A 144,179-nucleotide genomic window follows, 5' to 3' on the forward strand; every position below is an offset into this window, starting at 1 on the left:
GCAAGTTCTCTCAGTTTTACTTGAATTTGACCAGTTATCTGGAATTTCATCCATACTTAAGCTAAATACTGATCCCTTCCATTTGTATCCAACCTAATCTAAGCCCCAAGACTGTCATAGTAACATACGTCCCCCCTTATCCTCTCTCTTTTTGTCTGTTCTCATACAGTCACCAGAACCATCTTTTATAAATGCAAATCAGATTATATCTATATCCTGGCCAAAATATTTAGTTTAAACAGCCTACAAGTTCCTATATTCTATGGCCTTTCCTATCCCTCCACACTCTTCTCTTACTTTTCTCTTTGTTTGCTATGCTCCAGCTATGCTGGCCTTCTCATTACATCTTCAATGCAAATTCATTCTCTCCTCAGGGCCATTGAACTATTGTCACTTATGCCTGGTAGTTTCTTTCCCCAAATGACTGCATGGCTTGTTTCCTCTCTCATGTGAGGAATTCATTATCTGCCTACACCATTAGAATACAAACTCCTTACAAGTAAGGAGTTTTTTTCTATCTAAATTACTCATTTACGCCCAGATTTTAGATCAGTGTCTGATGCACAGGAGGTGCTCAATATGTGTTCACGAATAAAGGAATGAACTAGGAATTCAAATGCTATCAATACTATGTGTCAGGGAAGAACTTGTCTCACTATTTTTCTTCTTAGTGCCAACCAACCAACTTTACTTCTCTGATTCAGAGCAGAGAGCCTTACATCTCACTGCTTCATCCACCAAAGAAATATTATCTCAGTTGGGTATTTCGGTGTTCAAAAAATTCCAGAGAAGGAACTCACTAAAAGAGAAATTTCACATTATTATAATAAATGGAGTAGGAAACACTGTGAGTTCCCTGTGAAATCACTGTGCTAGGTTGCTCTTTAAGGTCCCTACTTAAAAGCAAAAATAAAAACCCCACAAAACAACAAAACAGAGCCCTTTAGACTTACCTCAAATGCAGCAAAGTAATTATGATTGGACACAATTACTGCCATTAATATCCGCCCAAGGGGAAGGTTTGAAAACTATTTTGAGATTATTTTGGGTAGAGAATAAGAAACAATGGAAATTCCTATGGTCTCCAGGCATCTGTTTTTCTAAAACTGCTGTATCTGTGTGCTCATTTTTATAACAGACTTTTTATTTTTTAGAGCAGTTTTAGACTCACGGCAAAATTGAGCAGAAGGTACAGAGATTTCCCATATATCCTTGTCCCCACATACCCTGTGAATACACAGCCTCCCCAGCTATCAAAATTCCCACCACAGAGTGGTACATTTGTTACAATCAGTTAACCTACATTCACACTTCATTATCACCCAAAGTCCATAGTTTACATTAGGGTTTACTCTTGGTATTATACATTCTATGGGTTTGAACAAACGTATAATGACACATCCACCATTATAGTATCATACAGAGTTGGTTCACTACACTAACAATCCTCTGTGCTCTGCTTATTCATCTCTCCCTAACCTCTAACTCCTGGCAACCAATGATTCTTTTGTCTCCATAGTTTTGCCTTTTCCAGAATGTCATATAGTTGGGATCATAGAATGTGTACCTCTTCAGATTGGCTTCTTTCACTCAGAAATATGCATTTAAGTTTCCTCCTTGTCTTTTCATGGCTTGATAGCTCTTTTTTTATTGTTGAATAATATTCTATCATTCCATGTGCTCTGGATATACCACAGTTTATCCATTCACCTACCAAAGGACATGCTGGTTGCTTCCAGGTTTTGACAATTATGAATAAAGCTGCTGTAAACATCCATGTGCAGGTTTTTGTGTGGACATAAGTTTTTAACTTCTTGGGTAAATACCAAGGAATGTGATAGCTGGATCTTTTGATAAGAGTAGGTTTAGTTTTGTAAGAAACTGCCAAACTGTCTTCCAAAGTGGCTAGACCATTTTGCAAATAGCAAAGAATGAGAATTCCTATTGCATCATATACTTGCCAGCATTTGATATTGTTAGCATTCTGGATTTTGGCCATTCTAATAGGTGTGTAGTGGTATCTCATTATTGTTTTAATTTGCAATTCCCTAATGACATGATGTTGAGCATCTTTTTATTTGCTTACGTACCATCTGTATACCTCTTTGGTGAGTTGCCTGTTCAGGTCTTTTATTTTTACTTAAAGATTTTTATTTTGAAAGACAAATCATCATTAAAATTATACCGGATGTTTTATATAAGACTATGTCTGTAAATACTGATTATAATACTGTAAGCAAAAGACAAAAAATAAAAACAATGTGGATAATTTCCATTCAAACAATTAATTTCAGAATTTTTAAATCTCAAAAAGATAAAATTATGGGCAACATATTAGGTCAAACCTAAGTTGATGGAATTATTTATCTAACTGATTCTTAGCTTAAACAAAGCTCCCATGGCTTCATTCTCTTTATTTCTTTTTAAAATTTGTGTTGCATCCAATTGAACAACAAAAAAACAAACAACCCGATCAAAAAATGGGCAGAGGAAATGAACAGACACTTCTCCAAGGAAGATATACAGATGGCCAATAGGCACATGAAAAGATGCTCAACATCACTAATCATCAGGGAAATGCAAATCAAAACAACACTAAGATACCACCTCACGCCTGTTAGAATGGCTATAATCACCAAGACAAAAAACAACAAATGTTGGAGAGGATGTGGAGAAACAGGAACCCTCATACACAGCTGGTGGGAATGCAAATTGGTGCAGCCTCTATGGAAAACGGTATGGAGATTCCTCAAAGAATTAAAAATAGAGATGCCCTATGATCCAGCCATCCCACTACCGGGAATCTATCCAACGCACCTGAAATCAACAATCCAAACAGGCTTATGCACCCCTATGTTCATTGCAGCATTATTCACCATAGCCAAGAAGTGGAAGCAACCTAAGTGTCCCTCGACTGACGATTGGATTAAGAAAATGTGGTATATATATACAATGGAATACTCCTCAGCCATAAAAAAAGACAAAATCGTCCCATTTGCAACAACATGGATGGGCCTGGAGCGTATTATGTTAAGTGAAATAAGCCAGAAAGAGAAAGACAAACACTGTATGATCTCACTCATATGTGGAATATAAACCAACACATGGACAGAGAAAACTGGACTGTGGTTACCAGGGCAGTGGGGGTGGGGGGTAGGCACAAGGGGTGAAGGGAGTCATATATGTGGTGATGGACAAACAAAAATGTACAACCCAAAATTTCACAATGTTAGAAACCATTAAAACATCAATAAAAAAAAAAATTTGTGTTGCATCTTTGTAGAAAAACAATTTATAGAGATTCTAGAATTTTGACTATACCTTATTATTTATTGTTCTATATTTTTGGTCTCTAACTTTTTAGAGGAGTCAAATCTCAGAAGGAATGTATGAATCTACCGGTGGGATTAACAGTACTATTCAATTTATTAATATTTGTTTAATCACTATTTCTCTGTCTAGAATCACTAACACCTAATTTATATTTCACTACGTGAAGAAAGTTAACAGTCGGGCATATATCATATAAATGTCAAGAAATAAAGATCAAAATTTTCTATTAGTGAACGTCTCTTCTAATTTAATTTTTCAAATTTTTTATTGTGGTAAAAAACACATAAAATGAGATCTGTACTCTTAACAAATGTTTAAGTGTATAGTACAGTATTATTAAATATAAGCACAAAGTAGTACAGCAGATCTCTAGAACTATTTCATCTTGCTTGACTGAAACTTAATATCCATTCTCTGTGCAGGTCTTTTGCCCATTTTTTAACCAAGTTGTTTGCTGTTGAGTTTTAGGAGTTCTTTGTATAATATAGATAACAGTCTTTTAGCAGATATGTCTTTTTGCAAATATTTTCTCCAGGTCTGTGGCTTGTCTTTTACTTCTTTTGATAGTGTCTTTCTCATAGCAGAAGTTTTTAGTTTTAATGAAGTCCAGCTTGTCAAGTATTTCTTTCACAGATTGTGCCAATATCATACCTAAAAAGTCATTGCCAAACCCAAGGTTATCTAGATTTTCTATTATGTTATCTTCTAGGAGTTCTTGAGGTTTACATTTAGGTCTATGATCCGTTTTGACATAATTTTTTGTGAGGGGTGTAGTTATGTTTAGATTCATTCTTTGCTTGTGGATGTTCAGTTCCAGCACCACTTGTTGAAAAGACTATCTTTGCACCATTGTATTTTCTTTACTCCTTTGCAGAAGATCAGTTGACTATATTTATGGACATTTATTTCTGGAATCTCTATTCTGTTCCATTAATCTGTCTATTCTTTTGCCAATACTACAGTGTCTTGATTACAATAGCTTTATAGTAAGACTTACAATCAAGTATTGTCGGTCCTCCAACTTTGTTCTTCTTCTGCAATATAGTGTTGGCTATTTCAGGTCTTTTGCCTCTTTTATATAGACTTTAGAATCAGTTTGTCAATATCCACAAAATAACTTTCTGGGATTTTTATTGGGATTGCATTGAATCTACAGATCAAGTTGGGAAGAACTGACATCTCAACAATATTGAGTGTTCCTATCCATGATGAAGGACTGTGTCTCCATTTATTTAGTTATCCTTTGATTTCTTTCAACAGAGTTTTGTAGATTTCCTCATATAGTTCTTGTACATATTTTGTTAATTTATAGCTAAGTATTTCATTTCAGGGGGAGCTAATGTAAGTGACATTGTGTTTTTAATTTCAAATTCCACTGGTTCATCACTGGTAAATAGGAATTTGGTTGACTTTTGTGTATTAGCCCTGTATCCTGCAACCTTGCTATAATTGCTTATTAGTTTCAGGAGTTATTTTGTTGATTGTTTTATGTTTTATACATGGACAATCATGTCATCTGCAAACAAAGTTTTATTTCTTCCTTCTCAATCAGTATACATTTTATTTCCTTTTCTTGTCTTATTGCATTAGTTAGGACTTCCAGTACGATATTGGAAAAAAGTGATGAGAGGGGACATCATTGCCTTTTCCTGATCTTAGGAAGAAAGCTTGCAGTTTCTCACTATTAAGTATTATTTTAGCTGTAGATTTTTGTAAAGATTCTTTAACAAGTTGAAGAAGTTTCCCCCATCCCTAGCTTACTGAGAGTTTTTATGATGAATGAATGTTGGATTTTTGTCACATGCTTTCTCTGCATCTATTGATATGATCATGTGATTTTTCTTCTTTAGCCTTTTAGTTGATGTGAAGGATTACATTAATTGATTTTTGAATGTTGAACTAGCCTTGCATACCTGGATAAAACCCACTTGGTGGTACTGTATAATTCTTCTCATACATTGTTAAATTTAAGTTGCTAATATTTTGTTTAGGATTCTTTCATCTAGGTTAATGAGAGATATTGGTCTGTGGTTTTCTTTTCTTGTAGTTTCTTTGCCTATTTTGGTATTAAAGTAATGCTGACCTCATAGAATGAGTTAGAAAGTAATCCCTCTGCTTCTATTCTCTGAAAGAGATTTTAGAGAAGTAGTATAATTTCTTCCTTAAATGTTTCATAGAATTCACCAGTGAACTCATCTGGGCCTGGCGCTTTCTTTTTTGGAAGGTTATTAATTATAGATTCAATTTCTTTCATAGATATAGGCCTATTCTGATTGTCTATTTCTTCTTGTGTGCATTTTGGGAGATTGTGTTTTTCAAGGGATTGGTCCATTTCTTCTAGGTTATCAGATTTATAGGCTCAGAGTTGTTCATAGCATCCTTTATTATCTTTTTAATGTTCATAGGATGTGTAGTGATGGCCCTTCTTTCATTTCTGATATTAGTAATTTGTCCTCTCTCTTTTTTACTTACTTAGTCTGGTTAGAGGCTTATCAATTTCATTGATCTTTTCAAAGAATCAGCTTTTGGATTCATTGATTTTCTGTATTAATTTCTTGTTTTCAATTTCATTGATTTCTGCTCTAATTTTTATTATTTCTTTTCTGCTACTTTCTTTGGATATTATTTGCTCATGTTTTTTACAGTTTCTTAAGGTGAAAGCTTAGAAAATTGATTTTGGGTCTTTCTTTTCTCATACATGCATTCAATGCTATATAATTCCCTTTAGCAATAATTTGCTGCATCTCAAAAATTTTGATGAACTGTGTTTTCATTTTCATTTAGTTCACAATATTTTAAAATTTCTCTTGCGATTTCTTTTTTGACCCATGTATTCCTTAGAAGTGTATTGTATAATCTACACATATTTGGGGATTTTTCCAGCTATTTTTCTGTTAGTGATTTCTAGTTTAATTTCATTGTAGTCTGAGAGCAGAAATTGTATTATTTCTAATCTTTTAAATTTGTTAGGGTATGTTTTATAACCCAGAATTTGGTATATTTTGATGAATGCTCCATGTAAGCTTGAGAAGAATGGATATTCAGTTGTTGTTGGATGAAGCAGTCTATAGATGTCATTTTGTCGAGTTGATTGATGGTGTTACTGAGTTCATTCATGTCCTTACCGATTTTCTGCCTGCTGGATCTGTCCATTTCTGATAGAGGGGTGTTGAAGTCTGCAACTATAATAGTGGATTCATTTATTTCTCCTTGAAGTTCTATCAGCTTCTGCCTCATGTGTTTTGATGATCTGTTGTTAACACACACATGTTAAGGATTGCTATGTCTCTTTAGAAAAATTGCCCCTTTACCATTATGTAATGCCCTTCTCTATCCCTGATGACTTTCCTTGCTTTGAAGTTTGCTTTATCTGAAATTAACATAGCTATTCTGCTTTGTTTTGATTAGTGTTAGCATGGTATATCTATCTCCATCTCTTTACTTTTAATATATATGTGTCTTTATATTTAAAGTGATTTTCCTGTAGACAACATACAGGTGGGTATTATTTTGATCCACTCTGACAATCTCTGTCTTTTATTGATATATTTAGACCATTAATGTTCAAAGTGATTATTCATATAGTTAGATTAATATCTACCATATTTATTACTCTTTTCTATTTGTTGCCTTGTTCTTTGTTCCTATTTTTGTCTTTCACTCTTTTTCTGCCTTTTGTGGTTGTAATCGAGTATTTTATATAATTCTATTTTTTCTCTTTTTTTAGCATGTCAGTTATACTTCTCTTTTTTCTTCTTCTAGTGGTTGCCCTAGAGTTTGCAATAAACATTTACAACTATTCCAAGCCCACTTTCAAATAACACTTGGCTGCTTTACAAGTAGTTTTAATACTTTACAATAACAAAATAATCCTCACTTGTCCCTTCTGTCCCTTGTATCACTGCTGTCATTCATTTCACTCATATATAAGCATACATAAGTATATAAGCATACACTTATATATGTGCTTACATATATAGGCCTACATAATTAAATACATTATTACTATTATTATTTTGAACAAACTATTACCTGTAGATCAATGAAGAATAAGAAAAATTAAAGTTTTTGTTTTACCTTCACTTATTCCTTCTTCAAAGCTATTCCTTTCCCATGTAGATCTGGGTTTCTAATCTATATTTTCCTTCTCTCTAAAGAACTTTTTTTAATATTTCTTGCAAGGCAGGTCACTGGCAACAAATTCCCTCAATTTTTGCTTGTCTGAGGAAGTCTTTATTTCTCCATCACATTTGAAGGATTATTTTACAGAGGACAGAATTTTACATAGGTAGGTTTTTACTGTCAACAATTTAAATATTTCACTCCACTCTCTTCTTGCTTGCATAGTTTCTGAGAAGAAGTCAGATATAATTCTTGTCTTTGTTCTTCTACAGGCAAGGTGTTTTTTCCTCTGGCTTCTTTCAGGATTGTCTCTTTATCTTTGATTTCCTGTTGTTTGAAAATAATACGCTTAGGTGTAATTTTTTTGGCATTTATCCTGCTTGCTCTTGTTCTCTGAGCTTCCTGGATTGTGGTTTGGTGTCTGACATTAATGTGGGGAAATTCTCATTCATTATTTTTTCAAATATTTCTTTTGTTCTTTCTTCTCTTGCTTTTCCTTCTGGTATTCTCATTATGTGCATGTTACACCTTTTGTAGTTGTTCCACAGTTCTTTGATACTCTGTCCTGCTTTTTTCAGTCTTTGTTCTCTTTGCTTTTCCATTTTGGAGGTATCTATTTATATATCCTCAAACTCAGAGATTTTTTCCTCAGCTGTGTCCAGTCTACTAATAAACCTATCAAAGGCATTCTTTATTTCTGTTACAGTGTTTTTGATCTCTAACATTTCTTATTGGTTCCTTCTTAGGATTGTCATCTCTCTGCTTACATTGCCCATTTGTTCTTGCATGCTGTCTACTTTATCTATTAGAGCCCTTAGCATATTAATCATACTTGTTTTAAATTTCCGTTTGATAATTCCAACATCCCCACCATTTCTGGTTCTCTTGCTTGCTGTTTCTTCAAATTGCTTTTTTTTTTTTTCTGCCTTTTAGTATGCCATATAATTTTTCTTCGCAGCTGGATGCAATGTATCAGGTAAAAGGAACTGCTATAAATGAGGCTTTAGTAATGTAGTAGTAAGGTGTTGGGGGAGGAGAAGCATTCTGTAGTCCTATGATTAGGTCTCAGTCTCTCAGAAAGCCTATGCCAGTGGACTGTGATCTTCACAAGTCTTTCTCTATTTTGTGTGTGTGTGTGAGGAAGATCAGCCCTGAGGTAACATCCATGCTAATGCTCCCCTTTTTGCTGAGGAAGACCGGCTCTGAGCTAACATCTATGGCTAATCCTCCTCCTTTTTCTCCCCAAAACCCCAGTAGATAGTTATACGTCATAGTTGCACATCCTTCTAGTTGCTGTATGTGGGACGAGGCCTCAGCATGGCCGGAGAAGCAGTGCGTCGGTGCGCGCCTGGGATCCGAACCCGGGCCGCCAGTAGTGGAGCACGAGCACTTAACCACCAAGCCATGGGGCCAGCCCCTTTCTCTATTTTTTTCCTCCTCTCTTAGGTGAGACAGGATGGCTAGAGTGGGCTGGAGTTGGGTATTCCTTTCCCCCAGGTCAGTTAGGCTCTGATAAAATCCCAGTAAGTTAGGCTACGGGTAACTAATATCTCCTGAGGGCAGACCTTGTTAAGAAAAACAGAATGTTCTGGCATATTTCCAAGCGATTCTTTTCCCCTCCTCCTGCCAGAAACATAAGGATATTTTTCTCTAATATTTACTGGGAGACCCTGGTCAAGCTCCTGGACATAAAACTTACAAAAGAATGAGGGACCTCCCCTGTGACTGGGTCCCCCTGGAGTTTTTAACTCTCAAACTTGTCCATGCCTAGCCTCCAGCAATTTGTCAGTCTCAATGCAGATTTTCTTACCCTAGCATTGTTTCCCACTGAGGCTTCTGCTCCAGTTGGGTTTGTTGTGATACTTTGTATCTGCTTGTCTGTCTGTCCAATTTTCGGGGCAGCAGTTTGCCCTGTGACCTCACTTTTATTGGAGACCCATGAAGAGCTGGCAATCTTTCAGTTTGTTCAGCTGCTTCCTTTTTGTTAGGATGGAGTGGCAACCCCCAAGCTCCTTACATGTAGAACAGGAAACTAAATATACTAGCCATTTACTTTTAATCACTATGTGTTTTTATATTTAAAATAGATCTACTGTAGACAACACAGAGTTGGTTCTTGTTTTTTGATCCACTCTGACAATCTCTGTCTTTTAATTGCTGTATGTAGACCATTAATGTTTAAAGTGATTATTGATATAGTTGGATTAATATCTACCACATTTGTTACTATGTGTTTATTTTAAAAGAAAAAATTCAGAATTGGCCCAAAGAAAATAGTTATACTTGATTTTGACACATGCCTAATATAAACCAATTCTGGCTTAGTTCTGAGGAATAGAGGTCTTCCCATTTTTAGACAAAGTCAAACACTGGTGTTTTTTTAAGCCTATGTAATATATTTGTAAGTAATCTCACACCACAGATGGTGTCTTGGTAAGACATTCTTGATGATAGCAGAGGTTATGTCTTTCACCCTGAGAAAGAAATGTTCTGTGTTCAAGGTCTGGGTCTCAAACAGATTGTGCAGTCTGTGACCTGAGGCTAAGGTAGACATAGAGAATAATGAAAGCCAAATACCTAATGCGTACATGCATACAAATTTAACAGAAGAAGCTCAAAGTAAATAAATTAAACATTCTTTATTTCTTTATGGGTGTCCACTCACTTATTATACACAAGTGCAATAACACCAACTTATCAGCTAATTATTTTCTTAAAGCATCACAGAACTTATACCCAAGACCTCATTTACATAAAAAATTCAAGTTTGCTAGTTGAAACTGTTTCAAAACTGTTTTAATAGCTTTAAGAATCATATTTCCTAATTTACAAATAAGCTGCTGATTAGGCTCATTGGAGATACTATTTTCTCCTTTAGAGTACTATAGTCATTTATTACAGCCTTAACAGTATTTAAATGTTCATCTATTTTCATTGTGGTTGTTATGGGGGGGTGTTTTTTAATTATGACACTGAGGGGGAAATACTCTGAATTCTACATTTGTTTTGCTTCACAGGGTAAAAATTTCTCTCAGTCACATATAAAATCCTTAATCCAGGAAGTAAAAAAGTGTACTTCTGATCATTTGGGAAGAAGAAATAAGAAAGTGTAGGGACTCAAACAAAATCTATCATTACTATTGGAAAAACAGTTGAATCGACATGTCCTGCTTTCAATAGGAAAGTAGTTTATAACTATGTTAAGTGGTGGTTTTAGTTCAGGTTGCTATAAGAGAATACCATAGACTGGGTAACTTAACAAATATTTATTTTCTTTTTTTTTATTTTTGAGGAAGATTGGCCCTGTGCTAACATCTGTTGCCAATCTTCCTCTTTTTCTTTTTTCTCCCCAAAGCCCCAGTACATAGTTGTGTATCACAGTTGTAGAGTTGTAGCTCTTCTATGTGGGACACCACCTCAGCATGGCTTGATGAGCGGTGAGTAGGTTGGTGCCCAGGATCTGAACCAGTGAACCCCAGGCCGCCAAAGCGGAACCCACGAACTTAACCACTATGCCACTGGGCCGGCCCCCAAATATTTATTTCTCACAGTTCTGAAGGCCAGGAAGTCCGAGATCAGTGAGAAGTGCTGGCTGGTTAGTTTCTGGTGAGGGCCCACTTCCTGGTTTACAGATGGCTGTCTTCTTGTCATAGCCTCACGTGGCAGAGAGTGGAGAGAGGAGAGCAAGCTCTTGTGTCTCTTCTTATAAGGACACTAATCCCGTTCATGAGGGCTCCACTCTAATGACCTAAATACCCACCAAAGACCTCACTTCCTTATACCATCATAGTGGGGGTTAGGATTTCAACCTATACATTTTGGGGGTCACAAATATTCAGTCCATAGCAGTGGCTTTCTTGTAATCTCAAAAGTCTTCTTACATAAGTAAATTGTTGTTCAGAATTGATTTGGGTCTTTTGTGATTTATGGATCATTAATGAAAAAATTTCCTAGAGGTTAGGGACATACTCAAAACTTGACATTGTGAACTAAAATTCTGCTATGCATTAACTTTAACTACAAAAAATATAACACTACCACTATTGTTACCATTCTAACACAAACACTTTTCATACATTATCTCATTTAATCCTCAAAACAACTAGAGGTATGCATTTTTTTTTTCTCATTTTGCCAAAAAGGAAACTAAGGCTTAGTTATATTAAATGACTTATCAAACATCATTCAACTAGACAATAGCAGAGCTAATATTTGAATTCAATTCTGTATGACTCCATGATGAATCCTCTTTCCATTTCATCGTATAGGCTCAAATATATCTTTCTAGGAAAGGGATGAAAATCACAAAATTGGACTTGAAATTTCCATGTAATTATTCCAAATGATTTGGACACATTTCAGTTTAGACTTGCCGAAGTTTTTCGTGGAAGAGTTGACTCAGTTGTTTAAATGCTAAGACCACATTGTCATGCTCATCTTCACATAGTTCACTCAAGGAATCACTGTACAAGAGAAAAAATAATAATAATAAGCCTACATTTTGGTAACATTCAATATTGTAAGAAGGCTGGCAGAATTAATTACTCCAAAATCCACCAAATGGAAAAATGCAGAGAAAATCTATGGAATAATAATGAGAGCTACATTAACCTTGTAAAATCTTTACAAAATACATCATATATCTTGAGAAAATATTAAAAGATGCCCCTTCATGCAGTTCCTCTCTATCTACCTCTAAACTTGCTAAGTTGGAAAGACTACAGAATTCCATGTCCCTAGACCTTAGCAGCAGTTATTTAACTCCTTTTCTTCTCTACACACATATCCTTGGAGCCATCATCTGCATTTCTGAGTACTATGACCATTATTTTTTAAACTTACAGTCACAAATCAAATAAAAGAAATTTATGTCCCTACCCATATATCTTAGGACTAGGAACCTGGGGTGAACAAGAATGGAGAGAGAGAGAAATGGCTCTCTCAGCTACCTGAGATGTTATTCAAGCATTGAAAGCAATTGTGGTTTGACATTTGTCCTCCTTTTCGTTATCATACACCACCTTATTTACGCCAGAGGAGAGTTTCAGTTTTTTATTAGTTCTCAGTAACTGAACACTAGGAATGACCATACCTTTATCTCCGAGTCTGACATTCCTCCTGAGTTACAGATCTATAATGCTATCTGACTGCTAGTCATTTCCCCCTGAATGTCTTACAGACACCACATGCAATAATTTTAAATTCCAACTCCTAATTTTCAGTTGCCAAACCATCCCATATTCCCTACTTTCATTAATATTGTCAACCATGGGGCCAGCCCGGTGGTGCAAGCAGTTAAGTGTGTGCGCTCCGCTGCAGCGGCCCGGGGTTCGCCGGTTCGGATCCCGGGCACGCACCGACGCACTGCTTGGCAAGTCATACTGTGGCGGCGTCCCATATAAAGTGGAGGAAGATGGGCAGGGATGTTAACCCAAGGCCAGTTTTCCTCAGCAAAAAAAAAAAAAGAGAGGAGGATTGGCAGACGTTAGCACAGAGCTGATCGCCTCACACACACACAAAAAAATTGTCAACCAGATTAAAAACCCCAGTTATGATCAATATCTCTTGCCCCATTGCATGAATTTCACCCCTCAACTATTTTTCTAATCCCTGCCATCCATCCCTACTGCTACTGCCTTAATTCAAACCTTCATTATCTCTCCCCTGGAGTATGGCTACAGCATCCTACCTAGCTCTCTGCCTTCAGTTTCTTCATCTCTTCATTCGACCCACATACCTCTGCCAGAATAACATCTCTAAAACATGGATCTATGTCACACTCACTCAGAAACTTCCCCTATCTCACCACTACATACAAGTTTAAATCCAAACTCCACGATGTGACAGTTAAGACCCTTCACCATGTAAAGCCAAATTCCCTTTAAAGACTCATCACTCACCATTCAGCATCTTCCCCCATCCCTATCACAACCCCCATATTCCACACTCCACCATCATAAGCTTCAGGCTGTGCCTGATGCATCGGGATCTTTTAACATCTCTGTACCTTTGGACATACTATTCCCTTTGCTTGAAATTCTCTCCTACCACCACATTTTAAATTTGTTTAACGCATTCTCACTATTCTTTAAGACTTGATTGGAAAATTACTTCTTCTATAATGCTTTCTCTGATTCTAGTAGTATTAGTCATAAAGTTATTTGTGTTAACATAATAATTCACGTGTAACTCAATCATAGCACTTACCACATATGATTGTCTAAAAGATAGTTTCTCCCACGACACCAAAGTGCCTGGAAGAATACCTCTAACGTGGCCATACCTTAATAATTTCTTTGTTGATAAATGGATGACTGAATCAGGTATTCTCCCTGTTCCAACTTTTGAGATATGTTTACAGTCTCTGGAGCTTCTCAGGCTGCTCAAAGAGGTTGTAGCTTTGTAAACTATGAGCCACTTAAGAGTCTACCAAGTAGAAATACCCTAGGTGGGCAAAGCAGGGCCATCCTAAGACTCCCACTCTCTGGAGAGAGTTTCCCAAAGGGCCTGACTCAGCTCAGATCAAAGAAAAACACAAACATATCCTCACTAGCAAGGACCCCAAAATAAAGGTTCCCCCAAAAAGTTGAATTTACTTTAAGTGAGAGACCATATACACCTGATCAAGAACAAAGTGTGTAAGGACTGGAGGTTTAGGGAAGATAGAACTCGACAAAAACTAGATGACCAATGGAGCGCAGGGGTGGGAGTGTCCACATACAGTTCATTACTTGGTTACCTATAGGGCAACTGAACAGGTGGACATGCGAAGTCAGTAGGAGATGCCAGAGTCAAGTGGGTCTGGGAAAAGCACTGAGTATGAGAAAGACCTAGTGTTTTGAAGTGGATATAAACTAGAGACCTAATGGAGCCCTCAAGGTGTGACCCTCTTACTGTTCTGTTTATCTGATTCAGAGGAAATGCTCAGCGTTTGTAGAAACTGAATGTAATTAGGCCTGGGGATCTATGGGCTATTGGGAAAGTGCCTTTGAGGCTCTGGTCTGGATGGAACTTCCTTCCAAATGGATATAAGACAAATCCTAATACAAAAAAACAGCGCAATAGGGTCATGAGAAGAGGGCCTGCAGGGTCTTTTGGCAGCTGGATTACCTAGAACCCAGGAGACCCAATGGTACCTCTGGAGTGCTCTTCACTAGTATTATGAACTTAATATAAAGGAAGAGCTCAACGTTTGCTAATTAACGCTTGTTAATTATCATAAAATAATTGAGAAAATCAAACCTGGTATAGAACATACCTGATAGTCTCAATGTTGAGTGCAAAATCTTTTAAAAGCTTTAAAATCTGTCCCACAGTCATCCTAAAGAGAATAAAATTCATAAATTAAAAAGTATAAAAACACAAAAGATTGAACTCACACTTTAATAGTGGCTCTGTCCATAACAGTTTATCTGTCAATACTCTCCTAGCTGATGAATCATTCTGTTGTATTAATCATAATGAAGTTCAGAGGCACAGGTGTCAAAATCACAAAAAATTATAAACACAAAGTGACCATCTTGCAGGGTGGGCAAAATATAAAAATCAAGCTTAGAAGGGTCAGTGGGGACTAGAGATTAAGATAAAAACAAAACAGTTTTATTACTTACTAATTTCATTTCTACTTTATTCACAACTAAGAATTAGATATAAGAAAAACTGAGACATAGCTCAAGGTTTTTCAAGAATAGCAGAACATTAAAAACTAATTTCAATCAGAATTATTTAAAATTGTATATAAAACACATATTGAATTCTTGAGTCACTGTTTAACAGCATGACTCTCCCCATTTCTACCTGCCGGATTCCAGGACTAAATTATTTCTGCTCCCCATGTGAATCCAAAGTATTCATTCTTATTTATTGCTTTATAAAATGATTTCCCTGCCCAAGAACTAGAAAAGTGTCATATTCTAATAGACAATTGCTAAGTTAACTTCCTCACATGTAAGTTCCAGAATGTTTTCCCTCCAAGTTACATTTGTGGAAAACAAGGAAACATGGATTAATTTATTTTACAAAAAATGATCTTTGTTTACTCCAGGAAATCACTGAATATTATTTCTTACTCAAGTTTAAAATAATCTCATTTAATGATAACACAATATAATAATAAATTAAAATATCTTTTTGAGTTCTATCATATTTTTTTGACTTCAGAGTTATATTCACCAGAGTCAGCCCAAGAACCAAGATTTTGGTGGTATACCCAAAACCAAAATAATACTGGAGTTTTTAATCACTAGAGATTAGTTTACTAGAAAGAGATCTAGCATGTTTCAAAAGATTAATTTGCACTTTAAACCCTTAAATAAAATTTGTATTAAAATTGCTATTTTAAAAATACCTATAATATAAACTTATGTTTATATATAGAATATAAAATATATACTAGAATATAAATTCTTAAATAAATGTATAATATAAATATATAACAATAAGATGTAGTTATATATGTATGTATGTATTTTATAGACACATAAACCTACCCGTTCTCTCGGCCTAATCTCGTCAAGGAACCATGTTTATAGAAATCAAGCGCATAAGCATTAAGTGGCATTCTTCTTCCTCGGTTATCTAATTTCTGTGACCACAGCACAGGAGCCTGAGTGCCATTGATACCAACTGTCCGCAGAATGACCTAAAGAAATACATTTCCTATTAATTCACTATTTATATCTAAAGGATAATTGTTTGCAGTCTGTGATTTCTTTCATCAATCTTAGTTTCTCAAAGTATATTCTGCGAAAGTGGAGTGGAAGGAGGTACAGAGAGGTTAAACTCCTCTAAGGGTCAATGGAAATAGGGGTCCATTATGGTGAGGGAAAGGGGTGTCACATTAAGCATGCCTAGGGAATGAGAAAGCCCCATGGAGGGAAATAGGAACCCTCACAGCTTACTGAGGGCAATTTCAATGTGCAACCATTAGCAAAATTCACTAAGGAATCAGCAAAATTCACTAAGGAATAATAAACTGAAGCTGATTTTAAGGTAGAATTTTCATTATAATCTTAACTGGTGCACGGAATGACCTTGGAAGGAAAGTGTCTCTGTGTGCCCACAGGTCAGAATGCAACTGAACAGCACAAAGCTTCCTTGGGTCTCCATTTACCAAAGAAAAGGAAAAAGAGAAAGACTGGAGAGAGGAGGAGGAGAAGAGGAAGAATAGCAAAACAAACAGAAAACTAAGGCCCCGTGGCTCTGGGCACATTATGCAACTAAAGCGCAAGGGAATCAGGGGTAATCTGCAAACACTGCTAGTGGATGTGTAAACTTAAACTGTGGGCAAAGGGGGATGAAAACAGAAGTTCAAGGAGAAAAATAAATGATGTATAATTTGTAACTTTAAAGAAGTTATTTAATCATGTGGGGTTTTTTTGTAATTTATTGCTATGGGTGTCAGCCTTGATATTCATATTCTATTGGATAAATTGCAAAGTGATATAATAGTTCTATTTAAAAATGTCCATACTTATAATGAACCGGAAATGAGAACATTGGCAACTATAAACTTCAGTTAAAAAAAATTTTAGATATCAACCCAAACTGTGCAAGAGGATTCATAACTTTAAAAAATTCTATTAGATATTACATAAGCAAAAATACTTGAAAAGCACTACTTTACATGAGATGGGACATTCTGACCTAGGGATCAAATGGAGTTAAGGCACAAATGTCAATCTATATTATTAAATATTATCAAAGCTGAATTTACTTCTCATAGTTCAGATTCACCCTAAACTCTTCCAACACTCTAACACTTTGTCCAGAACCTCCCAGAGGTTCTAGTGCTTTGTCTTCAGAGGACCCATGGGGCCTGTTGTAGTGACAGCACTATAAGGTCTATAATCAATTTTGGGAAAATGTGAGCTAATTCCTCTCGCTCTTCCCACATCAAACCTGGAGTCTTCAAAAATGAGAGAATAGAGGGTGTCCAGAAATTTCCCACAAAGGAGCAGGGTCCCTCAGGCCAACTCCTTAGAGAATTAATCATCCTGGCCTCCAGGGCATCATTCTCTCAGACATTGCTGTTGGTATGACTGGACATGTTCAATGTTTGGGGTTTGAGGTCCTATCGAGGCTGCACAGCAGTGTAACTCCATTCTCTCTTAAATATGTTTTGTCCCTAACATGCATTCTCCACTTACACCGTTGAGAGTCTCTGGTCGAAGCAAATCACCATCTGTGTTTCCCGAGAGACAAACGAATGGTGAAATGGCTCCTCTTCCTTCCTTGCAGTTCATTAAATGAGACACAAGTTGAGAGTCTTCAGATTCTTTACCTGTGAATTCTGGTCATATTGGATTGGGTCACTTTAGGTCCTAAAAATCAAAATATTAACCCTATTAAACTTACTCTAAGTCACGCCACAGTGGTTGACTTTCATCTGCCCATGGCAGACATCATAGTGAAGACTGGCTGAGATATGGCGATAAAGTGATTAATTCAGCTTGGCACAGAGTATTCATTCAATCAGTGTTGGCTATTAACTTATTGTCATTACTCTTTTTATTACCTGTTACCTTTTCCTACTCAATTCAGACATAACCTCAGAATCCTCCTAGACACAATGTTCAGACAGCGACTACCAGTGGATTTGGAGCTGGCATATGAGATGAAACATATTTTCCATCCACATCCTAGGTACAGTCTCATTGGACTTGTAAGGCACCAGGTCACATGCAGGTGTGGCTCCTTTTTATGATGGAGGTGAGACATTCACACTCACATGGTGTTTTCTCTGTGATGCTTTTGTTGCTCCACCATTATTCTCTGATTCTATTCATCCTGTGCCTTACATCAGTAAGTCCTGGAGAGCTACAAGGCTCACCCTTTTACTTTACTCCAGTTAAGAATACATTAGGGGGCCAGCCCGGTGGCGCAAGCGGTTGAGTGAGCGCGCTCCGCTGCGGCAGCCCGGGGTTCGCAGGTTCGGATCCCGAGTGCCCACCGACACACCGCTTGTTAGGCCATGCTGTGGCGGCGTCCCATATAAAGTAGAGGAAGATGGCCACGTATGTTAGCTCAGGGCCAGTCTTCCTCAAGAAAAAAGGGGAGGATTGGCATCAGATGTTAGCTCAGGGCTAGTCTCCTCACACACAAAAAAAAGAATATATTAGAATTATAAGGGAATCAGGCTATTACCTCCATAAATTAAGTCTTTACCCTTACTCTATCATCTTCTCTCCATTTATTCTCCCCCAGAAGGTTTCTGATCTAAAATTTCTAAAAAAGAAAAATAATAATAGAAGCAAACAGCGATATCTGCACTCTCTAACAGAACTTTCTACAATGATGAAAATGCTCTATCTCTGCTAGGTCCAAAGTGGAAGCCACTTGCCACATGTGGCTTTTGAGCACTAAAATGTGGCCAGTGTGACCGAACAATTAAATTTTTAATTTTTTTTACTTTTAATCAATTTAAATTTAAATAGTGACATGACGCTGGTGGCTACTATATTGGATAGAACAGACTCATATAGTGTTTACTATGTGCCATGCACTGTTTTCAGAACTTTGCAAACATTAATACATTTACTTAATCTTCCAATGATCCTATAAGTTAAGTAATATTATTCCCTTTCATTTTACAGATAACAAAATTGAAACATAAAAGGTTAAATGACTGACTAATAACTAGAAGAGCAAGGATTTGGACCCTGTACTCTGTTTCCAGAGCTTATGTTTATAACCACTAAGCTACCTTATTTCTCAGGAAAAAAAGAAGTGGCAGAAATAGTGTCTATTTTCTCCTTCATCTGCCCCATTTTCTGATCTGATTTTCCAGCCTTAATATATAGCAACCTTCAATCAAAATGGTTCATGACTGACTTTCATTTTTCTCTTCCGTTGTCCAGTTAACGTTTGGTAATCATAAAGTTTCTTTCTTTGGAAAATAGAAGGTATTGCCACACTCTGTAATGGGCTAATTTGTTCTCTGGGGGTTAATTATCCAGGTTAATACAGTTGTTCTGTAATGAGCTCCTTCTACCAGCTTTGAAGCATCCAATACCCAGAGACTTTCTTAGGCAAGGTTATTTATTTTTTAAATTCTTCCAAAATGGAACTAAATTTTGCTTACTGATTCTTGACAAAGGAAGTCGATATTCATTTCTCATGTTCACCAACTTGGAAGCAATCAGTAGGAAGGAGGCAAAGTCCTCCATCACTTTCAAGTTATACTCATGTAAAGCAGCCTTAAAATCCTCTGGGAGTTCATCAAGGATCACCTACAGGCAAAATATTTTTCAGAAAGATCTTTTTACTTTTATTTAAACAATTAAACTGCCTGGTGAAAAGACTGCAGCATAGTTTTGTAGATTAGTATTCATTCATTGAACTCAGCACTTACTTTATTCACTTGTGAGATTAAGGTAAACTCCCATTTGGGTTTCAACCAACATCTATAAACACAAGTATCTTTCCTCTTAAAAATCTGCTTTGACTCTACCTAATTAAATCACCATTTAACTAGATGCATGCCCTAAGCTGATCTTAAATTTGTGTGTATTTCAAAGACTTGAGGGGCATATTAAGAGAGCAAGTAACAAGTTAGCGTAGTCATAGTAGCATCAATTCATTACTGAGTTCTGATTATGTGCCAACACTGCGCTGTGCTTTGCCAAGCTCTTGTATATTCCTCAGTTAATCTTTAGAACAACCTACGAAGTTGGCATTTTCATCTACATTTTACAGATGAGAGAATTAAAGCTCACAGAAGTAAACTTGCTCTAAGTCACACAGATAGTAGGTAGAGAAATAGCTGGTATTGCAAGTTACATCAACTTCCAAATTTCATACCTAAACACAAATCCTTTCAGAATTAAGACTAAAAGCTTCTTTATTCAGTTTAAATAGCATGGATGGAAAACTATTACCTTACAAATTTCTCAGTTTTCTTCTCTTACAATTACTGTTTTTATTATTCACTTGGTATTTTCTTTTATTTGATTTATTCATACCCTGCACTTTTCCAAGAATTAAAGTATTATATAAGGGTGAAGATAACACAATAAGATCATGTAAATCAAAATGTAGTAAAAAGTAAAGAGAAACAGAAAGAGAGCCTAAAACAGGCTGCACATTATACTCGAAGATTCCTAGCAGCCAAGTACAGAAAGAAAACCTCATCAGTTACACATTTCAGAATGTCCATGAGATACACAGTTATTCTCAGCACTAAAACCAGATAAGAACTTGTCTGGTGGATTCTTACAAAAAGCACTGTGTGCATATGATGAATAATGTCCCTAGCCAAATCCTTACAATGGACAGTATGATAATTGTCCTAGGGCTATTTTTCATCCGATTCTCTCTATCTGGGGATGAATGAATACCAAAGGACTAATCAATAAATGCAGTTCTGCAGTAGGGCCAAGTCATGTGCTCTCGTTCAGTTTTCTACAAATGTACTGCTATGCCTTCCATGTGCCTGCTTTTGTGCTGGTGCCAGACACTCTGCTAGGAGCACATGCACTACTATCATGTTCATGCTGTGTTGTGAGCTCGCGAGTCTTCTCACATGCGCATGCCATATACTCCCAGCTAGAGAAGAAGCTCTTTGAAGGCAGCAACCATATCTTCCAACTCTGATTCTTCTACACAGTTGTCACATAGTTATTGCTCAATACGTCTTTGTTAATTGACAGATATAGAGCAGTTATTCCCAAATTTGGCCCATTTAACATTAGAGAGGTACATAAGATGATTTAACATGACACACAGATGAAACATTAAATCATATTAAGTCAGTTTTAAAAAATAAAAATTTGTCCCCTTTCCAAATTTCTTGACCTCTTTCTGCTAACCCCAGAAAGTCCAGAGGTAGTAGGCCTCTAATATCTCTCTAAAACTTCATCATCTCTCTTTTTGGTAAAGGGAGAGCAGCCTCAGCTGAGAATCATACTAATTGCATTTATTTTTTTGGTTATCTTATTTTAGGCCAGAGATCCTGGCTTTCCATTTACAGTGTAGTAAATACAAAGTTTCCTTTTGAAATACTTTAAAATGTGGGTGCACTTAAGAAAAAACAGTCACAGTTTCAGTGGTCTGTATTGTAGAAATGTGTCAGTAACTAAACTTGCGTCCACAGGTCTGGAGGTATATGCAGTGCCTTTATGAGCTTGGAGAGCATACATTAGTGCTAGTCTCCTTTTTATTATGTATTCATCAGGTTTATCTGATAAAAACAGGCTTCTTCTACGTTCTCAGGTTCTAATGGGGGTTTTCTTGATTTGTTTGTTATTGTTTTTCTTATTTCTTTGTTTTTTAATAAGAAATTGGGAACAAAGAAAATGTTACAAATAAATATATTATTGAAAATAAATAATTTTCTAAATTATTCTCCTGCTTTCGGTTTTTCAAATAACCCTGGAGTTAGAGGATTCCTCTTCAGGTGATCACCTCAATATCTTCTCAAGAGGACATCAGACCCCATGGCCCAAGTCCCCTCCCTATGCTCCCACTCCTAGGTGTGAACAATCTCAAAGGACTTCTAGGTTCAGCAATAAGGCTGTCATTTTATTTAAATGACTATTTTTCTACATCTTCTCTGTTGCCACTGAATGCTGTAATTTGCTCCAATAAAATGCAAAACTTTAGATATCGTTTGTTAGATATTAGAAGAAGACGTTTGATTCAATAACTGGTAGAATCCAAATAAAAACAGAGGACTACATCAACAGCAAAGTGAGTAAATAACATTTGCAACAGCAATCAGAGATGTTCTTATAATTAAATAAATACTTGGCAATCACAGAAGTCACGAAGCATTTCAAAAACTCCATGCCTCTCTTTTCAGCCACTCTCAAGCACGGCATACATCACTAACTTGGCCACAGGCGCAAAGGTGTTCAAGTAAGTAGCTTAAGAAGGATCATTTTTCATTTTTAGCTGTGAATCAACATAGCAAAATTTTCAATAGTCAAGTTTCAGAATTTTTCCAAAGGTAAAACAAAATTAAAAAGAATTCTGCTTATAGAAAGACCAATTAACATTATGAAAACAAATGGAATAGCTTATATTAATTAAACCCTATAGGTACTAAATCCTTTCCAGTGGCAGACATTTAGTAACTAGCATTATTATCTCATTACAAGTATCATAAACCTCACCTCTGGTGGAGGAAAACTTAAATTAGCCTCTTGGAATTTTGCTGGAATATATTTTCTTCCAAACAGATTTGCCAACACTAACACGAGCTTTTCCATCACATCCTGAGAAAATTGTTGTGAGCCTATTCAAATAAAGAGTATTATTGTGAATAAGAAAAAAATGTTGATTCCATGTATTTTGTGCTTAAATTTGTTTTTATATTATATTTCCTTTCATGGAAGGCAAACTTTTTTTTAGTAAATATACACCTCAGAAACTGAGCATATCTGCTATGCTATGTGTACATTTATTCTTGGTAAAGGCAGCAGTTTTATAGCCTGTGCCTTCTTTTTCATCCTTGCCGCTCTCACCTTGTTCCCATCCCCCAGAATCCCCATGAACTGGTTTCCCGATTTGGACGCTCCTCACTTCAGGCCATCCTTGAGAATGATCAGTCTCCCCAAAGCATTACTCTGATCATGTCTCTCCCTTACTCAAAAATCCCTGACGGAGTTTCAATGCCTGAAAAAAACAATCCAGATTCCTTGGGCTGCTACTTAGGATGTTTCAAAATCCAGCCCCACACTAAGCTCCCACTCTTACCTACCCATACTTCCCAACACTGGCTCTAAGTTCCGGTCATCTTTTCTTACTCTCCATTCCCCATAACACATAACCTGTACGCCATAGTCGTTAAGAAGTGGCTAGGTTTAATTAACTGGACTTTGATACCTACTAAAACCATGTGACCATGGGAAAGTTATTCAACTTCTATGTGCCTCAGTTTCCTCTTCTGCGAATATTCTTAACTAGTTAGATGATACATAAATATTCCCCAAATGTTCTTTATTAGTTAGAGGGAATGAAAATAAGTTGACTTTCAGTATCTAATTTTTCAGCATCTGTAAATCTGAACATTTACTTAGCATTTCTTTGTGGAAGGAAAGGAGAAGGAGAGCGAGGAGGAGGAAGAGAAAAAAGAGGAGGAGGAAGAAGAAGTAAAAGAAAGAAAGTATTTCTGAGGTTTTGGCTATTTCATGAATTTTTGGACTACATATATAAAACTTCAATCTTACCTTTCTTGATTGGCTGACAGAGCTTATGGAAAAGACCTTTCATAAGAAAATGGACAAAAACAAAATTTGAAGGTTCATGACCATGCAAATGTGATAGAAGTCCTGCAAATCTCATCGGATTACCTTCTTGATCTAAATAGCCCTAAAAAATGAGAAAAATATATAGTTTGATTCAATTTACTATGTACTTAAATACCACTTAATGCCAATATGAGTGAGTGATAGGCATTACCTGACCTCGTTTGACCATTACATTAATGATAAGTAACATTAATCATTGGGTGCAACTTGTGAAGACTTCAGTTGGTTTGGCATGGTAAAAAAATCTACATAATATTAATCACAGGACAAAAAGCCACAGCGTATCATACCTCTTTGACCAGGAACTGCAAAGAAAACAAGAAGTAAAGTTTCAATATCTCCATGGCTCTGGGTTGCTTAAAGGACAGCAATGAATGCTTTAGCACTGACAGCACCTACAAAGAAGAGTGCTTTAATTTACCCAGTATTTGTGAATAATGATATGTGATAAATATTACACATACATACAATATAGATAATACATAATGTTCCCAGGATATATCTTATGCGAAAGTAAATTTCATTTGGTTTCATATTATATCTTTGACTGTGTTTTTACATGATACATATTTCCTCGAATAAAATAGGTCACATAAAGCAGAATTGCTAAAAATAACACAGATTGGCAAACAAACTGGTAATTCTCTGGAACAGTGGTGACCAAAAGTGACGAAAAAATAAAGTATGAAAGCCAATCCAATCTGTAAGTTTAGCTCTCTTAGGCCATTCTAAAAGCAAGTCATGTAATTTTGTTGTTCTGAATCTTGAGATATTCCATCAAAAATAATGGAACTTGGCAGATTACAATCAACAGAATAGAAATATTGTTTGGTTTCCAATGAAAATGGCAACTATCTAGCCACTCAGTTATTTCTCAATTTTTATTTATTTACTTTTATTTTTTTCTAATGAGTTTAGAACTCAAACCTTTATTTGTGGTGTAAAGGGGAAGAAAAATGATTACTAATGTGTCACATACATGATGCAACAGGACTAGTTCTTACTATACACAACACCATAAGTAATTCAACTACTTTTACGATTTCAATTTCACAACTTTCACAATTTCAATTTCACAAATACCAGAACATATTTCCCCACACACGCATGACTTACACTCTTTAAATTCCAATGACAGTAATTGCATCACGCCCAAGTCACTGGTTAAGAACGGAACTATCACGCCAACATATTCTTAAACATTAAAAAAAAAAAAAAAAAAAAGGCAGAAATATCCCAAGGGCAAAAAGAATTAGGGATTTAAAATTTTTAAAGTGAAATATAAGGTGAAGAGGGCCACAATAAAAAGCCACTGGTATTACTTTACCAATTTAATAGATTCATCTCAGAAACAAAGTATTATCATAAAAGGTTTTCAGATCTTTCTCTGAATTTTTACACACAGACCACATCTAGTAAAGGCCCCTCCACTCCAGTTTTGCTTTTATTTCTGCAACTGATTTTGGCAGATAGTTTCCCCTCTAGTACTGGATCATTTAAAAAGCACAAACATTCAAACTAAAGATATAATGGTTCAACTCTAACCTCAGCAAGGATACATGGATTGTTTGCCACCAAATATTACAGTAAGTTTACAGCAACCACAAAAGGTTATTCGGTTCTCCTTGTTACAATGACTATGAAGAGATGAGAGTAACCAAAAACTTTTGCTGGTATTAATACTGACCACAAAGACAAGACGTGTTTATAAGGCACGACGTAACATACACAATTCCTTCAGAAATCATTGCATTTTCACTTTGCTCAGAATTTTCAATCACAAAATATCTTAATGAACAAAAATATGAGTTACAAACCCGGAAGAGTACATCTAATCTTATCTTCAGTGTACATCAAAATCTCAAACTTAAATACTTTAAAAGCCCACAATTTGAACACTTAAAGTCTTTTTCTAAGACTTACTGCTCCTGAATATCGCACACCTTCGCAGCTTCAGATAAACCACTTAGAAAGCTTGCAAAGCAGTGAAGGATGTTAATCTCCTGCTGATGCAAGTTTTGCACACCCATCTTTCAAGAGACTGATATTCAGGTTTTCAGTTACACCTTTTCAGTCTTTCCCACCTTGCAGCAAAGCAAAACAATTTTACTTTTTTCCTTGCACTTAGAGTTCTAAGCACTCTAGAAAGTTCCCAAGCAACAATTTAGTTAGGATTAATAATTTACTAGCATTAACTAGCATTTTCTTTGCCCATGAGCTCTATTAAATTCCCCAGATCTCTGCCTACTGATCTTTTCTCCGGAAAATTCCCTTCAACCCACATTCCCTACCACCCCCACCCTCTGCAACATATACCTAACCAGCTCCCTCCCTTTCTCCACCCCCACCCCTCCCAGTACCAGTGCCAAGCTGTGACCTCCCCCTCCTATAACCGTCACCTCAGGGTCTTCCCATTTGAACACCAAGATTACTCAGAAATCTAATCAAGTGAAATTCAAATTGAAATATATATAGAGCAAGATGAATCAAAGATTACTATTAGTACCCCAACCATTCTTTTCTCTTAGTAATCTGCAATGTGATTGGAATACCCAAACTAGACCTGTCATTTCTAATGCAGAATTTAGACATGACCAACTTGTACCCTCCCAGACTGTAGCACAACACAATGACCTCCCTCTCAGTTTGCCAGTCTCTTCATCTAAGTATTTGCTAAGGCATTTCAAACGTGAACACTTTCCCACAGAGGTTATATCATCACACTAAGAATTCCTCCCACCAATGCACAGCCAGGCAGGTAGGTGGGTAGGTGAGAGGGTCAATGGGCTCCATCTGCAAGCTCCATCTACAAGGCATCACTCTGTGTTGTGGCATCAATGTTAAAATGTTCTACAACTTAAGAATCTTCTCGAAGCAAGATTTGTAGCACAGCACTAGTATGACAGGAGGCTCAATTTAGAAGATGCAGCATCTGAAAACCTCTACTCTAGAGAAGAAGGTGTGCCTGCTGGCATTCACGTGCCCAGAGGTTGGTGCTCCCGGATCAAACAGTCAAATAAACACAACTGCTGATGGCCCCTGATGCATCTGCTTTGGCTTTTTTAAGATTGCCCCCTATAAACTCATCTGAAAACCTTCAATGATGGCCTCCTGAACACAGGGCTTCCGGAGCGAGGCCTGGAAACATGACATTGGAGAACTCCCTCCTCCTAAGCCTCTGGAAATTCAATCTGCAGGCATCCATTTAGGTGGGCTCTCTCCTTCAGGGTCTCCCCTCCTACACTGTGATGACTCACGCTGGCCAAGGGCTCCATTTCTCCTGGTGCCCTCTGATCACCATGATGAACACTATAGTAACAAAACATGGTCCACGAGGCGTGTTTGTAACTGTCAGCTGGTACCACAGCTGCGGGACCCCCCAAGGGTGCACTCAATTCCCATCCTCTCCAACAGCAAGCAACACCAACCAGCCCCACCCAGAATCTCAGTGGGGTGTGCCTTTCCCCCTTCATGAATACGAACAATACGACTCCAACAGGGACTTGAGCAACGTCCCCAGGCTTACCAGATTACCAGAAGCAAGGTTTTAAGTGAATAGATAAACTTGAGAGAGTTAAAGGGAGGAGGAGGGGCAGAGTGAGCTCACAGAAGAGGTTAGCACTGAACCTAGAGGGGAGCACTGCCACCTGGAAAATAAAGTGAGGGTCAATTTCATCTGCAGACACACAAACATCCCGCCTCAGCAGCACCCCCCATGTCAGACACATTACATGCCATACCATTAACTGCTTACGATGGCACCTTGCCTTCGGAATCACTCCTTAGACTACCCTCACCTCCAACCAGGGGTCTGGCCTCACACCCAGACCTTGTTCCACTAGGTGAAGCCAAAATTACATACTACCCCGGGCCAAAGCTGTCAACCCGGCGAAGCTATGCTCAGTTTCCATAAGACCAGGCCTCATTCTCAGGCCAGTTCACAACCCTTTGTCTGGAAAAAAAGAGGGCTGCTGGTATTGACAAGTTCAGGATCTGCCCTCCCAGCCCACCTGCGGCCCTGCACCCCACTGCCTTCCTTCCTGTTCATTTTCAGGAGATCAATGGCCCAAATCTGCCGTCTCCAACAGGGGTGGTGAAACCCTCAGTCTCTTCCACCTCCTCGTGTCTCTAACTGCCTTCCTCCTTCCACACAAACCAGAGCCCTGGGGGATCGCTCAGCCCACGCAGGAGCTGCACGCTCCCAGATGCCAAGTTCTTCTTCTCCAGCGGGCAGCAGAGACAGCCTGGCCTCCACTGTTGTCCTCCCCCAGGGCTACTGCAGGCACTTTCAACGCAGCTCTCCCAGCATAGTTTCCCCAAGATCTAGCCTCCTCTTTAACCTTCCTTCTTCTTGTACCCTCACCCCCTCAGTCTCATCTAACTCTGTCATCACCCCATCTGTCACCTGAGGCCCTAAACTGGCCACTTCCATCCCCAGAACTAAGCCCAGGTGTGCAGCCCTCCCTGTCAGTAACTCTCTCAATTTTTAAATTGGTCTCCATGTGGTCTCCAAAAATGACCAAAAACTTCCCAACGTCATCAAAAGATAGGCTTTACAATCTTTAGGCTGATAGATTTTAGAATCATGGAGGAATTTCCTCTTCCTATAGGGCCAATAGATAACAAAGAAGTGTAGGAAAGAGGGAGGGAGGGAAAGCCTATACCAACTATAAAATTGGACAACCACCCCTTTTCTGGAGAAGCCAAAATGCCCTTCCCTGTTACATCTTCAAGACCCCTCCCTACGCTCAGTTCGAGGTTGCAACTGTCAGAAAACAACAGGGTAGGATGGGGTGTGAGGGAGTCATGGAGGCAAATGTCATCCTTAGAAGTAGACTCCATAATTATAGAGTTGCTAAAACAGTAATAATCTTGAGAGCAATGCAATCAGGACATTGCAGTGATTAATGACATCTGTATCATCAACAACTCAGGGAGCCCAGAGGTGGAAATAGAAGACAGTCACTCCCAATTCAGCAAAACTATACTAAAGGAAATCTGCAGGACACTGAGAATCGGGCTAGAAGCAACAGCTACCAATTGACTATCCAGATGTAGATAATAAAAGATATTTGAACAAACCCTAAGGGGACAGAGCATGAGTCTTGAAGAAATGCCTATACTGTATATCTGACAAACCATAAGATCTAGATAAATCCTACAATTCAAAAACAGGAAATAGGTTCCAATAGGGAAAAAACCAACATATGGATATTAAATGAATTTTTCACAAGAGACTTTGAGTATCATCTTAAGGACTTATTCATTAATTCAACAACTTTTACCGAGTTCTTTCTGTATACCAGGCTCTATTCTAACAACTTCCGGGCAGAAGGAAGATAAAGCAAGGATCCAAAGACTAGAGGGTGTCTGGCATATTAAGGAACAGAAAAGGAGACAGTGTGACAGAAGCTCAGTGAGTGATAGGAAAAGTAGTAGGAGATCACGTCAAAGAGAGAACAGTGGGCTCATTATTTAAAAAGCAAACATCCACTCATGTTTAGGTAGAAAAGACTGGAAGAAAATATATCAAAATAATGATGCAGTTTTCTTTGCATGGTGGAACTAGGTACGGGTGATTTTTCTCTTCTTTCAAGTTTTCTATGTTTTCCAAATATTTTTTAATAAACTTGGGTGATCGTATATTAAAAATATAATTTTTATTTTAATAACAGCAATACTGTTGTCCTTCTTCTTGTCTATGATTTGGAAGAGTGAGATGTTTTGATAGCAGAATCAATCTTTCATTTCAGTTATACATTTTTAATGATTTTTTAAATATAGAAATTTCTTATTAATCTAAAGGACTAATCAATGAAATGGCAAATGCTGACAACATAACAGGATTTAAGATACATGCAAATCTATTACGTCACAAAATATATCTAGACAATCACAACCCAAGTTCTGTTACCAGTTCTAACCTACATCTAATCTCCTTTAAAAAGGAAAAAATAGAAAACATTTAGAAAGGATAGAGAAATCAGCAAATTGTTTGCCCATTCTTCTCTTTAAAGAAAACTAAAGCAAAACATAAACAAACAAAAAAACTGAAAACATGAGAACCGAGGCTACTAATGATAACAGCAAACATTTATGTGTTTACTATGAACCAAGTTTGATGCTAAGAAGTCGTTGACTTACATTACTTATTTAATTCTTGCTACAGTCTAGAGTTACCATGATTATTCCTATTTTACAGTTGATAGCCCTGAGGTTTAGAGAATATAAGTGCCTTTCCTAAAGTTATACAGTCAGTAAATGGTTGAACCAGAGATCTATTAAGTCTATAGCCAATACTTAACCACAATACTATATTGTTACTCACACACTAAAATAACCCTGAGTAATTCTTAATGCCCTAAATACTGTCTTTGGTGGCGAAACAAAATAAAATGATTTTATTTTTCCTTCCCCAATACACATATAATACTCAAGAAAATGCAAATCATTAAAAGATTAATGAAATTGAAGAGTTATTGTTCCAAACTTGTAAAAGAACAGCAGCCCTGACTACAGCCCAGCCAGGGATGACAGTTCAACCTCAGACAGGGTCAAGGACGGTACCTTTGCCGTGGCATCCTCTGGGTCACCTCCCTTGGAAGCTAGCAGCATGAGTCGCAGGACCAGGGTTATGCTGAGGGGGAAGTGTCCTCTCAGTTCAGGAAGACCGGATGTTATGAGTCTTTTTATTTTGGGCAATGGAATATCAAAGAAATATACATCTCCCAGCAGGTCTTGACCTCGTCTTCCAGCACGTCCAGACATCTGGAAAGAGAAGAGAATCACAATGTAAAACTTTCCTAAATAATTTCCTATGTAGTTAAACAATTTATGACTACATTTGTCATCTGGATTGGCTAAAGTTAATTGTGCATGAAGTCCTGAAACTAATCTGTGCTAATGCGGCACTTAGGAAATTCAGTGCAGTTGGGGCAAAACAGAAAATGAGGCATTTATCATTAACAGGTGGTCATTTCATGCAAACAACTGAACTAGGCTTGTAAGATGATATGTAAAAGAAATTAAAACATGGACCCTGCACTCAAGGAGCTTACAGTCCATTTTCTGTCTCTCTCACTCCCTCTCTTGCTACCACACACTGACCCACAGAGAGAGAGAAATGAAGAGAACTAGAGACTACAAGTAGAGTTAAAGATAATGAAATAAAAACAATGTGACTAAGCTCCTTGAGATACAAATCGAGTAAATTCACTGAATGAGACGTTACGAAATGACTTCTTGGAAGAAGGATGTCAATAACCAGCTCTTTACAGAAGAAATAACAGTCATTTATTGAATGCTTAGTATGTGCTAGGCCCTTTATATAAATTATTTTAGGCAGTCCTTATGACGACCCTATGAGGTAGATAGTATCGTTATCCTAACCATTTAAAGAGGTGGAAACTGAGTACAGACAATCTAAGTAGCTTATCCACAGTCCATCAACTGAGAAGTAGCAAGATTCCATCTCTGACATTTTGATTACCAAATTCATGGTCCCCAGAACTATATTAGCCTGCCTCCAGAATCCTAAAAATTAAATTCCTGAAGCTCACATGGTAGAACATCTGTGCAAGGAATAATAGCAGCAAAGAGGGCAAGAAGCTGGAGATGAGTAAAATGATTGAAAATAGCAAGGAGATTCAATTGGTTAGGACAAATGGTCATGAGAGTACGAAGGTGGACATTTAGAGAGGTAAACAGAGAAAGGGAACTTGTTGATAAAGGGTTGGACTATTGGCTGACATTTATAAATTTGATCCTAGGGTAGAATTAATTACCAAATATTCCTGAGCAGGAAAATCACATGAAGAAAAACTATGCTGTCAGTCTTCTGCAGGACAGAATAGAGTATGGGGAAATGAGAATCAGGGAAAACGTTATAATAATCCAGGGAAAAGAATGAAGGAGGGATATTGGCTATAGAAATCCTGAGACAGAAATCTGAGAGACCACCACATGAGAGCAATTGTATGGTCTTTGTAACAGACTGAGTATCAAGAGCAAAGGAGAGAGAAGCATTCAAGTTAACACCAGAGAGGAAAAATGTGTGCATGGTGAATGAATGAGGGAATGTTTATCGAGCACCTTCAATGTGTCTCTTTCCTACTTCACTTAATCCTTACAAATACTGTGGGGTAGTGATTATCACCCCATTCTGGACATAGGAAAGGAGAACCCAGAAATTTGGTTACCTCACCCTAGGTCACACATCTGGTTAGCAATAGTCACACAACCCCAAGTTCACATGCCTTTTTGTTATAATGTTTTCCATTATAACTGCAACTGAAAATGACAGGCTGGTATAGACGGATGCTGAGGTGTACACATTGTAGAAGAAATGATCAGTTCCACAACACCTTGAGCCTCTCTGTGTTATCCCCACGATATATGCAATTAGAGATACAAATTCCCTCATAGAATTTATAAGAATAAATAACAGAAACGGTCAAAGAACCAGAGCAATCACAGTTCTGTAAAGGTAGGATTATCAAAGACTTCAAAGAAAAAAATAAGGAGAGTTTGATTAGAACCTTGAAGAGGGGCTATGATTTCAATAGGAGGAGAGAAGAAAGACTCTCTAAGAGGAAGTGGCAGAACAAAGATGCAGATCAACAAAGCACAGTAGAAATTAGAAGCCAATGACTGAAAAAACATGTGCCAGAGTGTTCACACTAGGAAAGAAAATGAGATAAATCTAAAATACACACAGTGGTCAGGATGCAAAGCGCCCTACTAATGACAGCTAACATTTATTGAGTACTTACTATGGGGCAGGCACAGTTCTGTGTGCTGTGCATTTTTCAGTTAGTCCCATAATAACCTCATGAGACACAAATTAATACTGTAACCATTTCTCAGATGAAGAAATCGATGCCCCTAGAGGCTAACTTTCCCAAGATTGCACAGCTAATAAATAGTAAAGCAAGGATTTAAGCTGAGGGAATCTAGGACCAGATCACACTCTCTTGATCGTTACCCACACTACCTCAGGTATTCCGTGAGCATCCCAGGGCAGAGGAATCTGAAACAAGACTTGAGCCAGGCCACTGGTGGGATGGCACAACAATCCCAGCAAGAGAGGGACAGGGCAATAGGTTGGTCTGAATATAAGCAGAACCAAGGCAACACTGATGTGGTGGTGAAGAAGCCAGAGAAACGAAATCAAGAGACTGTGATAGCAATAAGGCCATCCTTATTGCTAACTAAGCAATGATAACTAAAGCAACCCCAGGCTTTTGCCAAGAATGAGACCTTTGGAGACCTTGGGAGGTGGTAAATGCATTTTTATTTGTGAGAAGGAAGTGAATCATTAGGGCCCAGAGGTCAGACCGAGAAAGCAGCCTACTCAGTGGCTCCCAATGATCCCAACAATCACAACCTCGTATATGCACAATATTGTATAATTCCCTCTCCTTGAATGTTGAAGAAAAGGAGTTTCTTACAGGGAATGCAAAGGTAACAAGTATTCCCTTTACTCTACATACAATAAAGTCCTGTGGGGAGTTGAGTGACATGAGGAAGACACCCAGGAGCAGATCCTAGCACATATCAGACACATAATAAACGCCATTTGAATGAAGGAATAAACGAATTTAAAAAAGAAAAGAAAAGAAAATAGAACGGCCCAAGAAGAAAATGACATGCTAAGCAGAAAATCTATAACATTTTTTTCAATTAATACAGTAAAACGTATTATCCGTTTTAAAAGGCTATTAAAAAATACGTAGTTCAGTCTACGTTACCTGCTACACTAGGAAAAAAGCACATTCCCATGGGACTAGATTCCACTACAAAAGAAAGCACTGAAAGAAGGAGCCCGCAGGAAAGAAGCAGCACAGCTTCGAACCAGACATTCAAAGAGGTCTAGAGAAAGAATAAGATTTGGATACAACTGAACAAAGTAACTGGAATCAGCTCCTTGGCAACCAGCCTCGGGACAAGATGCCAGGAAGGTGGGTTCTCAGATATTCCCCTCGGCCGGTGTGCACAACTGGATTATCTATTAGCATACATATTTCTAAATAACAACTCTCTTGTACAGTGAGAACAGAAATCCATAGGTGGGTGTTATTTCTTTCAAACTTCCCTTTAAATATAAAACAGAGTGAATGTTTACTCCAAACTGAAAGACTTGTCAAAATATTGACAGGAAGTCAAAATACTGACTCAGCTAAAACTAAGACTGTAGATGTAGGACCATGATGAAATTGAACTGTGTGTGAAATATCTTTGGTATAATTAATGTTGTGTTCTCAAATGCAAGCAATAGAATTAACACTTTCTGGTCATGGTTATGCGGCACATTCTTAGAGATAAACTGTAAAAAATTTAGAAATGTGATCAAAGTTTTCTGATTTAACTGATTTCTCCAGAGTCAACCTGACATTTGGGAAGACCAGCTGGTGTGTAAATTCAAGGTGCACATTCCCAGAAAGTTCTGCCACTTGACTCTCCAGAAACAAACAACATTCATTAGGGAAGAAAAGACATTTTCTCTCCTCTAAGAGATAATGCCAAGTCATCAGGGTAGGATAACAAAACAATTTCATTCATATGAAGGTCCACAGTAAATGCATGATGTTCGATTTCTTCCAGGAAAGAGATGTTGGTAAGGATGAGGAAAAAGGGGATTTGAATTCTAAAGGAAACAGGAGTCCCTTAAGAGAAACTTCACTCACTGCTCAGAAACAGCAAGAGTGGAAAATTCCAGCCCAGCGGCTGGTCTTACTGTTTTTCAGCTCAAAAACCACGTGCCAAAAGCTGATCTTGTTCATAGCCACGCTTGAGAAAAGGGCAACGTGGCTTTTAAAGCTTAAACAACAATATCCTAAAAGGTCATGAAATGGATATCAACTCCTTTTCTCTGTAAAATCACAATCTCCACATTCTAAACTGGGAGAGTTAACATGATCTATATTTAAATGAGAAAAGAGAAAAATGTCAAGAAGAAGAAAAATTTATATTTTGAGACTTTGTAAATATCTTTGTCTTTTATTTTTTGCAGTGTGTGGAGAAGAGGTAGTTTTTCTTTCCCTTCCAACTTGTAACACATGATATCACATTTCCGTGTCATAAGGGAAACGAGAAGATGCTCAAGTACATCATCTTTGTCTACTTGTCTCTGTATGTCTGTTAAGTGACCCTTCTCTTCTATTTTTCTTTCTCTCACCCTCACTCTCGTTTTTCTTTTATCTCTCTTTCCTCCCTTGCCTTATAATATAGAACATCGTTTTATTCTTGATTTTTGAAAAGTTTATTAGAGATCTTTCAGTAACATCTCTCTCCCCAGAAATTCCACCAAAATTATAATAAAGGGAATTTTTTTTAAACATAAACCCACAACAACAGGGTGAATGGCAACGAAATTGTGGAATTTGGAAAGTAGATGGTAAACGACCCCAAAATACTCAATACTAAACTTGCAGTAAGAAAGTCAAAATATACCTGCTTTAAATGACAGAATTCCCAAAAGACATAGAAATTGATGATACCAAGTGCCACACACAGAAAAAGACATATTAAAGGAAACGGATGATGCAAGAAATTTCAGAACATTTTACATACTCCCAGGAAAATAAAATAAAGGGGTACTATGAAGGATCAAGAATCAGGGCCGGCCGGTGGCTTAGCGGTTAAGTGCGCGCGCTCCGCTACTGGCGGCCCGGAGTTCGATCCCGGGCGCGCAACCACACACCGCTTCTCCGGCCATGCTGAGGCCGTGTCCCACATACAGCAACTAGAAGGATGTGCAACTATGACATACGACTATCTACTGGGGCTTTGGGGGAAAAAAAGGAGGAGGATTGGCAATGGACGTTAGCTCAGAGCCAGTCTTCCTCAGCAAAAAGAAGAGGATTGGCATGGATGTTAGCTCACGGCTGATCTTCCTCAAAAAAAAAAAAAAAAAAAGAATCAGAATAGCTTTATATTTCTCAAGACTGAAAACTACACTAAGATTATTAAGTCACTGAACATTAACTGTGAGAAAATAGTGAAGTAGATAAATCAAATGGCATGAAGTAACAAGACACGAGGGAACTGTGTTCAAAATCACTACGTCACACAGAAAGTAAAAGGAAGAACAGAAACTATAGCCTGATAGCAGATAAAAATGCCACAGGGTTCGTTATCTCACACTCGTCTTTCAGCAGCAGGAGTAAGAGAATTACCTGTCTATAATTTAAAGCATTCAGGTGGACGGAGTCTTGAGCAAACACAACAGATTTACACGGCATGTGGATCCCCAAGGCAAGCGTTCCAGTAGCCGTCACTACCTACAGAAATAAGAGTTAATTCAAAATAGAGCACATCTACAAGGACACAAGATATATTTTCTGCTCCTGTCACTGAAAAGCTCTTGAACTTTAACTAAACCACATGTTATTAATGTCCACGTACTGGCCACATGGTTCTTCTTACTAGTCCCTGAATATCCAAAGCACACCGCTACTGCAGGCTGTAACTGTTGCTGTTTGCTCCGCCTAAAACGGCTTCCCTCAAATCTTCATTTGCAGGCTCTTTCTGATCTCTGCAAAAATGTCCAAAAGGACTTCTCGGACCACCGTTTCTAAAATAACCATGTTTACTTGTTCCTCCTAGACCGTAAGTATCGTGGGCACCTAGTAGACGCACAATAAATATACATTCGATAAATGCATGAAGGAATAAAATACTCACATACGACTTTCCTGAAGATGCGGTAATAATACTTTTCCTAACACACTCTGGACAATCATCTTACCCTATCCTCATGCTTTGTTTTTGGAGGTTTTATCTACACAGTGTCAAAAGTTCATGAAAAATGGAACTAAAATCAAAGAATCACTTCAGTAGAAATTAGTAAAAGTTTATTGTGCACACACCAAAAAGACAGTTTGCAAACCAGTAGCACTCAAACCAAAACATGGAAAGAGGCTCAGAGGTATATTACCATAAAGCAGCTCATTTAATGTGAAGGCAGAGAGTGTTTATTCTTCACTGTGATTGGTTACAATATTAGAATTTTCTTAAATGTGGTTACCTCATATCAATTTAGGGGAACTATTTAAGTTTCACTTATGATTTCCAAAGGCATAAGCAAGAAATGACCCAGATCAAGTTAACCTCACTCGTCTTGCAAAATAAGCTAAATTAAGCATTGCTTGTATGACTAACTGGTTTTGTCTGCTCAAGGAATTTTCAAATCTGGTCTCCGTTAGTGTGTGACAGATAACTGATCTAAGCAATTGAAGCATAATAAAGTTACATTTTTTTCCCTTATTTACTTTCCTAACAGTCTATGTACCCACTCATCTATTTAATGCTGGGTACATACAATTGTCTCTCTTCCTCTTAAATACATTGATATTAATCCATGTCATAATTATTTTAATTATTTAATGATATAGAGAAAACAAAAATATTTTCTAATTGATATTTATAAACACATCTAAATTCAACCAATTATTTGTTCACTTTAAAAAGTTCATCAAGGGGCTGGCCCAGTGGCGCAGCGGTTGGGTGCGCATGCTCCACTTTGGTGGCCCAGGGTTCACAGGTTCAGATGCCGGACACGCACAGACACACTGCTTGTCAGGCCATGCTGTGGTGGCGTCCCATATAAAGTAGAGGAAGATGGGCACGGATGTTGGCCCAGGGCCAGTCTTCCTTGGCAAAAGGAGGAGGATTAGCATTGGATGTTAGCTCAGGGCTGATCTTCCTCACCAAAAAAAAAAAAAAAAAGTCCATCAATAAGAAAAAAAGACAGAAAGACTCAAATCAGTAAAATTTAGCATTTAACTCTAATGAGTACCATGTTTAAAATTGTTCTGTGTAGCAAAGCTATCACTATTTCCAGAATAACAATTTTATAATGGTCTGGCTATTCATTCATTCATTCATTAACTTTTATTGAGCACTACTATGTGACAAGTTCTATAATACTGGGTGTGATGAGTAAAATAGGTGTGACCCTTGCCCTCAATTAATAATCTTTATAAAAACTCTTTTCTCTTGTTCTTGCCCTTTGAAATGACCAATAAATTGTATATTTATATACTTTGTATAAACTGTATATATTGTATACATGCATGCACAGTCACACACACACATATGTATACACACACTAAAAGGAAAACTGAGCAGAGTCATTCCAAATATTTTTAGTTTTGATAAATAGCAAGAAATAACCTTTATTATGATATACTCCTCACTATTTTTTTCTTAAGATTACAAAGATAAATATCCTGAATAGCAGAGTGACTACCTTTCTACACAACCTTCACATACAGGCACACACATGTGCATGTGCATGCAGGCAATAAAGCTGGTGTCTGTTTCCACAAATCACTCAAAAAGAAAATTAACTGAGCAATCGTATGAACATTCTTGGTCAATTTATGGAGACTATCCCCACCTTAAACCAGAATGCTGCCTCCTTTGGAGGCACACTATTAAGAGGTTAACAAGTGTTTGATTATGAGCCAACTAAGATGTCCTTACCCTTTTCCAAGTTCATTTAGAGATACCACACCTATAAACTCTATCTAGACCATGTTAGTCTAGGACAAGCTTTTTTCCAATTCCTGGAAAAGAGATGTCTTCCTCTTAGCTGACCTGAGGTGTGACATTAGAAACAGGTCTGACTAAAAGTATATCTTAAATATCCTCAGGAAATCTGTAGGGCAAAATAAAAAAGTACGTCCTAGGCACTATGTGTTTAAAAAAAAGTAGAATGTTTTGCCCAAATTACCATAGCTATAATATTTCATTATAGATGTTTTTTAGTATATAAATACTTTTAAACTCCACTAAGAAACGAAACAGATGGAGAAGCCATTAAGTGAGTTGTAAGAAAATGACGCTTTGGTTAGATGAGATAAACTGGTATAATTTTTCACATTTCACTGCTACTCAACATCATGTATGTATAATTTTATTTTTTAAATGTCAAAAAATCACCTACCCTGATAAACCCTTCCACGAAAAGTATCTCAACGAACTCTCTTTCTTTAAAATACATGGAATCGTGATGATATCCAATACCCCTTTGTGCCAAAGACTTCAGTTCTTCACCTTTTCTTGTTAACTGTACTCGCTTAAACACCACTTCCAAAGTCTAAAACAAGAAAGAAGTGTAGAACAATTGATAATATATTTTATTTAATTTTAACTTCAATCAGAATCACAGGGTATTTTCATGAACTTAGCATTTCTACCTTGCACAAAGTGAGGCTACTCTTTGACACTGACCCTATATAAGGATAGGTTATAGTTTATGACTCCAGAAACAATCTTCCCATTTTTTTCAACAGTCTGTCTCAGAGAAGAGATGGTCATAAACCAAAGGGAGATAGGTGCTGTTTGTAAATAAGATGTCCGGGACAGGTGAGTGTATGATCTGCTGGCGCCAGAAAGAGGGAGACCAGTTCTCTACTGAAACCTTCGGAGCCCTCCCCAGGCAGAGAGAGGCTCCTCCAAGGCAAAGTGGTTCCCTATCCTAGATGATCAGAGAATTCTTACTTCCCACTGTGAATCACTCACTACTTAGACTCAAATCTTTAAAAATATCCATACTATCACAATCCTACTTCTAGGAATTTATCCTAAGGAGAAAATCCAGCAGTTGGCCAAAATGTCAAAGGGGAACACTGCTTATAAGAACAAGAAAAAATAACGAAAATAACCTATGCAGCCGAGGGTCACAAGACTGGTTAAAGAAATTATAGTCATCCATATCAATACACACTATAAAGGTATTAAAATAATAATGTAGCTCTATTGTTGTTAATAAGAAATGAATAGCTAAGTGAGGAAAGCAGGTTATAGACTAATTTATACAATATGATCCTATCTTATTAATAAATAAACATATGGAATGTCTAATTTGGGTGTGGGTATTTTTGTATGTCTCCAGAGGAAAATAATCTAGGACAGTGAATATCTCTGAGCTGTGACATTGTTCTTATTTTTGTCATTTTGTATTTTCAACTATTTTGGAAATGAACATAAATTACTTACATAAGAAAAAAATTGTTTAAATGTCATACCATATTTGGATATTTCAGTATCTGTTTAGTGGAATGCCTTGGATGTCAGACAGAAGGTCTCTGAGATTGGGACATTCTGTAGATATTATTTTAAATGTATTGTACTGCACATACCCAAATATGACCAGTAGTAAAATACAGCATGTGGGATTGAATTCTAGAATCAGGCCATGTAGTAATCCCGGAGAGTAGAGTGAAATAAAAGAAGAGGCTGACACTTCCACAATCAAACTACTAAGCAAGAAGAAATCACCTATAGAAATTTAGTACATCAAATTTGGACAATCATTGCAAACCAAACAAAATAACACACAGAGATAATAATATTTCAAAGATATTACACAAACATGTCATTTCTAATAGAGATTTTACTTAGTGTCCAAAGATAATAAACTAAACAATCACTATAATAAAAAGTCATGACTGACACATTATTATACTGAGCCAGTTTCTATGCTGACCTCGGTGTGCAGTGCATTGACATCAGCATACGAGCAGTCCTCAGGGATTTTCAGAAACTCCTTCAAATTATTCAGGAAATTAATATATTCAGCTCCATATGTTAGTTTCTTTTCCAACTTCTTGGCCTTTTCCTTGTCTTTTTCAAAGCTGTTATTTTAAAAAAAATAATAAACTTTTAAGTAAGGAAAGTTCATATTCACCTACCACAAGAAGCCTAAGACTTCCCAGATCACCCTTCATCGCCCAGATGCTGAGTTTTACGTGCAGCACTACCAATCCTGATTTAAATCTCCTTTCTTACATGTACTTCCATGTTTGCTCTAGAAGCAATGGGCGCTCATCAGCAAAATCCACTATATCCTCTTCCTTTTCTCTGCATGATCCCTTCTCCCTCTTGCTATTGTTCTTCTCAGAAGAATTGCAGCTCTCCAGAAAAGCAAGGGGAGAGCATGGCACAGTCAAAAATGAGTTGGCACATTCCCTTGGCTCCACTGACTCCTGGTCTCATGGGGAGGGACCCAGCCAGAGAAACAAGCCAGAGAAGGGCACTTTAAATCTCCACTCTGGGAGCAGAGACCCTTCTTGACTGGGCCTCAGGGGAAAACTGATGATAGCACTAAATACCCTTTATTTTCATAGTGCATGTTGTTCACTACATATCCGACTTGAAATGTTGTTCCCAGTCCTGAAAAAGTTCTGACCAAAGAGAATCAGTAACTGAGAAGAGCTATAGCTCCAAGACCTCTCTCTGAGGTCCCTTCCCTTCCCAGGCGTCTGGGAAAATCTGCACAACAAACAGAAAGAAGATGCAATCGGTGGTGGGATCAAGATACTCTGCTATTGTCTTTGGGAAATATCTAAAATTAGGGAAGCTGTGGAAGCTGTTTCAATATTGAGGGAAGATTCGATCATTCTTTCAACAAGTATTTATGAAGCAATGTGCCAGGCATCTGCTGGCACTGGGAATACAAAAAGGAAAATGCACAGTTCTTGTAGGGGAACTGACCATCTAGGGAAAAGAAAGATATACAGATAACTGTTATAACTGCTTTCATGATTCAAAGTAGAGTGGGAATAAAAGAAAAAGGGCAATAAACCTACCCTGAGAAATCATTATAAACTTCAGAGAGAAGATAGACTTTGAACTGGAAAAAAAAATGAGTACAAGATGTATGAGCTAACAGAAAGGAAGGCCCTCCGGGTATAGATTCAGGTGGTGGAGAGCATGTCACGAGTGGAGAACTGGAAAAGATTGAGTCTTAGCAGAGACGGGTAGCAGGAAATGACACCACAGATGGCAGGGACCAAATCATGAAGAGCCTTGTATCCAATGCTAAAAGCCTCTCTTTATCAACATCACTAGGCGATTAAGAAAGAAAAAGCTTGGGGCCAGCCCGGTGGCGTAGTGGTTAAATTCACATGCTCTCTGCTTCGGCAGCCCAGGGTTTGCAGGCTCAGATCCCAGGTGTGGACCTACACACCGCTTATCAAGCCATACTGTGGCAGGTGTCCCACATATAAAGTAGAGGAAGATGGGCACGGATGTTAGCCCAGGGCCAATCTTCCTCAGCAATAAGAGGAAGACTGGCAACAGATGTTAGCTCAGGGGTAATCTTCCTCACAAAAAAAGAAAGAAAAACCTTGTGTGTGGGATAATTTGATTCAATTTGCACATTAGAACGTTCACATCAGCAACTGTGTGTCAGTAACATGGGAGGGGGTGAACCCGGCACGGGAAATCACACGGGAAAGCCTCTACAAGAGCCCAGAGAGGAGATGCCAAAGGCCTGAATTGGGGCAGAGTTAGAGAGTAAAGATGGAGAGGATGGCAAAGAGAGAAGAAACATTTGGTCCATAGAACAGTCAGAATTAATCAGACATTGGGAACAAGGAAGAGTAATCACCACAGTGAAGTGCTGCCCCAAGCATACAATTGGTATGGCAGGTCATTCTATAGGCCTTTCTTTGCTCACCCACTGTGATATCGCATCACGGAAACCTCCACATTGTGACCACAGGGGACAAATGTAGGCTATGGTCAGGTCGGCTGAGGGTCTCCTAAGAGACATTATTCACACGTGTTTGGAAAAGATGCGATAGTTTTTTGAGAGCTGAATTGACATTGTCAGGTCAGATAATCTAGCTAGGCTTGCAGAGTCTGTCCTACCCCTCCTGATTCCTAAATGAACCTTATCTATACACAACTAAGAGGCATAAGATTATGGCACCTTAACTTCCTCCCATCCTCCCATCCAGATTTACTCTATCAACCCATAACAAGAACCTCTCTGTGGCCCAGGTCTGTATACATTTCTAATGGTTTCCTATGAAGTATTTTAAGCCCTTAATGGCCAATTTGTTTAAGTAAATACTTACGTTTTCTTTAGTTTCTTCATTTTATTTTCAGCTTTGTTAAGTTTTTTATTTATGTCATGGACATTGCTACAACATTGGTCAATTTGGGGACAGCTTTTTCTCTCTGACTTCTCCAGAAAAGTGCACACGCTTCTAGCTCTTTCTTCCACATCACCACTCTTAAAACTTGAAACAAATGAAAAGAATGCCTTGAAAAGATTATTTTTCCATTCAGGTCATATTTCCATGAACCACTATCATATAGCTGTTGGGAAAATGTTTTGGCTGAATGTATCTGACAGCCACTACCACTGTACTCATTATAGGTTGGGTCCACCCAAGAAATTTTTTCAACATTACTGGTGAGGCCATGGACTTACTACCATGTTCAGAATGCAAGCTTTGAAAAGGAATGTTGTTTAGCTGATAAAGATTAAATCAGTGCATTGGAGAAACAAAGACTAGGAAAGTTATATGTCAATTATATCTCAATAAAAATAAAAAAGACTAGGAAAGTCACAGTCTAATGTATGTGATAAGAAGATTTGGTATATAAACAAGGCAAAAATAATAATAGCAAACAATTACAAAGTACTTACCAAGTTCCAAGCACTGTTCTATGTGGCTTAAATGTATTAATGCATTTAATCCCCACTATGACCTTATGAGAAAGGTACTATTATTATCTCTGTTTTGCAGATGAGGAAATAGATTCCAAAGGAAATTTTAAAACTTATCCAAGATCACATAGCCTAGTAAATGGTTGATTTAGGATTAGAACTCAGGCAAATCAACTCCAGAGGCCATTTTTTTAATAACAATGCTAAATTTGCCTCCCTGTTCACAGTAATACAAGCTAATGTGCAATATCTATAAACTACTGGTTGCAAATGATATCCTATATGATGTCATTAAATGGTTTCATCCTACTGCTTTAAAGCAAACAAACCAACCAACCAAGGTCACCTAGAAATACTTTCTCTTCTTCAATCCCTCTGATAATGTTTGCCCAAATCCAGTGTAAAAGAAGGTCTATTAGCTGAACCTGAACCAATCACATTTTCAACTACTGAGTTAAGCATTTTACGAAAAGTATTTCCTTTAGTTCATACCCCAACCCAATGAATTAGTTATTACTATCTCCATTTTTCAAATGATGTTCAAAGACATTAAGTAATTTTCCAGAGTCACATAGCTAATGGAGGGCAGAGCGAGAATTTAAGCTGAGGTCTGGCCCAAAGTATGTGCTCTTAACCACTCTCTACATGGGCACTAGACACTAAACATGCACCTTGCCGGCACCATGTGTTTCTTCTAGAGTCCAGACTAGGGAAGTGTTGCAGGTGGTCATCAAGAAGACATGCCCTCCAGTTTCACGTGAGAGTTGGACCTGGGCAATTGGAGGCTCTTCATCCCCTGCCCTGTCTTTGGAACGTGTGCTCTGCTTGCCTTCCCCGCTCCCAGAAGCTGCCCCCAGGGTATAGCCTTGAGGTAGTAATGTGGTCATGAGACTATCTGGACTGTGTATGTGACTGAACCCAGTTAAAGCCTCTATATAAACTTTTAAAACTTGGCAGGTGGATGCGGAAATCTTGTCTTGCAGCCGCCGAAGACAAGCCTCATGAGTAAGTTCCCTTGCTTATTAAACCTGCCACCTAATCTGGAGTGCTCTGCCTTTTTCTTCAGTCTCTCCTTGCCCTGCATGAATGGGGGTCGATTTCAGACTACACCTGGGAAGCTTCAAGGAGGTTGTGACCCAACAGGAAGGTTGTCTGGTCTAACTTGAGCCTAGACCAATCATCATACAGAGTTCTCACCATCCCAGCGCTGCTGAACTAGAGCAAACCAGTGGATGAGACCTAGGATTTCTGTAGTATATTTTAAAGAAAATTGAAAGCTCCATTGCAACTTGCCAAGATCCCTTTCCCAGATATTTAAAATAATTAAATATTTTATAACACAATTTATTTCAAAATTTTAAATGTGTATGAATATATAAATAATGAATCCAGTTCCTTTTCAGATTCCTATCTCAAAGTTATATTTACAGCTATACTTAAAATATAGGAGTACATTTGCTTCTAACCAAAACTGAGGGCCACACTAGCAAGTGATCTAGGTAAATATTGTCATGGGTTGGCAAAATATCTCATTTATTTACTTTGGCCTAATCACAAAGACGAAGGAGAAATTTTCTTGCAACTCCCAAAATTTGTGCCCTCAGCCATACTAAATTTTTATTTCTACCATGATCTGGTTTTAGTTACCTACCACCAACATGGACATTTGGATGTGTAACAACACATGTGGCTTTAGTGCTACCATTTAACATATCTACATGTATATGTGTTTGTGTATTTGTCTATGTATATAATTTAATATTACCCAATGGTAATATCCAATGATCAAATGCTGGGAATTTATTTTATACAAAGCTTTCATAGTTAATATAATTAAAAGTTATCTTGGCTAAATAACTTTTTCTGCTCTAATGACAAAGTTATTACCAGAGCTGATCCAGGGTAAAAAGTGTTACCCACTTAATACATTCCACTTCAGTTCTCTTTATCAAAGTTAGACACTTAAAATCTACTCAAGCTCTTTGTATTATAGCACATAGTATTCAGGTGTGCTTCTGAGTTTTAGTTTTCCTAACTAAAAATTAAAAGCCAAACATACCAATAAATTGTGAGCACTTTATGTGCTTTACATGTGTACATGAATATGCAACTTGATTGCCCAAGGAGCATTTCTAAAGGTGCATATTGAAGTAATGGTTGTTTTTTTAAAAGAAAATTAACAAAACTAAAAAAGGTCAAAAATGTCAGGAGGCAACGAATTAAAAGAGTGATAAGCACAAATAGTTTTACAAGGATTGAACCAGAAACATGCATCCATTTCTTTAAAAATAAAATCTAGCTATACTGTTTTTTCAAAGATATGCACCAAAATAGTAAAACTTTGCTCATTCTACCCACTTTATATGAATGAGACTAATTTAAAACAAAACAAAATAAAAAATGTTAACACATAAAAAAATTAAGCTTCAATAACTTACCAAAAAAACAGTGCAGGTAACTTATCCATTTGTCCTAACTTTTCAACTAGAAGGGGAAACATTTTTACCATATCTTCTGAACTTGACAGCAAATTAGGGCTAAGCTTCTTCAGGACTCTTTTGGCCTAGAGTTGCAAATAAAATATGAATTTTTAAAAATAATTTGCTTAAATAGGACAAAGAACAGAATTATTCAATTGGTTGAACTTTGAAGTATTTTTCAGAGAAAATTTTTTGTGAGTTTTTAAAACTAGTTCTTTTAAAACATATTATCAGGGTTATGGTAAAAAAAATCAACAGAGTAATAGATAAGTCAATATGAGTGACTATTTCTCAACACATAGACTGGAATAAATATAAGATATAATATATGATATTTTGAAGGCATTACAAACGAGTCAGGAGGATGAAGACTGTTCAGGAAATGTCACTGCTTCACCGGCTGGACAGGGTGACTCCAGGCCCCATCTTTTATTAGATGGTAAAATAGCTTCCAAATGTATTAAAGAGTATATAAAATCAATGATAAAACAGCCAGAAGAAAATGTAAGAGAATACTCATCACTTATCTGGATAGGAATAGGTTTTTCAAATTTAAAGTAATACAAAAGTCACCTGAGAAAAGTTCAATATATTGCACTCTATAAAAATAAGAAACTTCTTCATGGGGTAAAAGAACAAAATCAAAATGTAGAAAGTCATCAACAACCTTGAAAAAATACAGAGATGAGGAAAAAAATTTTATGCAATATGACACAAAGTCATTCTTTATACACAAAAAAAAACCTTGAAGAAAATTTTAAAGTACTACAATAGGAGAGAAAATTAGCTCCCAAAAGTTTGAATTACACAAAAAATACACAAATATTTTTAGACTTTCTAGTCTTTTAAAATGAAAATAAAGCAAAACTGAGATAAAACTTTTCTCTATCAAATTAGCAAACACTCATTTTTTAAAAAAAGAAGGAATAGCTCATTGATAATCTCATTCATCATGGTGCAATGAAATTGACTCTTTCATAAATCACCCATTGCTGAGATTTTTTTCTTTATAATTTTCCGTGTTTTGTAATTTTTCAACAAGCAACATGAAAAACTCTTAAAATAAAAAAGAATTTTTAAACTATGTTTACCAGTAGTTTGTAATAACATAGAGATATGCTTATGTTATAATGCTTAACTGAAAATTCAAGAGATGAGTTATAAAAGGAACTGGACAGAAGTGCAACAAATTGTTTACCTCAGAGTGATGAAATTGTGGGTGATAATTTTTATTCTACTCCTCCATATTTACAGTTTTCTATAAAGAGCATCCACTACTTTTTTAATCAGAAAAGAAATAAACATGATTTTATATCAAGAAAATTGATATGAAATTCCTTTACATAGTATACAATGGAAAATCATGTGCTATCATGAATACATTTTCTTGATAAAATCAATTTTCCTTTTTAGGCATCATTTGGGGGAGATGGAAGGTAGGCAGGACTTTGGTTTCCAGTTTTTTCTTGGTTAATAGTTAATGGAATATAGCATTATGTGCCAAAAAGATAGGCTAAAATATTTGCTGGAGTAGTATTTCCTGACATCAATACCATCTTTACCTTCATTTCTTTTATCACTGCCATAAAAAAGGCAAATAAACACGGCACATTGTCATCAGACTAGAACCAAAAGTCCACCAATCTTAACACTCAAGGATAACTCTGATTCTCAGAGTAGCCACTTAAGAGTTTGTCATCTGCAAATTTGCCTGAGCCTCTTTCAAATATATTTATATTTTCTCCTCTATCATGATTTACATGAGTTTCAGAAATTGGTTATTTTTATACATAATTTCTTTTTATTTGTCCAAAACCTACTTAGGGTAGCTCCTTTACTAACTCCCAATCTTCTCAACTATCATTACTCTGGAGCCAGTCCTTTTTCTTTGAAAGCAGCATCAACAATATTGATTCTCCTATTACCAGGTTCTCTGCTTTTAGTTATTATAACAATGTGAAGAACCAAAAGGCTATGGCACATGTTTTAGAGGGCACTGGGCTAAGAGATGAAACCAGTTCCCTCCCCTTTATATCTACCTCAGACTCAATGGATAACATGTTTAAACGAAATTTCTAAAATGAAAAATGAAATAAAAACTGGCATTGGCTAAGTTATATAACTCCAAATCGTTAACAATTAAGAGAAACTTTGCCCCAAAAGTGTGAAAATTACCTTCTTTACTTTGCCATTTTTAATCCAATTTGTCAGTTCTGCCTTTAAGTTTTCTTCATATTTTCTAGCATCCAACTTTTTAATGACTATTTTATTCTTAAAAAGAATGAATTCCTCTGGACACAATTCCTTGGGAAAAAATTATCATGGCATTAAGTTAAATTATGCAATTTCCATAAAAAATACAATGATATATTTAAATTTACATATCTCCTTAACCAAACTGCAAATTCCTTGAGGATAGGGGTTGCTGAACATCTTTCCATCTTCCCTTAACTTCTAACACATAAACCTATGATGATGGATGAACTCTTCAAAGGCAAGAATATAGAGCAAAGCCAAGGAAAGGATGAAAACTGACAGAGAGAAGAGAGGGTAATAAAAGAAAATAGAAGAATATAAATCCAATAAAGTATCCCAAACGCTAAACAAAAGAAACATTTTCAAGAATTATAGGATATTCTGTATTTTGAAATGTAACAAAGTCAGGAAGAAGAATGTCTGAAAAGAAAGAATAATTGATTATTTCCAATATCAGTTTCCACTAATTAAGAGAATGTGTGCTTAAGTGAAGAATAATTTTCCCATGTTCTTTAATAGCATCAAATAAAGTAGTTTCCATGAATATATATTTATATATTTACCTGAGCCCTGGGCCAAGTTTCCCAGACTTGAACCATGGTATCATAAAGTTGGACACTATCTTGAGGGGAAAGGGTAAGATCAGAAGAGAAGCCATACTTTTCGATCTGTGAATAAATAAATTAATTAACAGATGGATGGATGAATGAATGAATAAATTAGGAATACTTACGTTCTTTTTATTTCATCTTATGTCATATTCTAGGCCTCAAGTCTCTACCCATGAATCCAGAGACACTAAAGGACAATAAACTGAAATACTCAATCCCTGCAAGGATCTAACTGCTAACAAAATCTTAACCAAGAAGCATCCCTAACCCACTGAAGCAGAAAAACCCCAAAGTCCACTAATAAGTTTTCATATTATTTCCTAAGACTATTGGTACTAGACAATAAACTGACACTTCTCTATGAAACATCTCTAGAACGCCATTGATGGCACTGGGCAGTTAGAAAACATGAACACTCACAGTGTGATCTCAGTTCAGAGAAGACATATACCTCCCTTTTTGAAATCTCTCTTTGAAACTGAAATTGAAATGTATTTAGAGATAAAGATGATTCTATGATCATGCAGAAAGGGATAAAGCTTTGTTAGGTAGAGATCCAGTATAAAAGCTGGGTCAACTTCATGAAGACAAAGGCTTTCAGATAATCTTCAGACACTCCAAGAAATGTCTCCTCTGACGGCTACCCAGGTTACTGACGAGGTTCTATCTTAAGCCTTGAGAACATGTGCACTACCTATTCCTCGCACAAATGCCTTTAGCGTTACTTATGTGCCAGGCACTGTTTCAGGAACAACAACAAAAAAGAAATCCTGCCTTCCTTGAGTTTACACTGTAGATTCCTTGGGTTTCAAACACCACTCCTCCTAATCTGTTGTGTGCAAAAGGGCTAGAATAACATTTCTCAAACCAGGAGCTTTGAAAAAAATGTTAAGGGTAGACAATCTATGGGAAATATCCTATCAAACACAGTTAACCAAGCAGCTTTACTACAAGACTTCTGTTATGTTAATGTGCACTGTGAATCTTCAAGACAGGGCTATGGCATTACACTTTCCCCCAACTTATTTGAAGAAGAAACGACTGTTTTAAAAAGTACCTATTACCAGTTTATGGAAGATTGGAATGACTGGATTAAAGGAGACACTCCAAAAATAACAGTGTGGAAGGAATTGAAGAGATGTTTGGTGCAGTGGAAAGCATAGTATAGTTGGAGTTTTAATCACAGCTCTAACTACGAGCTCCTTGGGTTTTGGGTTTTCTCATCTACAATATGAGAATGACAATGTCTGCACGGTAGTCTTTCAGGATTGTGGCGAGATTCAAAAGAGTTAAATATATAAGGATTTTCTTTTTCTACTATGCTATGCAACATAAATATAAAGAACCATCATTTAACAACTTTCAGATTGGATCTACGAAGCTAGCTAGATGGCAAGGACTACATTTGAACAGACCAGTAAATGTTACATTGTCTTGGAAGATGAGGATTTCAGTATCTCATAAGTTATATCTTGTAGGTGACTACACAGTCTGTCTATGAGACTATCCCTTTCTTAAGTAATTAGTTTTCTAAGAATTATTAGGTTCTTACTGATGTTATGCTTCTATTTTGGGTTCTGGAATAATAGTGATGGAATTTCCAAGGTGTCTCTCATCCTTTTCTAGATGCCATAGTTTCCTCATCTCTAAAATGGGGATAATTATCCCCACACCACAGTTTTGTTGCGAGGATTAAATGAGATAATGTACATAATACACTATTAAAATGCCTGGTGCTTTTTCAGCATCCCACCTATAAAGTTGATTGATTATCAACTTACAGATATTCTTTTTCAGTTTATCAACTCTATTGCTAAAAAGGTAAGTTAAACTCAATTGTTCTCTCCTGCACAGGTAATTAGCTGGTATATCTTAAACTGACCTAGGTGATACAAAAGATGACATAGAAAGATGATGTATAAGAGAAAAGATCATTAGTTTCTACTACATCTTCATTCAGAAACACAATCATATCATACCACAAAGTTCTTATTCTATTTTGCAAAAATAAAAAAGAAATAAAATAACATAAATAAACAGTGAGTCAAAAGCCATAGGTGCTGGTAAGCATTTATCTGAACTGAGTGGAAAGAGACTGAAAGCAGTGCTTTCTAGGACTGCCTGGTGCTGACAGCTTCTCAGGGAAATGAGTAGCTATTCTTTTAGGGCAGAATAAGTTATACTGAAGATTATGCAGCTCTTCTCTTTGCCCAGGAACAAGTCACATGTTGATTGAAGGCGATCCCTCACCACAGCTGGATTAAGGAGAGCTCACTCATCCTGCCCCATCCCTTCCTTTCTGAAACTACTTCCATGAGAGAATAACAGAGGAGAAGATCAAAGTTGGATGTTCCCTTTCATTCTTCTCTTTTTGCCTCAATTTAATCCGATTCCCCTCAAGATTGAGCAATTTCAATTTAATCCTATGTAAATCTTACGTAAATACACACCTCAGAAACTTAACCACAGTTGTCTAAACATTTAAAAAAGCATAAGTCTCTGTATCTATCCCCAGGCATGATGTAAAAGAGTCAAGATTTAAGAAGACTCATACAACAGCACAGCCATACAGGGTCAGAAGTCATATAGGGTCAGAGCACACTGTAGTGGTTATGTTGCTTTCCAGTTACTCTATTAATAGCTACTGAGAATAGAAGAAGGCACGTGGCCCAAAATGATGATCTCACCAAGTACCCCTGGCCACTGTACTCACAGCTGATTAAAGATAACCTGTCTTGAACCATCCTAAGCAGAATAAGCCATAAAAAAATTACAAAATGGTATGCAATTAGAAAATGACTGGGAATTTTATGCTAAAAATGTCAGAAAATCATTGGAAGCTTTAAAAATGATGTCTTTATTATGTATCAATTCTCTAGGCTTGGAGCTGGTGATAGAGAGAGGCAAGAATGTGCTTTATAGCACGTGGTTTGGGTCACTATAAAGCAAAGGAAAAGCTACATAATAAAATTCTATTTCAAAACTTCCATAATACAGAATCACTTCAGCTGGATTTTACACACCTTTGACCATAACAGTTCAGAGTCTATGAAGTCCTTTCCACTCAATCACTCACTCAGGCATTCAATCTACAAATTGTTCAGTGTTAACACCGTAGTTAAGAGCATTAGCTCTTGGGGTCTGAATTTGGTTCCTAGCCCAACAATTACTAACTGACCTCGGGCTATTTAACTTCTCTATCCTTCTCCTTCCTCATCTGTAAATTGGGGGTAATCATAGCACATTTATTATAAAGACATTGTGAAAGTGAAAAGAGAAATACACACAAATGTTTAGCAAGTGCCTGCCACATAGTTAAATGCTCAACATATGTTGGTCATCATCATTCCACAAATATTTATTGAGCAGCTTTTAGATATAAGGCACTATGAGCTAGCTGTAAGATAACCCAGAGGTGAAAAACTACAAAATTTTTCATCAGAAAGCTTAGAATCTGGGGGGAAAAAAAAAGAGAGATGCAAAAAAAATTATAATAGTAGGCTGACCATAGTTGGTGTCATTTAAAAAAATACAAATAATAAGTTATATATTATTTGAAAAGAAGATTACTTCAAGATGGAGAGATCATAGAAAGACTTCTGAATAAAGTCCCTCATTAGCAGAGACATGAAAGATGAATAGGATCTGGAAATCTAGAGTTTAGCATCTGGGGTAAAGCATTCCAGGTACAACATACAGCATGAAGTCTTCCAGGAGAGGAAAGTGAATCTAGATTAGAGAAGACCTTGAATGCCAAGCTAAGAAGTTTGAAATGTATTTGTTTCCAGGGGAGAAACAGTGAACGCTTTTGAGTAAAAGAGGGAGAGGATCAGAATTATATTTTATGAAGATTAATGGAGCAGTAGAATTTTGAACGTAGCATAATGAAAAGACTATCTATTGGCTAATGTCATTTTATCTTTGAGAGGCAACTTGAGCCTAAATGACCTCATCATGGGAATATAACAGAAAAGGAGGAGAGAGAAGCAACAGAAATTAATAAATCCTTCCACACTCACAACTCAGTGCCCCAACTGAGATCTCTTAAGGCCTTCATCTTATTAATCCACCGTGAAAAAGTCACGTTGAGATTTTCACGTTAGTGGGAAGCGTCTCTTCCTTGTTTAGATCAATTGATAGTGATTAGATTCTGACATGAACAAGGCAGGCCCATTCAGTTGTAGCTGCCTGGTTAGTCACAGAGAAGTTGAAGACAGAAATAGGTGCTAAGAAGAACCTGGGTAGAGAAAGACAATGTCTGGAAATAAAGACAAAGAATAAGCTAACCAAAGAACTCAAATTGGAATTCTCCATTACTTCCTCTCTAGAGGTAGTTATTAAACTTTGGATGTCCCAGATAACTTTGAGGATCTAATGAAATCTAGGAAATGGTATACACACAAAATCGTTAGAGGGTTTGTAGTCTCCCTGGAGGCTTAGCATCCTTGCTTAGCATGAATGCTTTCCATCCTGATGTCCACTGACCTTAGGTTAAGATTTTCTATTGTAAAGAATATATGCTGCAATTTTATGAAGATTAATTGAACAACTTTCCAGTTGTGATATACGCTAATATTCCTCTAATAGGACAAATCTGGCTTTATACTTACATGATCTGTTGTTAATGCTGCACATGGATGAAAACGACCAAAACAAATGTCATCATCTTTTATTGAACATACATGCTTCTCTAAATCATTGTATCTCTCTCCATAGAGCACTAAATAAGAAGGGAAAGAATATACAAATTAATGGACATATAATTATTGGAATATAGATAACTTTAAAGTAACATAAAATAAGCCCTATACTTCTAGATCAAGCTTACCAAGTCTAACTTCATATGACTGATCTACATGCAAGTTGTCTTTGAGAAAGTTGAGACATTGGTCAGACTTTATTTCAGAAATAAATTTTTCTTCCATCATCTTGTCTGCCTGTCTCCAGTACTGTTTTACTGATTGAAGCCACCTTAAAGAATAAATAAGCATATTATTTAAGCAGAATATGGAACTATTTACCAAGAAATTAGATTTGATTTTTTTTTTTTTTTTTTTTTTTGTGAGGAGATCAGCCCTGAGCTAACATCAGCCAATCCTCCTCTTTTTTTTTTTTTTTGCTGAGGAAGACGGCCCTGGGCTAACATCTGTGCCTATCTTCCTCCACTTTATATGGGACGCCGCCACAGCATGGCTTACCAAGCAGTGCGTCGGTGCGCGCCCGGGATCCGAACCAGCGAACCCCGGGCCGCCGCAGCGGAGCGCGCGCACTTAACCACTTGCGCCACCGGGCCGGCCCCATGATTTTTTTTTTTTTAGTGAGGAAGATTAACCCTGAGCTAACATCCACTGCCAATCCTCCTCCTTTTGCTGAGGAAGATTGGCCCTGGGCTAGCATCCATGCACATCTTCCTCTACTTTATAAGGGGCGCAGCCACAGCATGGTTTGACAAGCAGTGCGTTGGACCGCGCCCAGGATCTGATCCTGGGAACCCCAGGCTGCCGAAGCGGAGCACGAGAACTTAACCATTACGCCACCAGGCCAGCCCCAAGAACTTAGATATTTTAAGCAAAGAAAATTCCACATCTAAAAATTTATACTTAAGCACAGGGGTTCTGGATTGAAACTGCCCAGCTTTGAATCCAAGCTCCATCACTTCATAACTGTGCACTTTGAGCAAGTTCCTTAACCTTTCTATGCCTCCGTTTCTTCATCACAAAATGGTGCATAATAGTAGTACCTTCCTCATAAGGTTGTTATAAGAATTAAATAAGTTAAAATACCTGCCACGTAGGAAGCACTATGTTAAGTGTTTGTTGTCATTGTTGTCGCTATCATTGTGGTGGTGGTTACTAGAGAAAATCAAGTCTGGCAACAAAACAATACTTGATATTCAAATAACAAGGCTTTGTTGTTATTACAGCCACCATCTACAGGGTGGAACAATGTTAGGAAGCCTCAAGGTCAATGGCTGTGTCCAAGTTATTTCCATTTTAGCATTACTTTTTAGATAAGAACAACAAAAAAAGGGATACAACTCATCTACCACTTCAGATGATACTTATCTGAGAATTTTGTGAAATTTTTCTACACAGTTTCAGATCTAGTTGCAGGAGACTTGATTCTGTTTTGGGGAAATGTCTTCCTTCTAGCTCTTCTAGGAAACACATCTTCAAAATATTTTTAGAGAAGTTATATTCTCTGAAGTTTCAAAGATAAGGTAATAAATTTATCTGAAAGTTAAAATGTTATACAAATAACCTTAAAGACTAAAGATCCTATGGATAGTATATTATTCAACCATTCAATATATAATTTCCATTCTGTCCAAAATGCAACCTATACCTACTCAGTGAGAAGCTTAGGGTTACTTATAGTAGCTGAAAGAACCAAAAAGGGACATCGAATCATGACAAGAAGATGCTCCCAAAATTTTCCTCCAATTTCTCCACCAAGACAGTGAACCTAGTAAAGAAAAAAAATTATCAGTTGAAAAGTTGATTTGAAAATAGTAAATGGAAAAAAGCATAGAAGCATTAAATAGTCACGCACATTTTTCCACTTTCATATAACTAACCAAACCTAAATAAAGTAAATGATGACGAAGTCAGGCAATAGAGGTCACTGACACTTGACTCTTCTTCAGTCTCCACAACTATTCCACCGTTAATATAAAATCCAACTCTCAAAATCTATTTTGAAGCCATGTTTTCCTCTCCATTCCTATTGGTATTCAAGCAACCATCATCTGGATGTCTACAATAGCCTCCTGACTGTTCTTTTAGCTTCTACTCTTTCCCTATACACTCTTCACATCATAGCCATAATGGGATTTTTAACCTACGTCAAATCAGGCCATGTAACTAATTAAAGCCCTGCAATGTCTTCCCAATGCATTTAGAGCAAAATGAAAATCGCTTAAGTGGAAGTGTAACACCCTGCATGATCTGGCCCCTGCTCACTTGTCCAAGCTCATTTCAGGCTGCTCTTCTCCCTCATTCACTCTGCTCTGAACATAGTGGCCTTGTTTTCATTCCTTGAACACACTTGTCCCACTGCAGGGCCTTCACATACACCACTCCCTCTACTTAAACCCTCAACAACCTCTCTTAGCTGACTATTCCTACTTATTCTGCAAAGCAGAGCTCATGGTCACTCCCTCAGAAATATCTTTTCTGAGCACTCACTCCAAAGCTGTCTTTACTTCCCATTTTGCCATTATCATGGCCACAACAGACTGAACTTTTTCTTCAGAGTTCTTATCAAAATGTTAACTTATATTTTCAGCGGTATGTTTCCTTGTTTAATTACTCTTGTCCTCACTAAACTGATACTGAATATATCAGAGAAAAAGCACAGTGCCTAACACATAGTAGGCACTTAATATTTGTTGAATGAATGAATCAATTACCTTTGTCCAAATAATACAAATTAAGACTTAGAGAGGAGGCCCCAAATTTTATTTTAATTACATAAAATAAATTGTGACACTTAGGACTCAACTGGAAAGACTTACTATCAGAGCCTAATAATAAATAAATAAATAAACCAGTATATTTCTTTATCCATTCCAACTTTGATCTGGTCAGATAGTAGAACACTTTACCAAATGCTATACTTTTTATCGGCTAGCAATTTCTCTTAGCCTTCTAAAACAGACATTAATTTGTAAAGCCTTCCTGTAGGCAAGTTTTACACATGTATAAATCAAGAAAACTGAGGTACCCAAGTTTTAACATTATTGTGCTTAAGCATTTTGAGATGAGACCACAAGCCAAGGTTCCAGATTGTGAAGATCAAGGGTTTGGTTTGGTTTGGTTTGGTTTCCCCTTAGAAAGGGAATGTTCAACGTTAGCAAGACACAATACAGCCCAGTGAACAAAACAGAAATAAAGTACTTCAGGACCAAACAAAGCAGAACAACAGCTGTCAGCCTGCTCCCAACTTCACACAAGGAAAAGGTAGACTCACTATAGGTTTGTCACCTTGTTCTCTTTAAAGTTGAAAATTCCTTGAAGCAAAGAAATATAAAGCTTGCATTCTATTTCATCACCTTCAATTCATGTTGATAATAATACTGCTATGTCTCTCCAGATTTAAACCATTCTCCATTTTTCTCTCTCTGAACAATGAGTCTGACCTTGGAAACCAGCTCAACCAACCTCCCTAGCTCTCTAGCTTCTGTTAGGTTTGGCCAGTGGAAAGCCCAGGCAAGAAACGGAAGGAGGGAGAACAGTAAGGTCAAGGTCTTTATTCTACTGGCTCCTTTCCTAAGAGGTCAACCTTGGCTAGCTGTGTTCCTCCATCAAGGTCACGGCTTCTCCCAAAAAGGCCATGTCTGCCGACTCTCTCTCTCTCTCCTTTTGAGTTCCATACTACTTTCTCCTCCCCTCCTCCTCCTACAGATAGTAATAGCCTGGGGCTGGTACTATTTCTGGATTGCTGCACTTACCGTGTGGTTTTCCTCGCACAAACCTTTGCAAACAGCCCCTTTGTAAAAACACCTTTATAAAAATTATGCTAATTTGAATATGCAATCTGTTTTCTCTTTGTACCCTGGCTGACACAAGTTAGATAATTACCATCATAGACCCCTACATTTTCAAATTAGAAATTATAGAGCATATGCACACTAGGACATCAACCCAGAGAAATAGCCCCGAACCTACCTCATCAAATATAACATATCTGATCCTTTTCACCCATTTTTGGCAACGAGGAGTAAGCAGCAGAATTTCAAAGCATGCAGGCTCTGTAATAAGTACCTAAAAATATGAAAGATTAGTGTAGCTAGCTTTACTGAGCATTTCTTTTGTGTCAGGCATAGTAATACAAACCTAAAAAATACATGTTTATGACTCACTGCATGTACTTACTGGGAATTAGGACAGAATATTGCTGCTGAGGGTAGTTTCCTTAAGACCATGGTGTATCTTTGACATTTGTTGTTTAAGTACTTATATTAACGAGCATTTGGATTAATGGAAATGGAAGAAAAGGCTAATGGTTGTTTTACATTTTGTTTAGTCTTAACTGCTCACTTGTGAGTTCAGTAAGGGAGAAAATCTATCTTCATCTATGATTTACCTAACAACAGATATGCTATCAAAATACAATATTTTTGAGAAAGTTTTTATTATGAATATCCTTAAATTTTTATTATTTATAAGCAATTTTGAATGGAAAAAAGCTTGGGTAGTTATTTAATAATGTACTAGGTTTGTTAAATCTACTTAAATCCCTTTATAAATTAAAATGAGATATAGTAACCTATTACTTGACATTTTAGGTCATAATGTAAGTGTCCTTAGAGAATGATGGTCCTAGTTTCCACTCTTTAGAGCGGAACGACCTTAAATTTTTCATATGGCAATTTCATTTCTTGTAAATTCAATGAAATTACTTCCAAAAGGGTTTGTGACTATGTAGATTCCCAGTAAAATAGGTATATATGTACTGTAATATAACTTAATAATAAATTCATTCATTAATATGCCATACCTGACAGTTGAGTGTATTATGATGGTAATCTCTCGTGAAAGCACCACATAGAACTCTGCCAGGCCGTAACTTTTTGATAAAACGATTCTGAACAGTTGCTGCCACTTGACCAACAAGGGCCTGATTGACAAGAAAAGAGACCCATTAGTCATTTAGTAAAGAACAGACATATAAAACCCCAGAGGACAAGAGAATCCATCTACAGGTACATTATTTTACGAGCCTATAAAGTTTAACCCTTTTCCTATCCCTCAGTCCTAAAGGGCTGTATTTGAGTTACTTGACTAAGCAAATAAGGTTTAAAGGATAACACTTAAGGGAGGGTAAAATGGAGATAAACATGGCTTCATCCAAAGGAAAATCAAGGAAATGATCCCCACATATCAGAAAAACTTCTTGCATAATCAAGGCTTAAAGAGAAGGTGTGAGTCAGCAAAGGCAGATGCCTCACTGAATCCAAGTATAAAGCCTAATCTGAGAGCAGACGTCAAAGTCTGGAGGCCAGACTTTTTGTTCTCTCTAATTATAAGGAAATTGTTATTGTAGGCTTTGAAACGGGAAGGAGAAAATGCAAGTTAAAAAATAAAAGGACCTAGATCTACCACATGACCATGTGCATTATTTTTAAAGGAGAGATTCAGAAATGAAAGAGAACATGACATTCACTTGAGCGCTACCTTCGTTGGTGCGACATACACAACCACCCCTTCATCGCTCTCCTTCAGCACTTTCTCCATGCAGTAGTAGGAAGCATAGGTTTTGCCTGAGGACGTTGGGGCAACAATCACTGCTGACTCATTATTATCCACAACATCCAGGAGCTCTCGCTGCAGGATCAAGGGCATCATTTTTTGGTCAAGAAAGTAAACAGCATGTTACCAAACAAAGATCATGTCATTTATACCCTCTATCTCCTGTGCCTACGTTATGCTGCAAAGAGAACTCTGATTTTCTGAAGATGAGGTGTGGTAAACACTCAGAAGGATGATTCAGGAGAAGGCCTGAATTCCTCACGTCCTTGCCTCAGAAAAGAAATTTTTTTTACATTTTGACCTGGAGGGAGGGTTTTGTTTCCGAAAAATGGAAAGTGAGACTGAGTGAAACATCCTTTTCAGTTGGAAAGTATTTTTTCCAATTATTGATCATTTAGTAAGTTCAGAAAAAGCGTTGCAAAATTAAATTCCGAGAAGTTAGTAGTGCCATGTTCACAGAGCTTCACATACAGAGAGATATCAACATATCTTTTCCTGATGATGAAAATAAAAAGGCCAAGAAGGAGAAAAAGTCAGTGATTCATCATACTCTAGTTACATTCTCCAGACACGGGAGAAAACCATCTACTACCTTTGAAGGCGTGTGAGAGCTTCACAGGCACTCATCACGTGGGACTAGGCTTGTATTACATCCAAATGAAGATTAGTCAGAGCCTTAGTACCGTTTGCTCGCTGTATGATAAGCAGAAGATGGGAAAACACACCCGCCTATATACTCTTTATTCAGGGTCCCCTCTCAGAGACATGCTACAGTGAACTGGTCAGAAGACTTACAATTTGTGAAGGCCTAATAGAGAATATGTGGCTGTCTTACGACCCAGATTGAAGGGAGGAACTGCTCCCCGGGCTCCACAAGAAAAGAAAATCAGGTTCTGACTTCCTACATGGATATATTTTATTCTCATTTGTTAATCGATCCTTTTCAATTTTAAATAAATTTGTTTAAGAACAGCTAAAATGTGGGAGTTCAGTGTATAACTGACCAAAGATTCTGCACACCTTTCTGTTCACTTAAAATGTTTTTTAGCCCATTTGCCTACAACTCTCCCATATAAATCCAAGGCAAAATTGACTGATCACTTTAGAAAAAGTTAACTTTCAGAGAATGCCCAAATTGGATGGTGACAGTTTGTATTACTAGCAATAAGGAGCATCTAATGCACAATCAGATTATCTTTCTCATCCAGTCCCAGATGGTGTTGATGGATATCTAGATATAAACTCCCAAGTTAGACCACCAAAATTTCCCTGTACAAACTTACATCTATACAGAAGTTTTTCTGTTGCCATAGGCAATATTTTCAAGCTCCTCTAAGCTAACGTGACCCGAAGATGTCTATATGACTCAATCAAAGTACCCACATGAAAACAATTTATATACTAGATGAAAGGTCACATTCCTTAAGTGGAAAACAAGTCGACATTTTGATGAAACAGTTTCATATGATATTACACAAAATGTAAAAATTTATGTAAAATATAACATGTAGAGACACAGTAAAGAGAAGATCTGAAAACACACTGATTAAGAAAATACAATGTTTCTTGTCATTACCTGCCATGTGTCAGGAATAAAATCTTGGACCCTGGGATCTGGATCATTCCTCTCATCTCGTATCAAATAATGGCCCATGTATTGCAGTTGAAACCTCGCTGGTCCAACATCAACTGAATATTTACTCTTTTTCTTCTTTTTCTCATCATCTCCTGTTATCTGTTATTATTTCAATACATGATTTTATTTGAAGTCATCTTAAATTTAAAAATTGAATAAAAATTTAATATTTATTGATATTTTAATAAATATTAAATTTATATAAATTAAATTTACTATACAATGTACTAAGTTTATATAAATAATACTTAATTTAAAATTTATAAATATGAAATATTTATTTATTAAATATTCAATGCACAAGGCATTTTTATCATGCTTTTAAATAGTCTAATATTTAGGAAGAGTTTTGTCACCTAAAATATCATTCTTGGAATAAATAAAACAGTAGATATTACCGTTAAAAAAAATTCATCCTAGAATTGAAAGCTAGAAGCCTGTTCAAGATAGTCTTCACTCTCACCACAGTTTTTAGATATGGTGCTAGAATTAAGTACAATATTCACTTTTGTTACCAAGAGGGTTCAAGGTGTCATCCAGAGATCATCTGGTATTTAATCTCTGCTTCCAGACAGCATCTGTACAAATTTTCATATTCTAATTTACTTCAAATTTTGGCAGCCAGGTTATTAATAAATAGTCTCAAGTCTATTATTTTATAAACTAGAATCAAACTAAATATGTTCAGCTGATAACTCTATATATGAGATACTTTATGACACTGATTAATTATTCTACTATATTAAAATTGGTTAAAAGTTAAAGTAATGAGAAATTCTAGTTATCTTACCAGGGTTGGATCTAAAGAGTTTGCCAAATCATTAAAACCTAAATATTTAAGGCATTTGGCTATAAAGTTATGATCCTCATCTTCCAAAATTTCTGGGTATCGCTCCAGAAGTGAATGGATTCTTTTCATCATTTGAACAGCTATACTTAAGTCTTTTGAAATTTTGCCTTGTTAAAGAAACAATAAAATTGTTACAAAGAGCATCAGAAATAATAATTGCTTGATCATTCATGACACTTATCTAGTCAACCAATTAACCTAATCTGATTAAACTCACCATTTTACTTAACTTTAATGGAGGTTTTTAAAGCATAAAAACAATTAAACTCATGATTAAATAAAATTAATACTCTATCTATCCACACTTCCACATCATCTTAAATAACTTAGAAATAGCTGTTTAACGGTAGGGAAAAAATAAAATAAGAAACGAACTTTGCAATTCATAGCAGAAATAAGAACCATTTGAACTCAGTTCTGAACCAGTTTCAAAGGAAAATAAAGAAATAACCTGCACGTTATTTGCATATGTCTTCTATGTGCATAGAAAAAACTCGACTTTAGATACCTGATCAAAACATCAGCAACATTTACTGAGGCCTACTCTTGACCACATATGATATTTGTATTTATGAAACAATCAGTGGAAACTTCCAATCCTGAAGAGCTAAGATAGAACCTCACTGCACCCCAATCATTCCATACAGACTCTCAAGTTCACATATAGCTTCTTTATTTTATTCCACTACTAACTATTTAATACAAAGTCAGGGCTGTTGTAATGCCATCTTTCTTCAACATGTATTACTGAACACCTGCTTATGCAGACTGCAGATGTATGCATTAAGGAGGTTTCAGAAGAAATTTAAGACATGAGTTCTTACATCCAGGAACTTTTGGTCTGGTTGGAGAAACAAAAGATTGCTCTTGACATCGATAAGTATGAAATCTGATTTTTAATTCAGAGTCCAACAGGAGTGACAGAGGCAGTAGGTGTTACGTGAGCAGGAGTAATTGGGAAGGCTTCCTGAAAAGATGGGCCATAAACTGGCCTTAGAGGACAGACAGAATTTAGGCAAATGGACACAAGGAGGAGGGTATCTGTAGGAGAGATGATAATTGCCTCCTCAACATCCATTACCCCATTTTTCCTTATCAATGCCTATGTTAATGGAGACTGCAATGTGCCCAGTTAAAAGGCCATATTTTCTAATCTCCCTGTGAGTAGGTATGGCTTTGTAACTAAGTTTGGCCACTGAGACATAAGCAGAAGTTGGTGGAATTTCTGGGAAGGCTCTTTAAATGGGGGATATACAACTGGGATGGTACATATTTGCCTTTTTTCTTCTTCCGACTTTATTCTAGAATATGACCATAATGGCTGGAGTTTCAGTAGCCAACCTCATAACCTTAAGAATGCAAGCCACACACCAGAAATGATGGAGTATGATGACAGAGGAGCCTAAGTCCCTCGTGATGCTGTAGAGTTGCCAGAGCGGCACTGAACTGCATATTTCCGGACTTCTTTCACATGAGAGAAAAATATAGCTCTTGAGGATTTCTTTTTTTTTTTTTTTTTTTAATTTTTTGTTTATTGCAGTAACATTGGTTTATAACATTGTAAAAATTTCAGGTGTACATCATTGTACTTCTATTTCTGCATGGACTACATCATGTTCACCACCAAAATACTAATTACAACCCATCACCACACACATGTACCGAATTATCCCTTTCACCCTCCTCCCTCCCCCCTTCCCCTCTGGTAACCACCAATCCAATCTCTGTCCCTATGTATTTGTTTATTGTTGTTATTATCTACTACTTAATGAAGGAAATTATACGGTATTTGACCTTCTCCCTCTGACTTATTTCACTTTGCATTATACCCTCAATGTCCATCCATGTTGTCGAGGATTTCTGAAAAACACTCTCTTCTCTTGTTCCTGTCAAGAACTATGAAAAGGCTGAGATCTTACCCTGTTAGCAAGCTAATTATTTACTCTGCCATAGCTTCATGGATGGTGGCAAAAGACATGAGACTCCTGGGTCAGAGACAAAGGACTTTATTATTCATGGTACAGCTAGCAGCATAAGCATCCTCTGTGTGTCAGTTCACCTGGTCCCTTATGTTTCACCAGAGAGATATGGAGCCCAAGCAGAAGCTGCACACACAGTGGATTTGTGTCACGGCTAAGGAATCCCGAACTTAGAAAACCCAAATCTTTTATAATGGGCTTCAAGCAAACCTGTCGCTTTGACCTGGAGAGAGATAGTATCTTTATTACACTGGTGAGTAAACAAACCTGGCCTTTACTCTAGAAAGAGACACAATCTCTATCCTGCAAGGCTGTTGACTGTACAAACATCCTTGGAAACATAGTCTGGAAAAAAAAGTTGTCAGTGCTTCTGCTTGCAAGGCATGCAGAAACATGAAAGACCCATGGAGAATCACCTCCCAACAGCAACTTCATATCTCCCAGAGGGTGATGGCTTCCCTTCTTTGATGGGCCCTGTTGCCACTGCTGGGCCTCATCCTGCCTTGGTGGTCCCCTTAATTCTGTCCACACCTTTGGAAAGAGTCCTTTCTTTACACTCTCTACAATGTCTTTTTGAATGTGCCATTTTGTCCCCGTTGAGACCCTATCTCTTAACCTCTCTGCAATTCCACTTTCTCATTTGCCAAACAGGGCTAATCAAAACTATCTTAGAAGGTAGTGCTGAGAATAAAATCAGATAATATATATAAATATTTTAGCATAACCATGCATTCAATAAATATACTGGCATCATTAATGTTTTTACCATTACTCTCTATCCATATAATATAGAGTCAAATACCTTCATCTTGGCAATGTTCTTTCCATGCTCTAAAGCAGGCAATTAACCCTGCCATTTCAACTTGAAATTTCACTGAGTTACTTTTACATGATTTTAAAAAATCTTCCACGTTCTTTATTCCAGAGTTTAAATTCTCTCTCATCTCCTTTTCAATAGAAAATAACAGATCATTGCATTGTTGTTGTTCTTTCTGATCTTCTTTGAGAAGTGATCTTTTCTTCTTTCTAGTAACTTTTCCAGGTTTAGCATCCTGCTCAATAAGAAAAGGAACATGACATAAAACAAGTGGAAATACTCCAAGATGATATTCCATTAGTGAGAAAGCATTTTTCATATGTTTACTGTTGATTTTGACCACCATCCTATTCATGAACTGGCACATTTTCAATGCCTTTTTCTTAAAATTAAAGTCTTTGTGCAATGCAGATCTTCAGCATAAAAGTATAAACTTCAGTATAAAAGTAAATCGTCTGCAGAAAGTTTTCCAGATTTCTGTGATGCAGATTATGAATAAAGGACTAAAAGTAACAAAATAGAGACTGTAGGGAAGCTTCCTATAGATTTATTTATTCATTAACTTATTCATTCTTTTTTCCCACAAAGCATTTTGAGCGCACCCTTCCCCCATCCCCTACCCCTCCTTTGGAGACGCATCTTGAAAAACACCAACAACCTAAAACTGTTCTGAGCAGACATTAGGCAAAGAGGGAGGATAAAATTTCCTATTTAAAAAATGGGAAATGGAGGAGCCACACACTTTTGGTAGGGTGTTAATTTATCCCACTTCCCCAAAAGTTGGATGTAACACTTAATTCCCATTTTGCGTGAATTGCAGTGCGATCAGTGCCACCTGGGAGAGAGTGAAGCAGTGACTGGGGCCCCCAGTCGCATGTCAGGGGCCAGCCTTGGGGCAGGGCTTGGCTGGGTGATGCCCCTGCAGATGGCTGCAAATAGGGGTGACTTCTGGATGCTGTTTTCCCTTCGGTACTTGTTCGTTAAGTAGAGCCTGGACTGAGCCAACCTTGATGGCCTAGGGGTTAAAGTTACACGCGCTCCGCTTCAGTGGCCCGGGTTTGCTTCCTAGGCATGGAACCAAACCACTTGTCTGTCAGCAGTCATGCTGTGGGGGCAGCTCACATAGAAGAACCAGAAGAACTTACAATTATATATAACTATGTAATGGGGCTTTGTCGGGGGGGAAAGAAGGAGGAAAAAAGGAGGAAGATTGGCAACAGATGTTAGCTTAGGGCGACTCTTCCCCTGCCAAAGAGTAAAACCTGGACCTCTGCCCTGGGTGCCCCACCTGGCCATCCTTAGCTCCAAGGAGGTGAGATCTGTGGGCTGAGGTGGAGCCTCTACAGCCAAATCAGGTGTGACGGCTTGATGGACCTTTGAAGCAGTTCTAGGAGACAGACCTGAGAGCAGTGCTAAGAAACCTGTACGGTAATTAGTGATGACTTTTCAATGTTATCTTGAAAAGCTTTGTGCAGAAACTCTCTCTGCCTGACATGTGGTTCCTTGGAGTCTTGTCCCTCTCAGCCTAACTGGTTAGTTGCAGGTCTGGCAAGGAAAAGGAAGAGTCCAGTTTTCCATTAAGAATTTGCTAAAATTAGTGGGAAGGGAAAATGTTTTCATATTTTGGGTTTTTTTCCTCTAAGGCCTTTATGTTTCATTTTCCAAAACATTTCCACACCCACTCCAGTTTGGGAAGGCAGCTGTGATGAATGCTGGTCATTACTTTGGTTTGCCCTCTTTCGAATATTTAGCATTGCCGACCCCAGGAGGGAGTTTTACTGAAACGAATGCCCTTCCTTAATTCCCAGTCATGAGGCCAGGAGAGATGGACTGAAGCCTAACGAAATCCTCTGTTAAAGAACGATCACAAAGTAGTATCTTCACAAGCAAAGTCATAAAATTAACCATTTGTTCAGTTATGAACATAATCAATTATATTACCTGATCCTTTTCCACATTATCTTTTGCAATATTTTTTTCAAATTACAGGGATTCTATATATGTCCACAAGTAAGCCCAGAATAAAGGACAGAAAGACCATTGCCTCAAAGAGGAAGCAAATAGGTATGGAGGAGTCGCACCCTGACAGGAAGAAGACTGACCTTAACTTCAACCCAAACAAAAGTCCCAGATGGCAGATTAATGGCATAAATAATTTATAAACATTTAGGCAGTTTTCAAAATTCAGGCAAAACAACAAAGCTGATGAGTACGTTAGACCTACTCTTACCAACTATATGAAAAAAGATTTTCATTGTAATAAACTAATAAACAAATATTTCTTTTAACTTAAATTCAACGTTTCCAAATCCAAGCTCTTAATCCTTTCATGCCTTAGATTCATTATCAGATCAATCTATCTTTCGTTATCAGATGGAGGATAAAATACTAAATTTTATGTAACTTTCCTAGAATTTCTAATGGCAATAAGTAAAATAATAACTAATTTGTAAGAAAACATAAGGAAAAAAAGCATGAAAAAAACCTCCAAAGAAACGAACAAACATCAGCTTAAGGAAAGCAAAACACTGTAAAAAAATTAGGTAAAATACATAGAATCTACCTGTAATAGTCCACTATTGGCTCCCCTGGAATCCTCTTTTGGCTGGGTAGTTTGAGCTACAATGACTTTTGAAGAGACTGATTCTAACGATTTCCCATAAAATTGTGGATAAATCTGATTCTTTTTCACATTAAAAACAGGTGGGTCTCTAGATTTCTCTGAAATAGAAAGACTTAAAATGTAAAAATTTATTTTAAAACATTACTAAATATTGATATAACGTCCTCACTACTTCTCTATGCCATCTCAAGCACACATTCTTTTGTTTTTTTTAATTTTAACTCCAAAACAGTAATTTCATCTAATTACCTTTGCTAATGAGGTCAGATTATAACATGCTAACAAAATAATTCTTTATCTTATTTGAGGAAGACAGAGGATAAAAAACTCTGCTAATGTCCCACTTCAAAAGCACCTGGACATTGCCTCTGCCATTTGGCAGGAGAAGAGGAGAAGAGGCGGGTAGGGACAGAGTCAAGTAACGTATTCATCCGAGAGAGATCAACACCTAAGACTCACAAAGTCAAGTCTGCCCAGCACCTGCTCGGGGATTTGTTTGGTTGCTTTTTTTTTTTTTTTTTTGACTTTCAAGCTAAGCACGTTTTTTACATTTTTAAATGGTTACATTTTAAATGGGTGTATAAGTACCTATATCATGGCCTCAATTTTATCTCTTAACGTGCAACGTGTAAAATATTAACTATCTGGCCCTTTAAGAAAAAATTTGCTGACCTCTGATCTAGACTATTCTATTTGCATTCCTGAGAAGGAAAACCACAACTCTGGCCACAGCCAAAGGTTCAAGAGCTTACAACTGAGAGAAACCACTACTAATTATCTTTCACCATGCAGAAATTCAAATGACACAGAAAATTCCAGCAAGCGAGGTTAGATTCATCCTAGACCTAAGAAACACTCTTTACAAACATAAAAGATATAAATGAGATGATGTTTTGTTCATTTGTTGTTGTTGTTGTTGTTGTTCTTTTGTTGTGTCTATATCTATATGTGACCACAAATCAAACCATATCGGAAATACATTACGCATAATCTTGGTAGCTAGTTATATAAGTAGGCTTATTTATATATACAATTGGCATGCTTGCTTTACATATTTCTATATTCTTCTAAAAGAAGTTTGTTTATTTTTTTTGTGAGGAAGATCAGCCCTGAGCTAACATCCATGCTAATCCTCCTCTTTTTGCTGAGGAAGACCGGCTCTGAGCTAATATCTATTGCCAATCCTCCTCCTTTTTTTTCCCCAAAGCCCCAGTAGATAGTTGTATGTCATAGTTGCACATCCTTCTAGTTGCTGTATGTGGGACGTGGCCTCAGCATGGCCAGAGAAGCGGTGGTCGGTGTGCGCCAGGGATCCGAACCCGGGCTGCCAGTAGCAGAGCACTAGCACTTAACCGCTAAGCCACGGGCCAGCCCTAAAAGAAGTTTTATCAGTCCTGAGAAAGGTGGAAACAAACATGGGGTTGGAGAAAGACACACTAAAGATAGAGAACCAACCAGTAAGAAAAGATCCCCTAATTCATTTTCTAAGGACCTATTTTTAACGGTTTCATGGACCTCATGAAAGTTTTTTTTTTTTTTTTGGCAGTTTCAACCCCTCCTCATTATTGAGTTTCTGTGGGCACAATTATGTTGGTATTTATCAGCACGCAATCAACTAGACAACTGTGTAGCATGAGGAGAGCTGAAATTTCTAGGAAGACTATGGTTGTATCAGCATATATAAATCTATCGATAGACAGATTCCTACAAGCATAAATTATCTTTCCCACTTATAACAGCATCTGATATTTTTAGCGACAGTGCCACGTATATGTACTTCCTTATAAGATAAATAAATCTCTATTTGAAATAATAAATACATCTGCATGCATACCTACACATGCCCACTAGGCAATACAATGGGATTTTTTCAGAGAATATACTTCCTGAAGTGCTTCTCCAATTCTATATATACTAACCTCATTCAAAATATAATTTTTGTTTGTAATATAATACTTTTTCACTGTTCAATGAAGAGCAGAAAAGGCAATTCATATAAGCTCTATTTTATTATGGTTACAGAGCTCACCATCAAAGAGACACCTGGTCTTGTCATAGTCATTACTAAGGGGTCTGTGAGCATGCCAGTGCAAAAGTTCATCACGTTCCTTTTGTTTAACCAGTGAAGTAACAGCTGGATCATCACTGTAAAAATACATATATATATTATATACCTATATATTTAAAAATATATTTATATATATATATATACGTAAAAGTTTAGGCCCTTCTAATACAGCTTAACATATTCAGCCTATAACAACATGGAAAATAAATTTCAGCCTCTAACAATACAGAAATCTTACAACCTCTTTTTCTATTCCTATGCTATGATGGGGTTGTGAAATCTCAGTGGTTTTTAAAACACACGAAAACCCTGAATCTCTACCATTCCTCTAAGAGTCCCATTAACATCAACAACTGTTTATTAAACCTTATATAGCTGGAGTAATTTTATTATAAGTTCAAAACTATACAGAGTTTTATCTAGTAATGTTCAAATCATATTGATATATTAGATATTATAGCCACTCCAATATATTATATATTATACTCACCTTATTATATCTAATTTACTATATCCAGATACAATATGATAATAGACATTCTGATGAGACATTTATTCCACAAGTATTTTAGAGTTTACAGAACTAAATTAGGCACTTTGTTAACTCTATACCTCTTTAGAACAGGCAAATCCTTCATGATGTCTCCAACGAACTTATCAATTACAGCAGATGTCATAGGAATAAAACCCAAATTAGGCATCTTTTCCAAGGAGATTTCTAAAAACAAATATAAAATTAAATTGGGAGGAAATGCACAACTATCCTATAAGAATTTGAATGTTATTTTCAAAATTGCACAAACATAATATTTTGCATGAATTTTATTAATGTTTACCAAGTTAGCTCTTCTCAATGAGATATTCCTACCGAACATTTTGGAGCAAGACAGAATATAAAGAAATAGTACATAGCCATAAAGATAGGTAGGCATATAGATGGTTGCAGATAGGTCAATAGATAGACGGACAGACAGACATATAGGTTTTCCATTTCTAAATGCTTATTCTTTTTATTATTTCCTATGTCACTGTAAAGAAATGGCAGCTCTTGAAAAAACAGTCATGCAAACTTCACCTACACATAGGCTTCCATGAAAACAAAATGACAAAAGAAATAGGAAAAAATTAATAATGAAATTGTTTTATCCATCACAGAATACTCTTCAGGGCTTCCTTGAATTTTTGTTTTCATAGTTCCTATATATGGCTTACATGCTGAATATGGTAATGGACTAATGGATTATTTTATTCAGATTTTTTCCTAACTATAGATGAAGAAAAATTATTATAATCTTTCTCCTTCCCTATCACCAAATTCTGGACAACATTCTTCTATTGATGCATACAAAATTCCCATTTGCATTCCTCTTGCATCTCTGACATTCCTTTGGGACAATTTCCCTCTCCCTGAATTACATTCTATACAAATATCTTTAATGAGCGTGTGATGCTAGTTAACTCAGTTGTGGTGTGTCTGCAAATATCTGTGTTATCTCCTCTTCTTAAACTTTTTCTGGGTACAATATCCTCCAATGACTGACTGGTATTTTTTCTCATTACTTAAAAGACACTACTTATTATCTTCTTGCTTCTGTTGTTGTTGTTGAGAAGTCTGCTGACAGTCTAATTTTTGTTCCTTTCTAGGTAACTGTTTTCTCTTTGATTCTCTGGAGAAATTTAATTTTGGTATGCTGCAGTTGCACTATGATGTGTCTAGTTGTGTTGGGGTGGGGGTATGTATCCTATGTGAGATTCACTGTGCATCCTGAATCCAAGTATTCATGTCTTTCATCAATTCAGGAAAATTTTCAGTCATTATCTTTTTGGATATTGTTTACCCAATGTTGTTTCTATCTTCTGTTTTTGAAACTCCAGCTGAACATGTGACTGACCCTAGGTATCCAAAGGCTTAGAGAGATTGGAATGTTAGAGCATATTTATTACATAATATCTGCTCACCATCCCATGAACGTGCAGAGGACACACCTTTACCACAACTGTGAGAAATAAATTGCGAGAGGAGCCTCAGCATCTTTGAATAGCTGCGGTTACTCTTCTCTGTAGGTCAGAAATTGTAATGGAAACTGCTTACCATTGAACTGGGATCCCTAAATGCAATGGGAATAATTGGATTCAGGGGTAGCAGGGGTGAAGTGGCAGCACTTAATCACCAAAGACAAGATAGTTGTGGGTACCATAATGGACAGTGGAATCAAAGCAGAATAGTCTGATTCACAGATACTTAAAGCATTGGCTAGTTGATCATGGTATGTTCCTAGAAAAGAAATAGATGGGCAGCCTACTAAATTCTAAGTTGACCTGTATGAGTGGAGGAGTCCTAGGCTGAGTGAACAGAAGTCTAACGTGACTCACCAAAACAGAGAGTCATGGCTCCTCAATCAGTTCCCAGACTCGAGCCACTTTACAGACCCGGAAACCCTTGATTGAAGAGGAGGCCAAATCCTCTTGAGGGAGAGCCCTGCTACACTGCCAACAGTTACAGTGTTAATCTTTCTCCCAGTCTTCCCCAAAAGAACCTACAGTCATTTACCAAGGTGAAAGGGAAATAATCAGACTTTTCAAGGAGTTACTTCACATTCATTGTCATTCAGTTAATTGACATTAATTCCAGGACACTCAAAATATCACTGTGACCTATCAGTCAGAGTAGGGGCTTATGGAGGTCAGGTGCCTGATGGAGTTTTAGTTCAAGTCAATCTCACAGTGAGTCCCTGAACCCATCATGTGATTATTTCACCAGTTCCAGAATGCAAAATTGGAACAGACATACTCAGCAACCAGCAGAATCCCCCCATTGGTTCTCTGACCTATGGAGTGAGGACTATTATGTAAGCCACTATAACTGTCTGTACTTAGAAAAATAGTAAACCAAAAGCAACTCCACATTCCCACAAGATTGCAGAGATTAGTACCACTATCAAAAACTTGAAAAATATAGGGTAGTGATTTTCATCACCTTCTCCTTCAATTCAACTATTTGGCCTATACAGAAAATGGATCTTGGAGATTGATAGTGGCCTATCATAAAATTTTCCATGTGGTAATTTCAATTACAGCTGCTGCTCCAGATGTAGTCTCATTGTTTGAACAAACAAGCACATCCTCTGACACCTGATATGCACCTATTGATCTGGCAAATGCTTTTTTCTCAATCCCTGCTAATAAGGACCACCAGAAGCAGTTTACTTTCAGCTGGCAAGGCCAGCAGTACACCTTCACTGACCCACCTCCGGGGTATATCAATAATCCCGCTCTATGTCATAATTTAGTAGCCAGGGAATTTGATCACTTTTCTCTTCCACAAGACACCACACTGGTCCATTACACTGATGATATTATGCTGACTGGACCTAGTGAGTAAGAAGTAGAAACTACTCAACATACTGATAAGATATATTAAGATGTGGGGCATATCAAGATATCCTTTCTAAGGTGAAGGACAAGTTGTTGCACTTGCCTCTCCTACAACCAAAAACAAGGCACAATGCTTACTGGGCCTCTTTGGAGTTTGGAGGCAATGTATTCTTCATTTAGGTGTGCTACGCTGGCCCATGTATTGAGTGACCTGAAAAGCTGCTAGTTTTGATTGGGGCCCAGAACAAAAGAAGGCTCTGGAACACATCCAAGCTGCTGTGAAAGCTGCTCTGACACTAGGACCATATAATCCAGCAGCTCCAATGGTGCTTGAAATATCAGTAAAAGATACAGATGCCATTTGAAGCCTTTGGCAGGTCCCTATGGGTGAATCACAGCATAGAACCTTAGGATTTTGGAGCAAAGTCCTGCCATCTCTGCAGAAAGTTACTCTCCTTTTGAGAAACAGCTTTTGATTTGCTACTGGGTCTTTAACAGAGACTAAATGCTTTACCATGGGCCACCAAGTTATGATGCAACCTGAGTTTCCCATCATGCCACAAAGCTGAGCATGCACAGCAGCACTCTTTTATCAAACAGAAGGGGTATATACAAGATCAGGCTAGAGCAGGACCTGAAGCTACAAGTAAGATACATAAGGGAGTGGCTGAAATGCCTATGACCTCTACTCCTGCTACATTACTTTCTCTCTCCCAGACTGACCCATGGCCTCATCTTAGTTCCCCACAACCAGCTGACTGAGGAACAGAAAAATCAGGCTTGGTTTAGAGATGGTTCTGCACAATATACAGGCACCACCTGAAAGTGAACACCTGTAGCACCACAGCCCCTTTCTGAGACATTCCTGAAGGATAGTAGTGAAGGAAAACCCTCCCAGCGGGCAAAACTTTGAGCAGTTAACCTGGTTGTTAATTTTGCTTGGAAAGAGTAATGGCCAGGGGTATAAATCTATACTGGTTCATAGGCTATGACTGATGGTTTGGCTGGATGGTCAGGGATTTGGAAGGAATATGATTGGAAAATTTGAGGTCTGTGGAAAAGGTATGCAGATAGGCCTCTCTGACTGGGCAAAACCATTAAGATATTTGTGTCCCATGCGAATGCTCACCAATGGGTGACCTCAGCAAAGGAGGATTTTAAAAATCAAGTGGATAGAATGACCCATTCTGTGGATCCCAATCAACTTCTTTCCCCAGCCACTTCTGTAATTAGCCAATGGGCTTGTTAATAAAGTGGCCATCATGCCAGAGATGGAGGTTATGCATGAATTCAGCAACATGGACTTCCGCTAACCATGACCACTTGGCTATAGCCACTGCTGAATACCCTATCTGCCAACAAGAGAGACCAATGCAGGGTCTCTGATATGGCACCATTCCACAGGTGACTGGCTAACCACCTGGTGGCAGGTAGCTGATTACATTGGACTGTTTCCACCATGGAGGGAGAATGCTCTGTTCTTATTGGAATAGACACTTACTCTGGATTGAGATTTACCTGCATGCAATGCTTCTGTGAAAACTACCATCCTTGGGCTCACAGAATGCCTTTCCACCATCGTGGTATTTGACATAGTACTGCTTCTGATCAAGGAACTCACTTTACAGCAAATGAAGTATGCAATGGGCCCATGCTCATGGGATTCACTAGTCTTACTGTGTTCCCCATCATCTTGAAGCAACTAGCTCAACAGAATGGTCAAGTGCCCTTTTGAAGACGCAGTTATAGCACCAGCTAGATTGCAAAACCTTGAGAACTAGGGCAAGCTTCCCCAGTAGGCTGTATATGTTCTGAATCAGCATCCAGTACATGGAGCTGTTTCTCCCATAAATAGAATTCACAAATTCAGAATTCAAGGACTAGAAAGGAAATGGCTCCACTCACTATTACCCCTAGTGATCCACTAGCAAAATTTTTGCTTCCTGTTCTGGCAATCCTATGCTCTGCTTGTCTAGAGGTCTTAGTTCCAAAGGGAGGAACGTTTCTCCCAGGAGACACAACGATTCCATTGAACTGGAAGTTGAGACTGTCATCCTCTCAGTTTGGGCTCCTCATACCTCTGAATCAACAGACAAAGAAGAGATTTACTGTGCTGGATGCTTTGATTGATCCTGATTACCAAGGGGAAACTGAATTGCTACTACACCATGGAGATAAGAAAGTATGTCTGGAATATGGGAGATCCCTTAGGGCATCTCTTAGTACTACCATGCCATGTGACTAAAGTCAATAGGAAACTAAAACAACTCAATTCAGACAGGACTCTAATGGTCCAGATTCTTCAGGAACAAAGGTTTGGGCCACCCATGTTATAGGTTTTATTGTGTTCCTCAAAAAGACATGTTCAAATCCTAACCCCCAGTACCTGTTAACATGACTTATTTTGAAATAGGGTCTTTGCAGATGTAACCAAGTTAAGATGAATTCAATTTAGATTACAGTGGGCCCTAATCCAATTACTTTTGTCCTTACAAGAAGAGAGAAATGTGGACAGAGACACAGAAGAAACATACAGAAGAAAGAACACCATGTGAATATGGAGACAGAGATTGGAATGATGCACTTACAAGCCCAAAGAACATAAAGCCTTGCCAGCAATAATCGAAGCTAAGAGAGAGGCATGGAATGGTTTTTATTTCTGAGTCTCCAAAAGGAACCAACCTTATAGATGCCTTGATTTCAGACTTTAGCCTCCAGAACCACGAGGGAATAAACTTCTGTTGTTTTAACCTACCAAGATTGTGGTATTTTGTTGTAGCAGCCCTACGAAATTAACACACCCCACTTGACAAAGAACCATGACCAGCTGAGGTGCTTGCCAAGGGCAAAGAGAATATGGAATAGGGAATGGAAGAAGGTAGTCATACATACCAGTTACAATCATGTGAGCAGTTGCAGAAATGAGGATTATAATTGTTATGAGTATTTCTTCCTTATTTTGTTGTGAATAGGTTAAGCAAATATTCTTGTTTTCTTCCCTTATCAGTTTACATAAAACGTATTAATAAGAGTTAACTTTGTATCCGAGTATTTAAGTTGCAGGATATCAAAGCAGAAGAGTGAAAAATCACCCAAGAACTCTGCATCCTCTTCTGAGGAAAGTTAACATGTTTTTGGTTGTATGCAGGATAGTTGTATCCTGTCAGGCAGAAGTGTGACTTTGTTATTGTCTTTCTTTGGAGATTAAGTATGATTTAAGAAAATGTGTATATGGGTGCCAAGTTGACAACAGGTAGACTGTGATGGTCAGTTTTATGTGTCAAGTTCATTAGACTATAGTCTCCAGTTATCCAATCAAATATTAATCTAGACGTTGTGAAGGTATTTTGTAGATGTGGTTAAAGTCTATAATCAGTAAATCAATAAAACTAAATTGATTATAAATTTAGTTTAAGTAAGGAAGGTTATCCTAGAGAATCCAGGTGGACCTGATCCAGTCAGTTCAAAGTCCTTAAGAGCAGATAAGTTTCCCTGAAGAACAAACTTCATGAACTGCAGCTTTAGCTCAAGCCTGAAAGTTCCGGCCCGCCCTTCCTTAAGGCCTGCCCTGCAGATTTTGGACTTGCTTAGCAAGCCCCTATGATCATGTAAGCCAATACCCTGAAATAAATCTCTTAATGTATTATATCCTACTGGTTCTGTTTCTCTGGTGGAACTCTAACTGATATACTCTCCAAATGGATCTTAGATTCAATTCAATCACAATCAACATGTCAGCAGATTATTGTAGAAATTACCAAGACAATTCTAAAATTTAAATAGAAATGCAAAGGACCCAGAATAAACTGAACAATCTTCAAAAGGACAAATTTGGAAGACTTACGCTATCAAAATCAAAGATTCTTACAAAGCTAGGGGAATTAAGAATATTTTCATGTTGGTTCAAAAATAAACAAGGCTCAAGGACAGACCAACAAAACAGAATAGAGAGCAGAAATAACCTCTTCTTCACGCCATGCACAACAATAATTTCAAGATGAATCATAGTCTTAAATGTGAAATACTAATGACATTTTTTTAATGGGCAGAAGACTTAAGCAGGTACTTCACAAAAAAAGATATCCAAATGAGCAGTACGTAGTATATGAAAAGTCCCTCTATCTCATCATTCATCAAGGACATGCAAATTGAAATCATAATGAGCTCTCCCTATGCACCCAATGGCCAAAATTAAAAAGATGGATGATAACAAGTGTTCACAAGACCATCCCAATGCCCACGTTGATGGTGGGAGTTTAACTTGGTACAACCATCTTAGAAAATGTTTTGACAGTAGCAGTAGCTCCTAAAGCTGCACTTCTTTGTATATACCCCAAAATAAATAAGTGCATATATCTACCTAAAATTATGTATAAGAATGTTCAGAACAATTTTACTCATAATAGCCAATAACAAGGAAATGCTACAAATGGACAAATAAATTGTAGTATACTCAGACAAGGAGATACTTTGCAGCAATAATATTTTTTTTTAACATATGGTAAACACAACAATGGGCATGAATCTCTCATACATCATATTGAGAGGAAAAAACAGCTAAAAGGGTATGATCCCATTCAAATGAAGTTCAAAACAGACAAAGCCAAGAAATGGTATCAAAGTTAGAATAGTGTTTACTTTGAAGAGATCGGCAAGGGGGATAAGATGGACTGGGAAGTGGCAAGAGGAAACTTTCCCATGAGGTGCTGGAAATGTTCTATATCTTCATCGGGACAGGTTACACATACAGATGTCTGTATGTGTAAAATCTCATCAGGCTTTACTCTTCATATTGGCTAACTTTAAGCACATTACTAGCTGTATTTTATACCTCAGTTAAGAAGTAAACAAAAATGCACAGTGAAAGAAAATTATTTATCATTGTAAGAATTGAATTAGTAGGGCTTCCGAAAATTTTGCAGAATAAATATGCTTTTATTCCAATTTAATCTGGTGATTTATTACCTTGGATTGGCAATAACTTCTTGCTGAGAAAACATGTTCTTGTTGTTCTCAGAGGAAAAGGCTTTCCAACATCAAATTCTTTAACCAGTTGTGACACAAAATTCCACAGATGTCTGTAATCACTCTTAATGAAATCTCCCAAATTCAAACGTAGCTCTGCATAATAATTAAAATATTAAAGTCTTTAAAGTCATACACATGCATGCACACACACAAACACCTTTTTTTGACTAAATTCACAGAGTTCTAGAAAGATTATCAAGTACTAGATGAAACTTAGAGTGAGTTCAACAGTACACCTGCATGAAAATGAGCAATGACACTATGGTAGTGTTTTTCTTTAAATCATTTTGTCTTTAAATTTAATAGTGGACTGTAACAATTACAATCCTGTTCCTTACTAAATAATGCTAATGATGAATATACAATTATTCCCTAAAATAAGAAGAACAAAATGCCACATATAAGCTTGCAATTTTTAAAACTAAGTAATTAAGAAACAGATTTCTTGAGAGTTTACAGAATATATAGAGGATGAGAATTTTTTAAAAACTTGTAATGGTTGCTAAATTTTATGCAATTGGTTTATTCCAATGCTTGCCACCTAAGGGAATTAAATCTCAGAGATCAAAAAAAACTTCAATAATGTTCACTTAGGAAAAATATGTTCAAAATGTTTCACTATTATTTGAATATACAAAACCAGGCCAGATAATTTACTCTAAGAAAATAATTCAAAGAAAAACAAAGCTTACATGTACCAAAATATTTAACGCAGCTGTACTTGTTTTTAGGAAAAATGCAATGAATCCTTAAATGTTCAAAAATAGTAAAAGGATTATATTAATTGCAGTAAGTATTATACAAAGTCATGCATCCATTTAAATGAAAAATACAACTATCAATATTATACCGTAGCATCAAATTCAATTTTTTGAATAATACCGAGTGAAGAGAAGGCAGAAAATGTAATAAGTATGTACACATACAAAAAAAAAGTTTGCAAGATACAAAAATGTTGCTGTGGTATGTATTGGAAAATTTAGAAGGGTTTTAAATAATTTCTGTTTACTTCTTATTTAATGATATAATGTTAATACATATTAAGGTACTACCTTGAGTATTTTCAGTTTCATAGTAAAAGGCAATATTCTTTAACAAATGCTCATCACATAAGTCAGAAAGAAGATTTAAATTCAGATTCCAACATTCAAAAATGTTCAAATTTCTCAAAATGAAATATTCACACCACTTTTTCTGAAAATTGAAAATATAACATTATTAGCAATAAAAAGATTAAAAATGAACTGAAACCAACTCCGAGAAAAGAGTTACCTACACTGTATTTTATAACTGTCCATTCATTGCTGAACATTCCAATGTAGATTCTGCACCCCACCACTCTACTGAAATAGCTCTTAATACAAATAATCACCTTTGACTTTCATGTCATTTAAAGTCACTGAATTTTCTCTCCTCAACATCCTTATATTATCTGCAGAATTGGACACTATAAGCCATGGCTTCTTTTTTGAAATACCTGATTCATCTGACCTCTAAGATAACACATTCTCCTGGTTTTTCTACTTAACAGCTCCTTTTCAGTGACTTTTTCTAGTTCTTACACTTTCACTTGACCACTACATTCTGGACTATCTCAGGACTCCGAACGAAAATCTCTTCTCTTTTTACTCTGATTTTTCCCTATAAAAATGCATAACTGGCATCCTGTCCAGTATTAACCATAGGCTAATGAGGCCCTAATCTATTTCTGGCCCCAAACACATTTAAACTGCCTACTAGATAGCTCCTTTTGGAAGCCTCATTGCCACCATCTCAAACTCACTATTTCCCAAACTCATTATTTTCCTCCCCAAAATGTTCTTCTTCCAATGGCAGCATTCACAGTTGGTCAAGCTAGAAATCTGGAAATCATCTTTGACTCTTCCTTCTCCCTTATGCCTCATAACCAATAATTTAACCTTGTCAGTTAGTTCCACAACCTAAATAACTCTTGCATTCTCCACTTCTATTTATTCTTATTGCTACCAACTTTCCCCATGTTACCCTCATCACTTACTTATGTAATCACCTAAGTGGTTTCCTCACCTCTACCCTTGGATGTCTATAATGCACTCTATGCACTACAGCCAAAAGAACTTTCAAGCAAAAATGTCAATTACAGCTTGAAACCCTTCCTAATTTCTCATTATCCTTATGATTCCTAAATCCCTCACAGAGCCAAAGAGTACCACAGGAGTTTTCTTCTACCTAGCTCTTCAGCCTCACCATCTTTCCTCCTTTCTAGCCACCCTAAACACACCTCAGATCCTAGGGGATTGCACATGCTATTTCCTGTCTTGAAAACCTTTTGCTCCTCTCTTCCTCTAGCTAACCAATCCTCGTCCTTCAAACGTTGGGCCACTTCACCTCTCTTCACTTCTTCAAAGAAGCCATCATAACCAGACTATGTAAATCTTTTCATCATTAGTTTCCAAAGCATCCTTTGGTTCCCTCCTTATATCCATTACCACATTTGTAATCATTTTATTGGTTATTGTAACTATTCAATACCTGAATTCCCTGCAAACTGAAGCTTCACGGAAGAAGAGTGGGGAGATGTGTTTGTATAGTGCATACGCACTGATTAAACATGTGTGGACCGGCTGTCTGACAGATTGGCTATAAAATACCTTTGATGACAATTTGACAATATGTATCAAGATCCTCAAATTTTCCAAGCCTTTTTGACCAATAATCCCATTCACCATTTTAGGAAATCTATTCTAAATATTTTATTCCAAATTAAAAGGAAAACCTTAAACATAAAACCTTTCAAGACCAGCAGCATTTACAATATAAAACCTGAAAATTATACTAATGCCCCATAATAGGGTAGCTGTTATGTAAACTACAATACCATCACTCAAGGAATATCTAATAGCTATAAAAATTATGCTAAACAGGACTGCGAAAAAAACAGAAAAACCTTTAAAATAAAATAATACATAGTATATATATTATGGTTGCAGCCATATAAGAAATAATCACAAAAAATCTAAGCCCTAAAATAAAAGAATGGAAGAAATATAACCAAAATACTAATAGCATTGATTTGAGTGGTGGACTAGGAGTACATGTTATCTATTTTTCTTTAATTTTCAACTTTTCTTTCATATAAAGTGCTTTTATAATAAGCAGAAAAAAGAAATTCATAAATTGGTTTCCCAGTTCTTCTAAGAACAGTATACAACGTCAACCAATTTTCTGTGGTTGATAACACAAAAACATGATCTCAGAAGAAGGAAGAAAGAGGAAGGCTCTCATGCTTCCTTCAAACGGACATATTGTGGAAAAATGGAAGCTGTTGAAACTAGGACCTGATTGATTTATCAGCTAATTAGATCTGGCATTATTCCAATATAAATCTATTTTTAAGGGTGATCATGGTCTTTATCTCTCATGTCGAAACAAAAAATAAACTAACAGAAAGTACGATTACCATTTTTAAGAAAGTACAGACGTTCTTAATCCAAGGAGAGATGATGACTCGAGAACAAGCTCTCTGAGAAAGAGGTAAGCGGAGCTGAAAAGCCAGACAGAGACAATGCAGTCTACACAAATCTTCTGCCTCCTGCAGGGGTAGGCAATTACTGCTCACCTGCATAAAATAAAGACAGTGAGCTAGAGAACAGCAGACTATGGAAAGAGCATATAAATAGGCAGCATCACAAAGGGGGCAGCCATGTGGCTCCTGGAGAGGAGTCACATGTCCTCATACTCTTCAGACTACATTCTTAAGAAAGTTCTCTTCTTCATACATAAGCTGCATCTATACAGAAGAGGGGCAAGAGAGAGGGAAAACTCTTGCCTTAGCTCACATAAAGCATCTCTCAGTATTTTTAGTTAAGCTAAACTTTAAATGAGTTGATAGCAAAGGATGTCATTGACCCAGAGACCTGTGCATTTATGGAGCCCCACATAAAATGCTCTACCATTTCAGAGCATTAACAGTAATCTTGACAAAACTATGCCATGTTCACAGTGAGAAACCCAAGATGAAAACATATCTGAAAAGCATGTTAAATGAGAAATGGGAGAAGGAAATGGTCATGTTTAACTTCCGGTGGCAGATACTTCAAAACTATTTTCAAATATGTAAAGGGTTATCACATGGAAGGTAAATAAAACTTAATCTGAGTGTCTCCAAGGGCAAAATTGGAGATAATAAATAGAAATTACAGAGAGATTGATTTGGCCTTGATATATTCATTTTTTTAATTAGAACCATTAAAAAAATCATGTGCTGTCATATGAAAAGTTTTCTCCAAAGGCATTTAAGCAAATATTGGAGGAGGATCAAATGAGATAGTGGGTCCTTTCCATCTCTGAAACTGTGTAAGAAAGAGGGAAAATAACCAAATATAAGCTTAGGCAAGAAATCAAATTTTATACCCAGAATCCTAGGTTCCATGCTATTTCCACTTGCATCATGCTTCAACTCACAGCACATCTTCAGCATATCATAAAAGTGAATATATTAAGATAATCATAATATTTAAATATGCTCTTAAAAATCAGGAAATCATGCTGAATATTTTAGAGTCTCCTAAGAAAAAGGTTTTAAGTTCTGCATTTTTTGAGAGTTAATCTTCAAGTTTTTAGAAAACTAAACTATTCAAAACCATAATTTTAGAGGAATCTACATAGCTAGGATCTAATATATTATATGCTAATTAAAAATTTGGTGGTCCTGTGTCTCCTATCTTAAAAAGACTATTGCATAATAATTCAGAATCTTGGCTCTGGAAATAAGAGTGGCTCCAAATCTAGATTTGTCCTTCATTACTTCATTCAAGTCCTTCATTAAAGTCAAGACACTTTAAGAGTCAGTTCTCTTATGTGTAAAAATCAGAAGTAACAATATGCTTTCTCAAAGGGTATTTATAAAAATTAAATGAGCTCATACATGTAATAGAGCTAGAATATGCTCAACACATAGAAAGCCCTTGATAAGTGTTAGCTATTATTAGCTATTTCTTCATAATATCCCAGCTCTGTTAACTGAAAGCAGTTAGTTAGCACATGTTACACATTCAATAAATATTAGCTGATTCAATGAATAAATATGCCTTTTCAGTTAACTAAATAACCAAACTGCAACTCAATCAAATCTAAACAAAGGAAACAATCAAGAAGGAGTAAGCACAAAAAACTCACTGCAGTTTTCCTGTTCTCCGCTCTCCATGGTACCCCTAGCTTTTTCTTTGATTTTTTTGCTTGAGCAATTAGAAGGATGGTGCTGCCATTTACTGGGATGAGGAAGACCAAGGAAGGACCAGGTTTGAGGAGTCTGGTTCCAGATATCTTAAATTTGAGATGTTTACTACACATCCAAGTGCAAATGTTGAGTAGGCAATTGGATATATGTCTGGAGTTCTAGTAATTTCACAAAGACATTAAAATTGCCTTCCAAGGTATACAGTATCGACTGGGTAAATGTGTCTATTTCTTCTCTCTACCCAAACCGCATAACATATTACCAAACACAAAGTAAATACTTAGTGAAAACATGCTGATAGATTTTTAAAATTGACAATCCCCTCCCATAGAATACTAACTCCTTGAGCCCTGTGAAGTCACCATTTTTTTTAGAATGGAGTTTTTTTTAGCCTAGCATACACCAATATCCAGACTGAGACAGCGTACAAAATTTTCTGTGTGTGTGTGTGTGCGTGCGCGCGTGTGTGCGCGCACATGCAAGCAGGAACGCATATTTAATAGAGAGAAAATCCAGGTTCATCAACAGATTCTTAAGGGGCCCTATGAGACAAAAATAATTTTTACAATTCAGCATCTCTCCAGCCTGGGTGACGCTAAAACACAGTAACAGAAATATTCTTTTAAGAAGGCAGTTTAACATAGTGGAACTGTCACAAGCCTTGAGGCCAACCATCCTGGTAAAAATCCAGGCTGCCTTTTACCCTGTGACTTGAGGTGTGTTACTAAAGTCTCAGAGTCTCAGTGTCCTGAAAGGGCAGAAGAAGGTAATAATACCTACACTGAAAAGTTGTTGCAAGGTTAATTAACATCAAATACATAAAGAGCCTGAAACACAGGTACCTAGTGGGTTCTCCACCAAAATTTGCTTCCTTTCTTCTTCCTTGCATTCTCTAGTGAGAAGAATTAGGCTAGATCAGTTCTAAGTGAAACATCAGATAATACTTTTTGAACATTGTTTTCTGATAAAAACATGAAATTATATAACAATATTTCCTATAAACATTCTAATTTTTCCCTCTTTTAGTACTTAATACATATAAATTAGTCAGAGGGAGGAGCTAAATTCCAAATTCCAAGAAAATGGTAGTCAGAAGCCAAGAGTATTTCAAGAGTAGAGAACCCTGCTGTTGCCCAATGAAGTTATATCGGTCACACCTGATGAATGTTGGTTTCCTGACCAGAGGCTGTGTTCTTTTTATTTCCTAAAAAATGATAGTACATTTTCAAGGATAAGGAACACGAAGTAACACACACAACACGCCTGATGTCCGATCCTTCTGGCCACAGGTGCTGAAGCAGAGACATAGTCTGATATGCCTGTCAAAAAAGAAAAATTTTCTCATGTCAAATGACTTAGAAAGATTTTTTTACTCAGAAATATTCTTACTAGAAGAAAACACAAGGGAAAAATTTGTATAGATCTAATCACGTAGAACTCCAAGTAGTGGAATTATGGATATTCCTTACTACTTTTCTTTATTTTCCAAATTCTGTTATGCAAGTCACCTTTTTCCATTTGAGGATCAGAAAAAAGCAAAGAAGAGTTGCTTTTAGATAGCAATCCATAATGATAAACAATATTATAAAGCATCATTTGAGGAAGTATTGAGGAAATTAGATATAAGGTATAACTAATTTCTCATTTTGAATTTTTATATGGCAAATAATATCTTAGGGCTCTTCTCAATTAGAAAAATATGCAATAAAGAAGCAGATTATTACTGCATTAGCTGCCACAAATTTCTAGTTTGCCAGAGTCTGTATTAAAATATGGTTCCCAAAAATGAACATTAAATTGCATATGCCATCTGATCAATTCAAGGTACACTAAGAGCATGAATTCTTGGATTCAGATAGTATGCATGTACTAAGGAAGTATAAGGCAACCTTTCATCTGGACGACTCAAAATAGTTTCTCATATACCAAATTCCAGGAAACTTTTACTTAAAAAAATAAACACTTCAGTACCTCATCCATCATATCTTTCCATCTTAAACCCCCAAAGTGAGATGCTAATGCTAAAATCCTCCTTTCTTCCAAGTGTTGCACAAGGCTTTCATATGCACTCCGAATCACTGTTTCATTCTGCAAAACAGACAAAATCATATAAAAGATCGTAAATGAAATATCTGTCATTCCCAGCTACAAAAAAAATGAGATATTTGAATTCTTTACATGTTACAATGTACACTAACTAAAATCACCCTCATGAGTCTTTAGGACAATTTTGGTTAACCTCTGACAAACATGCATATGTCCTCTTTGTCAAATTAATTTTTATTTAAGAATATAATGGGTAGTTTTGGTATTATGACGTTTTCGAAAGTATAGAAAATAGTATGACCTCCGTCCACATACCCATCACCCAGCCTCAACAATTAGCAACAAAACACTCAATTGTAATGTTCATTCAGAGACTGATTTAAACAGTCCAAAGGGTGACTAATAAGATAACTTGTTTTAAGGAAGTGGCTATAGTCAATGAATTAGGAAAAAATTTTACAGAAAATAAAACCCTCAATTTAAAAAATAAAAAAGGTTATTCTTAAGAAGAGACCAAACAGGGTACTATTACCACATTTTTAAGAGTCATACTCTGGTATTTCTCAGACAAAATATAGATTTACTGATAGCAGTACCTTCTCCCAACATGAAAATGAATTCTAAGTTTTAAAAAAAAATCTTGGAAATATTTTAATGACAGAAATAAAACTAAAGAAATAACTAATCTAAAAGCATGACAACCATCCGCATGTCTCCAATTATCATGAAGGGTGTTTTTCAAAACACGATGAATTTTAATTGATTTTCACTACCATACTGCACATTTACAAGGAGATTTTCAAGCTCAAACAGAAAACAATGTGGGGTGACAATTCCCACAATTTGCTGCAATTAAGTAAAAACAAGAATTAGATTGAAAGACAATTTTTGATGAAATATTGAATGACTTCCCTATAAGAATTCATTTTAAAATGTTAAAATTAAAAGAAAACTAGATTCACTCATAATATCATCAATGCATTTTTAACTCCCAAGTTTTATACAGCAATTGCCGTATAAACCTATGTCAGATATACCAAAATAATAAGCATATCATGGAACTGAAATTCTAAAATGCTTTGAAAATTCTACAGACTTGATGACAATGTTAAGAAATGAAATAACCTCATTACTTCCTTCTTCATCAACCTTTCTCATTTCTCATTAAAGGCCCTCCACCTTTAATGTTAGCCACCTGAAATGTTAGCCACCATTTCAGTGCCTATCTTAAACACATGAACCTCTAAACAGATGGACCTCCAGGTAAACACATTGCTAGTTTTCTGTTATCTGGGACACAGGATACCTCACGGGTTAAATACACAGAGGCTGGAGTCATATTTCTCTGTCGAAATCCATTGTCAATCTTTCATTAGGTACTTAACTTGAGCAAATTATTTCAATACTCCAAGTATTCTTTTACAGATGAGGTGATAATGCCATAAATAGATATGAATAGATGAATAGATATAATAATATCACATATCTCATAGGATGATTCTGAGAATTAAAAGAGATAATTCATGGAAAGGAACTAGCATCAGTGATTAATAAACACCTGTCATTATTATTTTTACCACTACTAAGTGTATTACCTCTTCTGAGCCTAACTATAGTAAGTTCCATAGAAAAGATGGAAAGAATATTGAGGTAAGTCATTTTGAGAATTAAAATAAAAAATCAGGACAAAACAATGAGAATTATTAATGTAAATTACCTCCTTAGAAAACTGTTTGTTTCTGCCTGTGCTTTGCATAACATATGCATGAAGTCTGAGAATATCAGATTCTTGCCCTGAGGAAAGCACAACATTGACTCCCATTTCCCAGGAGTGTATGATTAAGAAGTTAAAAAGGGACGTTTGTTGATCATTCAGGCCTTCCTCTGAAACTATCAGAAAATATGGATAACGCTCTTCCAAGAATAATTTCCAGTCTAGTGATAAGCATCTGGAAAACTCTGTTTGAACATCAATGCTAGTATTGTGTTGAAGATGGAGAATTAAAGCAGTTCTCAACGAAAGAAGTTCAGGAAAATCAAAATATGCACATTCAGCCTCCTGTGGTGAGAAAAAAAAATACGTTATTTTGAAATCTTCATTTAGTGGTTGTTAATTTTGTTAGAGAACAAAGGGATATAGTGTAGCCCAGCGATATAGTGCATATAGTGTAGGGGATATAGGGATATAGTGTAGGGATATAGTGTAGCCCAGTGTAGCCCAATTGTTTTGTTCTGAATCATAGTCAAGGACTAGGCCCTTAATCCTTGACTATCATTTCACAAGTGTATGCCATAGGTCAAAATTTGGATTTAAATAAATTTGTCTTCTATATTTAAGCAGGCAAACACTACTGAGAGTACCTATCAATTTCATTTCTCACCTTCCAATTCTTTTACTCTCCAAGTTCAAAAGGGGATCAAAGTTGCAAGCAGATGGATATATTTTATCCAAATTGGGAAGCTGATGTGGATCACTACTGATAGACAAAATGTAATGTTTCAAGTAATGTGTCTCCTCCTTAAACAACACAAGTCTTTAATCAGCATCAAAATTTCTATTTTTAAGTGAATTAGTCTAGATTGTCAATTACAAAAGAACCCTGACTTTTTTGTATACATCAATTAGAACACTGCTTATACCCTTAATAACGTTATAAAAAAACAATCAAAAAAAAAGACCCTATAAATAAAGATTGAACAGGTATACACCAGATTTCTTAAAAGTAAAACAACTGCTTCTGGGGGGTAGGATAGGGGAAATTCTGTATTTGGATTGAGATTTGTTACAATTGGAATCCATTCAAATTGTCATTTTTAAAAGCCAAATATATTACCTTGTTGGGAATATTTAACATAAAGCAAATAGCAAGAAGCATAGTGCCTCCATTGGATTTGCCATTCTACTGGGCTGTAAATAAAATCCCTGATTAGTTTTGAAGTCTGAAGTGCTTCCTTGAATTTAAGGATAGGAATCTAGAGAGTAAAAAGGCTGTTGATAAAATTTCCCCTCCTTCCTCATGTTCCTCAATGTCCTTAAAATAAACATTCATCATCACAAATAAAAATTAATTTTAGCTATCAACCACTTTTACTTAATGACATTTCCAGAACAATATATCTAAGAACAGCAGAATATATATTCTTTTCAAGAACACATGGTACATTCATCAAAATAGGCCATATATTGGGCCATAAAACAATCCCAATATTTTTAAATAACTCAAATTAGACAGAAATATTTTCTCTGACCACAATGGAATTACATTAGATGTCAGAATGATAACATATCTAGAAGAAAACAAGTATTTATACATTAAAATAACACTTCTAACAAATTCACTGTCAAGAAAGAATCACATGAGATATTACAAAATATTTCTAATTAAATGGTAAAGAAAAAACCAATAGATGCAAATTTGTGGTGTGCAGCTAAAGTAATGCTTAGCAGGAAATTTTAAATGTTCATAATAGAAAAAAAGAAAGGTTTTGACTAAAGCTTCCAATTTAAGAAGCGAGGGGGAAAAAAGAGTAAAAAGAAAAAAAACTCCAAGAGAAAGAAATAATAAAGATAAGAGTAGAAATCAATAAAATAAAATAAAAAAACAGACAAACAATGGAGAAAACAGCAAAGCCAAAGCTGGGTCTTTGCAGACATCAACAGAATTGATAAACTTCTAAGAAGATTAATCAAGAAGATAAGAGAGAAGACACAAATCAGCAATACAAAGACTGAAAAATGGAATATTACTAAAAGTCTTCAGACATTTAAAGGAAAATATGAGAATATTGTAAACAATTTTATGCCAAAATATTAGACAATTTAGATAAGATGAACAAATTCCTTTATACATACAATTTACAAAATATGAAGACTCAATATTGTCAAGACATCAGTTCTTCTCAATTTGATATTTAGATTCAAAATTATCCCAATCAAAACCCCAGCAAATTATTTTGTAGATATCAATTGATTCTAAAGTTTATATGGAGAGGCAAAAGACCCAGAGAACCAACACAATATTGATGGAGAAGAACAAAATTGGAGAACTGACACTAGCTGACTTCAAGAAATACTATAAAACTACAGTAATCGCAACAGTGTGTTGCTGGAAAAGAATAGACAAATAGATTAACGGAACAGAACAGAAAGGCCAGAAATAGACCCCCATAAATACAGTCAGCTGATTTTTGACAAAAGAGCAAAGGCATTACAATGAAGCAAAGATAGTCTTTTCAACAAATGGCGCTGGAACAACTGGACATCCACATGCCAAAAGAAAAAAATCTCTAGACGCAGACCTTACACCCTTCACAAAAACTAACTCAAAATGGATCACAGACCTAAATGTAGAATGCAAAACTATAAAACTCCTAGAAGAGAACATGAGAGAACACCTAGATGAACTTGGGTATGGCAATGACTTTTGAGATACACCACCAAAGGCACAATCCATGAAATCATAATTGATCAGCTGGACTTCATTAAAATTAAAAACTTCTGCTCTGGGAAAGACAATGTCAAGGGAATGAGAGACAAGCCACAGAATGGGAGAAAATATCTGCAAAAGACACATCTGATAAAGAACTGTTATCCAAAATATACAGCGAACTCGTTTAAAACTCAATAATAAGAAACAAACAACTCAATAAAAGAAAATGAGCCAAAGACCTTAACAGATACCTCACCAAAAATGATATACAGATAGAAAATAAGTATATGAAAAGATGCTTCACATCTTATGTCAGCAGGGAACTGCAAAATAAAACAACAAGATACTGCTACACACCTATTAGAACGGTCAAAACAAAAAACACTGACAACACCAAAAGCTGGTGAAGACATGGAGCAACAGGAACTCTCTTTCCTGGCGGGAATGCAAAATGGTACAGCCACTTCAGAAGACAGTTTGGTGGTTTCTCACAAAACAAATATACTGTTGCCATACGATTCAGCAATCATGCTTCTTGGTATTTACCCAAAGGAGCTGAAAACTTATGTCCACACAAAAACCTGCACACAGATGTTTACAGCAGCTTTATTCATGATTGTCAAAACATGGAAGCAACCAAGATGTCCTTCAGTAGGTGAACAGATATATAAACTGTGGTACATTCAGACAATGGAATATTATTCAACACTAAAAGAAATGTGCTATCAAGCCATGAAAAGACATGGAGGAATCTTAAATGCTTATTACTGAGTGAAAGAGACCAGTCTGAAAAAGGTATATCCTGTATGACTCCAACTATATGACATTCTGGAAAAGGCAACACTACGGAGAAAGTAAAAAGATCAATAATTGCCAAAAGTGCAGGGGGTGGGGAGACATGAATGGGAAAAGAACAGAGGATTTTTAGGGCAGTGAAACTACTCTGTATGTATAATGGTGGATACATGTCATTACACATTTGTCCAAACCCACAGAATGTACAACACCAGAGTGAACCCAAATATAAACTATGGACTTTTGGTGATTATGATATGCCAACGTAGGTTCATCAATTGTAACAAATGTACCACTCTGGTGGGGGATGTTGATAATGGGTGAGGCTGTGCATGTGTATGGGCAGGGGATACATGGGAAATCTCTGTACCTTCCTCTTAAGTTTGATGTGAACCTAAAACTTCTCTAAAAAAAAGTGAAGTCTTAACTAATAAAAAATGACATCTACCATCATGTATTACCTTGAAGAAAACTACGGCAAATTGTCCTCCATTACTCATAAGATCCACAAGATAGCATTCAACCAGGTAGAAGAGGTGGAGATTCTGTCCCTGCTTGAATGATTTCTCACATAGGCATGTGACAAGCAAGGAATCGCCATCAATCACAAAAAAATTAGATTCAACAAAATCATTTAATAAACTGGAATATCTAAAATTAAAAACAGTTAAAATAAAGATTACAGATTACACAGTTTCCATGAGACATTGTTGCTATTGCTGTTGTGGTGGTGGTTGTTATCATCAACAGCTACTATTTACCGAGTACTTATTTCATGCCAGGCAATTTGCTATGCCTTTTAAATATAATCTCATTTTGCCATTACTGCTGTCCTTCATAAGGAGATAAGACAATTACTATTTTATAATAAGGAAAATTAGGCTCAAAGAGGCAAAGCCATTTATTCAGTGCTAAATGACAGAGCCAGGATTTGAACAGGAGAACATTTGATCCTAAAGGCTGTTATTCCATGAGATACATCTCCCTGCTCCATAAACCTGATTGATTTAAGAAATAGTCTGGTCAGTGACAGCTATTGACAACTATAGGGAAAAGAATGCTTTCCCACCATCACTAAGCTGCTCCAAATAACTATGTTGAACGATCACTTGTATGTATATCAGTTTATAGATTTGTGGGTACACAGAGCATAAAATTTCACAGCTCTTTATGTTTTATTTCAATGGTACTTACCTGGCTTTTGGCATTTCACTCAAAATTAACGTTGTCATTTTCCTGAAAAATACTACATGATCTTCTAATCCTAAAAAAAAAAAATGGATTGTTTTGAACTATCGGTACTTTTTTAATAGACATATAATTTAGTTATTATTAGGGAAAGGAGAGATGACAATCCAATTAACTTTTAATACTACTGATAAAAGATTTTATAAAGTATAAACATCAAAGATTGACAATTACCCATTGTTGCTGCTACTTGAGTCGTAGAACAGAACTACAATTATTAAATAGGGCTAATGTCTTTTATTTTGACACCTCTAAGATGGATATATTTGATGCAAATGGCACCCCTGGAATAAAAGAAGAAAAATAATAAATGCATTTATTCCTACAACAAAGAGAATGAACAAAAAGAGGTATGGTAACAACCTTCACAGAGCAAACAATCTAGTGGACAAGGCAGATGTTAATCAAATAATTATACAAAAAATTTTAAATAAAAAACGTGACATGAGGCACAGAGATCAATTCTTTAGTTCCCTAAAGAATTAACGCTTGAGCTGAGGTCTGAAGAATCAGTACTCCCTTATAGTTCATTTGTCCAAAAAAGGCAGTAAAAAGTATTCCTGGCAAAGACAACAGCGTGGGCAAAGGCCCTGCGACAGGGGACAGTGTGGAAAGTACTAGATTCAGAAAAGTAGTGTGGCTGAAGCAGAGAGAGTGAGGAGTAAGGTTGTATCAGATAAGGTTAGAGAAATAAGAGGCTATGCAGCTTCTTTTAAGGATTGTTACGGTGTTTTGTCTTCCTCCTAAGAGCAAAGATAAGCCATTGATGGGTTTTAAGCTGGTTGTAACTTGATTATACTTGCATTTGGAAAACATTACTCTGGCTTCCATTTGGAGAATAGATCAGATGGGGATGAGTGTAGAGGAAGCTGCTGAAATAGTCCTGGGGAAAGATAATGGTGGTTTGAGTTAATATGATGATATATCTACTTTTTACCAAGTATCATACTTGTTGCAAAATAAGCAAAAATGCACAGGCTTTACAGAGAAGCAAATCAACCACTACAGTCTAATACACTGAACACTGACAGGATTAGCACAAAAAGCTATGGGAGCATTGAGCAGGAGTGCCATCATCAGACTAGAAGCATCAGTGAGCAGGTTCCAGACTTTGATGTTTAAAGGAAAAGTTGGAATGATGATGAAGAGCTGCAGGGAAGTTTTCGGGAAGGTAGGGGGAATTAGAGAATAGCATAAAGCAGGAAGTTTTTGCCTCTTACTCCACAGCAACTCTTGGTACTTTGCTAGCCCCAAAACCAACTGAGTTTTTTTTACCATGGTATATCAAGTGACTATACAATCAGAGATGCCTTTCAGGAGCTGAATGTCCTCAGACCTTTCAAATCACAAAGTCATGCAGGCACAACAATATCGATTGAATGATGGAAATGATACATTAAAGATCATGGCCAAACAGACCTGGTGGGCATAAGTGGGTTACACAACAGGAACCACTTGTCACGTACCTCTGTTGTTCTGATGCCTCTCTCTCAGCTCACACCTCTGGCCTCATATGGAGTCCCCTACATCTAGCTGATAAGAGAAGCGGAAAAGTCTGGGCCTGCTTCTTGGTTTGTCAGCTCAATATGTTATGGTAGACCAAAATAAACTGTTGTATGACCAGCCCAAATAGGGGTAACCCTGACAGACAATGGTGAGGGGAAACGCTCCAATGAGAGGGCTCTGGCAGTACTTCTGGTCATCAACTGGATGTGTGGAAAGAAGTGGTTGGATGTAAATATATACACAGACACTTGAGCAGCAGCAAATAACTTGGCTGGTTGGTTAGGGGCCTGGAGGAAGCAAGGTTGAAAAATTGGAGACAAAAGTGTCTGGGGGAGACGTTTGTGGCTCAACCTATGAGAGTGGGCACAAACTATGCAGATCTCGTACCTCAAGTCCACATCAATAGGAGATCATCCATTACTTGGGAGCCTAAAGAACCAGGTGGACAGAATGATACATCCAGTAGATACCAGCCAATCTCTGTCTTCTGCCTCCTAGAGCTTGTAAAATGGGCCATGAAACAGAGGAGTCATGGTGGCAATGATGGAGGCTATGCAGGTGCCCGACAGCCTGGGCACCCTTCCACAAAGCTGATTTAGCTACTCCCATTGCCAAATATCAGATCCATGACCTGAATATCAGCAGCAGAGACCTATGCAGAGCCATTGATATGGTACTACCCTTCAGGGAGACCAATCAGCCATTTGGTGACAAGTTGATTCCATCAAACCCCTTCCATGCTGAAGAAGGCAGCAATTGATCCTTATTGGGATTGATACATACTCTGGATATGGGCTTGCCTTCCCAGACAAAAAGCATGGGGAACTAATTACCCATAGTTTCACACTCAAAGCATCACTGATGGGATTCCACGTATACAATGTGGAATCACATTGTGAGATGCATATTCTACATTGGCTTCTAAAGTTTCCCAGCAGGTTTAAGCATTAGTGACCCACTGTGAAACTTGCTGCATGACCAAACTGTTATTGGCTGCCTTCCCTTTCCTATTTCTCCATCTGTTTACCAGCGACTCCTGGTAAGTTCTTGACTCCCAAAATAAGCGCTTGACCACTCCTGATCACTCCTAAAAGAAACTATTTGCATCCAAACTCTCACCTTGGGATCTGCTCCTGGGAGAACTTGTTTCCTCACTTCTCACTTAGCACTAGCCACACTGTTCTCCCTCGAGTTCTTCAAACTGCACCAAGCTCTTCCCCACCTCAGGACACTAATGTTTAAGGGACAAGTGGTGGTGGATGCGTCATTGAAAACAGAACAGGAAACAGAAAACTAAGCCCAAGTGTATCACAGAATGGAAAGAGTTTCCAAAAAGGATAGTGGCAAACATCGCTAAGAAATAAAATAGGATTAGGACTCAAAACTGCCTCAGGATTGGTAAGTAAGAAGGAATTTATATCCAAAGCAAGTATACTCTCTGTGAAATGGAGGGAACAGAAAGCAGAACGTATTTATTCAATAACTATTTATTGAGCATGTGCTGTGTGCCAGGCACTGTGATTGGTGATAGGGATACAGTGCCACAGGAAACAAAGTAGTCTCTGTACTCAGGGAGTGGAAAAAAATAAACAAAAATTTATATATTTAAAAACTGTAATAGGTGCCAGGAAAAAAATAAGACAGCTATAAAGAATTAGACGGATTGTTAGAAAAGATACTTGCATGGAAGTGACATTTAACGAGACCTGAAGGAGAACACAGAGCAGCCACGAAAAGAGCCATGGAAAGAGCATTTCAGGAAGAAACTCAGAGTGCAGAGCACCTAAGTAGGCAAAAGTTTTGCCATCCTCTAGGAAATGACAGAAGTCTGCTGTAACTGGAGCGGGAGAACCAGCAGGTGACAGGAGGTGACGTTGGAGAGTTAGGCCAGGGATGACTCATCAGGACAGGATAGGGAGCAGGAATTTCAGTCTAAGTATAATCAGAGTTCACTGCATGGTGAACAGGGGAGTGACATGATCTGATTTACATTTTCAAAAGATGACATTGGCTGTGCTTTGCAGGATGGCAGTATGGAGGACAAAACTGACAGTAAAAGAGAGACATTTTGAGGAGAAAGTAAAAGAGAGAACGCAGAGATGGTAAACATAATCTACTTTTTCATGAAGTTTGTTCCTTTAGTAAAGTATATAAATACAAACGTAGCTAGAGAAGAGTATAAAATCCATGCAGGTCTTTTTAAGATGGAAAAGACTTGAGCATGTTTTAGGCTTGGGAATCTGTGGAGAGACTGAAGACCCAGGGGAGAAAGGATAACAGACGAGGATTTTTAGTTCAAGATGGTGGGATGAAGGACACCTCTGCCTCCCTTTCCTCCCAAGATTTTATTGAAATTTCAGCAAATGTACTCATATGTTTAATATCATCTGCTCATAACCGTATAGGAAAATAAAAAGGAATTCCTGGACTATAGAAATAAAATTGGATAAAATTGGTGGAGAAATGGGAGAAGAGAAAATTATAGCCCTATAGTTCCCACAAGTGGCCATGCCCACTCCCAAAGGGACGTTTTAGAAATTTTTGCAGGTGATGCTGGAATTTATGGTGGGACACAGAAATAGTACATGTCTTGCAAGTCACAGATAGTTCCAACTGTGAAGAATTTCCCTGCATTTTGCACAAATTTTGAAGGTCTTACTGGACATTCATGTAGGTGACAAATAAATTGGCAATTTTCTAAGCCTAGAATTAAACCCTATTTTACTTATAGACACAAAGTCTGTTTAAACAATTTTGGTATAATGGAGTTTATACAATCTTGTGTACATCAAAGAAGATTATTCTTTGTTTTATTTGGAATTTAACCCAAGAGTTGTTCACCATTTCAAAATATTATGACATCTACTATAAAGTTACTCATGGTATCTAAAACACCAATATAGTTCATTTGTAGCTGTTAAATTCACTATGATTCTAATATAAGTGAAGTGTATGACTACATCATTATTTCTTCTTGATTAGTCATGGTCAAAGATATCCATTATAGAAATTTATATAAATTATTTTTCAGATAATTCATTTCTGCTGATTTTTCAATTATGTGTGAGGGTCCTAAACACGTAATCTATGAGAGAGTGTCCCTAAAATATTCCACCCCAAGCACACACTTAAGAAGCCATAATTAGCCTTTACTTTTATTTAAGGGAGAGACGGGTGAGGGAAACCCAAATCAGCCTTTTCACTAACCACTGCATTTTTTATTTATAATATGAATGTAAAAGTAAGGCTCATCAGACAGAAAACAAACATCAAAAATGAAGAAAAGCAAAATAAATAAACAGACTAAAAAACACCTATCTCCTAAGAAAACAGAGATGATTTAGAGGCCAAAAGAGAACTTAAAATATTCCAACTAGTATTCTCATAGGGAATCAAAAAGATTTTGACTCTAAGAAACAGGAGTATGCTGCTATTAAAAGAAAAAATACAGGAACAACAAAGTGCTCTTGAAAATTAAAAGTTTGATTGCAGATAAAATATAAATTAGCTTGCTGAACAATAAAATAGAATCCCAAGTTAGTAAGCTAAGAGTCCAGAAATCTCCCGGAATACAGAGGAAAAGACAATGAGGTAGAAACAAGAGATGCATTAAGATACATGAAGAATAGATCAAAGTCTATAATCCACTTAACAGGAAATTCAGGAGGAAATAACTGGGATACCAGAATGAGTGGTAAAAGTAATCAAAAACATAATATGAGAAAATGTAATTTAAGAAGACTGACCCAGGGCTAAAGAAAGATATGAGTCCCTAGATTAAAAAGGTTCCTCAAAAACAAGGTGAGTTTGATGAAAAAGGAGAAACCTACAGCTAGACACGTTCTGGTAAAATTTCAGTGACCAAAGATAAAGAGAAAATCTAAAATCTGCCAAAGAGACATTTCAGCTATAAAAGAATGGAAATGAAAGCAGCAGTACAGTAAGGCAAATGAAAGCTTGAGCTCTGAACTCAAGCCAGGATGCCTGGATTGAATTCCTAATTCTCCAACTAATAAATTGTGTGACCTGAGCCAAGTTGCTTACTCTCTCTCTGCTTCAGTTCCCTCATCTGCAAATTTGGAATAATACTAGTATCCCAGAGTTATTGTCAAGATAAAGTGTGTCAATATGTAAATTGCTTAAAGAGTACCTGGACAGAGTTAGAACGGATTAAAGTAAGCTCTTTCATCATCATGATCAACACTGAATGCTCTGACACGTGACCAATGTCTTTAATGTTCTTTAATACTTCGAAAAGTCTAAATAAGCAAGTTCTAATGATATAGGATACATTTCCTACTGTTTGGGTCTAATTACAAAATTTGACTCCATAATGAAGAGTATGTCTATAGTTATAATGTTCTAAATGTTGTTTGTTGTTTTTTTTTAATCTTTAGTCTCAATATATAGACAAATAACAATGAAATTAATTTATTCAGAGAACACAATGTAAATATGTTAAACATTGACAGTACAAAAACATAACTAACCAATTTGGGAAATATAAAGAGAGAAGAATGGTGGAAAAAGGAGTAAATATGCTATTTCTATCATTTTTTATACAATGAGGCAGCATCCAAAGATGATGTTATAGACTGAATGTTTATGTCCCCCCCCAAAATTCCTATGTTGAAGCCCGAACCCCCAATATGATGATATTTGGAGATGGGGTTTACGGGAGATAGTAAGGGTTAGATGAGGTGATGAGGGTGGGGTCCTTATGACAGGATTAGTATCCTTATACGAAAAGACACCAGACAGCTCACTGTCTCTCTCTGCCATGTGAGGACACAGCAAGAAGGTGGCCATCTACAAGCCAGAAGGAAAATCCTCACCAGAAACCAAATCTGCTGGAACCTTGATCTCGGATTTCTTAAGCCGCCATAACTGTGAGATATACATTTCCGTTGTTCTAAGTTACACAGTCTATAATATTTTATTATGGCAGCTCTAGCAGACTAAGATGAATGATAAATCAAAAAAATAAAGATTTAAAGAATTCAACACTTCACATTTTTGATGCTATGCTGTGCTTTATGATGTATATTATACTATCTCACCATAGACTTTGGTTTTTTGTATTTCCTTTATTTATTTTATTGAGGTATCACTGGTTTATAACATTACATAAATTTCAGATATACATCATTATATTTTGACTTCTGTGTGAAGTCCTCCCAAAGACTATAATTTTGATTACTGTTATAATAAAGCCATGTATTTATTAAAGGACAGGGAAGCCAAAGTTATCATTTATGGTCTTCCTGATACTTTATTACTTTTGTAGCAAAAAAAGAGTTTCTGTTTACTCTTCTGTAAAATAGAACAATAAAACCTGATTCCCTAGCTCCTCTACTTCATCCTATGAAATGGTAAGAAGGCTTGGAATAATGCCATGTAAATATAAGGGACTAGGGAGTGTCATAATGTAAACATCACAGTTGGTCATAACTTCATTATCAATCCAACAAATATTTATGTAAGGCCCTGTGCGTGGTACCTGAATACTAGATAATATAAGAAGGCAAAAAAAAGGAATCAAACACTGATCTCATATATCTCATATTTCCCATACAAATTGTACCCCTGATTAAGCAAATACTATATGAGGGGAAGTTTGTCATTATAGAAGTAACCCAGTTCAAAAATATATATATATAATCAGGAAGCAACGAGGGATTTATATTATCCTCATTTTGAGAGGCCTAATGAATTAATGGATTTAGACATTGAGCATCAATAGATACTAACATCACAAAAATTGAGAGAGTAAAACATTATCCATCTCTGAATGGAACAAAACTCCATCTATAAGAGCTCTTGAAAAAAACGGCATCGTGCCTCTAATTACAAGAACTGAGAGGGAGAGAAAGAGAGGTAAAGAGAGGAGAGGAAATCTATAGACTAAAAAACATTTAAAAGACTTATCCAGGGCCGGCCCCATAGCTTAGCGGTTAAGAGCGAGCGCTCCGCTGCTGGCGGCCCGGTTCGGATCCCAGGCGCACACCGACGCACTGCTTCTCCTGCCATGCTGAGGCCGCGTCTCACATACAGCAACTAGAAGGATGTGCAACTATGACATACAACTATCTACTGGGGCTTTGGGGGAAAAAAATAAATAAATAAAAATTAAAAAAAAAAAAAAGACATCCACCAACTGCAGTGTGAGAACTTGATTTAGATTCCGATTGAAGTAAAAAGAAAAAAATGTTGTGGGCATTGAGTCAAAGACACCCATCCACCAAAATTCATGCTCCCCCTTCCATAGTTTAGAATTGTCACTGAGAAGTAGCTGTCTGGCCTTCACTAGATTTTTCTAGACCCTTTTGCATCTAGAGGTGGCCCTAAAATTAGTTCTTACCAGTGGAATGTGAGTGGAAGTTATGGCAGGATTTCTGATATGTAGGTACACCTACTCTATTGTTATTTCCCTTCTAAAAGGCTAAGTGCAGAGAATATTAAGAATCAAGGGGATGGTGGAACCACAATACAGAAGGAGTCAGGTTGCTGAATCACTATTAAGGGCTGCCCACTTACTAAGAAAATCTGCTTTGGACTCTTAGAAGAGCAAGATGTAAATTTCTACTGTGTTATGCCACTGAGATTTAGAGGTTCTAATTGTTACAGAAGTTAGTATTCCGTTAACTAGTACAGAAATTGGTAGAGCAGTAGAGCGCTGCCATTATACAATTGCACAATACTATAATTCTAATCTAAGAAGCCATAAATTGCAAGACGTACCATTATTTTATGTACCACTAAATTAATTTTAATACTGACAACTAAACAACAACGTACCATAGATTTGTATGTGTGTCCTCATTTCAGAGATGTTTCAAAGAGATGAAGACACGGATTACAAAATCACTGAAACATGGTATGTATCTGGGGCCTAGTGGACAAAGGTAACAGGCAGTGAGAAACCAGGCATCTCAGACTCAAAAGCTGGAAACCACATGATTCAAAGCAAAATATTTGCTAAAAACTATCTCCTGCAAAATTAGGAAGCTGATCACATGCCAACCAAGTCTGACGCTCTAGGAGAAGTGATTGGGAAAGTTTATCAGTGTCTGCTGCCTTTTATTTACTGTTTTTAGGGAGCTATTACCAAAGAAGAAAGGGAAAGAAAAATATCTTAGGAAAGAACTGGCTGATTTGAAAGCAGAGTTAGACGGAAGAGAGTCAAGAAATTTGGAGTCTCTCGAGGCAACTATTTCTGCATCCCAAATAAAAAGAAATAAGACTGGGGAAAAGAAAAAAACCTCACTCAACAAAGACCCATAAAGAGTTCTTAGTTAAACAAAAGGACTTAGCCTTACTACAGAGATCATATGAAGATGCTGTCTTCCCAGACAAAGACTACCATTTCAAATAAACTTAAGATATACTCCACTAATTTGAGAGAGGTGCATGGGAATTAAGGTCACAAATATAAGATCTCTGGATGTAGTTATGGGCAGAGAGAACTAACTAGAGCAAATGAAATCAGAAGCTGAATACTTTTCTTAGAGACTTGTATTCCCAAATAAACCATGAGCTGGCCTGAAAAAGGGTTATGACAGTAAAACAACCATCAGGCCTCCACACTCACAGGGCAGGAAGTGAGTGTGTATGCAGCAGCCAGGAAGAGACAGAATTCAACCCCCCATCAATGTAGCTGTGGAGGATAACTAACACAAATATAGTACTTAAAGTCATAAAGTTAACCAAGAAAAGAAATATATAACCCATATTGGAAGACAGAGTGGGTGGGTGTTTTTTCACAGCAGTCTGTCTCAAGTTGATAAGACAAGAAATAAAGTTATAAGTACCTCTTTACGGTAGCAATCTTCAGGAGAACTAAAACTTTGAGATTAAGTATAGGAGCAAAGCAGTGGAGAAGGGCATTTATTTTTCATTTTATGTCCTTCTCTTCTGCTTGAAATAAAACTAATCAGTTTTGATACAGCATACAAGGAGATATCATACAGCAATTACTGAGACTGATGTCTACCAATAAATTATTAAGTGAGAAAAGCTGTTGCACACCAGCATGGCAGCCAAATGTTTTTAAAGATCTAGAGAAGGACAGATGGAAGAAGATAGATGTATGGATGGATATTAGATACATAGATTGATAGACAATAGATAGATACATAGACAGACAGACAGATGGAAGCTATAGACACACAAACTTGTTTCTGAGTAGAATATCACGAAGGATACACATCAAAATATTCCCAATATCTTTTGGATATAAGAGGGGCAGGGACCTTGGAAGCTGAAACCCACCCTCAATTATTTTAGCACCCGCCTTCTTCTACTAAATTTCAAACGGCAAACCTCAGATTCATTGAATGATATGCGACTGCTTTCATGGTTTACTCAAATCCATGATGATTTGCGTTACGTCGATGTTATCGTTTGAACCTCTAATTCTGCCTGTAAGGGAATTGCTTCTGCCTGGTAATCTCCTTTCCCGTTCCTTCTCGAGGTCCTGAGGAGCTTTCACCCTTCTCAAGGCCCTGTCACAGATGACATCAGCTTCTTTGATTATGGAAAACCTTAGGAAATTAATTATGAATTTACGAATTTATAAATAATGATGAATTTGTAAACAAAAGAGAAGCGAGAGAGAGAACGAAGGACCTTTCCAGAGAAATTATAAAAGCGCTTTCCATGATTAAAAGGATCTAATTCCAGTACAGGCGGAGGAAGCTGCCTGCTGCTGTCAATGTCTGGGTTTTACCAGCTGTGCTCAGATCTGATGCTCCTTAGTTTCTCCTCAATATCTCCAGGTCCCCAGCACCCTTTCTTTGAAGAGGACCCCTTAAATATCTGAACACTCACTCTACCCTCTCCTTCAGACCTCAGACTTCCGCGCTCCTCACGGGTGTCCTTCTGCTTCTCCCCACGCCCTGCCTCCCGGGGCCTTTGGGAACCCATTGCGCGCCCCAGCTCCCCGCACCCCGCGCGTGGCGAGCAGCCCCCCGTCGCCTCCTGGTCCTGCCCGTCCCGATGTTGAACTAGACCTAGAACTCCGGCGGGACAGCTCCGCTCCAGGCCGCTGGGTAGGGACGCTCCTCGCCTTGACCTCCGCATCCCCACGTCCCGCCCCCGGGGCACCGCCCACTCCTCACCCGGGACACGGACCTGCTGCACCAGAAGAGCCGCTGACTGGCGCGCCCGCGGGGAGGGCGTGGAGGAGAAGGCACCGAGCCCGAGTGGAAGCTCTGGGGGAACTCTACACCAGGGCGTTGGACTGGCCGTCCAAAGCCGGCTCTGCAAGATTTTTACTTACAAGAAGTGAGTTGGATTCTTTTCGGCGTCACGGGGCTTTTTCGGTTTTGGTTTCGTTTCCCCCAGTTTGGCTGCCGCAGACTATTGGTCTGGATCGGTAGGTCCGCCCATCCATCCGTCTACGCTGAGAATTTCAAGGAGGTAACAGCAAAGTCAATACTGGGACATGAATGTAAATACAGCGTAAAAGGAATGTTGGCAGAGAAATCTGGGAATCTAAACAAGATAGAAAGAAGAAAAGGAAGAGACAGATTAAATGCAGGACACTGGACTGTGAAATTCCACGGTGAAATGTGGAGTTTTTTTATTGAAATAATTATGTTTGTAAATGGTGATGATATTGAGAAAGAAAACAAAAGAATCTGAAACTTGACCCATGATTAAGTCATAAGTTCATCTTATGTCAGTTCTTCACTAGTATCTGGTACTTACTGAACCTTTGTATCATAGGGATACTTGCTAGCAGCAGAAAATTAGGCTTTGTTGTAAAAGCATTTACCGAGCTTTTTAATTTGCTAGGCAATATGCTAAGCCCTTAAATGTATTATCACATTTAATCATCACAAAAGTCCCACAGGTACATACTATTATTGTTGCCATTTTATAGATGAGGTAAATAAGGCTTGAGAGGTTAAATTTTTCGTCCGTGGTCCTATAGCTAGTTAATGGTAGCCAAAATTTTGAAATTTGCTCTAACTCCAAATATCTTTCCCTAAGCACAGTGTTCTCTGTATCTATTAAATTCTCTCATACAAGTGCTTTAAATGCTACAGTGTTAGTGTTCCACCCCAAAGCACATATGATTTAATTTTCATTTCTTCTTTTGATTGTTACTGAAATGGGCCCTACAGGTTCTTAATGTAAAGAAGATTCTCTTGTTGTTTTGTCTTTTAATGATCTAGATTTATCAAGTAGGGATTCCTTAGATGTCAACTTCACTCTTCCTACTTTCCACCCCAATGTACGGGTACAATACACATAAATAAACTCTACTCCAAATTCATATCTGGTTCTCTTCCACTTTAACAGTTTATTCTCATGGCTCCACTCTGGACTTTATTCAGAAACTTGAGAATCATAAACCCCATTTTCACTTTTCAGAACCCTCCCCTTTATCCCAATCTCTCAGCCTCCTTGGGAGCCTCAAGCTTTTGCCGCCCCAGGCTCAACTCCATCAGCAGGCACTGAACCATTCTCTCATCAACACCCTCAGCTGCTTCCCCCACTGGCTTTCCTCTCTACCTGCAATTTGATAACCTAGATCAATCAAAACATCATTTTCCTGTGTCAGAACACTGAGAGAAGTTGTCTAATATTTATCACCTCAAGTTCATTGTTTTTGACCACAGTTCCCTTTTTTTTCACAGTGGCCCTTAAAATTCTACAGCATTTTACTGTATTCTTCAGGTCCCCTCAGCATGTACAACATCTGCTATTTGAATCCTCTCAACTGTCTAACACCTTCATCTGTATTCTTACTTATAGTCTAAGAAGATTACATGGTGCTTCATACACAAAACAACTAATGCCCTTTGATTTGGATTTGATTTCCTCCAGCTTCCTTAAAAATCTCACCCATTATCCTTTAATTTCCTATATCACTGACCTCTCCCTTTCTATTGGTGTGATAGGCTGAATAATGGTCCCCCAAAGATGTCCATGTTCTAATCCTCAAACCTGTGAATATGATACCTTACATGGCAAAAAGACCTTTGCAGATATGATTAAGCTAAGAATCTTGACATGGAGAAATTACCCTGGATTATCTGGATAGACTCATAGAATCACAAGGGTCCTTATAAGAGGGAAGAACTCTTAAGCAAAAAGCAACCAGGACTTGATGATATGGGAAATTCTCAGCCTATCCACGATGCAAAAGATGCTAAAATTAGGAAATTCAAATCCTAATTTAAAAAATTAGGAAATTTAGGAATTCCTGAAAATTAGGAAATGTCAGGAAAGCATACTCTGGTGAGAAAGCGAAGAGTATGGCTGGACAACCTTGTGCTAGTGCCTCAGAAAGATCAAAAGGTAAGAGTAATCAATCACACAGAGGGATCATGAAGAAATTAGGCATGTGGCTCATGGATTCCTTCAGCCTTCTCAGCAAAAGTCAGGCATATAAATGGGATTTTTAGGAAAGACGAATGGATGAGCCTCTTGTCCAATGGAGTGAATCCCTGTGACTACACAGGAGAGCCACAAGGTATCTAAGGATGTTATATCAGCAGAAACACTGCCAGCTTGGACTCAGAAGGGACAGAGAGAAATGATAGAAGGCTGTAGAACTCCCAAAATTCTACAGGCAGGAAACAGTCTGTTAAAGTACTCAGCTGCAAATATGTACTACCTTTCATGAAAAAAGAAGGATGACTCCAAGGGCGAAGCCTTGGGCCCAGATGCCAGAGCCCAGATTCACAAAGGATTATTCTCACACCTTGAAAACTAATAGAGTTTGCCTTGCTGGATTTTGAAATTTCTTGGGACCAGTGACAGCTTTTTCCTTTCCATCTTCTTCCTTTTTGAACAGGGAATTCTATAACTGGTACCTTATGCCTATCCCACCAGTGTATTTTGGGAGCAGATAACTTGTTTTCTAGCTTCAAAGGTTCACACATGGAGGGGAATTTTGCCTCAGGATGGTTCAGACCCAAAGTCTCAACCATACCTGACTTAAATAATTTAGATGATGAGATTTGGATCTTTTGAGCTGATGAGATTTAGATAAGATTTTGGACTTAAGTTGATACTGTAATGGGTTGAGGCTTTGGGGGACTTTGGAATGGGGTGAATATGAAATAGAAACATGAAATAGATGTGAATCTTTGGGGGCAGAGAGTGGACGATGGTGGACAAATAAATGGCCCCCAAAGATGTTCATGTTCTAATCCTCGGAACCTGTGAATGTTACCTTACATGGCAAAAGAAAATTTGCATATGTGATTAATTTAAGGATTTTGAGATGGAGAGATTATCCTGGATCATCCAGGGTAGGCCCAGTGTAATCTTAAGATCCTTATAACAAAGAGGCTGGAGGTTAGAGGGGAGAGAAGATGCTATGCTGCTGGCTTATAGATGGAGGGGGAGTGTCACAAGCCAAGGAGTGCAGGCCCCCTCTAGATACTGGAAAAGGTAAGGAAATGGATTCCCCCCTTGGAATCCCCAGAAGTAATGTTGTTCTGCTAACACCTTGATTTTAGACTTTTGATTTCCAGAATTATAAGAGAACAAATTTATGTGTTTTAAACCACTAAATTTGTGGTAATTTATTACAGCAGCAACAGGAATCCAATATAACTGGCATTTACCACCCATTCCATTGAAAGAATCAAGTCACTTTCATCTTTAAAACAATGATAAGAATAAGCCCTTGCCCCATTTCATCTCTTCCTTTTCAGTATGATATCTCATAGGGCTATACATTCATCATCTCCACTTCTTCCCCTTCAAACTCCTAAAGATGAATGATCTGATGTATCTTTAGACCAGAATCTGCCCTGCAGCTCTGCCAAACATCACCGATGATCTATCGATTGCCAAATCCAAACAACACTGTTCAGTCCTTGACTTATTGACCTCTTGGCAATATTTGAGATTTTTATACCAGTGTCCTTTTGAAAGGGCCTCCTGTCCCTTGATTTTAGCTACAATGTTTCCTTCCAATGTACTTCCTACATTCCTAATCAGAATTAATGGCACCATCCTCTATTTCTAACTGCTCAAATAAGAAACCTGGAAGCCATTGTTGCTGCCTCACATCCCTCAACCCTCAGTGGATTCTAGCTCATTACATATCTAAATTCTGTATTCTTTTTTATATCACATCTTCTGCTGACTAGAATGAGCTTCATGTTTTGTCATCTGGTTTATTGCAACAACCTATTCACTTCCTGACTCCAGCCTGTTGTCTCCATTCCTTTTCCGGTCTACTGCCAGAGTGATTTCTCTAACATGTCAACCTAATCATGTCACTGCCTGGTTTAAAGTCCGTTAACATTTCCTCATTGCTTTCAGATTAGATCAGCCTATTCATATTTCATCTCTTTTTAGATCTCCCAAACACCATAGCTTCATGGTGACAAATAAGCATTTTGATTCAGATGATCCATCTAATAAATTCTACCACATATTAGCGTCAATGTAATGGATAAGTTAGTTAACTAGCCTCAATTTTTCATTTGTAAAATGGGGATAATATTACCTAACTAGAGTTGTTAAAGGATTAAATGAATTAGTTTTTGTAAAGAGGCCAAATACAAAGCAATTGGATTATTGCTTATAATTGTATTATTATTATTATTATTATTATTATTATTATTATTATTATTATTATTATTCTCTTTGGGAAATACTGGGAGCTCTGAATGGAGCACTAGGTAGCATGTCTTTCCCTAAGTTATGAGGCAGATGCAAGTCTCAAAAGCCTTGTGTTGAGTGGCAAAAATAATATGAAACAAATTGCTTTGAAACATCATGATTTTCTAGGCATTTCTTTCTAAGCATCCACTAAACATATATTTATTGAGGATCTACTATGTCCCAGGCACTTTTTATATGGAAAAGTCAACAAAATACAAAACCCTTTCCTTCAGAGCTTACATTCTAGTGGAGAATATAAATAAGAGAAGTAAAAAGAACACTGTGTTAGATAAAGATAAGCTATAAGAGAAAAAATATACAAGGAAGAGGAATTATAAAACATTGATAGAGATAGAAGGTTAAATTTTAGATAAGATAGACAGAGAAAGCCGCACTAAGAAGGTGACTTTTGACTAAAGATCTGAAGGGATCGAGCGGTCACACCATTCTGTTCTTTGGGAGATACCATGCCTGACTGAGGGACAGCAAAGCCTGAGTGGGCCCCACGGGTTCAAGGAAGAGCAGAAAGGTCTGTGAGGCCGAAGCAGGAAGACCAGGGTGACAGTGGGAGAACGTAAAGTCACAAAGATAAAGTGAAGAGGCAGATTATGTATGACTCCAGAGACCAAAATAAGGACTTTGGTTTTTACTCTGAATATGATAGGAAGACACGTCATGGTAAATACGTTAAGAATTTCGGCCTTACTTATATATTCTTATTTTTATGGAAAATTTGAATAATTCATATACATGTGTTTCTGTCACTTTGGATAAATTATAAAGAAAAAAATCAGAAAAATAAATTTAGTGTAAAAATAGTATAACATTATATTCCTTAAGTGTTTGACAATCTAACACTTTATATATGCTTTTTTTTTTCCTTTTCTGTTTTTTCTGTAATACTAATATGACCATTGTTCTAATAGCTTTTCTGACAATTTGGTGGTGAGACAAAATTAAGTCAAGATAGTTTAATATTTTTTAGGATTGTAACGTCAATGACATTACTTTGAAAATTTCATTCTATATCATATTCATTTAGGTTTCAGTTGTGTAATCATTAGTACAATGTTCAATTTAAAAATTACAAATAAACATGGGGTTAACAAATGCATATGATGTATCTATGGAAAAGCAATTACTTATAATTGTTGTAAATAATCTGTTTAGCTTTTCTCCAGCAGAAAGTCTCCTTGATTAAGAAACCATACACTCAAGTGAAACTACAGTCACCGTTACAGAAGTCGGATGAGCACACTGGGTCTGCGATATTTCTGCCACAGGCTTTTTCAACACCTGTTGATCAGTCAATCAGAGGAAACCTCAGGGGCTGAAGGTATGCCAGCTCTGTGGAAATTCCTTCCCAAAATAGCAATAGCTGAGCAAATTGCTAGTCAAACAGAAGTAGACGATGGACAGACCTCAGGATTTTGTGTGGCAGAGCAACTGTCTTCAACTGATTGGCATTTTTTCAATGTTTAAATCCTCCTTTGGTCCAACAGCTGGTTTCCTCCTTCGTCGTATTCTTCCTTCCTTTCTGTTTTCCCAGGGTGTGACAGCCGCATTCTTCCATGTTAGGCTTTCTTTGGTAAGCAGCTTCTGAAATTGTTATACAGCTGTCCCTAGTTGTCTGGCAGCGACCACTCCACTCGCAGGTTTGATATTCCCTCACTAGGAGGTATCTCCAGGAGGCATGTCAAACGCAAACTTTAAGAGAAACAAAAGGCTGAGTTTTGATTTAGGTCAAATAGGTCTCAAAGCCATTTTTAATTATCCAATTATTGTGGTATATTTGCCTTTCCCTTTCAACAGAGGAAAAAACCCAAATGGCCTCATACAGCTGAGTGAAGTCTTCATATTTTCTTAAAATATCCAACCAACTCAATTTAAATCATTAAAGCTTTCAGCCATGCAAAGATTCTTAAGTTTCTTTAAGTTATATTCAAACTTTAAAACCATTGGTTTCCATCCTATTTCCCATAGCGTAATATGAGCTTCTTTTCCATGCTAATATAAACACTTCAGAAAAGTCACTTTTTATGGCCACCTCAAAATTCCATGAGTTAACTAAGCCATTCCATAAATTGTATTTAAGTTGCTATTATAAACAAGATGAAATTGAATATGTTTTTATGTAAAGCTTTTCCTATAGTTAGGATTGTGTCCTCAGAACAGATCTAAGATAGAATGGGTCAAAGCATATAATATTTTAAAGTCAGGCAGATGAAGACGAATGTCCATATATGCAAAATATGGTCCACTTGAAAATGGATCTGATGATTTGCAAATTAGCAGGCAAGAGCTGACTTACAGTACAGGAAACCTTGCTTAATATATTTAAAATCAATGAAGTTTATTTTTAATTCTCCAAATTGAAACATACTGAATTCAAAATTTCTTTGATTATTCTCTATTTTATACTCAAAGGACTTCAAAAAATTTTACTCTCTAGTAGGTTCATCAGTCAAGAAAGGACTTTAAAAGATTAAAATGACTTTAGGCTCATTGTGAGTTAATTTCTTTTTTGTCTTCATTTTTTTTTTATGGTAAGTGTAATGCAAGCACACACAAATTTCAAATAAAGAAGGGAAAAAAAAAGAATTGAAAGTTTCCTTTAATCTTACCTTCCAGATATAACAACTAGTATACAATGTGCTTGTTTCAGTTAACATATATTTGGGATAGCTTTTCCATGTCACTTCTTGCTATACTATATTTGAAAGTACATTTTAAAAATTATTATTAATAAGGAAAAGTATAAGGAGCAAAAACAGTAATAGTCAAGATAATCTCTGATACCATTTTTTCCCTGTAATGCTATTTTTAAAAGTAATAATACAATGGGCACATTGGAGTAATGTCTCCCACCCACACCCTATTCACAACCCCAGTCAGAGAGCATTTGCTCTCCCAGATTAACCACTGTTGCTTTCCAGGAAAACTTTTTAAAGTTTTTCATTCATATGCCAAGAAAGAGAGAGAAATTATACACATAGATAAAGATACAATTATACATACATATATGTATATGATGATGATGCTACACACACTGTTATGTATACTATTTTTTTCGTATCCTATGTTGAATAGAGTCTCATAACCGCATACTTATTTAGTCATTCCATACCTTTTTGTTTTTTCCAATTCGTGTGAGCCTAAAAATCCTTTATTTTGCTGAATGAAGTGAACTAGGAATCCAGTTCTTTAAAATGTAATGAGGGGCAGGTCAGTGGAATTGAACAAGGCCACGAAATAAACCAAAATACGTGTAGTTACTTAATATATGCTGCCATATCAATGTAATGTTCTTCCTAGACAAGAATGATATATGCCATTCCACTTAATCCATTATTCCATTCCTTATTTTTCATCCATAAGGAATTTGTTGGTACTCCAGCAGTTTTGAAACGTTCCTCCTCCTTCAATACTATTCCTTTTCTCACAATTTTCCTGTATCTTTGCCAGGCTAATTCCTCTAGATAAACCCTATATCAGTTTTTCTAGTTGCACACACACAAAAAATGTTGTTTTAATTGAAATTGTATGACATTCATGGATTATTTTAATGGAGAATTATTTATGTTACAAAACCAATTCTTCCTGTAGCATTCCATTTATTCCATTATTCCATTCCCTTCTCTTCTTCAGTATAGGTTAAGACCTGCATATTTGTTGTTAGTATTCCTTGATGTTTTGTCTTTTGTTACTATGCCTCGCACCATATGTGTGTGAATAAATGTGCGTATGTATACACATGAACACACACATGCACATATACTTGAATATACTTTAATATATCGTGTTGAGGTAGAACCATTCTCTTCCCATTCCACCAAATTTTTTTTTTAATTGAGAGGGGATGTTAAATTTTGACCATAGACTCATTAATAATCTATGGAGATAGCCATATAGCTTTTTTGACTTATTAATATGGTGAATTAAGTATTAGATCTTTGGATGTTAATTAAGCCAACCTTTATAATTTGGATAAAACCCAATTGTCCACAGTGTATTCTTCTTTTAAAATACTGTTTGACTTCTATGTATAATAGTTTTTCCAGGTTTTATATTGCTTTCAAAACACCAATCTGTACTTTTCTCTCTTTATTCAATTTTATACCCATGTTATCTATCTTTATAAAGAAATGTTAAACTTATTTTTCTTAAATTCAATAAAACCTGCTTTTGAAATTAATGTTACTGGCTTTTAAGCCCAGAAGAATAAAACTTTTTTTACATTTATGCCCTATAAGCCAAATTGAAAATAAGATTATTTCTGATCAAGGGTCATAATACCTAACTGTGCCCAAATACCCATATATAAACATGGATTATGGAATCTATTCTCAGGCAATTTCAACTCTACCTTTATTACTATCATGATAAAATTATCTTTCTCTATTCCTTTTTGTTTGTTTGTATGTTTGCACATACACAAATTGGCAAACATCCCAAGTGGCAGAAACATGTGATCAGAAGACCACTCACGGGGTTGGGCTCTACATGTGCAGCAAATTTAATCGCAGTTTATAAAGTATAACTCCTGAGGGACAAATCTGAAGTCTACTGCCTCATACAGGTGGACATAACCAGTTTAACCAAATAAGTCTTTGAGGCATACCTGATTCTGTGACATGTATTCAAGCCAGATACAAAGAGGAAGAAGTAGGAAGACTTGCCATGGGTTAAAGGGCACTTGTTCTCAGGATCACCAGATGGGTTAATAGTGGCTCGTTAGAACAATTCTGCAAGCATTTTATGCCTCCATTTTTAGTTTGTTTCTTGATCAGATTTCTCAGTTACTATTTGTGTGTGTGTGTGTGAGGAAGATTGGCTCTGGGCTAACATCTGTTGCCAGTCCTCCTCTTTTTGCTGAGGAAGATTGGCTCTGAGCTAACATCTGTGTCCATCTTCCTTTATTTTGTATATGGGACGCCACCACACATGGGTTGATGAGTGGTGCATTGGTCCATGCCCGGGATTTGAACCTGCGAACCCCGGGCCGCCGAAGCAAAGTGCGCGCGAACTTAACTGCTACTCCACTAGGCCAGCCCCTCTCAGTTACTATTTTATATGCTGCCACATGATCCCTGTTTGCTGATAGAGGATGCCAGCAATGAAAGGGGAAGTAAAATGTTCAGAGAGGGGGTAAGTAGGCCTTCAGAGTCAGAGGACTTTCAGAGCTTCCTGGGCCACTAGGGGGAGAAAAGATCAAAGAAGGATGAATGAGCAAGTCTGCACACTTCTTTTCATACCTCTTTCATCAAAGAAAGTTTGATTACCTTTACTTTACCTATTGTTTGTCTGAACAACCAGAGTCCTCATCTTCTACAAGGAAGTTTGTAAACCAGTGCACCAAAATGTACTATGTTCTTAACTAACCTGAAACCGTAAGGCCAACTGTTAGATAATATGAAAACAGAGTGATCTTCAGACTGGAAGTCTCACTGGAAAAGAAAAATCAGTGTAGTGACTGAGTGAGAGATCTAGAGAATGAAAGTTTACAGTTAAATAATGAGATGTTTGAATTTGCAGTTTTGAAAATGGAGCATGTCCAAGTGTGGCTAATGGAATACAGGTGTGGTAGACAGCCTCTAAGATGACCACTAATGATCTTGCCAATTGGTACTTATACCCTTGTGGAGTCCCCTCCCACATTGAATAGTGCTGACTTGTGTAACCAAAAGATATTGCAGAAAAAATGGAATGTGACCTCCAGGGCTAGGTCATAAAAGACATTATGGTTTGCACCTTGCTCTTTCTTGAATTACTCACTAGAAAAATCCAGCTGCCATGATATAAGGAGATTCAAGTAGTGATATGGAGAAGTCCATATGGCTCCTGCCGAAAACAGCACTAACTTTCTAGGCAGATGAGTGAACCACCTTGGAAGCAGATCCTCCCATCCCAGTCAAGCTTTCAGACGAAAGAAGCCATGGGCAACAACTTGACTGCAATCTCATGATACCCTGATTCAGAATCACCCACCTAAGACACTAGTGGATTCCTGACACACAGAAACTGTATGAAATAATAAATATTTATTGTTTTGAGACAATAATTTTTTCAATAATTTTTTATGAAGCGGTAGGTAACTAATACATGACTTGAGAGGTGGAGCAGGTCCATTTATGTCATCTGTGAGAAGAAGAAGGGAGATAAAGGTCACTAGAGATAGGCAGATCAAAGAACCGGTATGCCAGGGTGTGGAGTAAATAGACAGATGCTGACATCACCCAGGATACTGGAAGCACCTGGAGTGAAGAGAATCAAGAGTCCAGTTAGATCCAAAGTCTTAAGCGAAAAAAATAGATGGAGGATGGGCGGCTCAAATGCAAGCACTTCAAAAGAACAGGAATTTTTATAAGAAGAAGAAGTAATCATTTGGAAGTCAAACTGAGACCCAGTTAAGGGGCCACTGACCCCACTTCCCAACCTCAGGTGCACACAGAAATGGGATCTGGGGGTAAATATGAAAGTGTGTGACAAACTGTATTACTGCCTATGCACTAATCTCATCCTTAATATCAATTGAACCTCATTATAATAACTGAAGAGCCTTGGCCAACAGTTTTATCTAAAGAAGAGAGAAATGCACTTCGGATTCTTGTAATATTTTTAAAACAAACATGGTTTACTGCACTGCTCACAATATACAAGAAAAGTCACATTTTTTCTCTTCGTGAATAAAGTCATATCTAGCTTTGAGGCCTCCCTCAGGACCACAAGCTGTCTTTTTTTTTTCTTATTTCTTTTGTCTTCATACAGCTTCATCACTTCCCTGGTGTTATAGCAGGATTTAGGAAGCAGGAACTCCCGGGAAATGTGGGAGAGGCCTCCCTCTGGACAGTAAACCAACATGCTCACCACTGAGATTTATTGTGAGATTTGTTGATTTAGCCCCTGCTGCTGGTTAGAAAGTAGAGGCATCCACCTCTTTCACTGCAGCACCCAAAGCCATGATGCTTAATGCTCAGGCATCCTGTGTGAGTGTCATGGCCAATCACAGAACCCACCATCCCTCTGTCCTTCCTGGTCCTGAGAACCCTACTTTCTCCCAGGCGAGAATCAGCATCTTCCCCTAGAAGCACCAGCCCCCATCTCCCTGCAGATAATCCAACAGTATTATTTCAATCATACATACAAATCAATGTCACTTTGAGGGTTTTACACCTGCAACTTTTAATTTCTTATTTCTACAAAAAGGTGTGAATTTTCTCCCGTGACAAAGGAACTCTAAACATAATAAAACTTGGCTACACCTCCTGGAAAAAGGAAGGGAAAATGTACTTTTATTCATTTGTGAATGACTCCACAACAAAAAAGGACGAGTCACTAATTTATCAATAACTCATTATGATTATTTTTATTGTTCTGTGTAGTGAACATTTATTGGATTGCATGCCCATCTCTTCTCTTTCTAGGAACTGCAAGAATATTTATCTTCCTGGTAATGTTTTTTTTTCCCCCAAAGCCCCAGTAGATACTTGTATGTCATAGCTGCACATCCTTCTAGTTGCTGTATGTGGGACACGGTCTCAGCATAGCCAGAGAAGCGGTGTGTCGGTGCACACCCGGGATCCGAACCCGGGCCGCCAGTAGCGGAGCGTGCGCACTTAACCGGTAAGCCATGGGGCCGGCCCTCTGGTAATGTTTTAATAAGAGAAAAATGTTAGCACGAGTGTGCATGTCCTCAGCACATACGTTAGATGGGGTTGTAAAATGAACCTGGGATTTACAAAAGTTATTGTGGTGCAGTCTGGTCTAGAGGAAAAAAAACCTGGTGGCTCCTGCATAATTTACTGTTAATACAACAACAAAATCTGTTAAAACATTCAGATGAAGGTTGGGTCATATGGTTAGCATCCATTTATCTTAAAATTATTAATAATAATAAGATTATTAATATATTCATTGTATATATGGCATTTTTAACCACTTAGTTAATTTCAACAATTCTTTCCATAACTAAGGTAATATCATGGACAGGTTACAACATTTTGTTTCCTATAATCTTTTCCACATTCAATTTGCCTTAAGACGTAACAGAGGTTTCTGTTTAATTTTTGATTATGACATTTTTCAAACAGAAAATATAGATATTAATGTAACAGAGACTCACAACATTACCAAGATGTATCAAATGTTACTATTTTTCCATCTTCCCATCATTACTACTTTTTAGAAATATAACACTAGATACAGTTGAAGCTTCTGTTCCCTTTTCCGATCCAACTCCCAGAAATTTCTTCCAGTGCCTCATCCTTTCCATTATCTGTGTTCTGTGTCCCCGGTACTGGAGACTGCCTATTTTAAATTTTCTAGAGACTAAACCTCCCATTTTCCAGGCATGGGACGGGGTAGTCTCCTGGCTGCCTGAAGTGCAAATGGGACAGTAGGGTTTAACTGCTCCTTAGGGATTCTTTGAACCAATTCCCTGTTTTCAGCTCCTGGCTCACTCCCAGCAGTATCCAGAGGTGCCAAATAAAATTATTTTCAAGGAGGAGCTAGTGCCTCCAATTTCTGAGCCTTTCTGTGACTCTGTGGGGCAAATCACTTGGTTCTCATCGGCATCTCCTTCTGCGGGCATTTAAGTTTTCTAATTTAATTAGACCATTCATCTTTATGTTAACCATTTTCCAACAATTTTGTCCATTTCTAGAATCTTCTCTTGTCTTCTCTCCCAATTTCTATCTTTTTCAGTTTTTACTATTATCTTATGGAGTTTTAGTAAGAAGAAGACATAAACACATGAGTTTCATCAGCCAGAGGAGTTTTTTTCTCCATAAGTATAAATTTTAAAACACTTATTAATGAGTATAATGGCTGAAACAGCCCACAAAAGTATCCGGTTTCAAGAAGGATCATTTATAAAGGGCCAGTTTTGCCTGTAAAGAAAAGTACAAAAGTAGACCTTCATAAGTGGTCCACCATCAGAGAAAACACTTCTTTAGATAAGAAACTGGATCAACTCTCATGGTATTATCCAGACTAAGGAAGACTCAGCACTTCATTTTCAAATTAACCGGGAGGTTTTGTGTGATTGTTTTCTCCTTCTTAGATTTAGCTCTGCGACCTGACCTTGGAACAGAAAAGCTTTCTGTCCTTGTTACCTCTACTTGTTATTTGGAAATTCAAAATATTACAGTATGTTACAATGAGATGCTACAGAAAAGTAATAAAATGGTTGTGAAACATTTTTTACAACTGTCAGAGGGTTCATACTTGTCCCGAACAATAGTCATTCAACATTTATCTGTTTCTTCAACGAATATTTGTTGGATTCTCATGATGTGCTAGGCATTGGGCTAAAAACTCAATGTTGCAATTGTGTATAAGATTCAGTCCCTGTATGCTCATGTCTATTTCATCTTACTATGGACTATGTCATTAACACACACCATAGTCATATATTAATTTTTAATTAACAACTTAAAGTAAGAGAACAGTGGGACTCTCCACTCAGTTTGACAGCTGGCTAAATTTTTAAATAGTTACCGGATTTACTATTTTAGGATGATCTACCATAAGATTAAAAGTTAAATGCACAAAGCAGAAGATTATACTGGGAAGAGCATTGCTTATGTGTCACTTTTTCTCCTTGGAATCACATACTGTACTTTTAATTGATTAAAAATATGTTAAAAAGACAGGTGGAGATTTCCAGCCACAAGGTCAGAGTGTAGAGGAACGTGTGTAAATCCTATGATTATTAGATCCATAAATGTAGTTCTTTCTACACTAAGTGCCTTTAATTTCTAAGAACCCAGCCCTCAGACCTGGGGCTGCTTCCCAGCCTGCTGCTGGAATTCCTGATCGTGGCAGTCTGCTGAAACATGAGTTCAGTTACCAAAGATAGCTGAGTGGAGGAAGAGGACAGATGAGAGTCTGAGGCCACAGTTGCCTCAAAGTGACCACAGACCAAGCAGTCTTTAATGAATAGGCAAGGCCAACCTCTGCTCCCTGGAAAAAAAGAACTGCTCATCTGAAATCCATCACCTTTTTGGAGTCTTCAAAGTAACAAAGGATTGAAAAGGTCTGTAAGATGTATCTTAATATATTAACTGGCAGGGCAACATTTTTTAAACTCTTTTTTTTAAAAGCTAAAAATGTAAATAGTAGTTTGCCTGAAAATATAATACTATTTAGAAGATGCCTTGATTTTGCTTTTATTTCAAGAGGAAGACAAATGGGAATTTGATAATCTTTTGAAAAACAGAGACTACATAAGATTTACCTGCAGGTTTTATTTCTACCTATGCTGTCAGAGAAATCCATTTTCTATCATACATGCTAAATTGGTGCTATCAATTCCAAAAGGATTCAATGTAGTTATGAACCAGCATTTGTCTAGACTGTGTATATGTTTTGTTTTATGGAAAATAAGAATGCAGTTAATTTGAACCTCACCAATACTTAAGCTAAATACTGATGGTTTAAAATGATATACTTCAGGTTTTAGTAAAATTTTAAGCTAAGACACTTTCAATGGATTTTTTAAATCAGTTGAGTTAGTAACAGCAGACATTTTAAATTATATCTATGCATGAAGTTTACATATTTATTTTTTAAAAAGACAAAGCTTACTAGGGGAAACTACAGTCTAGTCAAATTTAAACATCACAGTATAATTTTATATCACATTGTTTTAAGTTACACATGAAATTGTCTTCAATCCAACATATGAGGTTGATACAGAATGATTTCAGGCTCATATTACTTTTTTAACATTTGCTAAAAATACTAATTGCCTTCTAGTATGAATAATGTGACCACAGAGAGAGTCCATTGCCTGACAATATAATACCATTCAACATCTATTCAATCATGTATGTACAGAAATTAAATCCTTATTACATGATAAATATACTTTTAAACATTTTTTCCTTAAAGAAAAAACTTGAATGCTCACCTCAATTATTCAGATTTTTTAAATCAGAATCTATTTGACACATGATTGCTAACAGTAGACAAGGCCTAAGAGATTTATCAAGCTGATAACTGCTCTATAAATATATGATTACATATTCCTAGAATACAAATTAGTTCTCTCACATTCTAGAGTCCAATATGGATTAAGGTCTGTACCCTAGGGGCTCTCTGTCAGTTCCCTGTTTGAGCGTCTCTGTTTTATTGCTAAAATGGAAAATCAAAGGGGTCCTACAACATACTTCACAATAGAGTAAGGATCTGGATTCCACTGGACAGTTACAATCACTTTGAGATCTTTACCTCATTTTTTAAAAAATGTACAGGGGAAACATTAGTCAGATTTTAAAATAAATGTGACACATTCTTAAAGAGATACCAGTTGACATCCACAAGGCCAAGACAAGAGCCTCCCCTTCATTAACAATACGTGTGTGGAAGATATCAAACGGTGTTGTGACAGCTGAGTTCCAGGCAGGAATTCAGGCCATGTAGGGTTAATGGCTGTGTCCTGGTTAAATTCCAGCAAAGAAAACAAAGATTGAGCAAAGAAGCTCTGACTATAATTTGAAATTGTTAAATCATACTAGAGAATATAGAAACAAATTTGGTAAATAGGTTATGAATTTAGGTGAGAAGAATGAAGCCCTGAATAAGGATAATGGTAGTGGAAATGGATAATTTGGAAGTAAAATCTAGATATTTGCAACTAATTCAATATGGTGGATAAAGATGATAATATGAAGAGGACACCAAGGATAACTCCAAATATTCTCTCTGTAAAATACTTTAATATGGCTGCTGTGGGCATTAAATGAACTATGTCGTCCCTGAAACTGAGATAAAATACACTGTTTGGGGGTTATTTAAAACTGTAGAATAAATATGAAATATCTTCCGGTAATGACAATTTACTTAAAGATTGGGAAAGAAAGGAATCCATGTGTATTTATTAGGAAACAGATTATAAAATTGTTTTGCATTTTTTGCATCAAACAAGATTTTATAAATTTTTCAAGTTTGACTTTTGCCCTACAGGGCCCTTGGTGAAAAGAACACTACAAAAAAAAAAAAGAAAGAAAGGACAGAAGGAAGGAAGGAAGGAAGGAAGGGGGGAGAAAGAAGGGGGTAAAGAAGGAAGGATTAAAAAATAGTTAAAGAAGACAATTTAGGTGATACAAACAAAGTTTATTTTACACTTAACAAAATGGACAATCTCTTTTCCGAGAACGGCAAAATGGGGTGGAAGGCAGGAAGTATTTATAGGATAAAGAATAAAGAACAAGGAAGAGAAAAATAGAAAACATCTGATTCGCTGGGGGCACATAGTCAACATTGTTTGGGGTGAGAAGGAACAAGGAAATAATTATAGAGCCCAGAGTTGGCTTGGCATTTGGAAATTGGCTGAGTAGACGTACTGTGTTTCTGGAAGTAGAGCATTTACAGGGACACAAGAATTATCCAACTTTAGGTTTGCTGACGTGGCCCCCTCGGCAAGAGCAGCTCCATCTGGAGCCTAGAAAGTTATTTCAACAGAAGGAAGAAATTTAGTTTGGGGATTGCCTGTTATTCCAAAACAAGAAAAAAACATTTTAAACCTTTTTCAACTTTGGTTTTCATACTTTAGGTTTTATTTTTAAATATTCTTAGTATTGAATCTCGGTACCAGCAGTTTTGTTACTTGTTTTAGTAATTATTTAAATATGAAAATAAACAGAATAAAAATGATAAATTTAAATTAAGTCACTCATAATTTTAACTTTTTTTTTAAAGCATACAAAATGATGGGGCTGGCACCGTGGCTTATCAGTTAAGTGGGGGCGCTCCACTACTGGCGGCCCAGGTTCGGATCCAGGGCGCACACCAATGCACCACTTGTCCCGCCATGCTGAGGCCGTGTGCCACATACAGCAACTAGAGGATGTGCAACTATGACATACAACTATCTACTGGGGCTTTGGGGAGAAAAAGAGAAAAAAAGGAGGAGGATTGGCAATAGATGTTAGCTCAGGGCTGGTCTTCCTCAGCAAAAAGAGGAAGATTGGCATGAATGTTAGCTCAGGGCTGACCTTCCTCAAAAAATAAAACAAACAAACAAGTTTAAAGGCAAAAAAAAAAAGAATATGAAATGAGCAATAAGAGTCCCCTAAATGTCCCACCCCTCAACCCTACTCCTGCCCAAGCCCTACCACAGAGGTAATTAGCCTTAATTGTTTAACGGTGCATGTTCTTTCAACCTTTTTCATGCATTTATTTGTAACTATATACTCATTTTTAAATGTCTATTGAAATGTCACTGCCCATGTCTGGACTCTCTAAATTGCCTGACCCATGTAGTATGGGATACTGAGTGATCCTTGGTGCCTTCAAGGTTTTTTCTAACATCAAACACTTTTTTCTTTCAAAATTATAGTAGCTCGTCAATGTCTCTACAAAGTACTCCATTAATGGATTGCAAAAGTTCTCCCCTTATCTAAATTTTTAAAGTAAATACCCATAATATCCCCAATGGGAAAATAAAACTTTGTGGTTAAATGCAGGTTTCAACCCTAAGTCTACCATTTCCTGACAGTTCAACTTTGGCCAAATAGTTGAATATTTTTATGCTATAATTTGGGTAATAGAAATAAAAAAAAGAAAAAGAATGTCTGCCTCATCAATTATTCTGAGGGTCAAATGGTTCACTATATTAAAGCAGGCAATTCACAACTGAGAAGCTATTGTACAGTAAGTCCTCAGGCAAGGCTAACTTTTATTGTCTGTAGTTGAATTCTTCTTTCTACTGGACTCTGCCATTTCTCAGACATATATGCCTTGTCTTCCCCCAGTTCCTGCCAAGTCAGGGAAATATTTTACATTTCAACAGCCTAGGGTCTTGCCTCATGGGGATCCTGCAGGGGATGTACCATAAGTATTTTTTGACTGACAAAGTAGAGGATTATCCTCTATGTCATAGATCTGGTTTTCAGATAAATATCCTCAAACTCTTAAAACAAATGTTATTCGTAATTTCTAAATCTGTCTATCTTTTCTATTATCTGTATATTCATATATGTATGTGAATCATATGTATTTATATGTATATTACATATTCAGGAACTCAAAAATAAATGTTTTCCCAAATACTGGGATAGTAATGCCAAGACAATTTAAAATGATAGACTTGCTTATGTCAGAATGTGTGATATACATACCAAATATAAAATGTTCAATGAAAACTTGCTTACATGTTCTATATTTCATGGTAGAACAAGAGTCCAACAAAATTCAGATAATATTAACTTAGGAGAAGTGAACTATAAAATCACAGTTAGAAATAATCTATAAATTAAGTGGTATAAAATTCCTTAAGAATAGATAAAATATACACAGCAATTTAACAAAATAGGTGGCCATGGAAATTTACATTTGAAAGCAATATTTGCTTTGGATAAGCCAAGATGCTGATAAGCTGACTGTTGAAGTTCAAGGCGGAAGGGACTCAGTAATGCCTCACGGTATTTTCCAACCTTCCCAAACCTTTGCTTCTCCAAACGTTCCATGGTCCGCAGACACCAAGGAGAACATGCAAGTATGCATTTTATTTTACTTCATTTCATTTGTACCCTAACAACTTTCAAAGATAATTTGAGACTGCCTGCAATAAAAACACAGTACAATTGCCCAAAATCAATTAACAAAAAGATTTAAGACCAAACCAAGTACAAGAAATTCAGAACCTGATGTTTTCTCAATTTCCTACTTTTGTCTTTTCTCCTCTTAGAATGTTAGCTCCTTAAGGCAGAGAATTCCACCTTACTCACCTCTGTGTCCCCAGCCTGTAGAAGAGAAGCCTAGCACACAGTAGGCACTCAACAAATAGATGCTGACTGAATAAGACAATAGAAAAAGTAAGCAAAAACAAATTTTTTTAGCTAAAAACATTTGCAGTTCTATGACTCAAAATTTAACTCTGTGCTTGCTAGTATCCATGTCAAAGAGAGAGTGTCATCAAAGGTTACAGAATTCTCATTTTTTTTTTATAATTTTATTTATTTATTTATTTTCCCCCCAAAGCCCCAATAGACAGTTGTATGTCTGCACATCCCTCTAGTTGCTGTACGTGGGACGCGGCCTCAGCATGGCCAGAGAAGTGGCAAGTCGGAGCGTGCCCGGGATCCGAACCCGGGCCGCCAGCAGCGGAGCGCGCACACAACCGCCAAGCCACGGTGCCGGCCCCAGAATTCTCATTTTTTAATAGTAGAAATACTAGAAAAGAGAATAAATTTTTTCTGGTTCTGAATTTTGTTTTTTTCCTGTGAGGAAGATCAGCCCTGAGCTAACATCCATGCCAATCCTCCTCTTTTTTTTTTTTTTTGCTGAGGAAGACTGGCTCTGGGCTAACATCCATACCCGTCTTCCTCCACTTTATATGGGACACCGCCACAGCATGGACTGACAAGTGGTGTGTTGGTGCGCACCCAGGGTCCGAACCCGGGCCACCAGTAGTGGAGCGCGTGCACTTAACTGCTACACCATGGGACTGGACCCCTCTGGTTCTGAATTTTTTCATGACAAACTTTCTTTGAGGGTAATGACAAACATATAAATCAAAGTCTTTAGAGATAAGGTTTTTTTTTTTTTTTTAATGCAGTGTCAGACCTACTACCGTTTTGTATTGGTGAAATGAGCATGTAATGTGTATTTTATATGCATACATTAATGACTATTAACACATAGCACTGATTACTTGGTCAAGTTCTTACCAGAAAACAGAACCTAGGGAATGCGTAAGTATTGATAAGGCAGATGAAAAATCAGGATGAAGAGCAGAACAACATTTCACTGAAGAGACCACGTTCCAGAGAAATGCGACAATGGGGCCTGGGTGGCTGAGAGCAAGGGGAGGGGCCAGAACATTTCTGCCTCCTGCCTTTGTTTGTGTAGCTCTCTTTCTTGTCAATTCCTATCCAGAGTTCAAACTACGTTTTAAATACCAAGTATATTTTTCTCCATCACCTGCTGTGATCCAGACACTGTGCCAAACATTAGCCATGCAAAGACTGTCAGTCAAAGCTCCTGCTTTCATGGTGTTCACAGTCGAATGGAGAAAGCATTCTCTAAATTCATATTTTTAATTCAATAAGATGAATGTTATCACAAAATACTGTGCAAAGTGTCATATTCAGAAGAAGGAGTGAATTATATTAACTGGGGAATCATAGAAAGCACCAAAAAGGAGTGAAATTAAGTAGTTTTCGAGGATGAACTAGAGTTTGAAACACAGACAGAAGGGAAGGGCAAAAGGAACCACATGTGCAAAGCATAGAGACATGAAAGAACATGGAATGGTCAAGGAATGGAGAGTAGGCTAGTGAGGTGTGAGTGCAGCATGTGTCAAAAGGATGATACAGGATGAGGCTGGAGAGTGTACATCAGGGCAGACTATCCAGAGGCACATAGACAACCTGCATATCATGCTTTGGACTTTCTCTTATCAGCCAGAGGGTACCACTGGAAAAAATATCAGAAAAGTGACATTGCCAAATTGGTAAATATGATCTCGGCTACCGTCTTTGATCTCTTACTGCAATTTTTTTAAAATTTTTTTTGGTGAGGAAGATTGGCCCTGAGCTAACATCCATTGCCAATCTTCCTCTTTTTGCTTGAGAAAGATTGTCCCTAAGCTAATATCTGTGCCAATCTTCCTCTATTTTGTATGTGGGATGCTGCCACAGCATGGCTTGATGAGCAGTATGTATGTCCACGCCCGTGATCTGAACCCGCAAACCCCAGGCCGCCTAAGCAGAGCACACGAACTTAACCACTACACCACCGGGCCAACCCCTGCAATTTTTTTAAACAATTTATTTTGGTGAGGAAGATCAGCCCTGAGCTAACGTCCAATGCCAATCCTCCTCTTTTTGCTGAGGAAGACTGGCCCTGAGCTAACATCCATGCCCATCTTCCTCTACTTTATATGGGACGCTGCCACAGCATGGCTTGACAAGCGGTGCATCGGTGCACACCCAGGATCCAAACCTGCAAACCCTGGGCTGCTGAAGCGGAGCCCGTGCACTTAACTGCTACCCTTTTTAAACTATTTTAGTGGCAATCATCTTGTTTCTTCTTAAATTTGAGTTATTTTTTACCATTGTCTAATCCATCCTACCGGATTGTAAAATTCTTAAAAGAGAGCGACTATGCCTGGCTCCTCTTTGCCCTCTTTGAATCTTCCCTTGCACATAGTAAGTGATAAATAAACAGTTGTTCAATTGATTTCATTTCCAACTTACTATGCCGGGAAAGAAAAGTGGAAGAGGAAGACTGACTTAAATGGGCAGGGCCAAGGAAGAGCCATTTCTCCCATGGTGAAGAAGCTAGAACTACACAAATTCAAAGAAATTAGGAAATAGTTGTGGCTAATGAGTGTTTTAGGGGAAGTGACAGTTAAGCTAAACTATGAATGACAGAGATGATGAAGAAGTCATGGAGGAGAAAAAGAGGAAAAAAGGAATTTCCAAACAATTCAAATTCCTTAAGAGAAGAGGATAGTCAGAGACAGAGAAGATTTAAAGATGTGGGAAAACACTTCATTCCTCAAAATTTCAAAACCTTTCAATTCTACTTACTAAAGTGCAACACTTTAATATTTTTGGCATTTACCTCACTTCCTCTTTACTCATTAAAAACAGCATAATTACTCTTTTTAGTATATTTCGTTTTCTGTGTCTATCACACCAGAGCAGAATTACCAAAAGCCATGTTTGACATAAAACATGAAATCTCAGGGAAATAACGAAGATGTTTGCAGTTGTATTTCTTTTGATTATGACCTTTTAACTTAGGGGTGTTGACTGACAGGAAATCTCTGAAGTATAATTTTCCAGTGAGTTTGGGCCACCTAGAAACCTCCCTTGTTCGTCCACATTGAATGAGCATTTTCCCCAGACCATGTGCATGTTCTAGCAGCAATAACTAGGTTGCAAATTAAACCTGAACCATATATGCCATAGAGCTATTCTTTTCTTTTTCACTGTACAAGCAGTTTTTAAGCTACACCTAATCCTGACAACTGGATTCCATCAGCTGGCACCTCTTTAAATCTAAAATATAAGTTAATGAGCAAGTAATTTAATCTGCCTCCTGCAAACACTTCCTATTTTAAAAAAACACTTGAAAATTGTTCCATCATTCAGAAGTTTGCTTTACGCTTCCTCATATAATGTTTTTTGTGAAGTTTTAAAATGTTTTTTGTGAAGTTTAAAATGATCACTTTGCACTAAATATAATTAAATTAATAGCAGAACTCTGATTTCTAATACACAGTTTTATTAGCCTGACATATTGCTTAGGATTTTTGGTTGTGAAAACTATAGTATAATGGTAGTAAAGTGTATAGTTAAGATCATGAACTCTAGAGTCATTGCCTGGGTTTGAATCTTGGCTTTCTTACTCACATTTTCTGCCTCAGTTTCCTTCTTTCTAAACTGGGGACTGTTGTGAGGATTTTAAATGAAATAATCTACATCATGGCTCTTGACACAATGCTTACCTCATGGGGAGCAGTCCGTTGTCATTATCATTATACAGTCACCATTGTTAGTCCTTATGTGTGTTATATGAATTCATTAGGTAGGTGATGTTCTATAAACAAGGGGTGGCAAACTTTTTTTGCAACAGTCCAGATAAATATTTTAGGCTTTGTCAACCATACAATCTCTGTTGCAACTAGTCAACTCCAACAATGTTTCACAAAAACAGTCGAAGACAATCACATGGCCACATTCTAAATGCAGTCAGGAGTCAAAAGTCAAAATGATCAATTCTGACCTTTCACTATCTGAATACATCCTTCTAGATCTCTACTTCAGTCATTCTCACTATATCTTTCTTTCGTTTTCATTGGGTCTTCAGTCCCTTAACCTCTCTATGTTCAAACTCCTACCCATGAATTCCAACCTAGCATAGATTTTAGAGTCCACCTCTGTCTTGCCAATTTTCTCAACAACCTTGCCCATTTCCCTTCCGTCTTACCTGTGTGTCAAAACCTGGATCACCTATCTCCACATCTTCACCTGGACTGCTGAGCTCTGGTGGAGAGAAGTACACAATCACACAGATTAATGACACTATCAATACACCACATCTAACTTCAATTAAGCCTTCACCTCTGCCCATAAATCCTTCTTAAGGAAGTTTCTCTCTTTCTCTACAACAGCTATTTCAAATTGTCTCCTGTCATCGTAAGCTTCCAAATGCACAGAAATCTCAAGATAAGAGCTCCCTTTTCTTTCAATTACAAATTTACACAGATTTTCTCTCTTTCTCTCTCTCTCTCTCACACACACACACTTTCTCTCTCTTTATTACTTATCTCCTTTCACAATGGAAGAACTGTCCCTTTCCAGCTTGAAGCTGAACACCCCATTTGTGCTATAATAACCCATTCCATCTCACATTCTGGAAGACCTGGTCTATACATCATCCCCACTTTCTTAGCTAAGAGATTGATTGAAGGAAGAGATGACACACAGGCAGGATTATGGATTTCTTACTTGGACAATGGGATGGACTGTGCCATTAACTCATATGACACAATTGCAGGAACAAGTTTTGAGAAAACAGTAAGCTTAATTTTGATTTATTCAAATAAATTGGATTGATTTATTATTAAGTATCTTCAGCTTCTCTCTCTCTACTGACTAATTCCATTAACATTGAAATATGTTCCTGTGCCCCATCCTAAAAAACAAACCAACCTCACTAGATTCCTTACTTTTGTCCAACTACTACCTTCTGTCTCTCCTCCTTTCTATAAACTTCTCAAAAAGTCAACCACACTTGCAATCCATACTTCCTTTCCTTCCATAATTTCTCAACATATCTGGAATTTGGCTTATATCTCTGTCACATACACCAAAACTGCTGGTGCCAATGGCGCTAAATGTTGCAATTGCTAAGTCAAAAGGACACTCCCTTCATCATGAGACATTTTTTTGCCTGGCTTCCATGATACTCCACTCTCCTGGTTTTCCCACCAACTCTCTGGAGGATTCTTTCCTTTTCTTTCTCTTTCTTCTTCCTTGACCTTATCCACTCCCATAGCTTATGGTGCCAACCTTGGTTTACGATAACCGTATCCACTCCTTATACATGGCTTATGGTGACACCCATGGGCTAATATTTCCCAATCCAGCTCTGCTCTCCTTTCTCTGAGCTCTAGACCAGTATCTCAAATTGCCTTCCAGACATCAACACCAGAGATCCCAGAGGTCCCTCAAATACAAAAGGCACAAATCAAAATTAAGCTTACTGTTTTCTCAAAACTTGATCATCCAATTGTGTCATATGAGTTAATGGCACCATCCATCCCATTGTCCAAGTAAGAAATCTATAATCCTGCCTGTGCGTCATCTCTTCCTTCAATCAATCACCAATTTCCATCCTTCCTGTCTATTTGTTCAGCTCACTGTTGTTCATCTCAATGTCGTTTGTTCAGATCTCTATCATCTTTTTTATCTACTGTCAATTGTGTTCCTGAATAGCAAGCAACGGAAATATTCTTCAGTCAACTTGAGTGCAAAGAGATTTACTGAGAGGAGTTGTGGCAACTCACAGAATGAGGCCTGGAGTCTATGCTAGAGGCAAGAACAATCATAACCATGCCAGAAAAAGTCTCACGTGTAGTGACCACTGCTGCCACAGCTGCACAGTCCACACCAGAGCTTCCATCTCCAACTCTGGATACCCCACTGCATAGCCACCACTGCTGCCCCTGGACACTCCATGTTGCTGTCTCTGCTGCCGCTACCAGTGTCCAGATGCCAAAATCGTTTCTCTGTGGACCCTGCTTCAAAGTCCAAAGTGGTTGCATATAATTGCCAAGCCTAGGCCCTGTGTTAAGACTTGGGCTCAGGCTTCAAGGGCCTAGGAAAGCAAATATTTGGAGATTTCACATCCCATTATAAGTGAGCTCAGTTTCTCACTGAGGATCACGATATGAAGAATTATCTAAAACTAAGGAGGTTCAGATGATGGGCAACCAAAAACAAAACAATGATTAATGTACACACCCGCTCGATTACTACAGAAGCCTTCTCACTGACATCCCTGCTTTCAGTCTTGCCCTCCTTTTCCCCTGGCTCTGTCCCCAACTCAGGATGCAATCAGTTTTCTTTCTAAAATGCAACTCTGGTGATGTTTCTCACTTACTTTACAGTCTTCTTTGTCTCCCAAATTCCCGTAAGACAAAATTCAGCTCTTCACATGGCTTCAGGCACTCTCTGACCCCACTCCTGCTTTCTAAGCTTATCTCTGGCTATTTTCCCCATCTCCAGACAGATTTCTGTTTATTTAACTGAGCCTCTCTGAGTTATCTGCACCTGCCATGCTCTCTCTGGGATCCAAGTCTTTGTATATGCTTCTGCCAATACCTACTTTACCTGCCTGACTCTTCCTCATCCTTCACATATCATCCTTCAGGCTTCATCCTTCCATAAAACTTCTCCTGATCCTAATGCTGTTGTCCTTCTAGGTGCTAACATAGCACTTTGTTCTTCTCTCATCATAGTACTTGACACCTTAAATTATATATGGTTACTACTTATCTGTATCCCTCATAGACTATTAGGTTCGATGAGGGCAGAAACCTTGCCTTTCTCAAAATTATATCCCAGGATTTAGCACACTGATGGCATGTAGGAGATACTCCATAAATACATTTCGAATGGGGAAATCTCTTCTTTGTACTATATCTATGAAGCTTCTGTTTCAAAAATTAGTCACTTCAAGAATCAAAGGTTTTCAAACTCAGAGAAAAAGAGATCAGACTTGTGGTTACAAGAGGCAGAGGGTGGGGGAGAGGGAATTGGAGAAAGGTGGCCAAAAGGTACAAACTTCCAGTTATAAGATAAATAAGTGTTAGGGATGTAATGTAACACATGATGACTATAGTTAACGCTGCTGTGTGATATACAGGAAAGTTGTTAAGAGAGTCTCATCACAAGGAGAAAAATTTTTTTTCCTTTTGCTTTATTTTCTTTTCATTGTATCTATATGAGATGATAGGTGTTAGCTGAACCTATTGTGGTAATCATTTTACAACATACGTAAATCAAACCATCATGCTGTGTGCCTTAAACTTATACAGTGACGTATGTCCATTATTTCTCAACAAAACCAGGAAAAAAAAAAGAATCAAAAGGTTTATTTCAATTATACCTGGATGTTCAGCTTAGCCTATTCCAGGTGAGGTTGACACAAAATGTTTCCCAATCTCTCTCAGCACTGAGTTCAATACAAAAGTGAATTTCTCTTATGTCAAAAAAAACCCAGTAACTTCTTTTCCAAAGAAAAATAAATTTCACAAGAAATGAAAATATAATCTGTTTTACCTTTCGTACAACAAATATACTTTTAGTCCAGGAGTATCTCTCTTCCCATCTTCATGTCACTTCTGGGGTCATGTTGCCTGATGACTTATCTCTTCACACATTATAAGGGTTGATCCTGACCTTGGCTTCTCCTAAACCATCTACCATGTTTGGTAACTGAGGGGCCAGTTGTCCTTAGGAGCTCTGTGTTGAGAGAAACCAATCTACCTCCTCAGGACAAACTTTGAAAGGCTTGAAACAGGCAACAGAGAACTGATGTCCTTCCGATGGAATACTGGATGGGTTCTGTTGGACCTTCCAGGTCATCTGATTCTACAGGAGTCTATGCCTTTCATTGTCTTTAACTAGGCAATTTTACAACGTTGTAAGTTGTAGATATCTGATACCAATGCAAATTATACTTAAACATAGATATACAAATGAATTTTTTCCAATAGAAATACTATTAATTTGCACTCTGTAGAAATGATTCCAAACATTATATTTTATTGCTCTATAGATATTAACCAGTTTCAAATCTTTTATCAAATTTATTTCAGCATTCCTGATTGCCTACATATGTGTCTAATCTTCATAGTCTCCTTCAAAATGGTTGTACATCTCTGTACAACAATCATCTGATGAAAATAAAATCTTGGATGCATGTTTATTTTATACTTGTTATATTTGCCATGATTTTTGCCTTTTCAAAATCATATTTAACTTCCTGTTTTTTTTTCTTTTTTGTGAGGAAGATTGGCCCTGGGCTAACACCCGTGCCCATCTTCACCTACTTTATGTGGGATGCCACCACAGCATGGCTTGACAAGTGATGTGTTGGTGTGCACCCAGGATCTGAACCTGTGAAACCCAGGGCGGCCAAAACGGAGCGCACACTTAACCACTATGCCACCGGTCCGGCCCCTAACTTCTCATTTCTTATAAACAAAATGTATTCAAGGGCCAGCCCCAGTGACCTAGTGGTTAAGTTCAGCATGCTCCACTTCAGCATCTTGAGGTCAGTTCCCAGGCACGGACCTACACCACTTGTCTGTCAGTGGCCATGCTGTGGTGGCAGCTCGCATAGAAAAAGACGAAGATTGGCAGCAGATGTTGGCTCAGGGCAAACAGGAAAAAAAAAAAAAAGTATTCAAGTATTCAAAATACATCAAATACAACTTTTCTGCATATGTGGGCTATATTGGAATAATCGGTGAGGAATCAGGATGGTTCCATCCTGAAGTGCACACAGGATAAAGGAATTAGAGTAATATTTGTGTTGATAAAGAGGGGGACAATGACAAGGCCACTCTAATGGACTTGTAAGATTTACTTGGAAAACAGTGGGAAATACGTTTAGCAGGTAGAGTAGGACTAGAATGTAGAGAATCTCATAATTACACAAAGTGAGTAGTAATCTTTCTAAGAGAACACAAAGACAAAAGCACAACATTCAGCTAGAGAAGATATGGTAGGTCATACAGAGCTGAAGATCTCTGATTACACAGCTTCTGTCAAATTAACAGATTTTATGAATCACTGCATCCTATGTAGGGGTAGGTCCTTGAGATTGATTTCTGGAACTCCTCTGCATAATGCTCTTTGAGATTGAAGACTTATGGGGGTCAAAAAATGCAAGCTGGCTCTTTTTGGTCATATGAGAGAAAATAACATTTTGCTTAATAAAACAAAATCTCATCATTCTAAGCAGAATCCCTAGATGAGAAGCTCCTTCTAAACAAGCAGCCCAATTCTGACTGCATGAGGCACACTTACCTTCTGGAGAACAAATGTCTCACCAAGTTTACTACTGACCCAACCTATAAAGTTAAGCTTCACCACATCCAGCAACCTTCTTTTTTTAACCTCTAGACTCAATTTTGAGGCAAAGATCACTTCTGAAGTTTTCTAGCTCTTCCCTCTATCATTCTATGAATAATACATAGAAAAAGAACAGCACACTTAGAGTAACAGGAGTGTCATTGCCTCACAATATTTAGTTAAAAATATGTGGAATTTAAATTGCAGCCCAATTATTTTTCAGATAATGACATATCTTTTATTTAATGCTGGTGATATTCCCATATAAATGTCCTATGAAGGGCACATAGTTCTCTCACACGTCCTTGAAGGTTAGGTAAGGCTCTCATAACAGCCAAGCTCTTTTCACTTTCTTTTGATACTCTACAAAATTTTATATTCTTTGTTTAGTGTCTCCTCCACTTCCTCCCCTTTTCCACCCCACAAGACTTTTAACCCCTTGAAGAAAAGGACTCTGTCATCAATGTGGATCAAGAGTCAGCAAACTTCTCTGGGCCAAAGCCAACTCACCACCTGTTTTTGTGTTGTCTGCAAACTAAGAATGTTTTTTACATTTTTAAACTGTTGTAAAAAAAAAAAAAATCAAATTCAAAAGAAGAATAATATTTTTGGCATGCAAAAATTGTATAAAATTCAAATATCAGTGTCCATAAAGTTTTACTGGCACACAGCCATGCTCATTCATTTATGTATTATCTATGGCTGGTTTCTTGCTACAATGGCAGAGTTGAGTAATTACAACAGAGAGCGTACAGCCCATACAGTCAAAAATATTTACCATCTGGCACTTTATGGTAAAGTTTGCCAATCCCAGGACTAGAGCACAATTGCACCTCTAGCACCTGAAACTTAACAAGTGATTATTAACTATGTGTTGAGTTAACTGTTGAATGAACGCATATGAATGAACATAGCTGGACACAAGGAAACGATAAGACAATAAAGTTTCAAATATTTCATTGAAAACTAAAAACAAATGAAAATTGGAATCAAAATATACTTCATGGTTTAGGGTGAGATGAGTAGAGCCAGATTTGCTAAAAATATCAATAAACTACTAATCTTATAACATTAACGAAATTAGAGCTTTAGTGAGATATATAGTCGGGGGCAGAAGGGAAAGAGGCTCTGAGAAGTGCAGAATGCCCTACCACACTCATAGATCCTACCACAGATATCATCTTCTTGAATTATTCAATGCTGATTAGCGAGATACTTGATATTCACTCACAGGACAAATATTGAAATAAATGATAAACACAAGCATACTTGATATTTCTTTCAACTTAACAGAATAGAGAAAAAATATTTTTAAAAAAGTATATTTATTCACCTTAATGTTTCTCCCCCCTTGTAAATTAGTAGTATTATGATAATATACACACAAAAAAAAACATTACTACTAATGGCAATTCTGTCTATGTTGTCTTTCAGAACATAAGAAATAAACTGGTTTCCGGTGCCTCTGGCCTTCCTGTTGAAAGCAGACAAAGAGTGTATGAAGACTGTTCAAATATGTCAGAGACTTCCTCCCATGACTCCTTCTATGATTCCCTGTCAGACATGCAGGAAGAAAGCAAGAATACTGACTTCTTCCCTGGGCTATCTGCTTTTCTCAGCCAGGAAGAGATAAACAAGAGTCTCGACCTGGCCCGGAGATCTATAGCCAACTCCGAGACAGAAGATTTTGATTCAGAAAAGGAGATCTCACAGATTTTCAACACCTCTCCTCTAAGCCTCTGTGAAAAACCTTCCCGTAAGGAGACCAAACTAGGTGAACCAACCTCCTCAGGAAGACCTCACGATAACAGGCCAACACCTGTCCAGCCTCTGCCGGAAGAGCAAACTGAGCCTATCTCTTCACCTGTTTCAAAGAGGAAACCTGCAAAATCTCCCTTGCTGGCCAGCCCCAGCTATATCCGGAGCCTCCGAAAAGCTGAAAAATGTGGTACAAAAATTCCCAACACAAGTGTAAAGCCCAAACCGGCATATCAAGGTAAGCCTGGCCCCCAGAGCCAGCTGTGTGACAAGGCGGCTAACCTCATCGAGGAGCTGACATCCATATTTAGAGAAGCGGCAAAGCCAAGAAACAGAAGCCCAAATGGGGAGTCCTCATCACCAGACAGCGGGTACCTGTCTCCTAAAAACCAGCCCTCAGCCCTGATGAGTGCCTCGGCCAGCCAGAGCCCCACTGAAGACCAACAGGAGTTGGAAGCAGAGGCCAAGTTACCCAAGGCCCGGCATTGCTACCAGGCAGACCAAAACGTAGCAGTGCCATGCAGTAGCATCTCTCACCCACAGACTCAGAAGGCTCTTCACTTTCCATCAGCTCCTCGATTCATCCAGAAGCTGAGAAGCCAAGAAGTCGCAGAGGGAAGCAGAGTTTATTTGGAGTGTAGAGTCACGGGAAACCCAACTCCTCGAGTCAGGTATGAATTTTTTATTATGAATATCAAATGATATTTATTGACTTTTGGTTTTACATTAATGTGGGAGGAGAAGAGATTTCCTGTATAGTTAGCCGGCTGGAGCCTGCGGTAGTGTTTTTAAATATCTGCAAGGCAAAAGCATCCTGGAATTGTAAATAGTAGTGGTACTAGTTGACCCTGGTGGGATATGTCTGTTATCATGGACTATGTTCTACTGACTAAGGAGGAAGGCAAATGACTGGACAGGCACGAGGAGCACAAACAGGTTGTTACATACGACTCAAGAATTAATAGCAGCCAGAGAAACTTAAAATGTGCAACTGATTTATTCAAAGTTCGGGGAAAAGTGTGCGCGTAATTTGAATATGAGTTGCTAAAGGTGGTTGAAAGCGTGGCTAAAACTAGAAGTTGTCTGGCAGTACAGAGATGAAAGGCACAGGTGTGCAGAGGTCAACCACAAGATTAGCCCGCAAATAGGTAATCTGGTCTAAGGCAGAGGCTAAATTGGCACATATTTACTTAAGATGAGCACACCCACACACCTTCAATGTGAGGCAACCAAGGAAGGCAGAACTTTTCTAACAAAGAAAGATACACAGAACTGAGAGCACTACAGGTCTGTTATTCATGCACAGGCTCTGGCCACCAGAGGGTGAGTACGGCAAAAAAATAACAATTAGATGAGTATGCGATTAGTTGTTAGGAGTCAATAAACACCACCGTGTCCATTATAATTTCTATACATTCTTCCTCCTTAATTGCAGAGTTTATACTTCTGTGCAAAAAGGTTAAGAGGAGTGACCCTAGAGTCAGACTGCAGGGTTTCCAGTCATGGCGCCACCTTTTACCAACTGTGTCTCCTAAGCAAGTTGCTTTGTGACTCAGTTTCCCCATCTGTGAAATGAGGATTACAATAATACCTACCTCATTCTATTTTAGGGTGACTAAATAAAATAATATGGCAAAAAAAAAAATAAAACAGTGCCTTGTACCTAGTGACTGCTGTGTTAGTATTACCTATGATTTTTCTTATTTCTCATTTCTTAATTTCATATGCCAAAATGAAAATAACATTTCAAGTCAGGACTATACTACAAAAAAGTGAGCCATTCATTCATTTACTTTGAAAATTTTGCTTTTATTAATAAACAGTGTTTTACATAAATTATGTAAATATAAAAAAGGAAATTCAAAATTGTGAAATTTGGCAAAATGGTAAAGTAAATATTATTGCCTAAAAATTGCAACACTGGTACTTTCTTATTAATATAGCATTTAACAATCACAAACTTGTTCTAATGCACGCTTTGCTAGAGTGGTTTTCTCAGTTTAACAAATCATTGCTCACAAACATGAAGTAAGCATTAGCATTACTGGCTGAAAAGTGATGAAATTAGAGGCAGTTCAACTAATTCACCTTGAATCAGTTTTTACAATAATTTTACTATAATTCTTTTAGAAACTGACAGCAGGGGGCAGTAAAAAACTTCTTAATGGATTCATCTAATTAAATATGTCATCCTAAATCCTGCATTTATATATCTTCTCCATAAACAATTTTTCTTTTCATTTTGCCTATGATATAAATGAAATTGAATATTTCTGTTGGATTCTATTTAGATTTTTTTAAACCCACTAATCTTGGGAAGAAATAATTCTTCGTTAGAAATACATTCACGTCACTCAAAACAGTCCCATAGGTTTCCAAGCTACATGTGGCTCCACTTACACTTACCTCCAAAATAGGCCCCTTCCAAATGTATTACCACGGCAAGTAAGTGTACCATCCCCTTTCAAAAGTGACAAAAAGCAATCCATTTAACATCAAAAGATTAAATCAGGTAAGCAGACTATAATTACTGCGTTAAAGTTCACTTAAACATTTGGTACTTTGCAGGCCATCAAATTCATGCTTCTGCCTCTTTTCTTCTCACGGGGGAGGGAGAGCATTAATTTAGTTAGTAACTACAGAATTATTAACTTAACTAACTTTCTCTTGTCATCTCCCAGTCTATCAAAGCCCATGACCAATGTTCATTAGTCATTACAAATTGTGCTCATCTAGAGTAATTAAGTCTTTGACAAGAATGCTCCATTGTTGAAAGTTAGCTGGTCAGTTTTGTATTCCTTTGAGTTTTTTTTGGGTTTGGGGGGGTTTGTGTGGTTTTTCATGGGGAGAGCCTAAATGTGCATTGGATTTTCTTAGTTTCTGTTGCAAAGATCTTGGTCCTCTCTGCCATATATTTGTAAGCGCAGCAAAGTCTAAGAACATTGAGCTCCTTTTCCACACGAGACACATGACAGTCTAAAGAGAAAATCTGCTTTGAAGGAAATTTTGTATAACGAAGAAAGCCTTTAATAAAGAATTTCCTGCACTGGGGCATTTTCGAACCTGGCTCAGCCTGGGTCAGTCCAGGGGACTCAGAAGCCAGAGATTGGGCAGAACTATTGATTGGCAGACCAACTCCTAAGGTCCCAGAGGCAGGTGACAGGACTTGTGGAGTGCAAGGAGACGTCAAGGGAACTTGGAGCAAGCAATACGCAGGGGCCCGATAGGCACTGACTGGTAAGCACAGAGACATTCAGTGTTGAGAAGTCGGCAGCTGTACTGGGAGGTGAGTGAGGTGCGGTGCAGTTGCCAATGGTAAGATCCAGACCTACTTAAAAGGAAAGCACCACAGGAAAATATGGCAGCAGGTATCAAGATCCAGATACAGGGACTGGAGCACAGGGAGAAAATTCTACCCTTCAAGTGTTTAGTTAAGGCAAGGCTACCGCTCCAAAAGGACAGAGCAGGAAACAAAGATTTGGACATGATTAAATGAGGCAGGACTTTAGTCACTAAACTTGTGCTGGGCCCAGAGCAGGGAAACAAACTGCTACACTGACATGGCTGGGCTGCTAAGACGCTGGCCTGGAGCTTCTTAAATTTGGCCTAAATATAAACCACTTGGTCTGGGAACCTGGGCATAGTGAAATTTACAGATGTAGATAGAGTAGCCCCAGCTAAAGGGAGGATTGATGGAAACAGTCGATTGAAGCCAGGCCAGTCGTTTCAAGGGATTTCTTCTTCATACACAATCACTTCACCCTCCCCCTACTAATACCAGTTATAATCACAAAAAGGACTGAAAAAATTCTGTTTTTTGTCCTCTGCTCTTGCATAGTTCCAACAAAACCTCAACAAAACAGAGAAAAGCTGATGGAAGGAAAGCTTGTGTATAATAATTGAAGTTATATACAATTCAGATACTACTCAAATTATATGCAAATTATTTGTTAACAATTTGAATTATTACATTAAATAAAATCAGGTCAGAATTCATACACTTTTCTGATTATGTCCTAATGTTCCATACTTCTCATGTACCACTTTATAACAGCATAAAGACATGTTCTCTTATATCACTCACCTTCCCTGTTCTCTCCACTCTCAACTTTTGCGGGTTGGTGAAAAATTCATGAAGAATTTTAGTTCAAAATTACTTCTAGTATTGTAAAAATGAGACTTTACATTTTCACTTTATACTTTTAATTTTGTACATATTTCATTATTTTAAACTATACATAAATTTTATGTATATATGTATATATATAGCTATATATTTTAAACCATTTAAATATAAGGAAACTAAGAAAACTATAAAATTATTTGCCTAGTAACAGAAAAATAATTAATTAGTCATACAGATTGGACTATAACTCAGGTCTCTGACTCCTGATCATGTACTGCAGTGATTCATGAGAGGATTTACCCACTGTCACTGCTGTTTTGCTTGCTGTGCAAGGCTTACTGACAAGCTCCAGAAATGGAGATGAGTGGAACTGCCATCTTTAAAAATCTAGGCCTGGCGGCCAGCCCAGTGGCATAGTGGTTAAGTTTGCACATTTCACTTCAGCAGCCCAGGGTTTGTGGGTTCCGATCCCAGGTGCAGACCTACACACCCTCTATCAAGCCATGCTGTGGCAGCGTCCCACATACAATATGGAGGAAGACTGGCACAGACACTAGCTCAGGGACAATCTTCCTCAAGCAAAGAGAGGAAGATTGGCAACAGATGTTAGCTCAGGGCCATTCTTCCTCACCAAAAAAAAAAAAAATCTAGGCCCAGAATACATATTCCAAATATCTTTAAAGAAAATGGTATCCTGATTATTTCTATGACACTTTTCTACATTGAAAAAAGAAACATGGTGTTGGCCTGGTGGTATGGTGGTTAAATTCACATGCTCCACTTCAGTGGCCCAGAGTTCATGGGTTTGGATCCCAGGCACAGCCCTATACACTGCTTGTCAGGCCATACTGTGGCGGCATCCTATATACAAAATAGGGGAAGATGGGCACAGATGTTAGCTCAGGGATAATCCTCCTCAGCAAAAAGAGGAGGATTGGCAATGGATGTTAGCTCAGAGCCAGTCTTCCTCACACACACACACACAAAAGAAACATAACCACTCATGGTTAGTCTCTTTTATTTTGCGGTAAGTTAATACTGCAAAATAAATCAATCAACATAAACCAAAAAAATGTTTACAGGGGGATTGGGGGAGACATATATTCTCCATCAAATAACTACAAAAAAACAAATCATTCCCAATTTATTAACAGGAGTCCAAACCATCCTCATATTCAAATTATATCATAAAATAAATGTGAACATACTCATAAAGAAAAAAAGCCTTTGAAACACCCACTTATTGCAGTAAAAGTGGAATCCAGCAATAGTCCAAACATGTTTTTATATTCTAATTACTCATATCTAATCATAAGATGCCTATTAGGTCATCATTATTAGCCTAGTAAAGTTTCAATTAATATATGTAATTAAAAGCAATTAACTTCTTTCTTTTTATAATCAAAGCCCAGCGCCTCCAAAGCCTCCAATTAGTTTACATTAGCGAGACTTTGATCATCCTCAAAAGCCAAAACAAGAGGATTAGCCATACCAAATCTATGCAACGCTGTCTGTAGAAATTTCCATCCCCTCAAAAGAAAATAGAAATATAAACAAGCCACTGATTCACTTTTCTTACTAATAGTCAGCGTGTGGTATAGTATATCCCATTTATTGACCATTTTGGTGTGGGAAAATGTGGCAACAGCACCACCAGCCTGTAAGTTATGAATACAAAGTGCTTGTAAAGTTAAGATCCAGATGGCTTAGCTTGGAAGTTTTGTTTTTGTTAAAGAATATTGTCAACAATGAGACACCAGGTAGTACCACACAATTATTACTACGAAAAATCGACAATACGAGTCTTGTTACTGCAACATGGAATGTAAATAAGTACAAACAATTTGGGGGACAATTTTGTGATGCACAATACAGTTAAAGATGTCCATACACTAAACTTTTATGTAATATCCAATTGCCTACTTGACATCTCTACTTGGATATCTCATAGGCATATCAAATTTAATATATCCAAAACTAAACTTGATTCTCCTCTTCTCCAAAAACTTTCTCTTTCCAAATCTTCCCCATGTCAACAAATGACAATTCTCCTTCCAGCTGCTCAAGGAAAAAACGTTGGAGTCATCCTTGATTCCTCTTTTTCTCACACCTCACATCATCCAATCCATCCAGCAAATCCTGTTGGCCCTAGTTTTAATATAACCAGCATCTGAGCGCTTCAACCACCTCCACTAATGAGGCTCTGGTGCAAGCCAGCATCATCTTTCTCTTGGATATTTGCATTCCCTTCCTAATCTGTCTCCCTGTTTCCATCCCTGCTCATCACAGTCTATACAGTACCTGGCATGATTCTTTTTAATGAAATTGTGACCACGACACAGCACGCAAAGCTATCCAGTGCCTTCTCCTCTGACTCAGAGTAAAATCTATAGTCCTTATAAATGTTAATAAGGCCCATTTCTCTGACTTCATCCCCTACTACTCACCCCTGCTTAATCCACTCCAGTCACAGTGGTGTCCTTACGGTTCTCCAACACGCCTGTGGACTTGCTCTTCCCTCCGCTTGGAATGCTCTTCCCCAGATACGTGCAGGATTGGATCCTTCGCCTCCTTCATATCTCTCCTTAAATGTCACCTTCAGAGTATGGCCTTCCATAACTAGCCAACACAAAACAACAGGTCCTACCTACCCCACTCTCTATTCCACTTTCTTGTTTTGTTTTTCTCCATAGAACTTATCTGATACACTCTACATTTTACTTGTTTAATTTTTTTATTGTCTGTCTTCCTCAGTAGAATATAAAATCCTGGAGTATAGGGACTTCCATCTGAGTCTTCCTGTTATGTGCCTGGGCCTAGAATGGTGCCTGGCAAGTAATAGGTATTCAATAAATATGTATTGAATAAATAAGTGAATGGATTCCACTCCTAGATAAATACCTGGAAGAAACTTTTGCTAATGTGTGCAAGGATACATGTGTAAGAATGTTCATGGCAGCATTGTTTCAAAAAACTGGAAAGAACCTAAATATTTATCAAAAAGAAAATGCATATCTCTTTGAGATAGTGATTTCATTTCCTTCAGGTTTATACCCAGAAGTGAGATTGCTGGATCACATGGTAGTTCTATTTTTAATTTTTTGAGGAAACTTCATACTGTTTTCCAGAGCGGCTGCACCAATTTACATTCCCACCAACAGTAGATAAGTGTTTCCTTTTCTCCACATCCTCACCAACACTCGTTATCTCTTGTCTTTTTGATAACAGCCATTCTAAAACAACCTATATGTCCATCGTCAGATGGATAGATGAAGAAAACGTGGCATATCCATACAATAGAATATTATTCAGCCATAAAAAATAAGAAAATCCTGCCATTTGTGACAACACAGATGGACCTTGAGGGCATTATCCTAAGTGAAATAAGCCAGACAGAGAGACAAATACTGCATTATCTCTCTTTATATGTGGGATCTTAAAAAAGCCAAACTCATAGAAACAGAGAGTAGAATGATGATTGCCAGAGGCCGGGGGCTGGGGGAAATAAAGAAATGTTGGTCAAAGGGTACAAATCTCCGGTTATAAGATGAATAAGTTCTAAGAATCTAATGTACATCATGGTATATGCAGTTAACAATATTGTATCATATACTTAAAAACTGTTAGTAGAGTAGATCTTAAATGTTCTCACTACACACAAAAAAACTTGTAATTATGTGAGGTGATGGATGTGTTAACTAACCTTATTGTGGTGATCATTTCACAATATATACATGTATCAAATCATCACATGGTACACCTTAAACTTACACAATGTTATATGTCAATTTATCTCAATAAAGCTGGAAAAAGAAAGAAAAGAAAATGGATAAATTGTGATACATAGCCATACAATGAATGAACTAGAGCTTCATGAATCAGGATGTCTGAAACTCACAAACAGAAGAGCAATCCAAAAAAAAAGAAAGTTGCAAAAAAAATGCATGAACAAATTTACCCATATGAAGTTAAAATTGTAAAACAGTACTATTTCAGGCTTAGGGAGGTAGTAAGAGTATAAAGAAATGTATGAGAATGACAAATACTAAATTCCAGGTAGCAGTAACCTTAGAGACACAGAAAAATGTGGTTGGTAAGGGGGTGCACAGAAGACTTCAACTGTTAGCGTGTGTTTTGTATCTTAAGATGAGTAGTAGAGACACAGGTGTAAATTATGTTATTTTTATACTTAATATTGAAATATATTGACTTTTTATATTACTCTACTATTCCAATTATATATTGATACATCAGCAGTAATGTCTCTAATGAATGGCGTGATTTACTCTATAAAAACCATCCAGAAAATGTCTTCGTGTTAAGCATTATGAATCAGATAGGTTGGCTTTTAGCTGTTTGCCCTCAGGAGTTATAAGTTAATCAATTTTCTGGGTTAAGTTATATTTTAAAGCTTTTAAAAATGTTCTCATTTTGCATTCATGGTGTTTTCAATGAAATATTATGTGTATTCAGTCTTGTGCCAAAGATCTTTTATGGTGTAGTCTACCCAGTTTAGTGGCTGCAGAGGGTATAAAAATTTGTATATGAGTCTCTCATTCTTTAGAAAAAAGTCTACATTTAGACACACACACACAGAGCACCTTTTTAGAACTAGCAAAAGTAAGTCTGAAGATTAACAAGACTTGCATATCAGCATCCCACCAACACAGTAGCCTCCCCTCCCATGATCATCTTTTGGCAACAGGAGCAAGGAAAGGGGAGCAGAATTCATAAGAAAACCACACCACTTAATTTTATAGTTTTCCATTTTCTCATTCTTTTATCATTTTCTTTAATTCATTTTTAAATATTTTTTTTCTTTCTCTATACATTTGCATTGAATTGAAAAATTTAAGTCTTTTATATTTTACAAAGACAATAAACATTCCCTAGGACATTAAATTGCCATTGAACTGGAATGGAAACCAAAAGAGATTAAGCAACAGAGTGGCACCTTGATTTTCACCGAGATGAAGACATAGCCTTTTCTCTGATTTCTCAACACACATGATTTCTGTGATTAAGGGAATATAACTTATCATTCTGTTTTGTCCTCTTTCCCTTCCTTTCCATTCTTTCTCTACCCCCGTTTCCATCCAGTATCTGCCCACTTGTAATTCTCGCTTGAAAAATTAGCTATACCTCTACAACACTTTAACTGCCAAAAGGCCATCATTAATGACAATGTTGAATCTGCTTCTGTAGACAAGAGAGTGAAATGGGATAACTCAGTATCACCGAATCCAGGAAATACTGCCCTGTTTTGTGGAGTTGTTTAACAATTCAAACATTACAGAATGACAGCAGCTGCCTTATCACCTCTTCCTGGCCAACCTATGACACCGTGATGCTGTAATAGGCCTTTTCCACTATACATGGTAAAGCTGTTCATACTGATCTCTTGATTCAAATTGATGAATCAAGAAGCCAGCTTGATATTCAAGGCAAATGTGGAGTATTACTATAGTCAGAAATTTGAATTGATTAGAACAGTCACTGATATCTAGGCATCGAGTAGCAGTAGCCAAATTAGACAGGAGCATCTGTTCTAAAGAATCGATTCCAGCATTTCAGTTTATATCTCAATGGCCAAGTTTCTGGATTTAACAAGAAAACCAATCAATAAAAAAACACCAACATAAATTTCCCTAAAGAATAAAGGTAGTCACAGATAATCCCTTTAGAATTAAAAATATGCTTGTGCATTAAAAATACATGCTTGTGGAGCAAATAGCAGAAGAGCTTAATGGTTGAAAATACAGATTCCAGAGCAAGAGTGTGAATCTTGGCTCTATCACCTATCAGCCAGGTCACCTTGGCAAGTTATTTAATCTTTTTGTGCCTCACTTTCCTTGTTGGTAAAGTGGGAATTATAAAAGTAACTACCTCTAAGGTTATTAGGAGTGTTAAGTCAATTAACACAGGGAAAAGTTTAGAACTACACCAGGCACATAGTAATACCTTAATAAATATTAAGGTATTATTATAAAGTTGCTTATTATTATTATAAAGTGTTCACTTTTATTGTTTATTGTCATTGGTTTGTATAAACTCCCTACACTCTACCTTCTCAAAAATCTTTGAATCTGTTCCCTTTCTTTAAAATCTTCATACACAATTCTCTTTGTACTGCTAAGTATTCACAACGGTATAGAGCTCAAAGAGGGGAACATTTCAGCATTATAGGCTAAACAAATAATTTATAAGGAACACAGTATTTCTTGAAAGGTATTCCTGACCCTGTTTGGACAGTGACTCCTAGATTTGTATCTTGAGGTCAGAATCACCACCAAAGCTGCCATGGAGTAGTAGAATACTTTCCCTTGGTCTCTGTCTATTGTCATTTTCTAGAAACTTTAACCTCAGTTGGCCTTCTGTTCCTTCACTGCTGCAGGAGATGGGATCAAAGCCAAGGAAAGTAATTTCTTTCAATCACCCGCCCTCCTACAACTAATTATCTCCCCATCCTCTGTTTCTAAACCTCAACCCTGTGAAGGTCAGCCGTATTGTGGATTACTGTCAACTTGGAAAGCCTCCCAAAAATCAAATCTCTTTGACCATTGTTTTCTTGCTGCTTTGTAAATTGTTTAGTAATTTTCCTGAGTTTGCTTCGTGGTTCCTTGTTAAATATTTGCTAAAGCCAACTGAAAGTGGTTGCCCAACACTCTAGCCACTCCCTGTTTTTGTATTCCAATAATTTCAGCAGGAAGAAAACTCTAAAAATAATTTGAGTAACAAATGCAGGCTTTTCCCCCAGCTAGATAAATTGGCTTTGATTTTGTATTTTCTTCCCACTAAGTATTATAACATACAGCAAAGCTCTAAAGGAAAAGAATGTGCTTTTTGGAAGTTTAATTTACTATTATGCAAACTACTGTGAAACAGTTGTTTTGAAAGTTTCTGAAGTTTCTGATACTTTCACAGTCAAAACTGTTCAATGTCTCAAATCTTTTCTATAGAGTTGCTTTAAGTACTTCTTGACATGTTTCTTCATCTGCCTTGGGGCAGTACTACATCATGGATCACTGAATCTGTTCAGGCATAATTACAGCAATTCAAGAACTCCACATAGATGTTGCATTCTTTTGACGGTTAGAAGGAGTTACTTTATAAACACAACTGTAGCAAATGCAATTATAAGTCTGAAACTTGATACAGCTTACTGTGCTGACCAAGATGCAAAAATTCCTACAAGTTGGTATGTTCAAATGATGTGTAAGAAATGATTTTTTCCTATTTAATTTTAATTTCTTTGAGCCAAGAAATAGTGCCCTGTTTAATATCTGCTGGAATAGGAGAAAACTGCTAGTCACCTGAGCTCTGATAGAGAAACCCAATCAAAAGACTTTCCTGGCAGAAAAATTACCAATTGCAAGTAAAAACTTTGTTCTATTGGTTATGAGTTCTAACAGTGAAGTCTGGTTCTATGTAACAGCATATGATAAATTAGGCCACAGAAATAAGATTCCAATCACTGATTATATAATCCACATGTGGGCCAGAAAACTTAAATAAAAATACCCTAGAGAACAAGGATCTTTTTTTGTAAGGTGATAGCTTTTAGCCTTGGTTGCTGGAATTGGAGAAGTATTTTCCAATGGAAAAATAGAAAACAAGTCTGGGGAAAAGGATTTCCAAGTAATGGAGGAGAAGCAAAGAAGAAGAAGAAGGAGAAGGAAGAGAAGGAAGAAGAAGAGGAGGACAGAGGAAAAGGTGGAGGAAGGAAGGAAGGAAGAGAAGGAGGGAGAAAAATATTCACATTTGAATATAATTAAGTCTTCCTTTAAAAGCCAGAAAGATCTTCAGAATCATTTTTACCGTCATAGAAGTGTTCACAGACTAATTGCATTAGCAGAGAATGTCCCAGTTGTGTTTATGCATAGAGAGGGCAATAGATATATAGTCGATGAAGCCTAGGGAGATGAGGTAAAAAATGTCTTTGCCTCAGTTTCGGATTTTGAGCTACCAAAGACAGAGATTAAGAATTCTCTACATCATTATATGAATTTAGTTATGATAAAGGGACCGGTGTGCACCTGCAAGCTTCCTAGAATAATAATACTGAGAAGGCATTATTCACAAATAAGAAGATTTGGTCAAGAGTAAGGGCTTAGCTAGGCCTAGTCACTCCTGTCTAGGGCTTTGTCATCCCCTAATG

General features: G+C 37.2%; 1 protein-coding gene across 1 annotated transcript; it reads right to left on the reverse strand.

Annotated features, from left to right (window-relative positions):
• Window positions 1–10,077: 10,077 nt before the first annotated feature.
• Window positions 10,078–93,863, reverse strand: LOC131411457 (probable ATP-dependent RNA helicase DDX60-like). Its single transcript, XM_058550322.1, has 38 exons — window positions 93,515–93,863; window positions 91,064–91,173; window positions 90,836–90,905; window positions 90,103–90,292; window positions 86,134–86,475; window positions 84,342–84,458; window positions 83,528–83,689; window positions 80,592–80,750; window positions 78,205–78,346; window positions 77,090–77,245; window positions 69,362–69,467; window positions 68,711–68,826; window positions 66,622–66,779; window positions 64,044–64,293; window positions 61,203–61,369; window positions 60,353–60,511; window positions 58,702–58,851; window positions 58,025–58,144; window positions 57,193–57,288; window positions 54,873–54,988; window positions 53,352–53,494; window positions 53,134–53,243; window positions 48,476–48,580; window positions 47,832–47,960; window positions 45,615–45,739; window positions 42,578–42,742; window positions 40,201–40,348; window positions 38,652–38,808; window positions 35,882–35,982; window positions 30,273–30,473; window positions 23,996–24,100; window positions 23,625–23,766; window positions 22,569–22,690; window positions 19,538–19,685; window positions 17,604–17,746; window positions 15,945–16,096; window positions 14,714–14,776; window positions 10,078–11,918 (listed from the first exon to the last, which is right to left on the reverse strand). Exons 2-38 carry the CDS (start codon window positions 91,065–91,067, stop codon window positions 11,819–11,821), a joined length of 5,139 nt encoding a protein of 1,712 aa, XP_058406305.1. The 5' UTR covers window positions 91,068–91,173; window positions 93,515–93,863; the 3' UTR covers window positions 10,078–11,818.
• Window positions 93,864–144,179: the final 50,316 nt, after the last annotated feature.

The sequence above is a fragment of the Diceros bicornis genome, chromosome 11 (assembly GCF_020826845.1).
Source record: "Diceros bicornis minor isolate mBicDic1 chromosome 11, mDicBic1.mat.cur, whole genome shotgun sequence".
Classification (NCBI taxonomy): Eukaryota; Metazoa; Chordata; class Mammalia; order Perissodactyla; family Rhinocerotidae; genus Diceros; species Diceros bicornis.

Coding starts and splice junctions, on each gene's coding strand:
- LOC131411457 (XM_058550322.1), bottom strand. Junction 77,246..78,204: donor TGAAACTGAAAATACTCAAG/GTAGTACCTTAA, acceptor ATTATTATGCAG/AGCTACGTTTGAATTTGGGA. Junction 22,691..23,624: donor CTGTCAGCCAATCAAGAAAG/GTAAGATTGAAG, acceptor TTATTTGAATAG/GCTCACAACAATTTTCTCAG.